The sequence below is a fragment of the Argentina anserina genome, chromosome 1, assembly GCF_933775445.1.
Source record: "Argentina anserina chromosome 1, drPotAnse1.1, whole genome shotgun sequence".
In the NCBI taxonomy this organism is placed as follows: Eukaryota; Viridiplantae; Streptophyta; class Magnoliopsida; order Rosales; family Rosaceae; genus Argentina; species Argentina anserina.
Genome location: NC_065872.1, coordinates 6662047 through 6786155, shown reverse-complemented (window position 1 = coordinate 6786155; position 124109 = coordinate 6662047). Strand labels below are relative to the sequence as shown.

Sequence of the window (124109 nt, the reverse complement as noted above, 5' to 3'; positions counted from 1 at the left end):
AGACTTGCAAATTGGAATTCTGTGAATATTGTGTTTTGGGAAAGCAGACTAGAGTGAAATTTGGTACAGCAATTCATCAGACTAAAAGAACTTTGGATTATGTTCACACAGATGTATGGGGACCTACAAAGACTACATCTTTGGGAGGTAAGCGGTATTATGTTACTTTTGTTGATGACTTCTCTAGAAGAGTATGGGTGTACATCATGAAGCTTAAAGATGAAGTCTTAGATATATTTGTGAAGTGAAAGAAGATGATTGAGACTCAGACCGGTCGGAAAATTAAGAGGTTCAGGTCATATAATGGTGGTGAGTACAAGTCTGATCCGTTCTTGAAATTGTGTCAAGATGAGGGCATTGTGATGCACTTCACAGTTAGAGGAACACCGCAGCACAATGGAGTAGCAGAACGCATGAATCATACTTTGTTAGAAAAGGTTCGGTGTATGTTGTCTAATGCTGGATTAGGCAAAGAGTTTTGGGCAGAGGCAGTTACATATGCATGCCACCTTATTAGCATGTTGCCTACAACTGCAAATGAGGGAAAAACTCCTATGGAGGTATGGTCTGGAAAACCTGCTATTGAATATCATTACTTATATATTTTTGGATGTCCTGCTTATTATCATGTCAGGGAAAGCAAGCTTGATCCTAGAGAAAAGAAAGCTATTTTCTTTGGCTTTAGTGATGGTGTGAAAGGATTCAGGCTATGGTGTCCAGATACGAGAAAGATTATTGTGAGCAGAGATGTTACATTTGATGAGACTGCCATGATTAATCAGAGTGAGCAGAATAATTCTGAAAATCAGAAGATGACCATAGAGAACTCGAAGCAGGTGGAGTTTGAGAAAAATGTTAATGAAACTCTAGGTGATTCGGAAAAACATATAGTTGATTATTCAACTAATAGAGATACATGTACTGAAATAGAGGCTCAAATCTAAGAGTCTATGCAGCAAGATGAACCTATTGCTTTGAGAAAAGGAAAGAGGAATGCTCTAAAGCCAGTTTGGCTTAATGATATGGTGACTTATGCATTTCCGATGACTGAAGAAGAAATTCCTACTACCTATGAAGAAGCTGTAATACATGCAGATAAGGTGGAGTGGAAAAAGGCTATGGGTGAGGAGATGAAGTCTCTTCATAAGAACAAGACTTGGGAGTTGGCTCTGTTACCACATGGGAAGAGAGTAGTTGGTTGCAATTGGGTTTTTGCTAAAAAGGAGGGATCTCGGTATAAGGCTAGATTGGTAGCTAAGGGCTATGCACAAAAAGAAGGAATAGACTACAATGAGGTATTTTCTCCAGTTGTGAAACATTCTTCTATTCGTATTCTTCTATTCGTATTCTTTTAGCCTTAGTTGCACAGTTTGATCTTGAGTTAGTACAACTTGATGTTAAAACTGCATTTTTACATGGTGAATTGAATGAGGAGATCTATATGAGTTAGCCAGATGGTTTCAAAGTTGCTGGTAAGGAAAAATGGGTTTGTAAACTGCAGAAATCATTGTACGGCCTAAAACAGTCTCCTAGGTAGTGGTACAAGAGATTTGATAAGTTTATATTTGGTCAGAAGTACACTAGGAGTCTTTATGATCCATGTGTTTATTTTTGCAAGCTACATGATGAGACTTTCATTTATTTGCTCTTATATGTTGATGATATGTTGATTGCATCTAAGAGCAATGTGGAGATAGATAAATTAAAGTTACAGTTGAGTGGTGCATTTGAGATGAAGGATTTAGGAGAAGCAAAGAAGATTTTGGGCATGGAAATTGAACGAGACAGATCAAAAGGCAAGGTATGTTTGTCACAGAAACAATATTTGAAAAAGGTACTGCATCGGTTTAGCATGGTTGATAAAACTAAACTTGTAAGTACACCTCTTGCTTCTCATTTCAAGCTTAATTCTTCTATGTCTCCTAGCACTGATGATGATAAAAAAAATATATGGCTAAAGTTATGTATGCTAGTGCTGTTGGTAGCTTGATGTATTATATGGTGTGTACTAGACCAGATATTTCACAGGCCTTAAGTGTGGTGTGTAGATATATGCATAATCCAGGTAAAGGCCATTGGGAAGCAGTAAAATAGATTCTACGGTATATTCTTGGTACTGTATATGTTGGAATAGTGTTTTATTAAAATATGATGAATCAATATGTTGTTGGATATGTAGACTCTGATTACGCAGGTGATTTGGATAAGTGCATATCAACTACAACTTATGTATTTACTCTTGCTAGTGGAGCAGTGAGTTGGAAGTCGAATTTGCAACATACTATTGCTTTGTCGACTACAGAAGCTGAGTATATGGCTGTAACTGAGGGTGCAAAAGAAGCTTTTTGGCTTCGTGGTTTACTTGAGGACTTCGGTGTAGTTCAAGACTATGTGGATGTTTATTGTGATAGTTAGAGTGCTATTCATTTAGCAGAGAATCAGGTTACACATAATCGTACTAAGCATATTCATGCCAGATTTCACAAGATTTGTCAATTAGTGGAGAATGGTGACATAGAACTCCAAACATTAGGATAATATATATGTATGTAACCTAAGGGTACTAGGTGATATATGATATATATGTTGCCGCAAAACAGAATAGGCAGAGCGTGAGAAATTTGTAATTAACATACAGCTGAGTCTTCTTGATTCAGAGAGAAGAGCATCTATTTGGGGTTTTGAGATTAGAGAGTTTTAATACAAAGCTCCATTGTATTTTCTCCAATTGATCATAGTGGAATTTCTCGCCAGCTCCGAAAGTGGACGTAGCTCAATCACATTGATTGAGTGAACCACTATAAATCTTGTGTCATTGTGTTTTCTTTTTTTTTTCTTTATTGTTCCATATCAATATTGTTGTTTGTTACGCTTCCTCACAACACCTTACTTGCAACATATTTCTTCCATTAATTCAATTACTTGAGAGCATCAACACAATTATGTGTGATTAAGAAGTTTCTTTCCCGTTTATTCACAGATTAAACATGGAGAATGGAAGAAGAGGTGATGCTGCCATTACGATCGAAGCAGAGAAAAAAGAGTGGCTACTTCACCCGTTAGCCAGAAATGAGTCTTGTTGCATCTTCAGAGTTCCCCGATGCCTTGCGGAGACACACGCCAAGACCTACCAGCCACAGATAGTCTCCATCGGCCCTTATCACTATGGAAATCAAGATCTTCATATGATGCATGAGCACAAACAGAGATTTCTTGGTGAGCTGCTAGCTCGATCAGAATCAACCGGCCCGAAACTTGATGAATATGTGCAGGCTGTTGCATGCAGGATGATTTTGTTCAGTATGTTCCAAAACACCCTCTAGGCAATTTAGTTAACTCAACCAATGTGTTTGCACCACATTTTGCTTTTCTGACTAAAATGAATGATGTTTCTGAACCTAGAACTTTTGCAGAAGCAAATTCCTCTCCGGAATGGAGACAAGCTATGCAAGATGAGCTCAAAGATCTCTATGACAACAAAACTTGGAGCATTGTTTCTTTGACAAAGGGTCAGAAGGTTGTTGGAGATAGGTGGATTTACAAAGTCAAGTTTCATTCCAATGACACCATTGAGAGATATAAAGCCAGGGTAGTAGCTCGTGAATTCACTCAAACTTTTGGTGTTGATTACAAAGAGACATTTGTTCATGTGGCTAAGATGAATACAATTAGAGTGCTGTTATCTGTTGCTATTAATCATGGCTGTAATCTTTTTCAAACGGATGTGAAAAATATTTTTCTGCATGGAGATTTAGAAGAGGAAGTGTATATAAGACTACCTCATGGTCATGCTCGTGAAAATGAACCTGACATTGTTTGTAAGTTGCATTAGGCTATTTATGGACTTAAACATTCTCCTTGAGCTTGGTATTCCAAGTTGAGTTCAGTCCTTTTTTCTGTTGGTTTCAGTTGAAGCAAAGCAGACTCCTCAATGTTCATTAGAAATAGGGCAACTAGCCTACTCATTATTCTTGTGTATGTTGATGATTTAATTATAACAGGTGATAATGATGATGAAATCAAAGCCTTAAAGTCATCTCTGAATGTCACCTTCTCCATTATAGATCTTGGCTCCTTAAAGTACTTCCTTGGTATAGAAATGGATCATACTTCAACTGGTTTATTTTTAAATCAAAGGAAGTACACAATTGATCTATTACAAGTAGCTGATTGCAAACCAGCCAAGTCTCCACTTCCTAGCAAGCTTCATATTGATAAAGATGGAGCAGTCCTTAGTGACATTTCTGCATACAAGAGATTGGTTGGCAAGCTTATTTACCTTATAATTACGCGACCAGACATCACACACGCTGTGAGCTTGGTGAGTCAATTTATGCATGCTCCTAACATCTATCACTTATAGCTTGTTAAGAGGCTTCTTTGATATCTTAAAGGATAGTGACCAGAGGTGTATTCATGAGGAAAAATGGCCATTTTAGACTTGAAGATTTTTGTGACTCCGATTGGGCTGGTAATTCTATCGATCGGAAGTCCACTACTGGTTACTGCATCTTTGTTGGAGGTAATTTAGTGACATGGAAAAGTAAAAAAGCAAACGATTGTAGCTCGTTCTAGCGCTGAAGCTGAATATAGAGTTATGGCTTCCACTGCATGTGAACTGATATGGCTAAAGTCATTGATCAGTGAGATAGGAATCCCATGCAACTATCCCATTACTTTGCATTGTGACAATTAAGTTGCCATTCACATTGCAGCTAGTCCAGTGTTCCATGAACGCACGAAACACATTGAGGTAGATTGTCACTTTGTCCGAGATCAAGTTCATTCCAAAGTTTTAGAGACTGCTTATGTTTGTTCCTCTGATCAACTCGTTGATATTTTCACCAAAGCTCTTCCCTCTGCTCAGTTTGATCGGTTGTTGTCCAAGCTTGGATCAAGAGCCTGCCTCAATCCAAGCTTGAAGGGGAGTATTGAATGAAATCATTGTGGTCTATGGTTGCAGATCTTTGTAGGCATGGCTGTGGGATGCAAGCGGAGCTGCAGCCCTTCTACATTTTGGTTGCCGTTCGGTTCTGTTTTTGTCGTTTGTAATTTTTCTCTTGGTGGTCGTTTGTGCAAGTTAGTGTCATTTTCTTCTTTCTCAGAGCTTTAGTTGCAGATTGTGCAATTGTACAGTTGCTGAGCTCCACCCACGTCTTCTTCTTGTGTCTAATCTATGGTTTCTTTTCTCTCAGTTTTGTATAGTGATTAGTGGTTAGTTGAGCAGTAGTTAATATGGTGTAATTGAGGTTGGTATGTTGTGTTGGTGTTAGAGTTGTCTGCTCTTCTTGTATTTAAAAGTGCTGGTTCAGCCATCATATATTATTCATTCAAGCAAATTGAAAGTTCAGTTGTTCATACTCATATTCATCTTCTTCATAATTTATAATTTCAACAAAAATGCTCACTCTCCGAGCTTGCTTTGAAATTCATCAATAATCAGTGAGAAGACCAGAAGAAGTCTTGAGCCGGCATTATGAAGCCAAACATTTGCTTGATTTAATGCGATTGAGTTTTACACCTCAATCTCTTGACCATCCATCTCATCCACCTCAACAAAAGAAGCTGCAACACACACCTACCTTACTCCGATCAATCCAACCTGCAAGAACACCTCTCAAAGGCATCGTGTAAATGCATGGGAGGAGGTGAAGAAGTTGTTCGCGGGACTTAAACCGAAGACAGAGAAGGCAGGTACTAGCCAATCTCTCGAAGATGAGCCAGTTCAGTTGATTAAATCAGCAAGAAAGCTCTATAAGTCAGGAATTAAGTTCAAGACAGTGGCGGCAACGAGCTTCTTGGACATCAAATTTCGCAACGGAGTTCTCGAAATTCCAAACATATTAGTAGATGATCTTCTTGCTGATTTGTTTCTAAATATTGTTGCATTTGAACAGTACCATTACTGGCATTGCTCACCAGGGCACATAACCAATTATGCAGCATTCATGAATTTCCTCATCCGCACGCCTGAGGATGGAACATTTCTCCGCGATAGAGAGATTATTGATAACTATCTTGGAACCGCCGAGGAACTTTCGAATTTCATTAGAAATTTAGGTAAAGGTGTGGTTTTATATACTGGTGAGTGCCATCTATGCGAGTTGTTCAAAGACGCGAACAAGTACCAGAGAAATGTTTGGCATGTGACACGGGGAGAGTCAAAATTCAAGTACTTTGATAGTCCCTGGTCTTTCTTATCTGCTTTGGCTGCTGTAATAATTCTACTGCTTACGATACTTCAGACCCTTTATGCTGGTTATGAGTCTTCCCGTCCACAAAAGTCTGCCTGAGGTGGGAAGCATGTCGATCAGAATCCTCTCCAACCTGCACAATTCCGTTTCGGCACTCTTTTTGGTCACTATCTTAATCTCTCTGTCTGTTGGGTTTTGTAATTTCGTTGGTGAAGTAGTGTACGTACTAGGGGTATGTTGCTTGTAGTATACATGCAGAAGTGGCCGGTATATATCCTACGGTATATATGTTGTATGTATAAAACGTACGTACACTAGTGGGCTGTGTAATAATTTAATTTTTTAATCAATCTGAGACAAGTTATAAGTATTGTATGCAACACTTGATGAATTACACAAGGTCCTAATTAAAAGATAACATATGAGAGAATCAATTCAGCACATGTATATCAAATCTGGGATTACACGTACACAAGTGCACGCCTAAATGGTACGGTTCAGACATGACATCGTGTAGTTACATAGTGAAATAAAACAATGTGAAAATTACCTGACATACTCTACTCCAAATGAAAGAGAATAGAAGAAGAAAGAAGATTGAGGGAGACATGAGTGCTGAAAGGGATGAGAGTAAGAGAGGAGACGGAGGAGAATGGAAAAAACCCAGAAGAAAGAAAGAGGAAGGAGAATAGAGGAGGGGTTTGGAGTTATTTTGTTCAAGGCTCTGCTTGGGTAGTATGTTTTCTACCCAAATTTGTTGTGAGGCAAGAGGGTTTTATTTTTGCTAGATTGATTGAATTGATTTTGGGTTGCTTACTGTCTTTCGTGGGTTTTTCTTACTGTGAGTGACTTCTATATTAATTTGAATTGGTTATTTACTCATTATTTGATCTTATTATGAAGTGAAGTTGTTATTTTGCAGCCTACAATTAAAATTGATTTCCAGCAGTTTTGAGCAATTGGCTACTGTTATGTTCCTTGGTTTTGGAGGGAAATTTTGATGAGGTGACAAAATAGGTGGTAAATTGGCGGGAGAAGTGGGAGAGATGGCGCATTGTACAAGGTAAATGGCAGGGAAAATAGAGAGACAAAAATAGCCCTGCAAAATAGACGGAAACTTTGAAACAAACGGATGATATAACAGCGGGTGCACTTGTTAGGTTGGGTTTCAAATGTGGTGTACAATTTTGATATTAATGAAACTAAATGATTTTTAATTTAGAGTGGGGAATATATCAGGTACCATTTTTAAAATTTTCACTAAAACAATTCAAATTTTACATGATAATATTGCCATCATAGAAAGTTAATTTACACAAAGTTAGTTGAAATTATTTTATTATATGTTTTCCCTTTAATTGTGTCCAAGAGCAAGGCTTACTAATCAAACGACCCGTTTTGTTATCTTTCTTCATCATAGGCACATGTATATTCAACCTGAAATTATGCACAAGCACACGCCTGAACGGTTCAACCATGACGGGTTTGTCACACGACGCTAGAAAAAATAGAAATAGCTGAGTGAAAGCAACACAAGTCTAGTTCTACATGTTAGCTTCGCCAATCGTCATCCACAACCCGTCAACATGACTTTCAAAAAATAATGAAGTTAGCTGAAGTTCTTTATATAAAATCTCTCTCAACATGAATCAGGTTTATATATATAGTCCATATTCATAGTTAACTTTCATTCTGAAATTACAGATTGAAGTTCCATTTAATATATTTTTCGGTCAAATTTTGCAGAGATGATCTTGAATAACATACCTAAATATTGAATCACTTGTGATACTAATATATAGTACATATCCAGAGTAAACCTTCACTCTGAAATTACAGAGTGAAGTTCCAATTTTAGTACAATTTTCGGTCAAATTTTTTCATCACAAGTGATTCAATATTTAGGTATGTTATTCAAGATCATCTCTGCAAAATTTCATTCAATTTGATAATGGTTTGAGCTTTCAAAATTGAGATTTACATGAACGGTTCACGTTGAACAGTTTTAATTCATTCATTGATTTAATCTAATTTCAATACCTTAACGATGTCTAAATTGGATGAAAGTTTATAGAGATGATCTTGAATAATATACCGAAATAATGAATCGCTTATAGTGAAAAAATTTGACCGAAAAGTGTGCTAAAATTGGAACTTCACTCTGAAATTTCAGAATGAACCTTCACTCTGGATAAAAACTATATATATATATATATACATTTACACTATAAATTAGAAACTAATGAAACTGGAGTACTGATGGCCTTTGCTTTATATAAAAAGGGGATTAAGCTTATGTGATTTTATTGGCCTCCTGTAAGTCTGTAACTCGTGTAAGAATCATGTATCAATCTATCATTTATTAAACAATATTGAATGCACGTCGTGGCTGACTGCCTGGCATTACTATATGTATATTTGTTTAACCAGAATTTTTTCTGTTCATCGGAGAACTACGTGCTCTTTTCAAATATTATTTGACACTTAAATAATAGGGGTGGGCATAAAAAACAAAAATCATGATTCCGTCCCGTTTCATTATAGTGGGATGAGACGTGGGATGAAAAATTTATATCCCACTTCGTCCCGTCCCGTCCCACTTTTAATAAAAACTTAAAATTTTTTTATATATTTGTATCAAAATGAAACTAATTTATGTTCTTAATAACTCCAAAATTATATCAACTCAAATAATAATGGTAAATTATAATATTTTGAACATAATATGCATTTTTTGTTAAAATTTCATTATTAAATGTTACTTTGTTAATGAAAAAGTAAAAATATAGGTTTTTATTTAACTTCATAGGAATGTGAGATTTGTCACATCCCGTCCCGTCCCAACCGGATTAATTCCGAGTGGGATGCATTATTAAAAACCCTCGTCCCGTCCCGATCCCGTCTCGATTCAAAAGAGTGGGATGAGCCCCGTCCCGTCCCATCCCGTCCCTGTCCACCCATACTTAAGACTTAATAAAAAAATATTTAAGCTAATATTTAGAGTTTTTTTTTTCTAAAAAACTTTATATCCTACACTCTAATACCATAAACTCTAAAATCCTATACCGTAAACCCTATACTCTAAAACCCTAAACCCTAAACTCGAAGACTCGGATTCCATCCGTCTAAATTATTTCTAAGACAAGAAAACCACGTACGACTACTTACACGACAACAATCTTGATGGTAGCATCTGACAAGCATGTAGCTAGATAATTATATCATAATTCATAAGCACTAGGTATTCAGAAATTATCTTCCAATGTCCATGTTGGCACCCTACTAGCATAGAGCTAGTATTGCATGCCACCGAGCATAAGCATCACTCTCTAGGCGGAACTACAAGTCACTATGTGGCTCAACCATGATATCTATAGCGTACCTTATCATACAAGTTTTCCAATGATAGTCGGAACTCACCAATACACCAACGGGAAGTCACATTTCCGGCATCATCAAGATGACTCCATAGTAAGCCTAGAGGGACACTTGTCTCACATTGAAGAATATGTAAATGAGAGGGGTTCACTCACTTATAAAATGGACACCTCATCCCACTTAGAGGGGGCGAACCACTACTTGTATAACTTAAGGCTATTTGCCTATACTAGTGGATTCAAGTGGATGTAGCCTACCCCAAGAGAGGGAGGTGAACCACTATACTTTTTGTGTCAAGCTAACACTTATTAATAAGCTAACTAAGTGTATTAGCCTCCATAATAATCCTACATTAACATTGGCGCCCTATGTGGGAATCGCTACAAAAAATGCTTTTGTTGCTCACCACCCAAATTTTCAACATTCCCAAAGATTTGTCATCTTGCGGGAACTCTTATAGCGCATCAATGATTCTTCTTGCGGTGGTAGAGTCGGCAAATCCGCATTGAAAGAGAAGCTTAATTAAACAAGCAACGCTCTATCATCTGCGTAGCAAAGTCAAGCTACATCAGCGTAATGGAAGTCAAGCTACATCAACGCAATGCAAAAAAAAAAAGAGCGTAATGTGCTGAAGACAAACCAAGAGAGCAAATGCCATTCCCATGCGCAAGGCCATCACACAGCTAAGTCCCACTCCCTCTTGATTTTTTTTCCTTCGAAGTGAATCACGTGGCATGCTTATTAAATGCCACTCCGCCGACCTGCACGTGCAATATATTTCATTCAAATATGCTTACATAATCATTGCTTGATCACTCAAATGCTTACCTCTTCAGCGCAACACCATTTTAAAATGAAGGGGATAGTGGAAGCCAAGTCCGCCAGGAAGCAAAGGACACCGCAACAATTCCACTGCGCCAAAGCAACGTGCACTCTGCCATGCAAAAACAGAAGGCCATGCACCACCACAAAACTTCTGTTGCAGCACAATGAACCGAGCTCAACAACAATCCATTATCCTTGATTCCTTGTTGGTACTCCGGCGTCGTAAATTCTAAACTTCAACAATGGGCGCAACTACGGCGTAGCACAATCAATCCAACCATCATCCCATCCCCGAAAAAATAATTCTAGGAGTTCCAAAATACTTTGGACACCCTGCAACGCCACGGAAACTCCGCATCGCGATCGAATCAGTGCACCGCAGCTCAGGGAAACCCCTCGTTTCAGTGAACCCATTTTCACCGTCGCCATCACAAAATTCAGTCTACGCCCGCAGCCACAACGCTGCAACAGTGCTATTCTACCGAAGCACGACCACAACTCCGCAACTATGGGGACTGCCACAACGCCAAAGCCTCAGCTTCTTGGTTGATACGCATCAACGACGTAGTGGCCGTTCTTTCAATGTGGCCGGGAGTTAGGGCGCAAAAGTCTGGAAAACAAAAGGAGTAAGCTTATCAATCCAATCCGCTGAAGCCGCATCAGCGTCATCGAAAGAAGAAGGAGAGGGAAACTTCGAGCTTCAATAAACAAGAGGTCCAGGGGTCTCCACAATCAAAGATAAGCTTCTGAAACTAATTTAAATTTCAAAATGCCTTAGTTGCGGCATAATGAGGGCATAGCATGATCAAACGAAATAACCTTGACTGGTCACTTTACCATTTAAACTCATGTTAGCTGATCTCTTGCTATTATATATATCCTTCCATGAAGTCGAAGGTCAACGTATATTTTTATAAGCTATGTCATTATATATGCATTGCATGTGATGATTTTCTCTCTTGCAACTTTTATGTTGGCCAATGCGCAGCTGACAGTAAACCAAAGCTCAAAGACCACCATGCAAAAAACATAAGCTCACAGCACCACCACGAAATTTCAGTTGTGGCGCAACGAACCCAACAATACTAGCTATATCTTTGTTGCACCAAGGCGTCACAACATTCAGGTGCCAATTCATTTGGACACCCTAAAATGCTGCTACGTGCACCAACCTCCTCAATTGATGAGAGAATCATTGCGTCTCAACTACAATTACACAACTCACTCAGGCCTAGCTAGCACCATGTTTACTCTGCCAGCGCAAAGTCAATTGCGGAGATTGCGTACATGCCACAACTTAGAGCATACCGCTCTCACCGTCACGAAGACAAGTAAACTGCGAAATGGTATCCCGCACTACAGTGATGCATCGATCCAAGCCCAGAACCCTCTATCATGCCGTCACGCCTCACCGCAATGCAACGCTAATGCACAACGACAACGCTCATTGCCACGCCGAAGTGATCATCATTCTAATCTCACCACATTAGACACAGAGCGCAACGCCAGTGATGATGCGCTGTAAAAAAAAAGCACAACCTAGACCATGTTTGCTATGACAGCGCAAAGCCAACTGCGGGGACTGCCTTACAAGTCATAACGCCGCGCAATAGCACAACTCAGCGCACTTCCACTGGCGCCATCTCAAAGATAGGTTAACGTGCAACACAGGCGCACAACGGAGTTCTGCAATGCAAAAGCACAGAGATAAGTTTTTCTTTCAGCTTTACATGCACAACTAATTGTGTTGTTACTATCTTGATTGTGAAGCATGGCTACAGTCAATACACACGCACCCCAGAATGCTAGACAACTATCAGGTGCCATGTTCAAATCCATTTGCATGAGGCGCTATAGTATGATGCCATGCATCAATACATATATATATATATATATCACATACTCGTGCACGTTACACATGCTATTATGTAGCTTTTGCATGCCATATTTAAATGATGTCTCATACAAGAGTTCATGTGGCCAATACGTGATAGAGCGCAATAAATAGGCCCGGTTCTTCATGTGTATTTGCATATAGAGTTTTTTTCACCAACAGTCCCTCAACTCTGGTGTACCTACCAATGTGATACCTCAACTCTTAATCGTACCAATGTGATACCCAGACTCTAGTATTGCTATCATTGAAGTACTTCCGTTAGTTTTTTTCAACTTTTCTGTTATCTTGGTGACGTGGCAAGTACGTGAGGCCCACAAAGAGGGTTAAAAGACAAAATTAACCTCATCTGAGAGGAGCAATGTTTTTCCCGCCCTTTACCTTGAGAAAGACATCCAACAATTCCAATTTTGGCGCCAATTTTCCCTCCCTACTCCTTAATTTGTGTCTCTTATCTAAACTAAAGAACTACCGCCAACCAGTTGACCACAATCTGATAAAACCTAGATCAATCTCATTTTCTATTTTTACCCTAGCACTTGTTAAACTAACAGAATAAATATAGAAATTTATATGGAACATCTCATTTCCACAATCTCATAAGAATATAGAAACACATAACTTAACGAAATTCAACTACATGTACCATTAGTTCTTACAAGCAAAAATCATGGCAGATCAACATAAAAGGTGTCAACTAATGGTACTTAAACATGTATTTGAATTTCGTTACGTTATGTGTTTTTATATTCTTATGAGATTGTGGAAATGAGATGTTCCATATAAATTTCTATATTTATTCTGTTAGTTTAACAAGTGCTAGGGTAAAAATAGAAAATGAGATTGATTTAGGTTTTATCAGATTGTGGTCAACTGGTTGGCGGTAGTTCTTTAGTTTAGATAAGAGACACAAATTAAGGAGTATGGAGGGAAAATTGGCGCCAAAATTGGAATTGTTGGATGTCTTTCTCAAGGTAAAGGGCGGGAAAAACATTGCTCCTCTCAGATGAGGTTAATTTTGTCTTTTAACCCTCTTTGTGGGCCTCACGTACTTGCCACGTCACCAAGATAACTGAAAAGTTGAAAAAAAACTAACGGAAGTACTTCAATGATAGCAATACTAGAGTCTGGGTATCACATTGGTACGATTAAGAGTTGAGGTATCACATTGGTAGGTACACCAGAGTTGAGGGACTGTTGATGAAAAAAACTCTTGCATATATATGGAGAACACTTTGCCATATATATATATATATATATATATATATATATATATATATATATAGTTATGCATGAGAAGCGCACTAGCTAGCTACCATACTATCATATACTACTAGAACGAACAATATTTGGTCAAAAGTGTGATGCCTACTTACCAAGTTAATCAAAGCATATGCATATAAGCCGCCCTTGACTTTGTCTTTGCCTCATCAAGCCACTGAGATACTCTATTTTGAGAAGCTAGTTGCTGCGTATGATTGATCATCCCATTGTTAGTGTTAGCACACTTAATTGCATGGACATGACCACATGCTAATGACTTATTTGTTTTACTTGGAAGAATGAGAATCACTCTAAACCGGGCATCTCCTGCATCTCCCCAAGCAAAGCCAAAGGGGCTACTTGCAATCATTCCCCGCGCAAGGGAGCATCATGCTTAGACACCTCCAACATGATTTTGGTACTTGCATAGAGCGCAACTCCACTCCACATCAACATAAGATAAGTAAAATGCTATGCCTCCCTACTCCTACGATAGAGTTAATTATTACCATGTCTTAGCATGATTTTATTATGCTATAAAGCATGCCTACAATATACCGCACTTGATATGCATGCCCACATGGCTTTCACGCATTGCCTACAACACTTTGTAAAGTTAGCTAGCAAGGGAACTTAGCCATATGTTATATGCTTAGAGAATGTGTAACACACACTTAAATAGCAAACTTGATTGTGCTAATGAAACTAGGAATTATTCAAACCATTATTCAAGCGAACAATTAAATTCCTTATGCAGGCTTTCATTAGACTACAGAAAACTACGCCAATCTCAGACATCACGAAGTCCGAACTACCTTCCTCACCAAAGAGCGATAGACTTAGCCAGAAGGCTCAAAGCCGTCCTACACCCTCAGAGGCTCACAAGACGCACTACGCTCGCAGTGGCCTAAAGACGTTCTACGCGTAATGCTTATCTACGCTACGATGGATGCACTACGCTCCATGTCAGCGTCCAAAGATGTCCTATGTGTAACGCTTATCTACGCTAAGATGGATGCAATACGCTCGAAGTGGCTCAAAGACGTCCTACGCGTAACTCTTATCTACCATACGATGGATGCATTACGCCTAAGAGGGCTCAAGACCTCTAACGTGTAATGTTTATCTATGCTACGATGGATGTACTATACTCTAGAGGGCTCAAGACGTCCTACGCGTAACGCTTATCTACGCTAAGATGGATGCACTACGCCCGAAGTGGCTCAAAGACGTCCTACGCGTAATGTTAATCCACACTACGATGGATGCACTATGCCCAAGAAGGCTCAAGATGTCCGACGCGTAATTTTTATCTACGCTACGATGGATGCACTACGCCCCAGATGACTTAAACCATCCTAAGCGCAAAGCACACTACGCTCAGAGGACGCACTACACCCATGAGGGCTTAAGACGTTCTACGCGTAAAGCTCACTACACTACGATGGACACATTACGCTCAATGTCAGCGTCCAAAAGAAGTCCTACGCGTAGCCTACTATGCTACGATAGACGCACCACGCTCTAATTCAGCGTCCAAAAGACGTCATACGCGTAGCCTACTATGCTACGATGGACGCACCATGCTCTAATTCAGCGTCCAAAAGATGTCCTACGCGTAGGTCACTACGCTAAGATGGACGCATTACGCTCTATGTCAGTGCTTAAAGACGTCATACGCGCAAAATGCATTGCGATAAGATGGACACACTACGCCCGCAGTGGCTCAAAGCCGTCCTACACGCACTGCGCTATAGGACGCACCAGCCTTCAAAGGCCGCACTAGCCTTCAAAGACCATATTGGCATATAGAAGCCGCACTTGCCCATAGTGGCCATATTAGTCCAAAGTGCCATTGCGCAAGACTACTTTGCCTAAGCACACCGCACATATAGGCCATATCATTCGAAACTGCCTCGCTGACTAGGGGTTTCGGGGACTTACGCACACTTGCATACTAGATCACATTTAGGACCATACATATACACACGCATCATCATGTGTCACACACATCGTGCCCGTACATTCTTATGCTACCCATTACAACGGACATACTTCGTGAACATATGTTTTTATCTTTGTTTTGCAGGTTTGAGAGTCCCTTCTTGCTTAAGGAGTTCAGGGACTGGTAGGGGTATGCCACTGCCCAGATACTTATGCTCGGTGACATGTTGATTGATAAACTCCCTAAGCAAGAAGTTCCTCTTACTTAGAGACTGTGGGGGGACATGTTGGCACCCCTACTAGCATAGAGCTAGTATGGCATGTCACCGAGCATAAACATCACTCTCTAGGCGGATCTACAAGTCACTATGTGGCTCAACCATGATATTCATAGCGTACCTTGTCATACAAGCTTTCCAATGATAGTCGGAACTCACCAAGACACCACCGGAAAGTCACCTTTCCGGCCTCATCAAGATGGCTCTATAGTAAGCCTAGAGGGACACTTGTCTCACATTGAAGAATATGTAAATGTGAGGGGTTCTCTCACCTATAAAAGGGACCCCTCATCCCACTTAGAGGGGGTGAACCACTACTTGTATAACTTAAGGCTATTTGCCTATACTTGTGGATTCAAGTGGACGTAGTCTACTCCAAGAGAGGGAGGTGAACCACTATACTTCTTGTGTGAAGCTAACCCTCATTAATAAGCTAACTAAGTGTATTAGCCTCCATGGTAATCCTACGTTAACAGTTCATTTTAGCGACTACCTACGGTTGAAACAATCACGGCACATGCACTCCACAATTATTCTTGTTTACGTAAAAAAACATGAACTTAATTCTAGTATGTACACTCTAAAGCCTCTCGTATATAAAAAAACACCCTGAAAACCTCTTTCAATATGACCCACGCGTATACTAAATAATTATAAATGAAGTACAGGTACAACTACTTGAATTTTCTTCAAATGTATAAAAAGGATATGAAGCTTATGCACAGGGGCGAAACCAGGATTCAAGCGTAGGGGGGTAAATTTTTTTTTCTCTTGAGACACATTAAACTTGATACGGAAAAAACAAAAGATGTTTTAATTATGCTTGTTTAGGAAATACAAAGAGATAAAAATAGGAAATATACATTTCAAATATGATATAATTGCCATAATAAAGGAAAGTGTTTATAAATAGTTTCTTCTTAACTTTTGTAATAATATGTATATTTTCTTAATCTAAGAGGAGTCTATTAATAAAATTTAGCATGAAATAAAATACAATTAGCATAAATAATAAAGTTTAATTGAATTGTTTAGGAAACTAGGGGGTGTGGACCACCCCAGTGAGTTTAGGTCCGCCCTTGCTTATGCATGTGATTTTGTTCTTAATATTGACTTTCAGTAAGAAGATTCATCAATCTATAAATTTATAACATAAATAACGCATGTATCATTGCTTGGATTTTGCGTGCCCTAATTTATTAACACGACCTAAGCATCATATAAGTGCTTTTAAATGGTCTTTATAGACAATGCGTTCATCTGAAAACTAAAAAATTTCGCCAAATACATCACGATTGTGAAATGCATATATGTTAATTAGTATATTTGACTCTACAATTCTCACTGTCAAAATAATAAATAAATGGAATCTGATTCGCAAAGTATACGTACGTAGTTTGATTTATCTGCTTCTCATCCTTGCATCCAAGTCCTGTGGTATTTGGTCTCCTAATACATAAAATTAATGTAGCTATTTTCTAATTGTTGTTACCAGTGTTCGAAATATCGGATGTATCGGCTGATGTATTGCCGATATTTCGAATCCGATACGATAAGGGCATATCGGTCAACGCATAAATGATAGTCAACGACGATATATCGGTTTGACCCGATATTGACCCTGACAGGCCGACACAATTGGAATATGTGCATTTAAATACTAATATATATATATATATATAATCTTGCACCAAGATATAAATACTTATCAATAACTCAATGTATGCATGAAATAAACAAGTTAATAAACTTGAAAGTAAATGTGCAAATAATGTAAATGTACTTTAAATTAAAAGTAATTAGGTAATATTAGTTAGTAGTCAAAAGATAGTAGTTATTTCTCCCATAATAAGGAAAGTGTTTGTCCAAAGTAGCAATTGTCATTCAAATAATAGTGTCAACATTTCGTATCGATAACTCAGTCAATAAACGTCCAAATTAGGCAAGTGAGAAGTCTATGTTCAAGGATTTTTCGTAAGAAATCCAATATGATAAGTCATACAGTCCAGTTCAAAGTCATTGAGTCCAAAAAAGTTCAAACACAGTAGCAGTGTAGAAACCGATCATCAAGTTATCATCTTAGATGTCTACATATTCTACTTGTAACAAATATTTTATCATTTCTTCTGAAACTTTCCAGATTAAAATTAGAGGTCTTATACTTTAATTGCATATAAAGTTTGTGGAAAATGGTTAAGAAATGAGTTTTTAAAAAGTTGTGAGTGATATAAAAGATTTTCAGTGAGTTTAACTCTAACTTTGATTAGCCATAACTTCTTCATTTCTAAACATTTTTGAGTGATTCAAAAATCTAAATTGAAGAATTTTTCATGAGGCATTTAATGCTATTGTTAACTTGGACAAACTCAAATGTTATAAAATACAAAAATGTAACTCTTACCAAAACATGGCCTTTTCCATTTTATCCTTAGCTATGCACTTTGATAAATCTTAAAAGACGAAAAATTATAAGAATGTAAGATGTACTTACCTTGAAGTTTCAGGAGTGAAATGAAGGTTTTTATGTGGATCCAAAGTTGGATTACTTTAGTAAAGAATGAACTTGTTTAAGAGAGAAAGAGTGAAGGCTAGAATTTTAGTTTGAGAAACATTGGATGGTTGAGTTTTCTATCAATTAAAGGAACTCTAGACGTGCATGATTTCTGATTTTGAAGTGTGAAGAAAACTTGAGGCAGCTCACAACTATAAATAAGCCAAGAATGAACACAAAAGTTCAATTCTCACCTACCATTCTCAATAATTAATATTGAGTGATGGTCTAGCTAATTAGTGTGGTTGTTGGCAAAGAAAACAAATAGTGTGATGAGATAAAACATAAAAATAAATCAGCTAGGTTCAAAAAATATTGGCATAAGGATTATATATATATATATATATATATGTAGTATATATATATATGTGTGTGTGTGTAGATATAACAAACACATTTATATGTGTTATTCTAAAAAGTAAAGGAATTTAGTATATTCCTTTCATAAGGTTTTCAATATATTTGTACTATCTAATACTAATATAATGCATAAAAGATAATACTATTAGTATTAGTCTTAAACTCGATTACAAAGTATCGAGTATACGCAAGAATATGAGCTAACGTATTCAAATCGTGGTCTAATACTTACAAAAAGAAATTTTATATCTTTGAAAGTATGTACCTTAGCATCATTAATTTCTAAAGAGAAATATTAGAAGAAAAATTGAATTAAGTCTAAATTAATATAACATTAGAGTACTAACTAGTAAATACTAAATTTCGTGGTATTACATGATCTCCCTTGAAGAAAACCCGAGGTGTTTCGAGGGTTCCTTTGCCCACTGCTCGTAGTTCAAAGGGTTCTGTCGCTGAAGTTCTTGCCTCCTCTCCTTCTACTGCCCCATCTTCTTAGCCAAAGCTTACAAAATATTTGGCTGCTCGTCATCCTAGTACTTTTGATCGTGCCCCATCCTAGTACTTTCCTGAGTAAAATTGTCGGAAATTTCTCTCTTCTCTTTTCCTCTGATTTCAACTTTTGTTCTCTACTTTCATTCTCAAACAACGACAAGAAGAAACCAGTCTTCTCTCCCTCTATTTATACGCATTCAAATTCATCGAGGCCGTTGAACCCAAAAGCCAACTCTCGTCGGATGACCGCCACGTGCCCCATTACTCACATAACTCCTCGGTTCTCAAACCAACGCGCCCCACGCGCGCACATAACCTCATATGCCCATAACTGACCCCCACTCGCTACACTTCCACAAGTGTCATCATGGTTGCCTATGCCAGTGTCGCCTTGTTTCCTCACAGGCCCCACAATTGTCCTCTGCATTAAATGCCGAACCCCTGAGGCGGGTTGACCACTTGCCTCGGCTGGTTTCAGTGCGTTTTGTTCAGGACATCCCTTGACTAGGGACTTTGGAGACTTACCACGATACGCCGGATTATGTAAAATCACCGACTCAGGCCAATCTCCAAATCCATGGATACTTCGGAGGCGTGCCTAGCCCCGAAGTCCTAGATCACTCCAAGTCCATGGGTGTTCTGAATGCCAATTAACCCGCGTGCCGGGCTCTGATTGTTAGTTAACTCATGTGTCTAACACTGAGAGCCTAGGCCACTCTCCAGGTCTTAGGCCACACTCCAGGTGCAAGGATGTTTGAGCATTCAGATAACCCATGTGACTGATACTGAGATCATCGAACACTCGATCCATGGATGTTCCGAGGGATAGTTAACCCTCGTGCCTAGCCCCGACATGTCAGGTCACACTCCGGATCTATGGACGCTCAGGAGGCTAGATAACCCCCTAGCCTAGCCCCGAGGTCATATGTCACTCTCCGATATGGATGCTCCAAGTGTTAGTTAACTCATGAGCATAACATCGAGCTCTGATGCCATACAACTGGTCGGCCCGGGTCTCGAGCAATTTGAACTTAGATATTTGCGCATGAAATAGTAGTACGAAACTCCCCACCCAAGGAATCTCATCAATTGGGGACTTGGGGACTTGTTAACACCTCTCCTCTGATTTTGGTCGCCGGACCGGTGACTGACAACCTAGCAACCTGGTAACACCAAGAGTCATAGCAGTTGGTAAGGAAGCAATATATTCGATATGAATCTCGCCATTGATGACGCCCAAAGTGGCGTGCGTGAACAACAAAATGCACATTATGTTGGTTCACATTCCCACATTGAAAGAAGAACCCAGCACGTCTCCTAATGTGCTTATAAAAGGTCCACATAGACTACCAGAAAAAAATAACGTATTCTTAAGTCCTTAACTCTCGAACTTGAATTCTATTCCGGATTCTAACTTAAGATTCGGAGGGTCAAAGGTCGGCGCACCATTGGCCATTTGACTTTGACACGTGTTGTGTGTAGGTCTCACTGAGCTGACACACCGGAATACAATGCTACAAGAAGTTAGGTCTCATGGATTTAGCACTCGTAACAATTCCTCTATATAATGTAGCTGGATATTGCACATTATACTATGCCTAATTAACCCTAAAAAACAAAAACAAAACCCAATATTGTGGTATGAGAGAACGAAACAAAAGGTTAGTTCATTGAAAAAAAAAAACGAAACAAATGGTTAGTTCATTGCATACTATTGTCAATGCAAAGAATCGAAGGCCGGACGGTCCCCTTTATATTTCTTCATAATAATTCAGGCAAAGAAAGTACAATGCAACTTCGGGGAAGGAACGGTCCCTGTATTATGAGGATCAATTCTTCTTGTTCACCTGTTGTAAGGTTCTGAATTTGTATGCGCTTCCACTTGTGTCTAAGAAACAAGCCATCTTCATCATCAGAGGACATAGAGCTCCCCATTCAAAGTCATCAATACTCCCTTTTCATTATTCTTATTGTCCTCTTCATATCTTTCTGAAACTTGATCGCATACTTATGTCATTCAACCCCGCTCCATAATTAAGAACTTCTCCTCCTCTCCCTCTATGTTTTGGCTGAAGTGTCAAGCTGCCGATGGCGAATGGAGGAGGAGATCATTCTGTGATGATTACAGTTGCTGCAGCCACAAGTAATATTCCAATGACATCATTGGAGCAAAGAATAGCGGAAACGAAATGGCTACTGCATGCATCCATCAGCTGGTAACAGTTCATGTTGCATCTTTAAAGTACCACAATGCTTTGTGGAAATAAACAAAAACAATTACCAACCTCATATAGTGTCCATTGGTCCTTATCACCATGAAAATATACATCTAGAGATGATGCAGCGGCACAGATGGAGATTTCTTCATGATCTTCTTGCTCGAACACAGCTAACTGGTCTGAGACTTGATGACTACTTGCAGGCTGTTGCAGAAAGGGAAGAAGATTTAGTTGAAATGTAAGTGTTGGATGGTCTCTTCATTGTCGAACTTTTCTGCAAAGTTGGACTACTATCACCTAGTGATCCAGACGACTCCATCTTTAACTTGGCATGGATATTTCCTAATCTCATAAAAGATCTTCTAAGGTTGGAAAATCATATTCCATTCTTTGTTCTTCAACTGTTATTTGACAAATCAAAAACTTCAACAAAAGATAGTGACTCATCTCTTGCAAGACTTGCTCTAGAATTCTTGAATTATGCAATCAATAGACCCGATGAAGTTTTGCAACAACATTGTAGTGTTAAGGGAAAACATTTACTTTATTTGCTTCGCTTGAGCTTTGTCCCGTCTCCACAAGTAAAGCCTTCAAACATTTCTGCATTGGTTAAGTTACTCCAATCGGCCAAGAAACCTCTAAGGGGAATCAAGTGCAGCACAAAGAAGGCAGTGAATAAGTTTCTAGCAGGGATTAAGTACCAGACAAACAGTAAAGATACATCTTTACCGGTTCAATTCATCCAATCAGCAAAAAAGCTTCATCTGGCCGGAATTAAATTCAAGAAGGCGGATGCAATTAACTTCTTGGATATCAGATTTGGCAAAGGAGTGCTGGAAATTCCACACATATCACCAGACGATCTACATATCGACATCTTCTTAAAATTTGTTGCATTTGAACAATGTTACTCTCATTGCTCAAAGGACATAACCACCTATGCTGCATTCATGAGTTGTCTCATCCGAACCCCTGCAGATGCAACATTTCTATGTGACAACAACATTATTGAGAATTATCTTGGAACTGAGGAGGAGGTTGCTCAATTCTTCAGAAACCTAGGTAAAGATGTACCATTTGATATTGATGAGAGCTATCTCCGGAAGCTGTTCAAGGATGTGAATGAGTACCATAAAAATGTTTGGCATGTTCGATGGGCTGGCTTCAGATTCAAGTACTTTGATACACCATGGTCTTTCTTGTCTGCTTTAGCTGCTGTCATACTGTTACTATTCACTGCAGACCTGCAGTTCAGGCCTTCTTCGCAGTTTATGCATATGTAAAGCCCCGTTAGACTCTGTTGGAGTGCATTCCTAAGAAAGAAAAAAACCCTTATGTTAAATTGTCGTTACATTCTCGTTTTGATCCAAATTTAGTATCCTGTTTGAAGCCAGCAACTTTATGTATATTAGCTTCGAGGTTGAAATAATTTACACATTTATAACCTTAAATATGATTTATGTAGATGACAATTATAACATTCATCAATAAAATCAGGCTCTGTAATCACCAGGAGGATACTTGACAAACTTACTTTGGTGTTGTTAGTTCACATTGACTTGTACAGTCAAGGTGGCAAGGAGAGAAAAATGAGATCATGCTTCCTTGCAATTTCAAAGAAGGATGTAAAAGCTAGCTGGTTTCAATATTCCAGATCCACATGATGCAATGTCAAAGACTAAGAAAAAGAAAAGATGGTCATCAATCTATTTTTGTTAGCCTGATTGAAGGAGTAAATTAAGGGCGTGATGCAAAAAGCAAATTAAGGAGTGATTTGTGGTAGGTTAGATTATTTATAGAACATTTATGTGTAAGCAATAATCATTCAAAATATACAAGTAGCATTCACTCCTTTCTACTTGGTATCAGAGCCAATTTTTTCATGCTCTGTTTTTTCTGGGATTGTGTTTTTGGCGTGGAACTGCTGCAACGTTGGATATAAGCCCCACCACTTTAGGATCACACTGTGGGACATTAGGGTGGAAACCTGTAGCAGCGTAGTCCCCTCTCACATGCGCATCACACGGCCCGACAGTGGTCTTGCAGAAGCTTTTCTTGGACCCATCGAAGCTCGCCGTCACCTTGGACCTAAACTCGGGCAAAGGACGCAGTTGTGCGAGCCCGGCCGACGAGGTCTGACCCGTCCAGAATTTGGTGCAAGCCCGGCCGACGAACTCGTCGTCACCTTGAACCTTCAGCTTCGCCCTTTAACGGCGGCGAAATCCAGAACTTATTTACCTTCACCTATTCCTCCTCTGGCGTGTCGAACGTGCCGAGCCAGACCCCGGTACTAGACGAATGTGCCGTGCCGAGCAAGTTCTTGTTCTTCCACGGGTCCCTAAACTCAGCGGCGTAGCGACCTCACGGCGCCTCTTCCTCACTCCTCGGTAATAAGGCTGGCCAGAAACAGAGCCCGTCATGAACACAAAGACCTGAGCTTTTAGTTTCCTCCCCTGCCGCCGCCGCCGCCGCATCCGCGCCATTGGATTTGCGATTGACGGGTTCATCGAGCTTCGAGCTGGTGTCGACCAGTTTCAACGATTTCGACTCCAAATTCGACCCGGCCCGATCTAAATTCAACCCGACCCGCCTCGGCCCAAATTCGATAGTCTTGGTTGTCAATGCAGGTTCACCGACAATGCACGTGCACCCAAGACAAGTTCATATCAATTTTTTTTGTTTTCGCTGTATAATTCCTGATTTTTAATTTATTTTTCAATGGGTTCTGGAGACGAAGCCGAGAGTTCTTAGATCAATGATGTTCCGAAATTTGAAGTATCTGTCAAGAGTTCTAACAGTGGTTCCTTTGGGGGAACCAAACTTAATGGGACCAATTTCCGTAAATGGAAGAGAATTATGGCAGCTCATCTTTGAGGAATGAACAAGATGGGGCATGTAACCGGAGTAACTAAAGCTCCTAGTACAAATGATATTGTTGCCTACACTAAGTGGGACGTCGATGATGGTCTTGTAATGTCGTGTTGAGGAAAGTTATGAATGAAGAGATAGTTGATCTGGTGGAGGCATGTGACACTGCGCATGCAATATGGAAGACACTGGAAGGCTTATATACTAATAATTCTGATTTCATATAGGTTCATGAGTTAATGCACACAGCTTCGGCGATGCAACATGATGGGCAACCAGTGGCGCAATATTTCACCAAACTAAAAAATATTTGGGCTTAGATTAATGTGAAACGTCCTTGCATGATCAAGAATCAGGAGGATATTATTTGGTACCAACAAGAGAAGAAGCTTGAGCGCGTTCACCATTTCCTGAAAGGTCATGATGCAAAGCATAACAGTGCGAAATGGGAATTGCTCAGAAAGACCGAACCCCCTACCCTAATTACAACTTTCACATATATTAGTAAGGATGAGTCTCAACATGAAAGTCATCATCAGACACAAGTTGAAGTTTTCAGCCTTACTGTTCGTGCTAGATCTCCAACACCACCCCTTCAGCAGGCAACTTCAGATCCACTTCATCAGCAATGACCACCACTAGGCTTCGGGAATTAGCTCCGCCTTCCTTGCTCTTATGGTCATGATACTAACCATACTCCCATGCTCGTGCGACCTGTTGGAAGCTGTATCCACACCTTAGGCCTAAGAGGCCTAATTATCGTCCCAAGGCAAAAACAGCTGTTCAATTCGCCCAAGAACCAGATATCTATGGTGTGGTTGGACATGATCATCATACAGCATGAGAAGCAATACCTACCACATCCATAACTAGTCATGGTAAAATTGGTATGGCTTTAAATATTTCTAACTTTGTTGGTTTTGATACATGGATTATTGATTCTGGTGCGTCTGATCATATGACTTATGACAAATCTTATTTTACTGTATTGTCTCCTCCACCAGTACCCTATGTTACTAATGTTAATGGTGAGGCCTTCCCCGTATTAGGGAAATTGTCCGTTCATATTACTCCCACAATAGCGCTTCACAATGTGCTATATGTACCTGCTTTATCTCATCATTTGATATCTGTTCCCAATTGAACACTGACGCTAAGTGTTTTGTGACATTTTTTTCCTATGTATGTGATATTTCAGGATCTTCCCACCGAGAAGATAATTGGTCGGGGGTATCTGAGGGGCAGGTTGTTTCATCTGAATCAGACATATGTGAGAGAGAAACAAGGGGCACAGTCTCGGACCGCTTTAATATCTACTTCTGATAAGCTAAGTGAAGTTTGGTTATGGCATCGTCGCTTAGAGCATCCATCTTTTAGTGTTATGAAAATATATGCCTACTTTGTTCATTAGTGTCGATGAGTCATTTTTACGTTGTGAGACATGTGTTTTGGGTAAGAGTCATCGATCTACTTATTCCCCTAGTACTTCTAATAAACGTATTCTTCCTTTTGAATTAATTCATTCTGATGTTTATGGACCCTCCAAAGAGTTTACTGTGTCAGGAATGCGGTATTATGTGTCATTTATTGATGATTTCACCTGTATTTCATGGATTGTTCTCCTCAAAACTAAGATGAGGTTTTTCCAGCTTTTCAAGCCTTTTATACCACTGTCCAAACACAATATAATACTACAATTAGAGTTCTTCATTCTGATAATGGGGGGAATATGTGAATCGTGTCTTTCAGGAGTTCTTTAACACACACAGAATTGTTCATCAAACAACGTGTCCTTACACACCTGAGTATAATGGAGTTTCTGAAAGGAAAAATCGTCATTTACTTGATATGGCTCGGTGTATTCTTTTTAGTGCCCATGTGCCTAAATACCTTTCGGGTGATGTTGTCATAACTTCCGCCCACCGCATTAAGCGTCTTCCCTCTCATGTCCTTTAGGGAAAAGTTCCATATGAGGTGCTTGCATCTCATGTCTCATTACCCTTTTTTCATAATCTTCATGCCCGTGTTTTTGGTTGTGTTATTTTTGTCCATCTTCCAAAACATCAGAGGTCTAAGTTGGATGCACGGGCAGTTAAATATGTGTTTTTTAGGTATGGAAGACATCAGAAAGGGTACCGGTGCTATCATCCACCTATTAGGAAGTACTATGTCATTATGGATGTTACTTTCTTTGAGGACATGAGTTATTTTACCTCTTCTAATATTGCTCTTCGGGGGGAGGGAGAATTCATATTTTGAAGAGTTGTATCATGGAGAGGGGGAGGCAAGTAAGCCATTAAATATGGTGACATGTTCAATTGAGATTAACAATGTGCCAGCTACACATGCACCACCAGATGATTTCGGTGTAGTCACTCCAGAGATTTAGGTACCAGAAGATGACAACACAACTGCCCCTCATGTATCCCGTACTATTGTTTATACACTTGACTAATGCTCACCTGGTACGGAAGATCACTCATCTGAGGTTAGTCATTCTATTTGAGCTAATACTAGTGAGGCTAATAGTAGACAATATGTTTTGCCAAATAGGTCTAATCGAGGTCAGCCAACAAAAAAATATAAACCTACCCTTCAGGCTAAAGCTAAGTATCATGTGGCAAATTTTATGTCTACTAAAATATTGTCTAAGTCATATGAATCATTTGTGAATCAAATATCTACTGTATCAGTACCTAACAAAGTGCAGGATGCATTGGGAGATCCAAAATGGAGGAAAGCAATAGATGAAGAAATAGAAGTATTACAAAAGAACAATACTTGGGAGCTTATATCTCCACCACATGGCAAGAAGACTGTGGGATGTCGTTGGGTGTTTACAGTGAAGCATAATCCAGATGGGTCAGTGAGCTGGTATAAAGCATGTTTAGTAGAAAAAGGGTTCATCCAGACATATGACATAAACTATGATGAGACATTTGCACCTGTTGCAAAGATAAACATTATTCGGGTATTGCTCTCTTTTGCTACTAGCTTAAACTGGCCACTTAGACAGTTTGATGTTAAGAATACATTCATTCATGGAAAACTTACAGAGGAAGTGTACATGGATCTTCTGCTTGGATATGTGGCCGCTTCTCCAAGTAACTTTGTATGCAGATTGAGAAAGTCTTTGTATGGTCTTAAACAATCACCTCGTGCTTGGTTTAGAAGATTCTAACAATTCATGAGGAAAATTGGCTACAGACAGAGTAATTCAGACCACACATTATTTCTGAGACATCAACAAGGGAATGTAACAGCCCTAATTACATATGTTGATGATATGTACTGGGAATGATATTGTCGAGGTGGATAGATTACAGAAACATCTAACCACAGAGTTTGAGATGAAGGACCTAGGTACACTCAAGTACTTCTTGGACATTGAGGTAGCCCGGGGAAGTGATGGTATTTGTCTGTGTCAGAGGAAGTACATCCTTGATCTACTAACATGGACATGTATGTTGGATTGCACTCCCATTGATACTCATATTGAGCAGAACCATCGGTTAGCAGAGTATCCAGATCAAGTGCCTACTGAAAACCCTCGTTATCAAAGGCTAGTTGAACGCTTGATTTATTTATCACCAGAAAATCTGGAACTGAATCCCACCAAGTAAAATTATTTGAAGAAGCACTGAAATTAGCAAGAGCATCAGCAGCTTGATTGCCCTCACGAAAAATATGGCTCGATCTAAATGCATTTGGGAGATTCGATGCAAGCAATTGGATCACTCCACACGAAGACTCCAAGGAACTAGATTAGGAAACTGTAGATAAAAAAGAATAAGAGAAGAGTCCGCCTCTAACCATATAAACTTCCAGTCTCTAACCCATGCTAATTCAATAGCCTTAATAACCGCCATGACTTCTGCAGCAACTGAGCTAGAGATATCAAAAGTAGAAGAGAAAGCACCTAAAACTGTACCTCTGTAGTCTCTATAAACACCACCATAGCCTGCCTTATTAGAACTAATTTTCCATGCTCCATCAGTATTAACTTTGATCAAACCAAAAGGAGGGGTTAACCAATTCACCTCAATCACTCGAGGTGCCCGGCGAGGTTTGCAACTAGCACTCATCCTTTTAATTACACAAAGCTCTTGAACATTATTAAACATGGAACTGGAATACAACTTACTAGAGACCGCAATATTACCCGTAATTAAACGAAGACATCTTATTTCTAAAACATTACGTATGTCAAAACAATGACGTTTTCTTCACTATTTTGATAATATTGGTAAAATATTATAGTTAAAATAATGAAATAATTAAGAGATTTTAATTTAAAAGTTATAATATTCATGTATAATAAATTAATAATGATAATTATTCAAATATTCATATAAATAATATAAAATTATATAAACGGTCAGACCCATGAATTTATCGTGTCCGGGCCGTGTCGGACTCAAAACTGACTCGAGCTAGGCCCGGCCCATGACCAAATATATCTCGACCCAACCACTAATGGGCTTGAGCTGTGTCGGGCCGACTTTTAACATGTCAGACCCATGCCGGATTCGGGCTTTTCGGCCCATTTGCCACCTCTAGGTTATAGCCATAAATTGTTTAAGCAATAATCAAGCTTTTTACAAGATGCAAATGATGTTAAAAAAAAAGGATTAGAAACACAATTCACAGTAAGCTTGGTCTGAAAATGTAGATATAGACAGTTCAGTATACAACATTATGAGCTTAGACTCCATATGACAAACATCGTAATCACTATAAACAAAACAGGAATAAAAACACTATTCACAATTATATCGAATAGAATAACTGAAAAAAGTTGCATGTCATGTAATGGCATGCATAACTTGAAATTTAGTCTCATTATGACAAACATTGGTAAACACTGTAAACAAAAGAGAAATTGAAACACAATCCACAGTAAGAACTGATATACTAAAAAAATCCTACATTGTTGAATATAAAGAAGATATGACTGATCAATATCTACAAAAGACGCCGTATGCATAGAATTCTACTGCATGTCATCTATGTGGAACTCAATTTTAAATGACAGAATCATAACGTTTACGTGCATGTCTCAAAAGATAACAAAAATAATTACAACAAAATCTATCGTACAGATACAATGTATAACAGAAACATCATTAATATTTAAATCTATGAGAATAATTGTGCTGGCCATAATTAAATGCGTGGGGTTTGTACAACCCAAAACCTTCCATTATCCCTCCCAAAATTTCCATACCAAGTTTTATCTACCCAACCCCAAAGTTTATCCACCACAAACTTATCTCAATAACTCAACCTCCTCAGCTCCACTCTGTAAACCCTCAACCCTATCTGGCTCAAATTCCATGTACCTCCACCGCAGCCTAAATTCCATGCTCAGCAAATATATTAAGTCTCTTTCCAAAAATGCACTCAAAACTTTCCCAAGTTTCCCTCGCGTTCCTCTCACAGGAACCCTTCGTTCTTTCTTTTAAAACCCACACACCAAATTTGCACAAGCCATAAAAAAATCCCCCATATTTTCTATTGCGTTATAAATAACTAAAATAAGTCCCCAGAGTCCAAAATCCTCACTTCACTCTCTCCTTCACTCTTTCACTCTTAAAAGTGGGAGAGAGACCCTTGTATGTGTGTGCAATGCAAGCTCCAGCAATGGCGGGACATGGCGTGTTCAAGGTCACAGACAACGACCTCTTCGACTTGTACGAGTTGAATCTTGAGAACAACGATGGGGGTCGTGTTTCAGCTCATAAAGGTAGCAACTTTGTGTTTAAATTGGACCAGAGTTTGCTGATCGATGGAAGCTGTGTGAGGATTGGTCAGGTGCTCGGAGAAGGGCCGCAGGCGATTGTCTATGAAGGATTGTGGGTTTTCTTTTCTTGTCTTTCTATCTTTTTTGGTTTCTTTGTACTTTTCTTGGTTTTGTGTGTGGCGTTTTCTTGATTAGGTTGATCACATTGTCTGCATGTTCTTGAATTTTGCTGCTTTTTGGGTTTGTTTGATTGGTAAAGTTGTTGGCTTTGTTTGGTTTTGGGGGGTTTGAGTTGTGGTGTTGGGAATTCTGGGTTTTGGCGTGTGGAAAAGATAAACCCTTGAAAAGGGTTTTGATGATTTCTGTGTTCTTCTTTTCTTTGTTGGTGAAAAAGGTGAAACTTTAAGTGGTGTTCTAAGATTTACTTTCACTGTTTGAATTTTTTTTTTTTAGCTCATTGATTCTGAGAACCAAAGTTGCTTGCTTTCTGCTGTTTTTCCATTGTTTTATGTCAAGAAAGTGAACAGAGCAGTCTGTCTATTTGTGAATTGTATGACTACTGGAGTAAAGTTGTATTGAAATTCTGTTTTGGTATTCTTCTGTACATACAAATTGGTTGCCCTCAGATCTTGAGTAAGTATGAATTAGACAGGTCCTGGTATAATTCAAAATTGATAGTGGGATGTGTGTTCTTGGAAGTGGTGTTATATAAGTTGTTATGATGGTTCAGATTGCAGTTAATTCTAGGAGATACAGCATTTCAAAGATGATTTTTCTCACTACATCATAAAGTATTAGGTGAAAGCTCAGTAATAAGAGAACATTCTGGATGGTCTTCATCCATTTATTACAGAATCAGTTAAAAGTTTGGTTATCCAATAGTGGGCAAGGGTTTTCTGCAAATCATAATGTAGCTTAGGAGGGATTGAAAGTTATAAAGTTTGACGCATCCGTTTAATTGGCAGTGTACAATAATGGACAAGGATTTTCTGCATAAAAATCTCTTAGCATAGGAGGGACCAAAATATATTAGTGAACCAAGGCCAAGGCTTTTCTGCAACTTATCACTTGTCATTTAGACCTCTGCTGCAAAACTTATGCAGGTGGTTTAGTCGCCCGAACCTTCCTGATTACTTTTTTTTCTGTAAATCTGCATCTGAAGATCAGATGTCAACATGAGGCATTGTGGCTTGTACATCCTATTCTCTCAGGCATTAGAATGTTTAAAAGAATGTGATCATGCAATTTAATCTTGCACGATTATTAGTGTTGAGAATATGTAATTTAATCATGCACGATCATGCAATTAGCAATATGTAGTGCAAGTATCTGTTGTCGTGCGTTACATAGTGCACGTTACCGGATATGGTTATACTTATTCTGGCAATCGTATTAATGGCCTATCAAAAATCTTGTGGAAGGACTGTTATGTAATAATGTTAAGTAGATTCTGAATAGGAAACCAGTGGTTTTATATGGTGGATGAATCTCCTTTTTGTGTGTTCTTTCGATATTGCAGTTGCCTGGTGGGGGTTGGGAGAAGGGATGATAGTTTAGAGGGGATGTTTGGGGTGGATCCCAACCGTAAATCTGTTTTCCTGTATTGCAACTGAGGCATTATATGTCCTGGATTATGGAGTATTGAATGTTTCCAGTTTTGTATGCAGGTGTAATTCCACGCCTGTTGCTGTGAAAATCATACAGCCAGACAGAGCAGGTTTAATCAGTCCTGAACGCAAAGACAAATTTCAGAGGGAGGTGACTTTGCTGTCAAAGGCAAAACATGATAACATTGTGAAGGTAAGATACACCTTTCCTCCTATTTGTTTCTATTTAGGTAGTTATCTATCATAGTGTATTAACAATTTGGATATATTGTATGTTCATCATCTCTTATGTTATACTTTTCGGCAAATTTGTATCATCATTGTCTCTTGGTAATCCTGTTAGATTCTGGTATCCAGTTTCTCAGTTTCAGGGATTGGTTTGATTCAAGAAATGTCTTTCTTCTGTATAGATTTAGGCAAGATGAAAAAATGAACATACCACTTGGTCACTTGAATAATTATTCACTGCCCTGTTGTTGTTATCTTCAGCAAATCGGATGCCCAAGTAACTACAATAGTGGGGGTTTTGAATAAACTTGCCTTGCACTAATTGTTTTTCACTCTTGATTTATTAATTTACTGATACTGATTAGTGATATAAGCATTTATAGACCCTGGTATTATAATGATGAAGTAAAAAAGCACTGGGGAAAGAAATTCAAAAGCTACATATTAAGAAATTAATTTCAGTGTGTTTGGCTTCCAAATCATTCAGTAATGTGATCTTTCACCTTCAGGAGATCATTTGTTAAACCCTGAGTATCTGGGGTTATGATACTAATTCCTTTTAGTTTGTTATAATTAGAGTCCATATATCGTATGATTGAAGAAGTCCTTATCCTGAAACAGTTTATCGGTGCTTCTGTGGAACCAACTATGATGATAGTTACTGAGCTTATGAGAGGTGGTACCGTTCAGAAGTACTTGTGGGGCACCCGCCCTGTAATTCCGGACTTAAAGATTTCAGTAAGTTTTGCATTGGATATATGTCGAGCAATGAAATACTTGCATGCAAATGGCATCATACACCGTGACTTGAAGCCAAGTAAGTTTTCTATCTTACTTCTCTTTTCTTTTTCAATGTAGCAGTTTGATTTATTGACATGGGACACTGATCATGAATTTGGATGTGTGCCATATCCTCACTGCAGTTATAGCCAAATTTAGTATTAGATCATGAAAAGATTAATCTCATCCTTAGTTTCCAAAATTGTCCGGATTGCAAGCAGTAATTCTTGTGTTTTCCTTTTAGTTTTGCATGCTCACCTACGATTTTTTGTGACAAAATTCCTAATAGATAGTCTCCTCTTTTGTTTTCTGCAGGCAATCTACTTCTTTCCGAAAACAAGAAGCAAGTGAAGCTGGCTGACTTTGGGCTTGCTAGAGAGCAGATAGACGGTGCAATGACTAGTGAGGCTGGAACATACCGGTGGATGGCTCCTGAGGTGAACCATTTTTGTTTCCTTGCCTTTTTTATTCAGACAATGGTTCAGCAGGAAAGTTGCATAATGTGACAAGATTTCTCTTTCTTCTGAATTAGTTATTCAGCATTGAACCAGCTCCAAAAGGTGCAAAGAGAAATTATGATCACAAGGCTGATGTCTATAGCTTCTCAATAGTTCTGTGGGAGTTGCTCACAAACAAAACTCCATTCAAGGGAAGGAATAACGTAATGGTGGCATATGCTACAGCTAAGGTAAGTTTAATGAGTGCCATTGAAAAATGATATTTGATATCTAGAAACCTGAACAGTTTTATACCAACTCTTGCATACTCATCTCTATTATCTTATAAAACTCGGCCAACTTCCATAGTGCTAATCATTTTAAAACACTCTACTTACTGAGAAATTTTGTTGAATCTCCTTAAGTCACTAAAAGCAAATATATATACTTATTTCAGTTATTTGCTAAACACTGTTAAAACACTAGAATCATTGTAGCTATTTTGTTGCAGAATGTACGGCCTAGCCTGGAGGGCATTCCTGAGGAGATTATCCCTTTGCTAACGTCCTGCTGGGCTGAGGACCCCCTGGACCGACCAGAATTTATGAAAATAACTGATACCCTCTCCAACTTCTACCGGGAACATTGCTTAAAGGAGAACAAGCCTCCTCCTAAGGTCATTGAGACTGAAGATAATGAGACGAACATTAAGGAACATAATGAGAGGAGCATTAAAGAAGAAGAATCGTTGAGTACCTCCCAACCACAAGTGATTGAGACACCTGAAAGAGAGAAAAAGCTTAAAAGGCGCAAGAAGAGTTGGTCATCTTTTTGGTTCTGTTTCTCTTGCTTCTCTCGTCGACCAAATGTTATGGTGAGTTCTGTTTGACTGAGGAACTTTTTGCCCAGGCTAGGAAATCTAGTAGGATGTTGTATCGGCTGTTCTCATAGTTTTGTTGTATACACAGAGTATAGATTTAGGAAAATGTTCTCTTGCTGAATGGTTTAACATGTTATGGTGTCGAGTTGTCAATCAAAACCATTAATCGAATGGTTAAACGGTTTCTTCCCTTATCCAGAGATTGACAGCGTGACAACATAACATGGTGGCATATGTGGCAAGTTAACATTCATAGTATCTTAGAACTCTTTTATCAGGACAAAGATCATAGCCGAACTGGCATATCGTTTGTACAGAATGCTTTCAGAATGAAATGTATTCAAAAACAAAGAAAGAAATGATGATCAAATTTTTCCCAGTTGGGTTTTTCGCAATTTCTATCTTATGAGGTGAGTTTTGATTATTAGCATTATATTTCTCTATAAAGACAGAAAAGCTGTTGGGATTTTGTATCTAGTAGCTAGGTTGCTGTTTGCTGCATACAGACTCAGATTTTGGACCCTGTTGGGCTTCAAAGTTTATCCATTTCATGTTATTTTACTCCCCTTCCTCTACTGAAGACAACAATGGCTGCTCATTTTTATCAGCAGCCACTAATTAATGGTGCTGGTCTGCTGAATGCTACTAACTACTTTAGTAACTTTACTGTATTCTGCCAATTGTATTCAAGCTAGACTACTCCTGGTCAAGGTGGACTAGTAGGTTTTTATTTATTTATTTATTTATTATTAAAGAGGACTAGTAGTTATACCCTCCTAGCAAGACTTAATATTTCCTTCCTACCCTATAATTTTCCATTTCTCAAAAACTTATCGCTTTATGGAGCACTTTATTTTTTGTTAATTTGTTGATTTTCATGACTCGCTATTATGATTTGATTTTATATTCATACTCATAACACTAATAGGTGGGAAATAACCGTCACAAAATCTACCCATACACTTATATTACCATTATAGCGTGCGACTTCACATTCTAATATTAGTGATATCCATCATCCCAAGCTAAACTACTCCTTCTCAAGATTTCCTTATCCCCTAATTTTTCAATTTGTCAATACCTAAAAGTATGGATCTTTTATATCTAATATTTTTCATCTAACATATTATTGTGGTATTCATTATACTATACACTTTACTTTTACATTCATAATTAGTGCACCAAGAGCCATTAAATAACACGTAGTCAATATTTTATATATTTATAATATCAAGCTAGACTACTCCTTCTAGCAAGTCTCGTCTCAAAATTTCCTTGTTTCCTAATTTTTCAATTTATCAATACCCAAAAGTATGGATATTTTATATCTGATATTTTTCATCTAATATATTATCGTGGTATTCATTATACTATACGCTTTACTTTAACATTCATATAGTTAATATTTTATATATTTATAATACCAAGCTAGACTACTCCTTCTAGCAAGTCTTAAGATTTCCTTGTTCCCTAATTTTTCAATTTGTCAATACCCAAAAGTATGGATCTTTTATATCTGATATTTTTCATCTAACATATTATTGTGGTATTCATTATATTATATGATTTACTTTTACGTTCATAATTAGTGCATCGAGAGCCGTTAAATAACACTTAGTCAATATTTTATATATTTATAATACCGATTTATGTGTAATTTGATATGATATGTGGTAATTAGTTTAAAAAGTTAAAGATATAATAGTGTGTGGGACCGTGGGTTATATTATACACTATTTTCAAAAGACTACTTTGTTATCCCACCCTATCCTATCGTGTCGCAAAACCACTGGCGCCGGGTAGATACAGGAGGAAAAAGTCGGCGGAGAGAAGTAAAGTAAAGAAAAACAATTATTGAGATGATAAACAAAAAAAAAGGGGAGAGTAGCTGTGAGGGTGAGTCATCGTGGTTTCACAGCTCCGTCACGATCTAATCCACTGAAACGTGGCCAGCTGGAACGCCTCTCCCTCGCACGTGTCGCCACCCAAACGTCAAAACCCTAGCCTCCCCTCTCCTCCGGTGCACCACCGCCGCACACGATCCCACTCTCCCCCCCCCCCCCCCTTCTCATTATTCACTCAGACTCTCAGTCCCGTCTTTCCAACAACGACAACTACAACAAAAATCGAACTGAGCTCAGAAGAAACAGACACGGCCACCTAGGTGTTCCTTCCTTCTCTCTCAAATTCTTAGCCGTTGATTTCTTCAAGTGGTTCCACCTGGACTTCCACCTCACTCTTCCTAACTCCATGAAACCAGGTCTCTCTCTCTCTCTCTCTCTCTCTCTCTCTCACTTTCTTTCCTTTTTTAGTTCACATCACCCCCTTACTTTCCCGTTCTGTTGATCTGAGTTGCTGTTTTGGTCGGAAATTAAGTACTATTCTTAATTTTGTTTCAGAACATTAGTTGAAATTGGATAAGATTGGGGTGTTTGATTAGATTGGTAAAGTTTGAGCTTTTGGGGATCAAATCTGTTGCTGAATAGTGCAATTTGAGAGGGATTTTTCAGTCTTTTACTCTTTTTACAATTTGGGTTCAATGTAATATGGGGGAGGTCTTCAGTTGCAGCATCCAAATTTGATTTCGGGTACAGTAATGATTTGGTTTGGCTAATTAATGAGGTAATTTTGGTTTTTCTGCTTGGATTTAGGGTTGAATGTTTGATACTTTTTCAGGTGCTTATAGAGATCTTTGAGGATAAACTTGATCTGGTTTATTTGGGAGTAGAGGAGAAACAGCTGAGTCAATTGAAATGGGGACAGGGGAAGAGGGCACACCCTCTAAGCCTTCCAAACAATCTTCAACTGCTCAGGTGTGGTTTCAATTCTTCTCATATATAGTCAGGGCTTTCGGTTTTGGGGTTTTAATCTTGTGGTTGCTTGGATTGTGCAGGAAATACCAGCACAGCCTTCGTATCCTGATTGGTCCAGCTCTATGCAGGTTCATGACAAAAACACATTCTAGATCGATATGTAATTATTTGTGTAGTATGGAGGAAGATGACACCAAAGTAAATTGGTATAATTTCTCACAGCTCATTTTTCTTCTTCTTGTTTAGGCTTATTATGGTGCTGGAGCTGCTCCACCGCCCTTTTTCGCATCCTCTGTTGCTTCGCCGGCGCCACATCCGTATATGTGGGGAGCACAGGTGAGTTCATGTACATGTTCTATAGTAGAGAAGGTTGCAGTCTTTTACTGTGATTTATGAAAAAGGTGGTTTGACTTTTATGTTCACTATTGTTGCTTGCTACTTTGCAGCATCCTATGATGCCGCCTTATGGAACTCCAGTTCCGTACCCTGCCATGTATCCTCCAGGTGGAGTTTATGCTCATCCGGGTATGGTCACGGTATGATGTTCTTCCTCTAATATGATTACGTAACCTTGCATCATCAATGAAAGGAGACTTGTATCATATTAGGAAGGCTCTAACTTGATTAACTAATTGATTTTATTCTTATTCCAATTTTGTTAGACGCCTGCCTCTGTACCGCCAGCAAATCCAGAATCAGAAGGGAAGAGCACAGAGGGAAAAGAGCGAGCTTCTGCCAAAAAACCAAAGGGTGCTGCAGGAAGTACAGGCTTGGTTAGTGGCAAAGCTGGGGAGGGTGGAAAAGCAACTTCTGGTTCTGGCAATGATGGTGCTTCACAAAGGTCAGTGATCTTTGCATTGTATTTTACAAGCTTTAGATTGCTCTCAAGTCTTCACTTTGACATTGGTTAAAGATATGCTGTGCCCAGTCTTTACCTTGACATTGGTTAAAATTTCTCGTTAATAGTGCTGAAAGTGGTAGTGAGGGTTCATCAGATGGGAGCGAGGAGAATGGTAACCATCAGGTATGTGTATGCCCTGCAGCTGACTCTGCAACTTGTTCTACCTTTCTTAAATGGCTAGTAAACTAGCTTTTGCGATCTACATATATCAGCTTCAGCAGTATATTTTGTGCTTTGGATTCTAGATTATAGCCTAGCACAAGTGATAACTTTAGTTATGAATTTTGTATAATGAAGATATGGTTGTTATATCGTAGGACTATGGTGCGAACAAGAAGGGAAGCTTTGACAAGATGCTTGCAGATGGTACGGTAACTGTGTGATTTAATTTATATATCTTGGCCTGCTAAGTGTCTGTATGTGTAGACATTGGTAAAGGTACTAGCACTTACATGGTTTTCTCACGTTTTTCAGGAGCGAATGCACAAAATAACACGGGTTCAGTGCCTGGGAAGCCAGTAGTTTCTATGCCTGCAACTAGTCTGAATATGGGAATGGACTTGTGGAATGCCTCCCCTGCTGGTGCTGGAAGTGCAAAAATGAGAGGAAATCAATCTGGAGCCCCATCAGCTGTCGGTGGTGACCATTGGATTCAGGTACATATCTTTCTCATGTTTTTTTTTATGGCTAAGTATCAATCTCATGTTCTGAATTGTTATTCTTTTAGTGCATACTTTTCACTTGTCATTCTGTAATTCACTTGTCTCCTTTATGGTTTTCATATTCTAGTAATTTCCATAAGCGTGTATTGATACGTAAAATTTAAGAGCAAAATTTTGGTAGGTTAATCACTAGGGCCATGTGGCTTGTGAATTTTTTTTTCAATAGTAAAGAAGTGAATTACATATTATTGTTTGTGCTGAAATATATCCTAATATTGTCTTCCTATCACATGTAATCATCTTGAAGAAATTCTGAGTATCCTTGTCCTTTCCTTGATGATTATGACAGGATGAACGGGAACTGAAAAGACAGAAACGGAAGCAGTCGAATAGGGAGTCTGCAAGGAGGTCAAGATTGCGAAAGCAGGTACAAATGCACTTATAAATGCCTGTTTTCTTGTTTGATTATACCTTGTTTTAGAAAAGTGGTTGAGAAGCCCTCCCATCCCTAGTTTGGGGGATGTGAACTGGATGTGACCACAAGAAAGGTCATCATCTAATGTGATTGCACCACGAGCAGGGATGTGGGAGGGAACAAAGCAGAACTAGTGCTACTGGAAGATGATAACATATTATGTCATAACAGAACCTATGATAAGGCTTGAACTAACGGATCCTGTTATGTTTTTCCCAGGCGGAGTGCGAAGAGCTACAAAAAAGTGTACAAGGACTGACCAATGAGAATCATGGCCTTAAGGATGAGCTGCAAAGGCTCTCCCAGGAATGCGAGAAGCTTGCGTCTGAAAATTCTTCTATAAAGGTCTTACCATTGATGATTGCAGTTTGTTGTGTCTTTACCTGTGTATAGGATGTTAATATTAGTTGCTTCTTGTTAGCTGGTGCTAGCTTGATACCTCAATAGCAATTTCATGGTTCCTGAATTTTGCTTAACGAATAAGTTGCTAGGGATTCCTGAATTGTTTGACTAACACGCTGCTGATATGAAATCTATTGTGTTTTGACTGTATGTTTTTTGTTGTTATACAGGAAGAGTTGACACGATTATGTGGACCGGATTTAGTAGCAAACATTGAACATCAATCTCGTGGCAGTGAGGGTAACAGTTGAGATGGCACTGGTCTCCCTATGTAGTAACAGATTTTTATTGAGCTCTGGAACCGTGACCCTCACTTTAGTTGAGTGTAGAACATTTGTTATCTTATACTAATTTATACGCTTAACCCTGCTCTGTAACTGTATCGTTTATTTATGAACTGTTGACTGAGTTGGGTCCTAGATGGAGCAACCATGGCGATTGTTGTATCATTGGAAAAGAGTATATAATAGATAACTTCCATCTTGTCTTTCATCTTTAGTTCCATTCAGTGCTGCATTGCTATTTCTCATAACTTTTTCCTATACTTTCCCTGCTCGATGTTAAAGCATCACACTGGAAGAGGAATAATGAAAGCAAAATAGTAACTGTTTGCTATGAATTATAATTTTGAACACTTTCTTGGTTTTCTTTTCACTTTGTTTCACGTAATCAAAACGGTTTTCAACTCCAAAGACGCCACAAAAACGACAAGGAACTAGAAATTTGCCACCAATTCTGTCAAAAAAAAACAAGGAACTACTTCAGTTCTGCCACCAAACTGTCTGAATCGATTCATCGGAAATAAAGAAATGGGTGCGAGAATTGAAGCATTAGTACAAAGTTGCAATGAATTCAGATAATGAAGAAAAGGAGAGAACGGGATAACATTAACCGTATGGCAAGCAAGAAAGGCTTAAATGTGCCTGCTCATCATAGTAACTTTGATACATAAATTTTTCTCAACGGAGGGAGAACATGGCTTAGCAATTCGATACTAAAACGCAACTTAAAGACCAAGTTGTGCCACAGCAACATACTAACAAAACTGAGACATATCATCTACTGCTATCTTATCACAGGTGAGGCAGGTCTCTTGTCTCTTCTCTTCTCTTTTACCATTTGAAGAGGAAGGGAATCAGTTCATAACTATGCACATTTGCACTTTTAAGAAAAATTAATCATCGAGACCAGAGCCAGACTCTGTAGGTGTTCTAGGCTGTCCTTCAATTGCGTTGTTCTGTGGCAGATCTCTATTAGCCCTGTCCCTCGGTAACTGATCTGTCAAGGAGGACGTGACTGTGATATTCAGTAAATAGATTATCACTAGCTTCTGTGACCTAATGGTTCACTAGATGCCTTTCAAGCAGTAACTACCAATCGTTGCTGTACTTCACTAACAAAATGTCACAAATGTGTGTGACAGGGTGTCTGGCCAATGTTCTTACCTGAGCCAAATACTTTCAAGAGCATGGCCCTAGCATACTGGATTTCTCCTTGGTGTGCACTGATAAGTTTGACCTGCAATGAAAAAAAGTACAGACGCACAATGAGAAACAAATAAGCAGTTTTGGAAAAAGTAGAATTTGACTCGGACCAAAAAATTTCCAGTGTACGGTCACCAAGACTAACTGCAGAAAGAGGCCATACCAATTCACCATATGTAAGGCCTAAAATCCGATCAACTTTGGTTTGATTCTTCAAAAAGAATGGGCGTAGGTGGTTCATGTACAACTGCTTTGCCCCCTGGATAGAAAACATGCAGTTAGTATTTCTGGTAGAAGAAAGCAAGCAAATTATAACTCAAGTTGTTCCATGTATAAATTTGAGCACATAACTGAAGTTAAATATGTAATGCTAAGAAAAACATTAAGAACATGGTTCAGAAGGCAATCACAAGGTCAGATGATGAGACACCCTATAAACACTCGTGCAACGTAAATTTGTTTCTTCTCCATATCTATATATAATGATTTTGTATTTCACTAACAAAAAAAAATGATAACTGATTGGAATTACTCAGCTTTAACACACATTGCCCATAAAATACAGGAAAAATAGATGTATGGACAATAAGAGGTAAGTAATGATATGACCAAAATGAACCCAAGATAAGGGAAAGAGATGATAGACATGTCAAACCAACTCAGGGTACCAAGTTCATTCTTCTTAAATAGATACTAAATTACTGACAGAAACAGACCAAAGAAGAGCAAATTTATCTTACATCAGCAGATGGAAGTTGGAGCCAAACAAGAAAGGCAAACTTCATGTGATAGTAGTATGGACACCTGCACATAATTAAAAGCTCCAACCGAAGGTTAGGAGAGCAGTCTAATTCATGACTGTAGACAGAAGCCTACGCAAGTACTATTGATATATATCATTATAAAGCTGGTCATCATTTTTTTTCTCCTATACATGCCTATAATCATTTTTAACCATATCTAATTTCATGTTCTACACCAATAGAGATAACCACAGTTGGCAAGTGCATAGACCTGAGAAAAATGGATTACTCTTTCCTTATACCCATAGGTGTGATTCCATGAGACAATTACATAGATAATAGATTCTGGGTAAAAATAAAGATAAATAGAAGAAGACAAAGTACTGTGACCAAAGAAATGACATGGATAGTCATTTTGTAAGCACCATTATACGGATTTGAAACAGCATGGCTTGTCTTGTTTAGTACCAAATAAACTTAAAAGATAATGTTTCCCACATGATAGATATGCTACTTTGGGAAACCGGTCAGAGCCTTACCAAGATATAAGCCTATCCGAAAATATTTCCACAAGACTGAAAGATCCATAAGCTGCAATCGTTCGGTGTGGAGTGGAAAAACAAAGAAATCAATTCAGTTGCCTAGGACTCAAAAATCCAAGTACATACGAAAGGGAAACAAAGACACAACAAATCCCAACCTGCCCAATACAGAAGCCACTTCTGTTGTGCAGGATCATCTTTCCTCTCGATTGCCTTGCACGTACAGTACACCGGTACAGCAATCCCCACAGAACAACTGTACCAAAGAAAGCCTCAACTTCAATCATAAGCCACAAAAACTAACCACTTCTAGTCTTCTAGACTTCACCATCAATAAAACAAACATTAAACCAGCTCTTACCACGCCGTTCGGATAACAATGTTAGAACCAAGCGGACAAAGCAGCAGCCGTAGCCCTACCTGCACCGAAATCTCCCAGTCATCAAATTCCGCATAACTATATTCAATGATACACGCTTTCAAGTTTCAAATGTATCTCGAGCATTTCAATAATGCCAATAATGACAATACCTAAGAAAGCAACAGCTAATGATCACACACAAATTAGACAGAATTAAAATGATCTGAATACAAAACCAGATACTCTTTAATAATCAAATCCCACCAGGTTGAAATTGATTTATACCTCAAACGATCACAATATCAGCAATATAATTTCAGATTAAAGCTTGATCAATCCAAACTTGATTAAAATGAAGCGTAATAATCATGGAAGAATGTAGAAAAATATGAAACCTGACCTCACTAGCTATGTTGGATCCAAGAAGCGCCATTTTTGTTCTTCAGGAAGAACGGAATGAGTGCAAAGGAGAGAAAAAACAGTTATGGAGGTTTGGTTTCGGGGCGGTGAGGTTTGTTGGGCCGGGTTTATCAGTCCAAATTGAAAGATGAAAAACTAACATTGCAACGGCGTCGTTTTAACGGTAAACCTCTGGTTTCTCACTTTTAATCTCATTTCTTGGCTTCTTGCTTTTGAATAGTATTTTCTGTATGTTCTGTTAAGACTACTGTACCACTTATTAGTTACTCAATTATCCATTGCCTTATATACTTGAACACATGCATTGCCCCATATCTCCTGATGTTGCACCTTCGGAATGAGCACAATGTTTGTTTTGCTAATGATATCCACCGAGCAATTAACATCCGAGAAAAAAGACATTGTCTTATTCACATTGTCACTCACCACCTCCCAGTATTGTTTATATAAAAAAAACCCTAGGAAGCCATCTGGTCCTAGCACCTTAAGATTGCCCAGCTGCTTGACAGCTAAGAAAACCTCCTCTGAGGTTAAAGGGTTTAGGAGGCCTGCATTTTGCTCGCTAGAAATCTGACCAGTAACAGCACTAAGGGACTCATTACAATCCCTCGGACCATTAGTTGTGTAGAGCTGATTATAAAATTGCGTAAATGCCTCCTTAATCTGATTGTCCCCATTTATCCAATTGTCATTGTCCAAGCAAATGTTACTTACTCTATTTCTGCTACGTCTATAGATGGTGGAAAGGTGGAAGAACTTAGTGTTTCTATCACCTTTTAAGAGCCAGTTGATACGAGATCTTTGCTTCCAAAAGGCTTCCTCCAACTTCCAGACCACCTCAGGCTCCATAAGAATTGCTTTCTCCCTCTCATGAGAACCCCCAGGGCCTGAACTCGACTGAATACCAGATAACTCCCAATTGAGAGAATCAATCATGGCCTTATTGTTCGGATATTTCTGTTTACTCCACTTCTTCAAGCTTACCCTACACTGCTTCAAATTTTTCTCCCAACACAAGAAATGATCTCCTGAGTCATTACAGTTCCAAGCTGCCGAGACCAGAGCCAAACACTCTGGGTCCTCGAGCCACTTCGCTTCAACCTTAAAAGTTATGAGGCTTTTTTTCTTGGATTGAGAGTAAAGAACAAGAGGACAATGGTTTGATCCCACTCTAGGTTCATGCACGACGTGCACATTTGGCCAAACGCTCAGAAGCTCAGCATTTCCTACTGCACGATCCAACCTTTCCCTTATCAACCCATCATCCTCATCTCTTCTGTTCTCCCATGTGAATCTCGGACCTGAGCAGTTCAAATATGCTAGTAGGTTATTATCCATGAAGTTCTTGAGGAAGCGAATTCGATTCCAAGCCCAATAGACACCCCCTCCTTCTCACAATTCAAAATAATTTTGTTAAAGTCTCCAACACAAATCCAAGGCAAAGTAGGAGTCAAAGCCCTATTCAGCACTGAGGACCAAAAAACTTGCTTCTGGTCCTTATATGGAGGGCCATAAAAGAAAGAAACTCAAATAGTAACATTCAAATTCGTAACTGTAATGATAGTGTCAATAATATTTCTATTTTTTGAAAGTACCTCCGCCTCAACCTCCGGCTTCCACCACAAAGCTAAACCTCCTGCCCCCGAAAGAGAGGGCTCAAATGTAACACCCTTAAAGAATCTTTGTATTGCTCCGGAGATTGTTGGTGTGATACTCTGCTTTGTCTCACATAGGAAGATCACTGCAGGGGAATGAGATCTAACCAAATCCCCCAATTTCCGAACAGTCATGGCACTTTCCAAGCCTTGACAGTTCTAGGAAATTATTTGACTCATGAGTTTCGTGTGGCTGTCGGCCAGCCACCACCGCCCTGAATTGGAGATTGCCCTTTCAGTGAAACACTACCATTAACTGAATCCAAACTAGCTTCCGAGGAAACATCAACTACTGTAACCGACTTTTTGCTCCACTCTCTCGGTTCAGCCATTTTCCCTGCGCCACTTCTCTGTCCTCCATAGGTTTCAGTTTCGGTCATCATATATAGGATATGTGTTATCGTTCTCAGAGATATAGGAAATATGGATATGATTGAAAATTCAAGTAGGACTTGAATAGTTATACCTCTAGTTGTGATACTCGAGAGGTTGCAAAGTTGATTCTTTCTCTACCTTTTGTTTTCTTGGATTATGTTTTTTTTCTAATGTTCCTCTATGGTATTAGAACGCCTTTCAAAACGCTCAATAGAGTGATTTAAAGTAGGAAGCTGAATTTTACACTCCAGTTTTTACAAATCACACTCACAAATCAATAAATTTCCCAATCTGCCCTCCGCTTATTTATCATCTCCTTACTTTCGTTCTTCTATATCTATATTTATTTTTCCTCTTGTATTTGTTCTCAGTCTCAATTTCACTCTAACCTCTGAAAGCAATAATTTTTCATCACTGCAATCGATTCTATTTTTCTTAGACGAAACTGACATCGATTCTATTGAAACAGACTTTAATGGACTCTAGATAAGGTAGAGTCAGAGACACCGTGCCACGACTGCCGATGCCATCGCTACCACCAGTCCACCACTATCAAATCTTATTATGTCCTTTAAATAAGCAACCGAGATGGCCAAACAACTTCCTTCCACCATTGACCCATCAATTTTGCCAGCGATGAGGAGAATGGCAAGACAACAATTGAGATGGTGGAGGAGCAGATGAGGGGCTGCACTTAATTAAGAATAACAAGGGGAGGAAAAGAGGCATACTTTTGCATGCGGCGCCGTGGCGGAGGAGAGAAGACTCATTGAAATAATGGGTATATTAATCCCAAATCATCGTCGAAAAATCTCAATTAAGAGATGCAAATCATGCAATAGACGAACTCATGAAAGAGAACCCAATTTGGAAAAAAAGAGAGGGAATACAAAAGGATGGAAGGATCAAATTTCTCTCGGGAGGTGACTCATAATCACATTTCTTCCTCTGCTTCCCTGTTGACAAAGTCATTCCCAGGTGGTGCCACCGACGCAGGTGATGAATGATGTTGGGGAGTTGATTTCCTTTTTGTTAGCTAGCCTTTGTAGCTTTTTCCTTGTAATTGTGCTCTTGCCCGGTTAGTCGAAGTAAGGAATTTGAGGGTAAATAGGGAATTTCAAAGGAGTGTGGTTTGTAAAAATTGGAGTGCCAATTTCCGTTCTCTTTAAAGTAATAGTCATATATCGGTTATGCTGTGCGGTGTGCACTGAAACTAATACATTTTTCAGTACATGTTGATGATAACTAGTTTGTCACTTCATGTGGCTGCAAGTATACGTAAACTCTGTTTTCTATTTAGGCTGACCATTTGGAATTTATCTGACAGTTTTTAAGAATGGAGAAGCTGACTGATGGTGTAATGGATTATATCATTATATATCAACTTCATCTACCTTAAAACATCTCAGTATCTTATTGTGCACAGAGATTCTATTAATGAAAAGTAAATTAATGAGGGAGAACTAATGTCCAACTGAAGGTATGTACGTGCAAGCTATAATTTCTATATAGAGGCATGTATTGTAATTACCAAGAAAGTGTAGTATGTTGTGAAATTATGTTTTTTTATCTGTCATGGAATAATACATAATATTAAAGATATTCCGTTGCAAAGAAAAACTGAATCATCAATCTGGAACGGTCTTCTTGGCTGCCTAGGCATCTGTATCAGGCTTGGTTCTAGTGTTGTAGGAGAGTTGTTTTATTCTCATTTGTAAGCAATGTACATATATATTTTGTAAGATTATGGCCTAGGCACCTGTATCAGGCCTGCTTGATCATCGAATGGCTTTCATGGATTGTTTGCAGATGATTAATTGTGTTTTTGTTTGATTTTGTAGGGGTAAAATTGCAAGACTGTGTGCTTAATGGCTTCTGAATGTTCTTTTGGTGTGACCGGATGAAGTGCATGCAGTTTTACTGTTATGGGAATCCTCAGGTTCTGAAACCGAGTTATATATTTTGTCTATGGCTGCAGGGCTGCCACTAAATATGTTGATACATACTCATTTTTCCTTCAAATGTTTTATGACTTGTTAATTCTCTTAGCTGGAGTTTATGAAATTATAGTTATGGACGGTTATATTCTGTGTTGAAACACCAAAGTTGAAAATGTTATAGGACCACAGAACTGCTAATGATTTTTACAGTCTCAAGTGGTTTGCTGATACTTGTCCAAAACAAAAAGTGGTTTGCTGATGTTCTACTCAACATCCTAAAATTTTGCCACTACACTCGGGTGGTTTGACAGACCATGCCACTGGAGAGCTCTCACCTGAGTGCAATGATTTATCAGCTTTATCATCTCACGACTTTAGTCCTTGCTCTTAGAAAATCAAATATTGAACTGATTGAAGGTATGATAGATGGTTGGCTATAGAGTAATTTTACTTAGAGATCTAAGTCATATAACGGTGCCACCACTTGTCCACTTACGTCGAAAAATAAGACCAACTAAAAAAAATCGATAGTCCATACACCATTACAACTTATTGTATGATCTAATTCCTTTGAAAGATGACACCATTATCTTTCAAAGAAAACATGAGAACCTAGCTACACTAGAATGAGTAGATTCATAATTAATTAGCTTTCCTGGCCTGTTATCTTTGTTCATAAAAACAAGCAAAAAGTTACAGAAAAACCATGAAACTTGCACCAACAGACCTGATCCCAAACCATTGATATCAAACTGGTCTGGATCTTTTTGAAGTTACATTGATCCCCTTACTTACATCCCAATCTCCCCCAAACCCCAATAGTTAACACTACTAAACACAGGAGACTATCATTACCAAAAAAAAAACACAGGAGACTATAATAACCCATAATTCCTTAATTAAGAGCTACTTATTTCAACTAAAGCTAAACCCCTAAATCCCCTAACACCTCCATGCTGAGGTGGCCACCAGGGCCCTATCATGCCAGCACAGCACCAGCTCGGCCTGTCGCTTCGCCACGTGGAACCCCCTGACCTGGACCTTGCCCAACAAGCACTGCGCCTGAAAATCCGCAAACTGGCTCAGCTCCACTGCCCTCATTCCCGCGCCGTGAAACACTTCCCGCCACGGCGGGACCCTCCTCCTGGCTGCCTCCACCGCCGCCTCTATCTTCGGCCTCAGCAGATACGTCTCGATCTTTCGCACCATCTCTCCTCCCGGCACTCCCGCGTCAAGGGTCTCCATCATGATCGAGAAGAACTCGAGTCCCGAGACGAAGTTCCTCCTGAACGACGTAGTTCCCGACTCCGACATCCCCTCCCCGTCGACGAACACCACCACGCTCGGTGACAAGCGCCGCATATCACCGAGGAACGCTCCGACGTTATCGACTGAGCTGAGGCGGCGCATGATGTACGGTGATAGAAGAACTGCCGTCTTCTCTCCGTCGATGAACTTGATGGCCTTAAAGGAGAGAATCTCGAAGGTTCGGACGAGGAGGAAATCTATCTGGAATCTGATCTTGAGCTCCTGAGCGAACTGGGATAAGTTCTCTCTCACCAGCCTGCTCTCGACGGAGTACTCCTCTGGCACGACGGCGGTGATGCGCAGCACCGGCGGGTTGATCCTCGACACGTCAGCTTTCTCGGCAAGCTCTTTCATCAGCGAAGCGTACTGGCCGCCGAGGCCGATGTCGAAGTCGATGACATGGATGAAGCTGGAGCCGTTGAGGGCTTCTAGGAGGGCCTGGTTAGTTGTGAAGTGTGAGAACATCGGGATCGGCGAAATTCCGGAAAAGCCTTTATAGGCTCTAATCGTCTGGACAATCTCAGACCAGGAGGAGAGGTTGCGGACTGGACTTGAGCCGGTCGAGTTGTTCAGGAGGGACTGGAGGGCGGCTTTGAAATAAACCGCGGCTCGCTGCAGAGGCCTTCCGACCGGCTTTGAGTTTGGTGATGATAATCGCTGCCTTTGGTTCAGCCGGTCCAGGATGACCTGAGCTAGGTTGAGCTCGTCTGAGTCGAAACAGTCCGCGGCTCGGATCAGCTCCTCGATGAAATCAAACCCTACGTTGGAGTTGAGGGATGGACTAATGTCTGTCTGGTCGTATGAAATCAGATTGTGGTGGCTGAAATTCTGGGAGGAGTAGACCTCGGTGAGGTTGAAATCGGAGTGGACCAGCTGGGTGGGATCGAATGGCTGAGGGTGAGGGTACTCCGGGAGATGAGGAAAATGAGGCTCGCCGTTATGGTGGTGGTTCAGGTGTGTGTTAGTAGTAGTAGTAGTAGTTTTCAGGTTTGGGACAGAGTCGTCGTGCAAGCCCAAGTCTCTCATGATGGAGTCCCAGTCCACCTGCTCGTCCCACTCCAGTGGCTGATCATGGTGATTTTGGTGAGTCAGGACGTCGGAGATTGTTGAAACTTTCGAAGGCTTATTATCTGCCGCCACCGGGCTCGGGCTGTGACGGAGGTCGAGAACCGAGGTTGGTTCGTAGCAGTGGTTTGGATTGATGCGGGAAGGAGTGTGGAATCCCAGATTGGTTTCGGGTTTAGGGTTTGGAGATTGGTTGTTGTTGTTGGTCTGAGGTGTGGTGACGGGTACTCTCATGGCTCGGTTAAGAGGAACAAAGAAAGATCAAGAACTAGAAGCAAAGAAACTCAAACTCAAAGGCGTGTAGGATTTGGTTCTTGGGAAATGGTAAGGGGGATTTTGGTGGTGATGATTGCTGGCTTTTTATCTTTGCGTGTGAGTGTGAGCATGGGGAAGGTACGGTGGAGAGTGTATGGCATTAGATTAATAATGTGCATACATGACAGACAAGTATGACGAGGGTCAGAGAGGGCGCTTTTGATCTCTTTGAAGCTTCTTGTTCAAGTCATATATGACCACCATGCTTTTGAGTTCTGTCATTGTTGGATTCGCTGCCTTATTATTAGCTTTGCTTGCTCAGTGCCCATGCAAAGCACTCGAACCATGTCGATCGATTTAGCAGGATCCAACAGTCAAACTTAAAAGATCCAAATGGAAGGAGTTGTATTGTAGGTGGAGAGATTAAAGCTTCTTTTTTGGCTAGTTTTTATTTTCCTAAGGTTCTCTTTAGATAATGACAGATTATCTTACTGCATGTTTGCGAGGCTGCAGGGTGATCGTATTTGATTAGTACCTCATTACATAAATTACTAGTAAGGAATATTGCCCAAGATTTTGGCTTAGCCGCTTAGGTTACCAATCATGAATCTGGATTATAAAAATCTTGATGGTACAGTAAGAAGTATCGAACACAAGCACTTAGCTAGCTGAGACTAAGTACTCAGCTTTAAATGTATCAAACTAGAAACTCGGATAGATAGGTTACCTTTAGCAACTTAACTTAACAAGCACCATGCATGCATGTAATTTAAGTATAATCTTCATTCCGAGCCTCACTTTTCCAAGCCTCTCTAACCCTTATTATAAGTTCATAACCACTCCACTTCAACGACAAATAAGTCAAGATGTTTGCGTTAAAGTTCCAAAGTTGTGTCTCCCCAATTCTTAAGAGATGACCCACAAAAGCTTGCTCTCATGAAAACCACCACCCATCTTTACTCTTATCCCACTTTGAAAAAGCTTTGGAAAAGAGCCATGATTAACAACTTTGAGGCCTGGGATACTGACTCTGAATGTGGAACTTGGCAAACGTATCCATCTATCTTTGATAAAAACTTAACTGCCTGCAAAGTGAAAGCTAAAAGCTTCATTAGTACAAGTCTTCCTAGCTAGACTAAACCACTTTTATATAATTGATTGAATCTAGTCATGAATTTGAGAAACCGTTGTTTGAGTAAGAAACACTTCCTGTTTTATGTCATTCGTCCTTATTATCTTATATAAGGATGAGTGTGACTTCTGTGTTTGTATATATTTATGGAAAATATAGCGGGGTGAAAAAGACTGGCATTTGTTTGTGATCGAATTGAGACAAATAAAAAAAGAAAAAGTTGTAGGTGTTGACTGTTCTATTAATTATCAACCAAGCACGTAGATCTTGCATTTTGAGGCAGCAAGAAACAAACGTACAAGTCACAACAACAAGAATTGGGACCTGAATCAACTAATAGCACCTAACAGAACGAAAGAAGATGAAAACCAGTAATACTTTCGATATAGATATTTTCTTCAAAACGTCTATATGTACGTACGTTACTCCGTATGGTTATATATTTGGGATTCGTCAACATTAATCAATACTATAAATAGATGTACGTAGCTGTGAAAAATTCACACGATCATGGATTACTGCAAAAGTTTTCAGATTTTCATCATTAGAAACAATTTTTCCATATTCTCTTATCATGTGTTTGGATAGAAGAAAATAAGGAGGAATTTAATTAAATTCCAGAAATTTGATATTTTTTATCCTGTTTGTAGTGAAATTCATATAAAATTGCAAATTCTATTAGAAAATATAAGGAGAATTTGAAGTTTGTTTGTCATTATTCAATTCTCAATATTTTTCATGTAATTCTAACTTATTTTTTAATTTTAGGAAATAATATTCAAATAAAATAATTATCAATTCTTAAAATTTTATATTACTGAAAATAAAATTCTCATCAAAATAATTTTATTTATCAAAACAAGATTACTTCATCCAAACACAACAAACAATTAGTCAAAATCATTCATGCATGAGAAGGTTATTATTTGATCTATAAGGGTGTTCGTGCTTCGGTAAATAATAACAAACTCTAATTACGATTTACAGTAACTAATGTTTTGGCTAGATCGATTGTAGACGTAGTGCAGAAGAATACCAGCAAAGTTCACATCCAGAAAAGATATACTAAACCCTAAAGCCGGTAGCTAGAAATAACGATGACGTAATAGAGCGCCCCTCAAAAGCCTACAACTGTCCCACACAAACACTGTAGCATAACCTGATTAGCCTTAGGTGGCCAACTGTAGGATCCACTTAGGTTGCTTTTTGTCGGACATGCATGGACTTGCATGGCAATGCACCACGGCGCGTGGAACCACGCCCAACTAACGATAAGCGCTGCCATTGGCGGCGAAGGGCGACCAGAAAGAAGAGAATATGTTCGATTTGGTAAATGGTGATGGGAGCAATAGTTTCATCAGTCGACGAAATCTCCTCCGTCCATTTTCACGTACCACAGAAAACCAGAGAGGCCAAAATAAACACTATGTCTTCGACTATTCCTTTTCATTTTTCTATAATGCGACTTTATTTTGTGGAAAACTTTTGCCCACCACAGAAAGATGGGTTTGGCTCCTTTTTTGCTACCTCTAAAAAACGAAATGTGTTTTTAATGATAATATTGTGGAGACTTGAACCACTTAGGTCCTAATCAAGCGGATAATCATACGTTAATTCCAGCCAAAAAGAGAGGTTATGGCTTTTCTAGATAAAGGGGTATTAAGTATGTTTAATTCTCGAGTATTTGAGTTTTCTATGCCCCTCTTTGTCGTTTAATTAAGGGTTTTGGATGTGTGAACATACTCTGCAAAGGATCCAATGCATTACATTCAAAAACTTATTCTTCAGTTGTATCTTTGTCTGCAGAAACATGCATGCAGACCTTAAAGAAGATTAGTAGTATCGTTAATTTTCAATGAAGGATTCGATATATTCTGGATGTTCAATATGGATTGCCTGTTCAATGGATTCAAAGTATTAGAAAAAAAATTATGCATTTTTTTTTCACATAATGTTTTCTTTAATTACTTGTTAATTTTTTTTTTTTTTAAATATTTTTTAGACGAATACTTCGATGTGTTGTTTTTTAACACATAGAAATTTATATAATTTTATCAATATATGCATCACTCCGAGGATCTAACTCCTTTCATGCATTTAAGTGTAAAATGTTCCATCACTGGTTTTTGCAGGAACCCTTCACTAGTTCAAAAAGTTTTTTTTCATCTCATATTCTTATTAGCTAAAGGGATTGAGCTTTGAGAAAGGTTCATATATACAGTTACGTAAGCTTGCTATCACCAGTGGAACAGATTTATTTTATTTATAGCTCTTTAATTTGTTCCTCATCAGTGGAATTTGACATTGTTAGGTAATGCGGAAGAATGAACTGAAGAATGGAAATCGAAATAACTCACAACCACAAGTGAAAATAAAATGAAAGAGAACACCGGGATTTAACGTGGTTCGGCAAAGTGCCTACGTCCACGGGTAGCAACAATAAATAACCTCCACTATACGAAGAAAGGTTACACCGAGAGAAACACTACTTCAAGACTCACACTTGAAGGGATACACTCTCACACACTTTATTTTGCTACACACACAAAACTCTCTACTTAGAGTTTTCTCTCTATCTCTCACTCTTGATCACACACAAGATGATCTCTCACTTATTGTTCTTCTATGTTTATAGCACCACTTCTCATGCCTTTATATAGGCAAACATCTTTGTGCAATTCATGCATTTGCATGTAACATGCATGGAAGCAAAGTCAATCTTCTTCCTTGATTCATGCTCAATGTTGGCATGCTCATCAATACATTCTTCTTTCTTTGTCAAACAAATCAACCACCTACCACCATAAGGTTGTAGATTTGTTTCTTACCTTCAACAAAGGTTGCTCCAAGTTTCAACAAAACCAACTCCACCAATTAATGGGTCACCAAAGCAATATGTGTGCTTGATTTACTCATGTGAACATCACATAGTTTTCACACCTCCATTAGGGAGGGATTGACCCTATGAGACATGTATCGCAAGTGAAACAAGCTTAAACTTGAACGTTCAAAACCTAAAACCTCTTGTTTTGAATCAATGTGAATTCAGCATATATAATATATTATATGAAAGGTGGTAACACTAATACGAGTTTAATTAATGGTAAAGCATTCTTTAATTCAGAAGAAGCAGGTCTCTTTCTTTTGTTTATATAAAGACATATCTTAACCTGATTTGAATCAGTTTGTTAATTTTCGTTCTCTAAATTGACAAGAGCTGAGTTGGCAGAGATTAATTTAAGTTTGGTGATTTTATGCCATATCTAGGCATCCTAGTTCCTTTAAGAATATCATTTTTTGTAGCAAACAAATCAATTTGATGGTATCATATATTGAGGAGTAACAAAACACAATTTATCTTCGAACTTGGATATCGTATAAAGCATATTTTCCTAATAATTCATTGAAACATCAGCAGGCGAACATCAGCAAGTGATTCCATAATTGTGGGTGGCATTTGAAAAAGAGCTAGCCAATGCTTGAGTAAAATCTTAGAGTCAACATTCGCTCGTTTTGTTTTTAAAATATCATCGCAAACCCTAGTTTAGGTACATCAACACATATGAGACTATGAGTTTCGCAATATCAAAGCATGTATGAAGCAGATACAAGAAAACTTATACAATCTTAAATTGAGGATCATACAATTTTGCTTTCTGTATCATTTCGGTGTTGATATTGTATAATTTTGTTAGAGTTAAAGACAAAATTAAGGTCTTATTTATATATAGATCATTTAAGCGTGTAGAGCGTGTAATGAAATTAAAATCCTCATCAGCTGTTAAAATATACATCAAATTTCACTGACGAAAATAGGTACTAATTATACTTTCTCCCAAATAATGTGCATGGGCTGAAACTTCGGGTAGAGAAAATTTGATTGAGAATGATATTAGTGTTTTGAATAGTAGTATGCCATGTGAGAAATGCTTAAACGTTGTCTAGGTATCCTAACTGTAAAATAGTTGGACGTTAGATTAGGCTAGGGTGCAGTATTGGATGAGAATATTTTGTACTCACAGGCATTTTTGTCAAATATCAAATATGTGTACTTAGGAACTAAGTAATTCAATAGTACACGGGACACACGCGGTGGGAGATGAAGCTTGAAGCACACAAAAGAAGAAAGGAATGAAGGAAGGAGTGAGGTGATCGATGGGAGAGGTGTTGAGATTCTGATTTATATCATTCATATAAAGATGGTGACCATTAATATATAATCCATATTCACTCCCCACACACTACAAAAGAAAAGGCAAAGTTTGATGGGGAGATTAGAGAGCACTCTCATTCTGCCCTGTCACTAGTGGTTGCTGCGATTTAGGGGCATCCTAAAAGGATCTTCTACTAGCATAGAAAGAAAAGAAGGAAGGAAGGAAGGAGAGAAATACTTACTACCTTACACCCTCCTTTTCTTTCGATATGGGATTAATTGGGATCCCCATGGGATATGTCGATTTTGCTTTGAAAAAATACCCCTTGATTCATTTCATAGTTTTATGTATGACCACAATTATTCAAGGTTTTTTTTTTCCTTTGATTCCTCCACATTTTATACATGCTCTCTCTCTCTCTCTCTCTCTCTCTCTCTCTCTCTCTCTCTCTACAGTGAGGGTGGCATTTTCTAAACCACTCAGGTCTCAGATAGATCGATCGCGACTAGTTGAAAAACATACATATGGTATGTGGTCAGTGGTGAAACGTGTTTATTACTCTTTATCCCACTTGAGTTTCATGAAAGACCCAGATAGATAAACCATTTGACAAACGAATTTTGGGTAGGTTCCGGCCAGAACTCAGATGTAATTTACCCGAACCGGTAGTATCAGTACGAGACTCAGAATGCTATTGATATAATTTCGCACCATTTTGCCAATTATTTTCCTCCATTTTCATTTTAGTTTCATAATCTAGCATAAAACTGCATGAACCAAAATGCTCAACTATAACTAAATCAATTCCACATATCTTGATACATCCGATTATTGAAAAAGTATTCTCTTGAAAAAAAAAATACGACAAATTAAAACAAAACACAGTTTATTTGATATTTATGTTGCATAAATTGGAGGGCAAAAATAAAAAATAATTACAACCTAACGTACCTCAGTAATTACACTATTTGTCATGCATTCTATTGTAATCTATACTATTAATAAGCCAAACATTATTTGTCGACCAAAACGCATGTGAAATTACATTAACACCCTCACATTATAGATTAATTTGGAATTTCTTTTAATAATTCAGGAGTAAAAAGGTAAATAATAAAATCAAAATAGTTTTAGATATTATCCATAACACACACTACCAATGTCATTATCTAATCGGTAACTGCCAATTACTTAACAAATTATTCTTACACATGCATAACATGTGTTTATGACTAGTGTAAATGAAAGAATCTGTGGTGGGCTGGTGGAGCTCTGTAAGTGGCCGAAATTGGCTAATGTTTTAACTAAATTAAATAATATAATTTATTTAAAAATTAAATCTTCTATATTGTAAACTTTAGTTTTCTCCACTATCGTAAGTGGTGCTTACCATTTGAAGTGTATATAAGTTTAAACAGTTGAATGAATAAGTGACTCTTATCATATGTATGTATCACACCATATGCATGCTATTGAGATTTGAACGTACGTATAATATTCTTATACCCATATAAGTTATACCAAATAAACAGCATGCTAAATTAACCTCACATGCTTGAATAAATTAATTATGTTAAAGGAAAAACATCATTAGTTTGCATTCTTTAAAGTAAATGACGGAACGAGTTAATGATATTTACAATCAACGGACGTAATGGATCAATCAACAATTATGTAGTCTTAATTATCATTGTAATTATTATTTACTTCTATTATAATCATGACCCTTATAAAGGGGATTATCAATAAAATAAATAGACTAGTTCCATATTTCCTATAACAAATTAATACTTTTATCTATTAGCCTTTTTTTTCAAATAATGTTACAGAAGAATATAATACACATCAAAATATAGAAAAACATCATCTTTATTCATTGATAAAGATGTCTTATATATATATGCATTACATTGTCTCTTGTACCGCGATCCTAATGTGTCATGGTGCATAACCGTTGCCTGGGTAAAAAGTTTGCCAATAAAAACAAAAACCTCTTGGGTAAAATAAAAAGCTTGGTCGAAGAGAAAAAGAGCACAACACACTAACTATAATTGAAGATAACATGTGGTATAGACTCCCCCTAAAGTCTGCAAAACATCTCCCCCTAATCTGTAACTCAATCTCGGAGTTTAGATAAATAGCGTATACAAACGCTCTTCACATTATTTAAAAGTAGAAATGGGTTAATGTTTTGAATATCAAATCTCACCAAACATTCTTAAATCAAACGTGTACACTTATCTATACATGGATCAAAAGAAAGAGAATTGCATAACAACTTAAAACAAGAGTTTGGAATGAAAAATAGATTCATGCGTGGTATGACCTTCACAAACTTAAACAATAATAACTTATTCGATACAATAGGTATAAATGAACTGTTAAAAGTTCTAAAAATTAGACACTCGTGGATTTCTAGTGATATATGGTTCACAACCTAGTTCGTTCTGAGCTGATCACAATGCTCAGACGAAGTTAACTCACTAAATATAACAGATATGCTTAAATGGTTGGTATCCCTAGAAAGTAGACACATATAGCTTTCTAATGGTACCAAATTCACCATTTTCCAACAAGTAAGATGCCCAATAGGTCCCGTGGAAGTTGACATATGAATCTGGGCAGATTCTGACATCGCTTCATTAAAGTGTCTTTTGTGTTGGGATATAGGATTTTAATGTCGTAACGTGTTGTGATCAAGCATTGACATATGTGTGGGCGCACTCAACCATCATCTTGGCCTTACGAGTTTAAACCGAATGAGATGTCAAGTCAAATATATTACAACAAGTACATGCATACACATATCGTACTTAAATATGGAGAGTTTAATCTCTTAAGACTTATCATCGCTCATTCGGCGAAAACATGTGTTCTCATGACTTCGATTGATTCATGGAATACTTGTAAGCATTAGTTTAACGTCCTTAATGCCTTCAGCCAACCAATGAATAACATCATCAATAACAGTCATCACTTTTGAGACCTAGTATTCTTAAGATCTTTTCAATCTAAGCACAGATGCCTGCAATATTGCATATACCCAGATAGTTATAGGTAAATTACTTATGCGTAACGAGGGCAGTTATAAGTTATAACCGCTTAATTATCGATCATGATCATACATTCTGCAGAATGAACATGGGGTTACAGGATGTTCAACATTTATCCCGCCATGCAATAAAAAAAGTATTCGAATTAAATTCTCCTGCATTATCCAGTTTAATATACTTGATTGGATGGTCAAGGTGGTGAGCCTTGAGTTTTAAGCAATGAGCTTCGGAATTGCAGCATGTGGCTCTTAGTTCATCAAGAGTTCATCACACTTCTTTTTAATATCCATATTTTTATCAAGTTAACGCGCTTCGTGGTCTGGAGCCACTTGAATTAGGTTAAAACCAATTCATTTAGGATATTTATCTACATCTCTTAACTTAGTCCCAATAGAGATGATATGTGACCACAAACTGCAAATTCAGTTGTTTTGGAAACTACCTAACTGACAAAGTATTATGAGAACAAACCGTCTCAAATTTGATTGCAAGGTGTTTTTTCAGGGAGTTTGCGTCAGAAGGTGATTTTTGTTACCCGACCAACCCTCAGGAGAAGCAAATACAACAGGTACACTAATCAGTAAAATTAATGCAAAAACAGCCAACTGGAAAGCAATAGTCATCTTTCTAAATCCTCCAATCTACCAACAAAAGAATTATACCATTTGATCTCTTTATCATTATCAGCCAAACATAAAAAAAATGCATCATGGAAAGATTTTACCATGAATCCATCATTCATTGTATATGACTTATTACACCATCCCTTGCCTCTTTATTCGAGCACTGAATCGAGGGTCTTTTTTTTTTATTAAACTCTTCTCTTTCTCATTATGCCTAACAAAGGTAAAACCGATAGGATTTACATGTGCGGTGTTGGCATTACCTGACCAATGACCTATCTCTTTATTAAAACTCGATCCTACGGCTTTCTAGGAGGCTGTCACGGTGACATGAGTCGATCATCACTGTCAATTCATGTCTGATAACATTTTCCATGTAGGCCAATCTACAATGTTGGAATTTTGTTTCAACAAAGTATGTATGGTTTGACATCAAACTCATTCAATATTGTCATTCTTCTAGATCTCTCATTTGCATTAGTATTGACATTGAGACGTTCCCCAATGATAACCATCATTCAAGAAAACAGACGAGTGAGTATCATTGACCATAGATCAAGTTGTGCCATAACTCGCAATCAACAAGTATTACCGAACTGAGTGGTCTCTCTACACTTTCGTAAGAGCTACGGCTTAGTGACACCATCTATAACATTTGTGGAGTCACCACGTCACCAACAAAGAGTGACTACATGTCCAATTGTCAGACATCAATCCTTATAGGCATAGTTGCAGCATGTATATTTGATCTCGTCACTTCCATTTATAGGACTATTAGGAACATGATGAGGTATAGTGAGACAAACCATGACAAAACCAAGTTGTTGAACTTGAATAAACTTATTCTTCTCTCCCCCAAACGACAGGGAGACCAGCTTATCAAAAGTGACTAAACGAGATCGCTTGTTAAGGTTTTCATAAGCAGACATAGGTGGAAGTTTATGTCTTATTTAAAGACAAAATTCAACATCAAATAACCCATCATTATGCGCTTGTGAAGGCGTAATATGACACATAAAATATGTGGACGATAAACCGTTAACATAATCTATTAACAAACATGCATATTGTTAGACTTGAAACACTAGCATGTGAATCGTGACAACTGTAACGCCAATGATGGTGGTATAGATGGATATTGTAAAACAAGACACATTACAAGCCGTAGCTTATAGTTTCATAAAAAAAACTTATGGCTTATTGTGTGAAGCATGAGACATATCAATATATATGGGTCCCAATATAGATCTCGGTTGAACCATGAACACATCATTAACCAATATTGAACCTCTGTTTTACACTTTCTTAAATGTTTCACTGACCTTTCCGAACCCCAAATGCTACGAAATTTTAGGAGCAAGTAAACATGGGTGTTAGGAATCCAATTCCACTAGCCTCTGCCAGAACCGGTCAGAAAAGTACTGAACCGTCCGAAATACTCGCTCGAGGTCAGTGACCACTTGTGTCGAGCGGTTCACCATGTTTCAGGTCTCCAAATGCCTTCAAATTTTGTGAGTAAGTAGCCTTGGATGTTACAGTGGCCGAAAGTAGCACTCTAATAGCCCACCTAAAAGTAAGTGAACCGGTCCTCACAATGACAAGTTCACACTATGTAAATCCTAAAATTTTAAGCTTTTTTAACTTTTTGTCATTGTTTTGGGTGCTCCATAACATCAAGTGTTATGGTTTGAGTTTAACCATAATATATGTTTCACCACAACATATTTTCCTTAAAGTGAATCATGATAAGTCAATTTCAGCTTCCATCTTATGTCTCATTCTCCTTAGCATAAGATGGTGTATGCCACTCCTAAACTTTGTTAAAGAATAGGCTTGGAGATTGACCATAGTCAATGAAGGATCATAGAGGGGGTTATGCACTTGTTAACGCATAAATTACGTCTTCATTACTTTGGAGGAATTATGTTGATCTGTATAACATCTTTGCTCAAAAGAATAGCATATACGAGTCACTGATTCATTATTCTGAATCAAAGTAACGAGAAAGAATACAATTCACACTATATGGACTCATGAGATGTGCTCCTCATTAGAAGCAATACATAAGAACTTCTTTCACAATGAGTTTTTAGGTGATACATGTTGGCATAAGCATTGTTTTCAAGTAGCTTATTGTCTCACCATTTCATGGTTCAGTTGTTAATTCATCAACGTAGGCAAGTACTATGACAAAAACAATTTCATAGGTTCAATTACTCTCTTGATGCATAAAAACATGTGACTTGAATCATAACGTCATAAGGCATATAAACTTCAGCACTAAACTACTCTTTGATTCTTTTGTGATGGAGTAAAAAAGGTAACTTAATTCAATATACCGTGACAAATTCTGTCACAATAATATACGTGATCATTTCCGTCACAAATCAATGGTATAATAAAAAATTTCCGTCGCAAACCGATGTTGGTCCCATTTTGTTTCAAACTTGTAGCTACTCACAACGGCTACGGATGGTAACGGCTACGGATGGTAACAACGGCTACGGATGGTAACAACGACACTCCTAGCCGCTCCTAAAACTAGGTACCAGGGGAATCATATCCTTGTATACCACCCGAGAAGCAAAAAAAATCGGGTTGAAAAGGAAATGGAGGTTGAAAGTCCCCGATAAAAGACAAAATCTAAAGGAATTTAAATTGCATGAAATCAACAGCGTTAATTTAAAACATACTTGTTTGTTTGCCAAATAAACAGCAAATAATTTCTCTTGCTTAATTTTCACGATCATGCTTGATTCCACATTTCTACGAATATGCAGCAAAGTGACTCTCACCATTGCATTTTGTATCGTCATGCGATTAATTTCATAGAAAACAATAACATATGGTTAGATATATTTAATACACTGATTTACTAATAATTTTTTTGTAAAAACAGTAAAGAAAATTGACAGTACAATATGTATAAAAAATTACCATTGTCTTTTACCATAAGGGGTAAAACCCTATTTGCCATGGTCCAATCAGGTCAGACATTCCGACCCTTCAATTCGGGTCAAGACCAGGCCGAGTTCGGCGAATTCCAGTCGAGTTGTGATGCAAAACTTGAGTCTCCGTTCTGGGCTCTACGACGATCAAGCTGAGAGCACGGGGGCTAGGATAGTGTCGTCTAGTTTCTGGTCATTGTCTTCGTTGTGCCTCGTTGAAGAAGATTGTAGACGAGGTCGGCCGTGATGGAGTTCCAGCGTGGTTGCTCGCTAGGTCGACGACGATATTATGAGCACGCCTAGCAGCGTTATGGCTGCAAGTTGCCGACGGATGTGGTGCTGCATCGACCTCTGCTGGTCGGAGCAGAAGAAAAAGGTGCCCATAGCGAATTTCTGGCTGCCCTCGTCAAATCGGTTTTTGCCATTGTTTTTTTGGCATAATTTTTTTTTCTTTTCATTTTCTATCGATTTTTTTCCATGACAAAAGGAGTTTTATTTTCCAGAAATTAGGGTTCTAGACCTAAGAACTCATGGTTAGAACTAGTGTTGATAACGTGTTATAGAAGAATGTAATATGCATCAAAATAGAGAGAATCATCATCTGTATTCATTGATAATGAGGCCTTATATATAGGTATTACATTGACTATCCCGTAGAATAAGGAATTATATATCCTTCCTTATACGGACTAACCTATACTAATTAGGACAAGATACACCAGAAAATTACGGAGAGTAATTCTCCTACGACAAATAAGTTATTTTTCTTATGCTTGAATGAATGTTTATGTTCTTCATTTTAACTTAACTTGGCTAATAACATTAGAAATTTCAGGTATTACGTCCGTGCGTAATATATAAAAATTACAAGTCACCTAGTTAAGACTAGGGATCTGCTACCTTATTTTAGAAACGATCTTGAGCTAACGAGGGAAGTTTACAAAGACTGGTCTGAGTTCAAGTTCTGTTTCATGACTAGATAGTAGATACAAATTGTTCTCTCAGTCCGGTCAGTACCAGATCTCATGCTCAGTTCTTTTGTTTTTTTAGGGGAATGAATAATTTCATTGGGCAAAGCCCTTCCACGACCAAAATGATCAAATACAAGAGATCTCTCATACACGCTAACAATTAAGAAAGCAAATAAAGGCGCAAAAACGCGCTTATTATACAAACCAAAGTCTGAAAGAGTCGACAACAAAAAAACAAAATGAACTAATTTAAAACAAAGCTTAATAACTCCTTCATGTTAAAACTAACAACAAAACACAAACAAATCAAGCCTAAGGCCGCAATTAATGTACTCTCAATGTTTGTGAAGTTGGAAGAAAAAACACGAGAGAGGATCTTTCCTAGCAAGGCTAGGAAATCATTAATCTAGTACCTCCATAGAGGCTTGGGCCTCCTCAGCCCGCCCCAAGTCTACTCCAAACCCGAGCTTACTGACCCGGCTTGTTTCCACCTTCACACTCATAAACTCTGCCAATGTCAGCCCTAGCTCTGCATCTAGCTTCAGACTAAGCCACCATCTTCTCCTTCTTATTCCTTTGGCCACATGGTCGACCTCGCTTTGTCAGAGATCGTAGCATGATCTTACCCGTCGAAGTTGCAGTTAACCCAAGCTTTGTTGGATTCAAGTTCACCACATCTAAGCCACGATTGTGGCTATTGCACTTCCATCCAGTTGAGGCCTCCCCCCCCCCCTCGGCGTCACCGAGTGCCAGTAACTCTCACCATCGTTGAAGCTTCAGTAGAAATCAGGGTCTGTAGCCTAAGGCTTGGAGATGTCGTGGGGGACACAAAACTAGCAGGGGCTGGATTCTCCTCTCCCTGAAGCACCACAGTCGGCGCCCTAGGGTTTGCGGAGTCCGGTTGTGTATCCGGATTGGCAGCATCCTCCTTTACCAGCACAACCTCAAGAGGACAAGTGTGCCCCCCATGATTGATCATGGTGTTGATGCCACACGTCCCCAGCAAACGTAGGTACATGTACGTCACACAAACAACCTCCTCCTACGAGATGCAAAGACGGCGTCCTAGATGTACATGAGCATGCAAAGGGAGGGTGACACAAACCCTAGGGACACCACTGAGGAGTGTAGCCTCCTCCACATGTAGCACAGGGCGGCCAATGGTCTCTTCAATCAGCTGTGTCATCAAAACTGTCATAAGAGCCGGTGGGATTCCTCGAATCTTAACCCAAACCCAAACGAAATCGAGAGGAACAACCATTAGATTGGAGAACCCATCGTAGTCATTGATGAGTATCATGGCACGCTGAAACGCCCATGGCCCTCCCTTCTTCACTCGATCTCTATCCTTCACAATCTGAAAAGTGAACAAATAGCGATCTTCCCTTGCCTGCACTTCCACTGGCGTATTCAACTTCCACATCGAGCGCACAACGCCGCAAAATTGATCGAAGGAAGCAACCCTAGTCGTGTTTAGTGTTCCGACTAGGTAAAACCTAGGAGCAACAAATCCCCCCTTCTTCTGCATGAGGTTGCCAAGATCGACGATATCCTCATCATCATTGGAGAGCGAGAGCCTAGAGGCCAGGTGCGCTGTCATGGAAGCTACGGTTGTAGCCATAGAGAGATGGACGCCGCACATATGGCTTTTCTCATAAACTCTAACCCTAGGACGCGAGAGCGTTTTGGAGAGTGGGAGAGAAATATCCATAGTATTGAAGTGTGTACTCATATTTTAATATGAAAGATTCATTAGGATTATCTCATGTCTCGTATTCAATTCTTTATTTTATTTTATTTTATTTTGATAAATAACATGCTTAGTTGTTTATGTTGTTACAAGCTACAAATGAGCTGAACTTACATACGAACTCGAGTTGTATCGAGCTAATCACAACTCGATTTGATAAGAAAGATTCTTGACTGTAATTACCAAGAAGTGTTTAAAAGTTTAGTAGTTAGCTGCTAAAGAACTTGGCCCAACTGATGTCGAAGCACGTATGATGGTAATCTTTGCCAACAAATTTGTGCCAGAATATGTAGAGCAGCCCAATACTCGATTGCTAACAAATTTTTGTTTGAAACTGCGAAACTTCAGCCAGAGAAATCACCAGTCCCCTTTCTCATCTCAACTGCATGGTTTTCCAGTAGAGAAGAACTCATCAGCAGCCACGTACGAAGCACCTCTCGCACGTGTCGTCAACAAAGCCACGTTAGCTTTTATAACCCGACGAGGCAGCTCTCGTTTATCTCCTCCTCCATCTTCACCTCCGTATGTATATATACTCCACTTCTGCAACTTCTTTGATCCATCCATGCTTCTTCGTCATCTGATACACAATGTCTAACAAAGATTCAAATCCACAGTTTTCATTTACTCTGTTCATCGTCTTCTTCCTGCTTTCGTCACCCGTCTTCTGCTCCTCTTCTGCCAAGTCTTTGAAGAATGAGGAGGATTTTTCCGGTACTGGTGGGGGGTATCTAGTGAGGAGAGATCAGAGGAGGGCGTTGGTTCAGACAGAGTACGGGGAGATCTCGTCCATTGATGTCACCGACGGACGGAGCGGGCCGTACCATGTTCAGTTCATCACCCTGGAACCCAACTCGCTGTTCCTTCCGGTGCTTCTCCACTCCGACATGGTCTTCTATGTCCACACAGGTACGTTTTAGGCCAATGCACCTTGAGACTTAGTACATTCAGGGATGGATTTAGGATTTAATAATATGGTGTGCCAGACGAAACTCAAATTTTTTTTAAGGACTTCGTGATAAATCAGTGATAATTTTAACATACGTCTGTTTGAACAAAATAGAAGACTGAGATTCAAATTAAAAGAATTACCATGTGTACTTTGTGTTGATAGAAAAAAACTTAGAAAAATATAATTAAAAAATCCAAAAAAAAAAAGTAAATGACTCAATTTTTCTTGATTATATACTTAATTTTTTCCCTAAAAAAATAATGAGGTGAGCTACAGAAAACCCTAACCCACCCCTAAATTGGTGTCTAAATACATTCATATTTGTTCCGCTATGTATATTAAGTTTTGAGATTTTTCTTTACCACGCTAAGTTAAACCACGTACACTGTCTAAATGTTTACCAATTACCATGTCGAGCCACACCGGTGTCTTGATCAGGTAAGATTTGCTCAAATTAAGGTGAAAACATACTAGCTATGCTTGCCCAGATTTACCGTGGCATTGATGAAGTGAGGTGACATGAATGGACATTGATATTCTACTGTAATTATGTGTTTAGGGAGTGGGAATTTGAATTGGGCTCATGGAAAGGATGATCAAATCAACAAGGTTCCTATAAAGAAGGGTGATATCCATAGACTGCGGCCCGGCTCTGTGTTCTTTCTGCAGAGTGATTTACAGACTGAGCGTCACAAACTTAGAATTAATGCAATCTTTGTAAATACTGCTGAAGACGTATATGTAAGAGGAGCTATCTCTGTCTCTTTATTTTTCTTTCCTGTTCATTTTGCATTAAACTGACTGGAAACTATTACTCACTTCAAACTCTTGTTTTTAATGTTGTAACAAAACACATGCAGGACCCAACGATAGGAGCATACTCAGTGTTAGGGACCTGGTCCGAGGTTTTGACACCCAAATCCTTCGGTCAGCTTTTCAGGTTTGAAATTAACATATAGGCTGTTAATCTTTTCTGTTTGCTGATAACTAGTCACTATATAGTTAATTCATGAAAATGTGTGTTTTAAGTAGGTTTCTGAAGAAGTGATCGAGTCGATAATAAACTCGACAGACCACTCAGCCATTGTCCATGCAGTGCCAACAAAGAAAGAAACCTTCTGGGATTTGGATGCTCGGTTCTTGAAAACCTTTAGGCCATGTTTGTTTCATAGAATCATTGCCTTGGGAAAGTAAAGTGATTCCTTTCATTTGTTTGGGAAGCAAAATAAAGAAGAAGGAAAAGAAAATGTTTTCCAAAGCAATGGAAAATTGGTGGGAAAGTGGTTCCCTCCACACACCCCATGAAATCACTTTCTCATCCAGACTTCTACAATTATTGGACCAAACTAACTTTAACTCTTGTCACTAATATATGGGTATTATGGGAAAATCAATAAGATTTTCCTTTACATTCCTTGGCTTTTCCAATAAAAGAAAAGAAAATTTATGGGTATTATAATTTCCCATGGGAATGGAAAGGAATGGAAATGATTTCCTTGCTCGGCACTAAACAAGAAGAAGCATAAGAAAGAAAAATCAAAAACTTATAATATTTTTGATGAGGTCCCAGATTTCAAGAATTGTAATTGTTGGAGCACCACCGTGAATGAGAGGACCTCGCCTTTATTGTCTGGATCAAACATTGGTCTATTCATGGTGAACTTAACCAAGGTCAGTGACCCTCGATATTTAGCTTGATTTTGTGTGGATTAGGCTGTAAGCGACTCTTAACATTTTGAAAGTTTTTGAATGTGTTTTGCTGTAGGGTGCAATGATGGGGCCTCACTGGAATCCAAGGGCAACTGAGATTGTAGTTGTGTTACATGGGCAAGGAATGGTCAGGGTGGTTTGTGCTAGCACAGCAAAGAGATCAGAGTGCAGAAATTTGAGGTTTAGGGTTACGGAAGGAGATGTTTTTTCTGTACATATGTTCCATCCAATGGCTCAGATGGCATATAAGAACGACTCGTTGGTGTTTATGGGGTTCAGTACTACAACAAGGAGCAATTATCCTCAATTTTTGGCTGGGAAATATTCAGTTCTCCAAACTCTGAACAGAGAGATCTTGGCAGTGTCTTTGAATGTCACAAGCACCACTATCGATCAGCTTTTAGCTGCACAGGCAGAATCAATCATACTCGAATGTACTTCCTGCGCCGAAGAAGAGGAGAAAGTAATGATGGAAGAAATTGAAAAGGAAAGGGAGGAAGAGGAAGCTAGGAAGAGAGAAGAGGAGGAGCAGAGACAGAGAGAGGAGGAATCAAGAAGGAGAGAAGAGGAAGAGGAGAGGAGGAGAGAAGAGGAGGAAGAAGAGAGGAGGAGGAGAGAAGGAGAGGAAGAACACGAGAGGCAGAGGCAACAGCAAGAAGAAGAAGCACAAAGGGAGCAAGAAGAGGCAGCTAGGAGACGGGAAGAGGAGGAAGACAGAGCCCGGCAGGAACAAGAAGAGGCAGAGAGCGAGCAAGAAGAATCTAGGAGGCAACAACAAGAGGAGTACAGTAGAAGAAGAGAGGAAGAGGCCCAAACAGAGCAAGAAGAGGCTAGGAGACAACAAGAAGAAATAGAAGGAAGAACCAGACAAGAGGAGCAACGTTTTGAAGGTTAAGCGGGAAGAAGAGAGGTTTGAGTGTGTGGAAATGTCTAGGTAATGTGAACAAGAGAATCTCTTGTGCTGCCTTCTATCAGTTTTATGTTTTCAGATTTTATGTGACTTTTGTTTCATGTAATAAACCTCTATCTAAAACAGATTTAGTTGTGATTACAATAAATAGTTGAAATCTTACATAGAAGTGAGGTGGCTGAGTTTTTACTTTGAACTGAGGTGGATTCGATTGCTGTATTTCCTTAGATATGGCTTTCAGTCAAGTTCTTACTGTTGGAGATGCAGCAAGTTTCTATAATTAAAAGACTAGAATGTTTAGACTTTATTAAGAGTTCAAGTACTGTACTAAAGCACTTAAAAAATCCAAATCAAGAATTGGACGAGGCACTTTCCTAAGGTTCAAGTTATGAATTAGATCATCCAGACTTAGAAGATAGGCACATTGCAAATTTGCAATAAAGTGATCAGGAAAACTGAAGATAAGCAAAACACTCTGGTTTCATTGCAAAACAGAGTAATATAATTCTAAGCCAATCCGCAAACTTGCAGAAAGCAAGCATATCAACCATTTACAAATGAAATAGTTCACTAAACTAAGTACTCACTGTTTCACACCTTGATGGAGCTAGTTATGTAGGACACGATAACGGTGACATCATCAAGCTTGCCTCCATAATAACGGAACCCTGCATCTTGAGCAGCAGTGGAAAAAGGTGTTTGCCTGTTCTTATCAAGAGCTCGTTGGCGTGCCAAAGCTGCTATTTTATTAGCAGTTGCTTGTGGCTCCAAGCCAGTTCTCACAGCATGAACAACAATAGCAGTAACCTCACTGTTATACAAGTTGTCAAACAACCCATCCGTCCCAGCAATAATGACATCTCCTGCGGCGACAGGAACCAAAAATACCTGGTGCACATCATGTTCCAATTTAGATACCCAGTCGATCAAAGCATTTCATAGTTATTTTCTTCTTCTTTTTCCCTTCATATTACAAACACAGGCTATTGAGAATAGTGACATAGATTCCCATAAGGAACATACAGCAAACAGAGTCAAAGTAACATGGACATGGACCATTTAGTATTTAAAGACTCCCAAAATTTGTTTATACAATATTTGTTGGACATTTCAAGGCCTATTCTCTCACTCATTGCATTAATTTGCACCACAGTCCCATCTATGATGATGGCAGGTGTTTTCCAGAGACATACAGCCAAAATAAGTATATTTATCTTGCAGACATGTAACTTCATCACCCTTTTCTATTGGCGGGATCTTTATTACATTGAAACTCGTAGATAACCACAAACATATTACAACCATTGTCATGCCCAGCTGAACTTCAACTTCTTTCTCAAGCAACCCCGCGATAGTTTACTTGGACGTTACGGGTTACAACTAGTATCAGACTATCAGTGTATCTCGCTCAGTACTTTAAAGATGATTTTGGGGAAGGAACTAACCTGACCAGAGCTTGGTAGATCAGCTCCACTGCCACTTTCCAGCTGATATGTAAAATTGAAGCCATGCTGCTGAACAGGGGATCGGAAGATGGTGCTTCCATCTCTAACCACTATGAATCCACTGTCCCCGAGATTGATAGCATGTAAGCCCTGACAAATGAAGAAAACAATTATACAGCATAGTTAAACTTTACGAAAGGCATCTACAGCCTGTGTCTAATCTCCACTCCAGACTCTTGTCAAGATAATTTGTTCTATACAGCATGAAAGTGGGTTTGCAACTAATTCAGCAAAATCCTTGTATGGAGGACTATTATTCAAATTCATACTCTTTATATTGAAATCTTCCCAACTTTCTACTCTAAAGACAATGTTTTAGGACTGGGCATCTGCAGCCTATGTATGATTCCCACTCTGGACTCTTTTCAAGATTAATTGATCAATAGAGTACAAGTGAGCCTTTTATCAGCAATTACTTTGTATGGAAGATTACTGTTCACCAAGCTTGAAAGGTTAAAGTTCTGCGCTATAAACTCATGAGTCCCAATCTCCACAAGCATGGCGCATATTGCCAGTATGTTGGTCTTCGGCATAATTCAAATCCTATCTAACTATGGATGAGAGATGACAAGTATACACTATAGATTACTTTTGACAAGTTTATTTCAGCTGCATAATGTGTAGCCACACACATCTAGACGCCGGGCAGAAGTAAAAGAAATTAGATGATCATATGTAATCCCTACAAACCCGATCATATCTCTGCTTACACAATTAAAGAAACAAGCATCCCAGCAGTAAATTACATAGGAGTTGATAGTCCAAATGAAATTAAACAAACCTTCTCAGTAAGGCCAATGATGCAAGCTGTTGAAGAACCCTTTGCTCTGGTGCATGAGTGAGCCTTCTCTAACACCTTGGCTGGTTTAAAGCTACCCGTAGGCTCTTCTTGAATTGCCTTAACAGAATAATTCATAAGTTCACGGGCAAATAGTCCAGCATTAACACCAACGTCAGCCCATCCACCCACACCATCTGCTACACCAATTGCCTGTGCATCTTCACATATGAAGTGGGCATCCTCTCCTCCTGTCTCTTCCTTCTCAGGATGTGGTAAGTAACATGCTCCTGAAAGTAGCTTCAGAGTTCTCTCTCCCAAAACTGGCCTGAAAATGAAACCAAAAAATATGATATAAGCACTGAGAATACGCTTGGCTCCTGAAAGTGCTCTCAGTGCAGTACAAATGAAGAAAACAGTATCAATTCCACTTTCTTTAACCTCTAGGGGATCTAACTAAGCTCATAAATGATAAAGAAACAGACTAATATGTCGGACATGCAACTGCAATGTATGCATGCATAAGAACATGAGAACCCTAAAATAACCAAGCAATGAGGACAAGAAATGACCAATTGATGGAAGAACCAAAATTAATGAACAGATGAGAGAACATACTGATCAGACAAAACAGTAGAATTTGAAATCTGTTCTTCATTAGAGTTGCCATCAAGTGACAAATTCTGAGCAGCACCAGCAGCATAGCAGTTGGAAGCCGAGGCGTGAAAATTTCTCAACCAAGATCCAACATGCACTGATACTAGACGACTGTTGAACGATTCTTTTCTTCTCAAGCTCAAGCTAGCTTTCAGGAAGCTGTTACGACCTCTATCATTGAAAAAGACCCCAGTTGGTTTACTGAAGTCTAATCCATTCCCAGTACTGCCAATCAAGTCATCAACATAAAGTTCCCCTCCAAACACAGGTTTCGAACTCGAAGCAGCCATAGATTTTCCCTGGTGTAAAGAACCAAAACTATACCTACTATTTCCCGGGGCCAAAAGGGTCGAACACGGTAGAGAACGCCCCAACCCGGAGTTATGAGGAAACAATTTCCCCTGACAAGGCACTATATTTTTCGAATTATGTATCCCACTCTTGCTTATCACTCTCCAGAAACCAGAATGTATAGTACCGTTCACTTTGGGGAATATAGCAGCTGGCATTTTAACTCCTTATACAAAACACCCTAAACTCAACAACCCTCACCAACACAACCCAACCTGAAATTCTATCTCCCAGATAAAATCTCATCACTCTGAGCACATCAAATTTATCACAATAACATAAAAGCTAACCGCTCCTACAGCTCTGAAACCTGTAGAAAGATGGAACACTAAGCTCAATCTCATCATAAAGATCAAAACTTTCCACTACAAAACAACGAAATTCAAGCTTTCTAATCCACAGCCTAATCCTATCTAAAAATCTAAAAACTTTATCAGCTTCTGAGCTAAATAAGAATACCCCATATAAAAATGAACCCAAGAGATACGAACTTGACACAACAAAGCAGTAAAAGCAATGAAACGTAAAAGATAGGAAAGAAGAGGGTACCGTGATTTGAGGGTGGTCAATGAAACACAGATCCTTAGAAACAGACCAAACTGGATAAGGCTTTGCTATAAATGGAAGCTCCGAAGATATTAAGGTGGTCGATTCAATCTATTTTCGGAGCTTCTTTCGCTGGTTGGGAATATGCCGTTTATGGTTGGGCGCCCCACGTAAGGTTCACAGACGAGAGCCAGATAAAACACGTGGTGGGAGGGAGGAAGCTGCTTCTGCTAGTATTGAAAAACAAAAATTGCTCTACTTTCAAAAGCTCACTAACAGAAGCAGTAATTTGCTTTGAAATCTCAGAGCGAAGAGAAGGAGGGTTTGGGATAAGTTGGAGTTTTTGGTGCCCAAAAACTTGGATAGAATCCTAGCGTTGCGATCATTTCAAAGTGTGATGGAAATTTATTTGGTATAAAACAAAATTGACAAATACCTATTTTCCTCTCTTAAATGTTCATTTTATTTCCCAACTAAAATCTGAAAAATATGGGTGTTTGGTGTTTGATGCAACTATCGCGACAGACCGATAAGTGGACGACGTGTTAACAGGTGGTAGGTAGGTGAGCAACAATGCATGAAGGGGTAGGTGAGACTGAGAGTGTGAGTCACAGTCCGTACATTATGTAATCCTAAATGGTATAACGTAAAGTACAACTGTACAACTTCTGAATGTTTTTTTATAATTCTGCATCGGTATCAAACTTTGCCAAGTGAACGTAGTAAACATACCCCGAGTTGTGGCAATATAATACACGTTATTCGCTACAAATGAGAGTCTGACACATAAAAAAAAAAATTATTGAAATAACCCTATGTGTGTTCCAAATCAAAATTTTTCTCCAATTGTTGTATCAAATTTTTTCTTTTTTGTTACTCTGGTTTTGAAAATTTGATTCTCTCTCACGGTTACTCTTCCGTCCTCCACTCTCATGTTCATGCTTTTCTTAACCACCGTCACTCTGATGATCACCACACCACCACCGCCACCCGCACTTCTGTCGACACCGCACTCTTCGACCTCAAGAGGTCGTCTTGCCCTCTGCTTACTTCGTGTCATCTTCGGCGCACCACGACGGTCGTCTGAGCTCAATCAAGGAGATGATGTTCGTCTATGCACTTGGAGTGCTCACCACAGCGATCATCGTCGTACTGGTTTGTGCGATGTGCAAGTGTGATGTTTCAGCCTTTTGGACTGGTTTTTTCACAATCATCGGTATTACTGGCTTGCTTGACTACATTGCGAGGACAAAACATCCACGGCTTCAGTAGCGACACCGAAGAGGTGGTGCGGTCGTACTCCTCCACCATGTTGTCGAGATCCTCGTCGGTGGTGACGGAGATGAGTGAGTCGAGGTCCTCCGTCAGGAGCTGTTACTTGAGCGTTAACGGTGGAAGCAGAGATGGAGGAGTGGCGGTCAACGACAACAATGCGAGTCTCGCCGCCGACGTAGCAGTGCGACTTGTTGTCTGGTCAGGGGATGATGTGGTCGTCGTAGCTGCACATAAGGCGGAGCTTGGTGCCAGGGACTTGAGGGAAAGGCTCGACGTCCCAGGAAGAGTCAGCATTGTGGGATCAGTGGGAGGATTCGAGTGCGTCGAGGTAGCTGAGCTGCATGGAAGCGGCGGCGGTGGTGGCCGGAAGTGGTGGATCCATCACAGAGAGAGAGGAGAGAGAAATTTTTGGGTTGTTATTACAGAGATAACACTTTTAGAGGAATGATTTACCCCTTTTTGTGGTCACGTGAGGGACACATGACCCAGAAAACTGACCTATGATAGAATTTGGCGTCAAACCCCTCATTGATAGTGAATAAAGAGTTTAGGTACTACATGGGTACAACTCATAGTATATGTATTACATTGACTTTGCCACAAGAGTTTGAGTATCGATGATGAATTTTTTTTTAAAAGGAATGTAGGACACTGCTCTAAGAATAAATATTTAAATATAAATCATATCGAACCAATATTATTATAAGAAAGGAAGCAATATATAGAGCCGTCCGGATGGGATGTAACACCTTGACTTCGGGTAACATTAGAAGCCTTACAAATATATTCATATAGTATGTCCTAGATAATTACAAGACTCTCCTCAACCCAAAATTTATTCAAATTAAAAAAACTAGGGAGCTGACCTAACGTTTTAGGCTTTAGCCATGCAATTCACTTCACGAAACATATGTGTTGAACCTGAATGAAGGAGAAAGAAGTCATGTACGACTTACAGTCCTCCGCAAGTTGATCCACCTCAAAGAGATCATCATTACTATGTGTGATTATTGATAAAGTGATTTAGGTTCACATCAAAAACCAATTAATAATAGATTGAGTGGCTCAAACTCTTATAAACTCATAGAGTATATCCTAATTCTCAATGTGAGATATATAATCTCAACACGCCTCCGCACGTGTGGTAAATTTTCAAGCCATACACGTGGAAAATATTTTGGGTGACATGGAGTATGTGTGGCCATTTGGGTTTCGAATGTGGATATGAGTAACCTGCTCTGATACCATGATAAAGTGATATGTGATTTACATCAAAATTAATTGGTAATGGATGAAGTGACCTAAACCCTTATAAACTTACATGTTAGGTCTCAATTCTTAATATAGAACGTATATTCTCAACAATTGCTACCGCAAGAAATGCAATAACACACTATTTCCACATCATTTCATCCCTCACAAAGAGCTATAAGGAATTGAGGATATATATTGTTAACGCCACCCCATGAATAGGGTGATCTCCGGCTTAATCTCCTCCTGCTCCGGTGGCTGAAGACCTGGAAAACTCAGCATGCAGGCATGCCGATCCGGCAACCCCTATACTTGCTCGGGTATCGCCACTAACGCCACCCACGGTGGCACGTCTCCAGAGGTAAAAACAACGTACTTGCACACATTGCCACATCGAGGGAAGGGACATGCGCGTTCCTCAGGTTGCTCAAACCACCTAAAAGAGGTAACGTATTCTTAAGTCCTTAATTCTCGAACTTCTTCCGCTCCGTATATTAACGTAAGTTTTCGGAGGATCGAATGTCGGCGCACTGCTAACACTTTGATTTTGACTTGTTGTGTGCATGTCTCACTGAGCTGACACACCAGAATACAAAGCTACATGAAGCTCGGTCCCCCCGAATTTAGCTCATGTAGCATATATCATTATGTAATGCCTCAGCTTCCAAGTGCAGCGCAGATGTGGCAAGCCTAATTAAAAGGCCTAGCTAGCGCCGCTAAGCCACCACCCCAATCCCACCTAAGCCACCTTTGGCATGTCTCACTAGATACGAACCATTAATGTTCATCTTGAGCCTTTTAAATATTTTACGGTCATTTTAATGTTTTACTCTTCACTAGAGAATATTTGAAACTACCGAAGTCGTAATATATGAGGATCTAATTGTTCAAAATAAAATAAGTAAAAATTTAGAGCTTAACATCGTCTCCTCAATCTCATTTTCAAAATAAAATTTACTTCAAATTCAAATTAAACTAATAATTTTTCAATGACCACATCCTATAATAGCTTGTGTTTCCGCCTCATTTATCTGCATGTTGTTAATTTACACAGAAACTAGGCTTTTCACATAATCAACTGCTTTACAATACTTGTAACCTCTTTTAAGATTTGGAATGGCTCTCACTTTGGCTCTAGGTTTGTATAGAAAAAAGATTTTCATGACCGTCTGCTTGATTTCCTCTTCTGAAAAGTTCTCTTCCAAGCTCCAAAGCACTGTCCTGGTAGCGATAGGGTTTCACATGTAAATTCAATAGTCCAAGTAGCAGGAGAATCCTCCTCCAGATTCATCAACCAAAGGTCATAAAAGTCAGTCTTCATAGTTTGGTTCACGATGTGTAGGTAATGGTATCAGCTCGAAGACCTCATTGCGCGAATCAAATGCCAAAACAATAGAAGATGAACCATTTCTTGTCCACATGAGACTCATTTTATTTTGGACATAATTTTTCATTTTTGACATATACTAGAGCGTAACTTCCTATAAGTTTTGATTAATCAGATACGTAGCATATATATCGTATTGTTTCTACAATATTGCTGAATAGTGAAAGGTTGAGACTATGATTGATCTAAGTTTATAATAACTTGATCTTAGTTTAACTACAAGTACAAGACATGGAAGTTGATCCAAATCCATGCCAGGACTCCTAAACTAGCGTACTAACTAGTAACTACTAACACAGTATTTTACAATATCAGCCCCAAACCTGTGTTTCTACTACAGCCTAATCTACAAGTCCATGGTGGTAAAAATTCAAACTCATCCTTTACCACAGGGCTTGGCGTTAGAAATTTGACAGAATTAAAGACACATGTTCTGCAGCAGGTACACATTCATTCACCAAAGCACCTTAAAGACACATGTTCGCCTTCTCTTCATCCTCTAGCTTGCACCACCATATGATTCCAAGGTTAAACAACACAGGGAAGAACGGTTCTGAGATTTTACACTTCAAAACATCCACACAAGCAACATACTCTCATTTCCTCCCTCAGTCACCATGGCAGCAGAACATTAAAAAAAAGACTCAACCGCCTGTCTGATGTTTACCTCCTATGAGCGCAATTCAATATTTTTACTGTTTATATCGTCTTGGGATCATTGTTCATTCTGCACCTTTACACCAGTTCTTCAAGTCAGATGGAGACAAGGACTTGTTTCTTTTTCAATTTCATGAGCTCCTGGCCAAATCTTTATCGCCATATTCTCCACTTCCAAATGATGCAGCTGCAGAAGCCACATCTAGACCACCACCGATGGAAGTAATTAGGGCTGACAGGCCACTGTTGGGGTTATTACCAGCAGCCATTCCCAATCCTAAAAGATCAAGTGTTGTCTGCTTAGGACCAAACATTGAAGGACTTCCCATCATTAATTCCTTCCATCCAGAACCATCACAAGGAAGACCAAGTCCAAGCCCTGCAGCAATTGAGGCACTATCTGTTTCTGCTTGTCGCTGATTCCATTGCATGCTCTCTTGTTCTGCAGAAGAAGATGCGGAGGACACAATGCCAAACCCACGGAGCAATGATGCATTAGTCGCTGCTGCACCCATTTGAGCAGCTTTCTGAAGCAGTGCGGTGGCAGACATTGCAGGTTGAGGTGGAGACGCATACTGCCTATGCTCCTGTCCTGCTGTCCCAAAAATCGAGGACGTGTGACTGGTTGAGAGGCCAAGAGAGATAGGCTCGATTGAAGACGATGTCGCCAGGTCAGTTGGTTGGTCTGGTTGCCTGTTGGCTCGAATTAAGTCTGTATATGCAGGAGGTTGAGGAGGTTGCAAGCTTGCTCCAGATGTTGTTGACGAAGCAAATAAACTTGCAAATACACTACTGCTTGTACTACCATTGCTGCCCGAGCTGTTGCTACTGCTACAGTGTCCTTTCCGCTGAGTCACAGCAGGGCAATCTTCTGGGAGCTTTTCAGGCAACTCTGGCATTGCAACTAAGGGCAATAAGATAAAACCAAAGAAGAGTCACATAAAACTGTTGAACATACATCATAGAAAGTTGAGCCTTTCTCTACATAAAAACTTTTGCAGGGTAAAGGAGGATCAATAATGGTTTCTTTTATCCAATCCACTTACTCTCACTTTTTAGCTTTCGATCACCTGTATATTTATTGAGATTCAACTCATTCAAGAGTATGGAAGCATAAGTTCAATGGAAACTCTAAATAAGATTAATTTTATCGAATTCCCAAATCCCTGATCAATTACCATGCTGTGTGATACATCTTGCAGTTTAACAAGAGAATTCATTAACAGACAAAAACTACTAAACTCCAAATTTTTTAAGGGAAAGAGACACACGCAAGCAGAGTAAAGATGCCAAGGATTTTGGATTTTGTTGTTTATTCAGCAAAAATTCTTGCATACTCAAAGTTTTGGTACTCAATCATGTTAGCATCAATCTCAACTGTTGAATTCTAATTATTAATAACAACTAATGGTGAATATATTTCAGAATACCGGTACTTTAACTACGTAAGACGTTGCCGTTTATTCAGACACAATAAACACATCCAGACAAAACCGAACTGAAAGATAGAGAAGTTTCCAAATTTAGGTGTATTTACCTGAACTCTGAATAGCCAGAGCAGCTGGTTGTTGAGATGGAGCTGAAGAATTTGAGGGTTGGGATGGAACTGAAGCCTGTGCAGGAGGTGGTGGTGGTGGATGTGAATTTACTGTCTGAACCTTTGGGTCTGATTCTGAATTCAAATTCACATTTTGAGTCTGAGCAGGACCTCTAGCACTTTCCTCAGCCAAAGCATCACAGAAAGCCCTGTGTGTTATGAAGCTATCCCTCCTTCAGAAAACCAAGAACCAAAATCTTCAGCAAAAACCCAAAACCCAACAAGCTCAAAATCATAAAACTTGAACATCATTAAGATTAAAACTTTACCTTGAAAACATAGTCCCACAATCACATTTATACTCTCTGGTGCCACAAATCTTAGAATGAGCTTTCCAATCCGACTGAACCGCATATTTCTTCGAGCACTTGTCGCATTTCCACTTCTTCTCGCCGTGCTTTCTACAAAAGTGCTTCTTAATCCCAGTCAGATCACCCAAAGCTCTAGAAGGATCATGGTGGACACAAGAAGCTTCAGGGCAGACATAGACTCTCTTCTTGACCTCTTTGGTCGATCTCTGCCTCAACTTCCACGGCAGATTATGACCTCGGCGATGGAGCTGCAGATTCTGATCCCTCTGAAACCCTTTGTTGCAGATTTCGCAGACGAATCGGTTCGTTGCCATAAGGGTCTTCGGAGACAGAGCAATCACCTCTGCATCTGGATCTGCAGTAAAGTCAAACAAACCCAGAAACCCAATTTAACTAACAAGGTTGTACCAAAACTGTACAGAATTGATTTGGGGTTTTTGAATTACCTGGCATTCCGGGCAAGTTTCGCTTTTTCTTGGTGTTTGGTTTTGGAGCCGGAGCAGTTTGGTTACCGGAGGAAGAAACACTAGCCTCTCCTGAAGCTGTGGAGGAGTTATCTAAGTCCGTCGGCATCGGAAGACTAACAATACTTCTTACTTGTGTCGGTTTTTTGGAGTTCAATTTACAGGACAAGAGCAACAACAAAAAACAAAATTCTACCAGTTGGGTTTTATCTGGAAAACTCCAAAGAAGAAGCTTTGTAGGTACGAAGTATTCATTTTCTAGGCTTCAGTCTCATCTCTATCTCATCTAACAGTCAAGGTCTCTTCTTTATTTTTGGCTATTCCCACGGTCCCACCTAACAGCTCAATAACTCTGACCAAAATATCCATCACTCCCAGAAACGCAATGATTAAACCCAAGACTGTAAAAACCAATGGAAGCCCCAAAATTCAAAACTCCCCCACAAACAGTAAAAACTGATCCAACCCTGGTTCCTAAAAATGACCACAATCAGAGAATCTGAAAGCTGCTTTCCTGAAGCCTACTTCACAACTACTTGAACTATAAGAACAAATGAACAAAACCCAATTGAGCTTTCAGCTGAAACAGAACGGAGATGAGAAAAAGACAGCGTTTTTATAAGGCCACTCTTGGAACAGAGAGAGAGAGATATATATTCTGTGAATAAAAAGCACTGTGACTTGGGAGAGACGAAGTCTTTAGCTGAAAAGTTATGAGAAAGAAGAGAGATTAGTTTAGAATTTTGATTAATTAAGCGAGATTAATTAGGAGTTTAAGCTCGGTTGGCCTATGACTTCTCGTTCAAGCTTTGCATCTGTTCAGAACCCACTTGTCAATATTTGGAGGCGCGCAATGTTGGGCTGTCGTTTAGTGAAGTGTTTGAATGCGTTTTGGTCTACCAAAAAGGACAAGATTAATGGTCGACGACGGGGGATTTAAATTGATAAAAGTCAAACTACTTTTGTCCTGATGTGAGATTTTGGGGCCTTAACACAAGGCTGGCCCACTCTGATGTACGAACACGTTGTTGGGTTCCCTAGGCCTGACTGCGTTGAATTACTGCCCCTTATTTTTTACGTTCATTTGTTTTTGGGTTACTGCGCGGTAAAATAGGATAGGAGGCTGTGGGAGTGGAAATGTATTGCTATTTGGGCGTAGTGTAATTATTACGTGTACCCTAAATAACACGTGGGATTGTCATGTGTTGTACTCAGCCAATTATATGATGCCATGATATAATTAATATGTACGTGGTGAAAATGACAAAAAATTATTTACATATAAGAACTAATCAGAAACAATCACAGTAAAAAAATGAACCAATAACATTAAAATAATACACTACGTGAGATATGTTGCGGGTATATATAATATGATACAGCCTCATTCAGAAGAAATTAACATGGCTTCCGTTGCTTCTATGGAAATGGAACTTTCTTTATATACTATAGTCTATGGATAAGATTTTCAGGCATTGGAATCTCGCATTCCAAAGAGCAAAAGGTGAGCAGGAAATTCATCAAATGAAATTGAAAATTGAAATGTTTATTAATACGTACTCGAGTAGAATACCAGAATATATTAACTAAAACAAAAGAATACCAGAATATAGTTTAGGGTTTATGTATCAAAATGAGACGCTGATGGAAGCTAGAGTAGCTCGCAGCTTATACATATATGGAGCCTCAATAGTTTTTTAGATTCATTGTCTAAAACAACAATGGCGGAACCATAATTTGAATCTTGAAAAGGGTGAGATGTATAGGGGATAATCTCATTAAATTTAACAAGTTTTACGTAACTTATTATGTTTTATAAATCAAGAGTTTAAGATATTAAATGTCAATAATAACTAAATGTATATATAAACGACACTTACGTATTATTTTACAAGAAATGGGTGTAATTAGTTTATATTAAGTACTTTCAATTCTAAATTTTTCTCTTTAATTGTTCCTTATTTGTTGTTGTCATTGATGGGGGAGGGGGGGGGGGGGTTCAGTGATTGAATTAAGTCAATCAACACATAATTTCATCATTTTGTAAGATATATATACGGTGATTGTGGAAGATATACAAATGTTAGGGGGGTCCGGACCCCGTCAAAGGTGAACGCAGTTCCACCCCTGCAAAAATAACAGTGTCAAGGGTTCCGGTTCGGTTCTAGCTAGCTTTGCTTGGTATATATGATATTGATTGATATATCAGTGATTCAGTGGTATGAAACTTCGAATGCATCAGAGCAATGATTAAAATTTAAGCGAGAATGGAAATATCGAGGATTCGAAATTGAAAATTTTGATGGAAATTTCGGGGAAATTTCGATTTTAAAAAATAATTAAGTAAATTGATGGAAATCAATTATCTACTATATGTCATAATAAACTGTTATATAAACTATTAGTTTATAGTGAGTTATAGTAATTTGAGTTAAATTAATCGTCGAGCATTATTAAAAATTTATTTAATATATATGTACTCAAAGGGAGGTTAGGTCATCACGTCTTATTTACATATGAACATATGATACATTGAACATGAAATTACATTAGTGATTTATAATCACATAAAGAATTTATGATGTACAAAATTTTCACTATCTTTATTATGTCCTTAAGTAAAACCCTACGTATATTGTGAAGAATAGTCATTAAATGATACCTCCTATATATAACTTATATGTCAACCATATGGGTCGTGAGTGATTGACTGTGGGTTATAGTAGTGGTAGTTCCCGTTCGAATCAAGTATGTTTCGACTTTGACCATAACCATAGTTTATGTGAAGTTTGTGTATCAGATGGTGTCTATATGTTGTTATTTGATTGCATCTCATTAGAGAATAAATATGGTGTATAATGCATGTTGAATTTCCCCCATAAGGGTAAGGTCTATCATTGCTTCCTCTAGACCAAAGAGGTTCGATTCCTCTCACAACTAGTTCGGTTTTATTTTAATTTTAGGTGAATGTTGAGACATGTAATGTAATATATAATAAAAAAGAGTCATATATTACAATAAGTTGGTGTAGTAGAGTTGAATATAACTTTGTGCTTGCAAAATGATGGATTGGAGGTTCGATTCTCATAACCAGTGATTTGTTATTTTATTTGAAATTTGTCTGATACGTGGCGATATTATGAAAATATCGGGAAATTTCAGTTTCCGGATATATCGGGAAATTTCAAAAATTTCTATCGAAAAATGCTTGGTATGTAACAGATATATTCATATGCCGAAAAATAGAAACTTTCACAGAAATATCGAGAAAATTATTGATATTTTAATCCTTGCATCAAAACATATCAGTAATATATTACGGTTGCCATTCTATTTCTATGTATATCAAGAGAGAATAATAATAATAATAATAATAATAATAATAATAATAATAGAGAAAACAACTATATGCTTATACCTGGCATGCATGTGGACAAATTAAAGAAGGCAAGAAAAAAAAATACATAGCATTCCACCATAAAAAGACAGGTAACTTAGATCAACGATAAAAATAGACAATGCATGCAATTGGTGCTCTAAATTATCGAATGGGATCAATGAGGTTCAAACTTAATTAATGCCGACATTTGTCAAAAAAAAAAACTTAATGCCGATAAATATATAATCTAGTGTTCTTGGTTTGTCTGTATTCACTTGTAGTGGCACTTCTATTTCATCGTTAGTCATCTCGATCATTTTATAGAAATGAAATCAAAGGTTTTCATGCAACATCAATATTTTACGTACGATTCATGCGCTTTCACTTTCGTCCTCTTTCCGTCGACATGTTCGCGATTAGAGATATTAATAATATTTTAAAGGAGGAGAATCTTGAATATATAATACCCTGGCTTTATTTTCAATTTTCTGGTATATGAAGACAACTCGTAGCTAGCCATTTAAATATCGCTCTCGTGGTTCAATTCATATTAATTTAGTACATTTGAGTGTGGCAAGAAGAAGAAGTACTTGGACGTATGCCATATAAGTAGAATTGAGGAATTATCAGACTATAATTCATTAATTCTTGAAGAGCGAACACGTACTTGAAATAATCCAAATTATTTCTTTCTCAATACACACCAATCATCGAGTTCTGATAGATAATTGAATCTAGAGATCGACAAATATTCATTCTGATTCTCAATCTAAACATCAGCAAAAACAAAAAAGATTATTGGTTTTGTTCTGCATGCACATTCCATATAGTAAAATAAGTTTGGAAATAACTTCAAAGCAAAACATTAGATAAGTCATAATAGTTGAAACAATTCCAACATCGCCTGATTGTTCTGCGAACAGTTTTTACATGTGCGACTTGACTAATGGTTGTAGTTTGCTTAAATTGAGGTGTTTTAGGGTGATAAAAGAAGCCAGGGACCCAAAGCAAAACTCAAAAGATTTTAACATGATACCTAATTACGAGCTTTATGACATTTAGGGACACATATAAGTGGTTTCCAATGTTAAAGCATAAGTTAAAAATGTGGTTTTAATTTAGTTTGTGGGTTTCCATAGTTCCGCTATCGATCTTCGTTGTTCTCTATAAAATCACTCGTTGTGTTTGACGTGCACGCGTGAATGCTTTGACAAAATTGATGCTTTTGTTTATCTCTTTACATGGTTTTGAAATATAGTTAGTACGTGGAGTTTAAAAATTACTATGATAAGTATTTCATGTTTGAATTTGTTTAACATGCATGAGCGTACAGAAGAATGCAAGCTTGGTTCATGGCATATATATACATCTACATGTTTTATTTTTTATAGTTATTAAGGTTTAACCGTTTAACTATGATTTTAACCAAAAAGCCGGCAGAGATTCTGCTCAGATTTTCATCATCACTTGGGATTGACTTGGATTGCATCTCCTTAATTTTATGGTTTCGAACTAATTAAGAAGGCCGGATTGGCGCCAGGAATGTTCCCTCTGATGAAAATCATTGTGGTTTATACACGGCTCACTATTTCTCGTTGAAGTTGTTTCTAGTTTGGCACAAATGAAAAGTGTGATCGGCTGAGATTCGAATTTACGGTGAAAGAGCGTGAACTTTGAAACGAAGTCTCACAGTTCTTTGTATTTTGAATTAATGTTGTAACAGTACCTGTTGTACGTATATATGGCAAACACCAAGAAGCAATACCAGTTCAGCTGGCTAGCATGAAAGAGAATGGTACATAGTCGATCGTCCTCTGACTCAATAGGAGAGTATCAGTTTGAAGTTATATATTGAACATTTGAACACGTAGCAAAGTAGAATCGAATAACCATGCATAGTCATACCCAAACGGTGTTGAGTATGAATACTTAAACTATATGAACATCTGATTTTTAATTTATGTTTTAGACTTTTGTTTTTTTGTTTTTAAATGGGCTAAACCGGCGGCTCTTACGTCGTATCTATTAATAAAATCTCAGAATCTATGAGGGGACATTAAGCCTAAACCTCATATTGTAAGAATATTCCGAAATAGTATCAGGCGTCTGTACATAACTTATGTACTCTAACAAACATCATTTAGCAAGAAGTGCATCATTGACAACTCCATTTGTTTATGTACGTTGACATGACCTACTACTAATAAACCCTTATGAAGCATGCACACCATAATTAGAGAAACGATCGGCTAATGTAAACTAGAACTACGGCAATTTATGTACTTGTGGTTTAATTTCTCAAAAATTATAGCTACACCACAGTAGAAACCATGACCAAATCAAAGCAAATCAATATGGATTAATTATGGTAATATACAAATTACTAATATTATTGCAGGTATTTGTAATCAGATGTTTAGACTTCATGTTTCCATTGTATTTGACAGTTTCATTAATAAAGGCATGAGAGTAGTTTCACAAGCCCTTAATTAAAAATACATGGAAATTGTAAATTAAATTAACTTAGTTTATACTTTTAAGTCGACTTGAAATTTTAAAATATGGTAGTTATGGATTTGATGACGATCGCGAAAACGTTAAAGTTACATACCCAACACAAGAAAATTCTGCTAAAAGATCTAGAAACTCAATGGAAAAGCTCAATGGATCTAGCTTCTTGTTGGCTTGTTGCCCTAATCTTACATAAATCATGCGGTCATGCCATGCATGCATGTGCTTTTCACATCGCTTTTCTCCTTCCCTCCCTGTCCTGTTCTTTTCATGCTGTGGTTTAATTTTTCCAGGTCAGTAGCTGCGATCGATATGGAAAACCACGAGTCATGGACCAATTGGACAGTTACGTCGACCACTCATACAATATGGTTCAAAGTTAAAAAGAGAACCCATCGGAATAGGACTGGTCAGTAGGTGAGGAGCTAATATATATCTCAATCTTTTCTAATAGGTTTCCATCTTCCTTTTGCAACCTCACTACAAAAGGTGGTTCCATTTCCTTAATCTGCAATATGTGCTTGACAGAGACAGTAGGATATATGGCCGGTGCATGGGATATCTCTTTTCGATCGATCGAACTCTAAAAATCCTTTATAACAAAAGGAGAATGGAATCACACGCATACATGAGTGATGGCAAATCCATATTTCTGCACAAAATCGATAGATTGAAGCCTAAGTCGAGAAATCGAACACCAGTCATAAACACATGAACGATCGAGTATAGTTGGGTTATTAACTTATTACTGCTTGTATGTAAATCTTATATTGATTAGATTGTAACGATAGTTCAACACGGTAATCACAAGCACAAGGCACATATAAATGAATGATTGGAAATTAACAGTTGACTCGGGTGACTTTGCATGTATTAGTATTCGTTTGGAGTAAAGCATTCTCTTTTACTAAGAAATTGTACATCTTCATCTTCCTCAAACTAAGTAAAGGAAAATAAAGGATCATTGTGGTAGGAAAAGTAATGTTGATAAAGGAGACCTTTTCAGAAAGAACAATGGCTAACTATCCGATCGAATTAGATTTCGGCCTACACTTCATCGTGTCAAATCAAACAATTGCCCAACACTTACTGTATTAATTTTTATTTCTAAGCAAGAACAACCGTTAGAAAAATCTGAAACAAATCGACTCAATCAGTAGTCAGTACTAGCTACTATAACAACTAATTAAGTACAAACTAATACTTCAACGTTTTACAGAGTGGTCCTAAGCTGTGACGTGAGGCAAAGAACATGACTAATTTGTTCGACAACCGGATCGATCAACATTGATCTAATAGCTTGGCCACCAATCAACTTCAAATTTCTACCTCATCTGCCTCAACAGAGCGGTACTATGAAAGAAGATTAATCGAAAACATGTCCATGTTTCGAATGAAGATTCCCTAACCCACTAATTACATAAAACAAGTTGAGGAATTTGGTGGATTAATTTCTCGTATATGTTTTCGGTTGACACTTGCATCAGCTCCACTGTGAAGAATGTACTAGACTATGACTGTTAGTTGGACCTAGGAACTGTCCCAACAAAGCCTTGCAAAATGATGTTTTGTGTTTTTTCCTTGCGTGTAGGACTCATTGAATGTACATGATTTTGGCCTCTATGATGTTGATTAAGATCCAAAAGAGTGGATGACACGTCATTGGATTAAAAGATGGAATCAAATAGGGAAAGAAGCATTGATGATGTTAGCTTCACGGCATGATCTCTTACCTTAGAGGGAGGTTTAATTTGTTTATGTAAGAGTAGTTTAATTAACATATATATATATATGTGGGAATATATATTTAGTTAAAGTGTAATTAGGAATTGTTATAATGGATTTATATTAAAATAACTTTGTATGAGCTTTCCCATATATATATATATATATATAAAGTTGATTAGGAATGAGGTTAAGTGAGTTCCCTATTGGTTTTAGGGTTGAGGTGTTTGCCGTGAGTTTTGAGAGGTATATAGGCACTTATGCAGTAGTTATTGCTGCTGCAAGGGACACTTGGACAATAGAAAAAGAAGATAAGGGTAAATCCAAATAGAAGAAATTCACAACAAATAAAAACTTAGTGTTAGGAGATTTTAGTCACTCCATTGAAGACCTTAGTGGCATCATCGACAAGCTTAGTGAAGTCGACATACGTGTGATTACAACAATCTTAGTGAGGTTGTATCGGCACTTGAGGCAACAATCTTGGTGAGGTTGTTAATACTTGATTGTGACTATCAAGTAAGAAGTCTTTTTACTTTTGAGAATAATATTATTATTGATTTATGTGTAATCATTGTATCAGTTATTCAATAGATTAGTAAAATTCTTCTACATATCCCGCTGCTATTACCCGTTATCGTTCTATCTTGTATTTTCACTCATTATGGCCCAGTCGGGCCAAGTTCTACCCTAAATTTTAGGACTAAGGGTAGGGTCGGGTCAGGTTTTGACTAAGTCAACAAAGAATAGGGTCGGCCGTGGCCGGGTTATGGCTCCGATTTTCAAACCCTTATCCGCCCTAAAGACCCATTCATTTAGAATTAAGATGGGGTCGGGCCGGCCCTCTAATAGAGCTAAATAGGGCCAACATGAGCCGAGCATGACATTTCTTTATCTAACAAAAATAAAAATATTATGTTTATTTTTTTTCTCACGATTTACTTATGTGGTTTCAAGTATAAGACAAGTCTATTTTTACAAGATATGTTCATATTATAAATACATATATGCCATGGATTTAACTTAAAACATCTATAACTTAAAATCTAAGTGACTATATATGAATATCTTATATCAAATTACTCAAAACTATTGTTATTTTTCACAACAAATAGAAAAATAAGACATAAAGTTTATTAAATCAATTGCAAAAAAGTGATGTGTATTGTATATAAAATATAAAAAACATATTTAAAAATATAAAAAAGTAAATTATTATTAGGGCCTAAACGAGTTAAATGTGGTGAGTTTCTAGAGTCAGGCCAGGCTTGGCCCTAAAGAGCTCAATAGGGCCAGGGCGGGTTTGATTTGCTCAATCTTACCCTACTATATTCGGAAAAGACTAGGGTCGGCCCGCCCTAATGTCGGGTCGGGTCGGGGGTTTCGGGCGGGCTCGGGCTCTGGCTCATGGGGCCAAATGATGACCCTTACTTGCATATTAATTTCATATCTAAATGATATGTTGCCCTTTCTTGTAAAGCAAGCCTGACGAATATAGCCATAGTGGGTCTCTAATCTCCTCAATTATCTCAAGTATTGCATCATTTGCAGGGACCAGATTTTCTCCTAATGAAAATTTTCATAATATTGCCTAATAAACAAATATTGGCTATCCATTTTGAATCAATAGCTAAGATAAGCCTAATTGTTAAAAATTCTCCTACCCCTCTCTCTCTTTCTCCCTCCTCAACTCCAACAACTTTAATTTCTACAAAATTAGATCTAGTTCTCTCTGTCTTCCATCCCCATCGCCGCCACCACCTTTCCTCCATCGCTATTGCCGATCTCTTCTTTTCACCATGAACATACGGTGTTGGTGTGTTAATTACATGAACAACAAACTAATTACATGAATGACATGGTAAACACATCAATTACTCGTGTATACCATTACAATGCTTTGTATAATTTGATTTAGAAGAAAGACTGTAGCTTCTTGCCCAAAAAGAAGAAGAAGATAGACTACAACTCCAACTAAACCCAACCATAACGTCAAAGCTATCTAGAAAGATTGCTTTTCTCCAGTCCGATTAGGGGTCACAATGAAGTCCCCAAAATAGTCTTTGGATGATGGAGTCTGATTAGTTATTGTCCCACTGCTCCTATGATCTTTGTCCTTGTATTTATCACTCCAAGTTCTAATATAACTGCAACACTCACAAAAACGAGAGATTGGCGGCGGCAATCGGGGGAAGGTAGGTGGCGGCGGTGAAGGGGATGGAAGACAAAGAGGAGTAGATGGCGATTTAATTTTGCAAAAAATAAAAGTTGTTGGGAATGAGAGGGGAGAAATAGAGAAAGATAGAGGGAATTGGATGAGAGAGGGGTAGGAGAAATTTTTAACAATTGTGCTCATCTTGGATGTTGATTCACAATGGATGGCAAAGATTTGTTTATTAGGCAATATTAGAACAATTTTCATTAGGAGAGGATCCCGGTTAGGGATGGCAATGAGTAGGGTAGAGCAAGGAGATTAAAAAACCATACCCATATTCAAATCCATTTGCATCTACGCACCCGCCCCCATCCTCGTACCTGCCCCCCATCCCTATAATAGGATACTGGGTATTCCCCGTACCCATTTTCTTAGGGGATCAAGTTTCCATACCCGCCCAAATACCCGTTAATAGTAATTTATTTTAATATAAAAAAATTCCAATAAAGTACACAAAATATAAAAAAATCAATTTCATGATAAAATTATTTGCTTATGTCAAAAATTATTGTACGTGCAAATAATCACAAAATATATTTTAATATTTTTTATTTATTTATTTTATCTATTAATTTATTTAAGTGAATATATATTAATTAATTATATCAAATATATAATACATTATTGTGTGGGTACGAGGATGATAATCAAAATACAATCCCCGCCCTTTACCCGTTTCGACTATCCGAATAGCGGGGATCCCCGTACCCGTTACCCGATTATACTCGAAACACTCTCCATTAAGATCGAATACCCGTGAATATTCTACCCGTTGGGTATTTTTTCCATCCCTAATCCCGGTCCTCATTTGCATGTCCCATTTATTAAGTTAAGAGAAAAAGCTCATGACCTCCTCACCAGTATAGTTTTTCATTTTTTCTATATTTGGGCTGATCAATTTGGCCCAACTCCAAATCAAAGCTCTTGCTCAGCCCAAAACCACTATATATAGCTGCTCAAAAACTTGGCCGTCACGGTTAAAAGTTAAAACAGACACAAAACATCACTCACTCTCACACGGTGCTGCCTTCCCTTCCCGCCGTTCATCGGAGGATTAAAACCCCCGGATTCCGGTGAGTATGGACCTCGACGACCTAGACGGGCCGAGCAAGCCTGCTAGGGTCTCCAGGTTCATTCCACGGTCCAAAAACGCCCCGCCGAGACCGAAACCCGAACCCGCCGTAAAAAAAGAGCCCTCGAAACCGGTCCCGAAGTCCGACCCGAAGACGCCGCAGCTACTCCAGCCCAAGCCCGAAGCACTCGATGACGCGGCGGAGAAGAAAGAGGAGAAACAAGAAGAAGCATGCGCCGACGGAGATGACTCCAACGGCGCCGTGAAAATGGAGACCGGTGAAGAGCCGACGGTGGAGGACGACGATCCTTTGGAAGAAGACGACGATGAAGATGTCGTCGTTCGTGAAATTGACGTGTTCTTTAATCCTAATGTGGATTCCAGCACTCAGGTAGTGTCACTCTCTGTGTTTAGTGAGCTCTAATTATAGTTAATTTGGCCCTAATTTGTTTTTGATTTGGGAATTTCAGTTATACGTGTTGCAATATCCGCTGAGGCCTCGGTGGCGGCCGTATGAGCTGGAGAATCGATGCGAGGAGGTGAGGTTTTCGGCTTTGGATGATTGTTGTGTTGTGCATTTGGTTTGGGAGTACTGACATTGTGTCTCATTTTTGCAGATTAGAGTGAAGCCTGGCACTGCTGAAGTGGAGGTGGATTTGTCTATTGATCTTTACTCGAAGAACTGTGATCAAGAGTTTGCTGACAGGCTCAAAATGACAAAGCAGGTCGATTTTTAATGCTTAAGAGCTTCTGAATGTTTTGACATCGCTGACTATGTTTTTATGTGAAGTAATTGGGGTGTTGTGTTCTTGTGAATTTTGTTAGACTTTGGCTACGGAATGGGGTCCCTGCCGTTCAACTGGCTATGCCGTTGGGGTTTTGATGGGCAACAAGGTATGCATTGCAGTATCATCATACCGTTCTGATATGTGAATGCTTGTCCTGCTTATGTCTTCTCTTAGTTATGGATAATTTGTGCCTGAATATGATTTCTTTTCCATTACAAATTTAAGCTAGCATATTTGGGATTAAGAAGAAAGATCTTTAGTATGTCACATGTGTTGCTTGATTTTAAGCCCCAAGTAGGGTCATTCAAATATATATTATTTTGACAATTATGAATTTATGGGCTGTCTTGATCGATGGGAACTATGCATTTAGCCTGGCTGTGTGTATAATCAAAGTTCTGTTTCATGGTTTTATGCACTATGCCATTATTGCCATTCCCATACTTGGTAGAAGAAACTTGATTATTAATTTTCGTTGTGGGCTGGCTTGTTGAAGTTGGGTAATTGAAAATGTTGTACTTTCTGCATCTTGCAGTTACACTTGAATCCTGTTCATGCAGTTGTGCAGCTCCGACCATCACTGGACCATTTAAAGCCTGGTGGCTCAAAAAGGAAAGGCAGGGTCACTGGGGATGTAGAACTTACAGTTAAAAGAGAAAATGTTAGTGAGGGAAATTTTTTGCCTTCATCAAAGAAACAGGTACTCTTTTTCATCCCAGAGGTTGGCTTTATTTTGATGGTCCAAATGTGGTTTCATTTTAGCTTCTGTTATTTACATAGCAATGGCCTTGAGTACTCAAAATTTAAATGGCATCATTAGCATGAACAAAAGCTCATAACTTGAACAAAGACCTTTTCTCAGGATTGTCTGATATATATATTTTTTCAGCACTGACCTTGGAGTTTAATTTTCAAATAAGACATTTATGTCAAATCGTCAATATTCACTAGCGGCACGTGCATGTTCTCTATTTATTATGAACTCAAAACCTAGTAATAGGGTCATTATTGATATATATTATGGTCAAAACTTAGAGAGCAATATATAATAATTTCTTCCCATATCCTCAATGCTGGATGCGGACTTTACTGACCATCAGAGTCTGGTATGATATATGCTTTACCAGCAAAGCTATGGCACTTTACACATATAGATTTTTAATTAAATTACAAGTACAAGACTTGCTTTAATTGCTCTTTTTCGGCACTAAGTACTGCATCTATTGTTTAATAACACAAACATTGAACTATTGAAGGTTTCAGTCATTACCAATTTCATATACATTATAGTCCTAATTATAGTAAACGATCTTTATCAGGATATAGTTGATTCTTAGAATTTTGGTTTGGCTAATTGATTTCTTTTTTAATGGAGCTAATTGATTTGGCCAATTGATTTATCTTGCCACAAAAGATATTAAAATTTCAACGTCTGCCAATTACACGCCATAACCCTCTGAAGGCCACCTGACTCACAAGTAGGCCAGTGAACCAGTGCAGCTGGTTTAGAGTGAGCACTGTATATAGTTTGGTTTCATGCATATTTCAACTAGCTAATGAGTATGTCTACACAATAGCACAGCTATCCTTTAATATAGTTTTGTTGGTTAGGGTTCTATTGGTTTCCACAACTACCTGATATGACATACATCATCATCATATTAACAAGAAAGCGGGCGCGCACACACACACACGAAGCATTTCAGTGTTTAGAGATCATTAACAAGACCTCTGTTTACTTTTCTTGATGATTGGTTTGATACCCTCTTCATTAAAATATTTTTTTTGTCCCTTATTGGTTTCTAAATTTACCTATTAGTATTAATTCATTATTACCCCAATGAAGCACATCACAAAATCATAAAACCCTTAGAATATGTTTAAAATCATGATCAATTACTAACAAGAAGGATTCTTGATCTTTGCATTATTCGAAACTATAATAAAAATAAGTGCAACCACTAATAAGTATGTTCCATGATTGAACTGGAATCTTATGAAATTATTTCTTATTTATTTCTGTCCAGAGCAAGCGTGTGGAGTCCTCAACTGAAGATGAAGAGGTATGAAAATGGAGCTGTGTTTATTTTTATTTTTTATGATTTGCTTAAGATAGGTTGATACATGCTACATTCAGATATTACAAGTGTTTCCTGTTATTTTGCTTTTCGTTTATTGTTTTGGTTCTTCATTATTTGTTACATTGCCATATTTTTGGAATTACATGTAGCAAATTTCGTTCTATGGATTTAATATTCAGTCCTGCAATGCAACACAAGTGACATAGTCATTACTCTTCGCTAAAACATGTTACTCAAGACTGAGTCTAACAAGTTTTGAATCTTCCATTGCTTCTGTTTGTTGTGTTTTTGGCTCGTTGATACATGCTAGAGAGTTAAGATTCAGTAATCAAATCCAGGTTTAGAAAGGAAAGAAGTTAGCACAACTTTTCTATATGTTTTAGGAGAGTATATCTTCCAATATTCTATTAGGATTTGTGTTAGGTTTAGTAATCCTAGTCCATACTGTATCAACATCTCCTATTGATATAAATAAGGCTGCAGGGGGGTTTTAGACAGAGACAGAAATCCTAAAGAGAGCAAAGGGTGATAGAGAGATAGGAGCTAGACAGGGAGGGGTTAAGGTCTGCAATAAGTACTTGTACCTAAATTCTTCAGTACTAGTAAATCTCTCAAGTGAGATCACAGTGGAAGTAGGCTTCGGCTGAACCACTATAAATTTGTTGTGTTTTTGTTTACTTTTCTTTGCTTATATCGCGAATAACTATTAAGATCTAAAGACGCTTATATCAACACTGTTGGCTCTCTCAACATCTAATCTGTTGATAAATTGAGGAATAAGCAAGCTGGTTTATATTTCTCTAATATGTTAAAATCTTTTCTTTGGGCTTTCGATTATTTGGTTATATAAATTGATGTTGTTCTATAACTGATAGACTGCGGGTGATACATGTATATTGCTTTGATACAACTTACTTTTTCAAACTTGAGAAACTTTTCAGGGTGAGATTCTTCTTTTGGTTGTTAGGTAATTTTGGTGGTTATTCTTTATTTTCCTGATGTGGAAAAAGAACGGGAATTATTTTGTGTATGCCGTCTGTGGAAAAAGAACAAATTTTTTTATCTTTAGCATGATGAAAAGTAGACATGCCACTGTAGCAATGTATATTTTATTCTATCCATGTTTGAGTATCTAAATGATCCAGAATGGATTGCTGTTGTTGATTTCACTAAAGCAGTTGTGACAAATTCTTAAAATTATATATATGTCTGTGTGGTGTATTTTATTCTGCATCGATATGTTTGATTTATAAGTTTTGTCTCTCCAGAGTTGGGTTCCACTTCAGTACCATGGCTCAGAAAGTGATTTTTCGGCTAGATATTTAAAAAGAATGGTGGCACAAGACATTTCTCCCATAGATTTTACAATGACTCCGTATGTTCTGTTCCTACCCAGTACTTACCTTTTTGTTTATTGTTCTGAATATTTAAATAAGCCAAACTAATGTGAATTATTACTAATTTTGAAGGTATGATTATGTTAATTCCTTGTGTCCTAGAACATGCAAAGGTTCTTCCAAAAGGTGCGATAATTTTCATATTTCTTGCCTTTTTCAGTTTTAACTATGTATAAATATATATGAACACTATAATATGTTAATGCCCATTTTTTATTTTTAAGGAAACCATCGTTTTTTGTTAATCACTTGGGATGTATTGTCCTGATGTGTATCTTTGTATATTTTATTTGTTTTCTGCAGTCACAATATAACGAGTAATAGAAACTGCGTCCTTTTGATTTTAATTTGAAATACATGAATTGATGTTGCTCAGGGCTCTACTGAACCTGCCTCTGGAGGAGCGCATCCAGACGTTGCTTGTTAAGGTTTGTGGCAACTTAAGATTGCTAATAAAATTTCCACATATGGGATTCAGAGCCTTTATATGGGGATTCTCCACCGATTGCCATTTGGAGTTGGCTTGGATGCTCCAACTTTAATAATGTTATTACTGTGGTAAATTTGAAGCTAATGCATATTTTTATGGTCTCATCTGGGATCTCCTTTTCATACATATCAACCTGCACGGCTACTTCTTCATTTATTGTCTCGATATTTGGAATGTAGCCAAGCAATTTTCCATTAATCAAAGGTTAATTGTTCCATAACAGGAACCTGTAGCTCGTCGATTCAGTGATCTTAAGAAGTACTATGCTCCTCGGAACCAGGATAAAGAACTCTTGGATGTCCTTCAAAAGAATGGCCTGTTGCTGCGTGATCTCTGGGTTCCAAAAACTGCATTGCTATATCCCAAGAAAGAGGGCTCTTCTAGAAAGAAAGAGGATGATAATCTCCGTACTGCTAGAAATTTCATTCTAAATTCATTCAAGAAGAACCCTGTAATTAGTTATTCAGAACTAAATGTCTACCCACGCCTAAAGCCACATTTTGACGAAACCTTGAGATTCTTAGCTGTCTACAGACCTTCAACTCGAGATTGGAAATTGAAAGAGCAATCAGATGTATCATTTGCAGAACTCTATCCAGAGATTCATGAAAGCCAGGAACAGATATGGGAAAGGATGGACAAACAATTGGTAGAAGCCTTAAAGCCTCACCGTGATTTGAAGAATGCTAGCATAAGTAAGATTGGGAAATCACCATATTTTGATAAAGGTCCTAGTGAAAGTGCAAGCAGAATTCCCAGTGGAGGAGTGAGAACCATTTCAGATGAAACTCGAGCAGCTCTACCTCATTTCATCAAGGAAGTTTTTAAGAAATACAAGGTTTGCAAGTAAGTATACCTCTACGCATTTCACAGTTGCAGAGCACTATCTATTTTCTATTATACAATTCTAATATATATATATGTATATATATATAAAGAGAAATAAAAATAATATGAAATGGGACTTGCGGACACTTATTCCAGACTAAAACCTTCTGATTCTCATGCTACCTGATAAAAATGTTCCTTTTAACTTTATTTATACTTAAGAATTAACACATAGGTTTCGTATAGCTGTTTTTGTTTTTTAATTTTCTAGCCAATATGTCTTTGGTTTTTGGTAGTTATGCAACTTATTAATAACATTTTACATTGTACAAGGGACAAACAACTAATTGTTAAAAATCACTCACGCGTATATCAAATGAATCTTAAAATTATATTGAATACAGTTAGAATTGTTACAAACAAAACAGACCCTAGAAGAAAGGGTGTAGAAGAGTGGTAACTTTACATCAGTGAATGCAATCCTCTCCCTATAAGCATTTTGTTCAATCAAGATCCTCTCTTATTCCTTCTTTGGGGATAGCCTGGAAAGAGATGGAGGCAAACAATTATGTTATAATACAAATATGAGAGGAAAAAACCTTTCATGGCTGGGAGGGAGGTATTTAGGGCTTTGGATCACAATTTATCATTTTATTCTTGCGATCAAAATATTTATGTTGTAGCCAGGGTCTCTATATATGCTCGAAATGTTGTTCATATTATGATACTTGGTCATTGTTGTTTCTTTCTCAATCTTTTTGGTTTGACCTATATGCATTTTTCATGGCAGCCTTCAGCTGATACGTGATGGATTATCCAAATTGACAGTTGAAGAATTCAATATGCCAAAAAATGATCCTAAGAGTAAAATGTTAATAGCTGCAAAGAATGCCTCTGAGGCTCCTCTAGAAGTGATACAGAACTTCGTAACTCAAGTTGCAATAGAGATTGGTGGTGTGTATGTTTTGAAATCTTCGCCAGAGCACCCAGAGCACGATCAATTAAGGTTGGCCTCATTCTCTAAGTGGCAGATCTGTAGAATATCCTGAAAGGGGCCGTAAAGAATTATTCATTGCATATTCCTAACAGTAACTATAATCTAGAGTTTAGAGTCTGTTACAAGGTTATTTCCGATGCTTTGAAATTTGTAAAATGTATCCATATGTTACCTGTAATCGGTGTTTGTTCATGCAGGAACGTTGTAATTAAACTTCTACAAGGTAAGAATAAAGGGCCACTTAAAAAGCTGGATGTTACGATAGCTGCTCAGGAGGAACTTGGGAGGGAAATCACGAATAATGAATATAGCAAGGTAAGTTGATTTTATGTATATGATCTTGAAAGGTTTTAGGCTTGTGGACAAATAAGACTGGAGGCACTATAATTCTTTGAAAAAATGCACATTGCATTCCTTTTAGACTATGTTACTTATGATGTCTAGATATTGAGTTCTATATTCTTTCTTGTGCAGGTCATGAATGATATTTGTGTGTCCAAGGGTTCTCAATGGTACCTGAGAACGGGGGATGGCGGTCCGAAATAACACCGAAGAACTGAGGATTGAATCGACGATGTTATTAGTTTTTGGGGTTCCAGGAAACCATGTTGTAGATTATTGTTTGTGCCAACACTTCTAAGTGTATCTGGATGAACTTTGATAGATTTATAGAGCTTGCATGTTTTCTGTGGTTGAAATCTCGAATAGAGCATTTGATAGTAGATTCAAACAAGGCAAAGTGAAATAGGTTGAAGTGGACCATAATCATAACCCATAAGGGCAACTCCAATAATGGTGTTAAACTTTGGTTTTAGTCTTAAAATAGAACTTTCATCTTCAACTTCATGTTTTAAGGGGTTTTGGTTTTGGTTTAATAGGAATTGGACCTAAATTAAGTCTTATATCTAGTGATTTTCTAAGAGTAAGACTTCAACAGTGCATTTGGGCTGCATCAATTCAACTATGTCATAACACCTTCATATAACACTCAAAATCATATTTTAATAAATAATTGTGTATATAGCACCCCATATAGCACCTAATTGTTGAAGATGAATAAATGAGTCTTATATGAATAGTGCAATAAAGGGTGCTAAAATAAAAATAGCACCCCAAATAGAGCTTATGGTTGGAGTTGTCCCACTATTTATATAAGACTCATTTCTCCATCTCCAATAATTATTTGTTATATGAGGTGCTATATACACAATTATTGATTAAAATATAATTTTGAGTGTTATATGAAGATGTTATGACATAGTTGAATTGATGTGGACCCATGCGCTGTTGAAGTCTTGGTCTTGGAAAATCACTAAATATAAAACTTATTAAACCAAAACTAAAACCCCTTAAAACAAAATGCTGGAGACGAAAAGTTATATTTTAAGACCAAAACTAAAATTTAACACCATTGGAGTTGCCCTAAGACCCCAACTATCCATAAAATTAAAAACCAAACTATACATATAATCAACTATTATGATTAAATTACTGAACTTCATAAAAAGCTATTATCATCTTTTTTCTTCCCGAGAACCAAAAATTGAAAGAAAGAACAATTGCAGCTTTATACAACTCATGTATAAGTAATAGTATATAATAGTGAGTAAAATCTGCTACTCATAAAACATAAAACTGTGTGCCACAAGAAAAAAATAAAAAGAAAGAACAGTTGCAGTATTTGTCGATTGAGAAAACAACTCGAATGCTATAACAAGTGTCTCATGAGTCGACCTCAATCTTTCAAATAGGAAGAGACTTCTAAAATAGTGGGACAAATATTACTGGGCACAATAACCATAACCATAACTCCATTTTTGGACATTAACTTGTTCTAATCCATTTCGGAATTTCTGATAATACAGGCCTCAAGCCCAGCGTAGCATAGGTAATTTGAGTGAAAAAGACGTACAATAAAAAAATAATTACCGCTCCCCTATATAAGTAGAGAAAGCACAAATTGCGAGCCCTAATTTCAGAAAGCTCCGGAGTCATTCGAATTAAGAGAGATAGGAGCGACGAGAAGACCGAAGGCCCTAGATGGCTGATTACGAAGGACGCTACGACGGTAACGGAGACGACGTCGACGGCTCCTCTCCCCAACCCCGCAGTACTAACCACGGCCCTCTCGACGATTACAGGGATTCCAAATCTCAGGTTAGTTTCATATACATCGAACTTCTCTTTTCAGCTCCTAATTGCTCAAATTGAATGCTTAGAAGTTTGATTTTAGAGCCTCGTTGTGATTTCTAGGGTTTCTGTTCTCAGAAAGCTCGTTGTTTACTTTGAAGCTAATCCAGGCTGTGTAAGATCAAAGCTTACTTGTATGGTGTTCGATTTACTTTGCAGTGGTTGCCTCTGTGTTTGTTTGTTTTATGTGAATTCGTTTGGTTTTCGAGAACGATTTTTGACTACCTTGTATAGCTGTATTGCATTACATGTTGCATGTGATTTCTGTGTTTGTTTTTGTGGAGAGTGATGCTAATGCAGTTCGTTATATTCACAGTATGTTGATCTGTACTTTGATATTGAGTAGCCGAAAATTTAAGTTACTTTTACCGTAACTAATATGATTATGTTACCTTTTGTTTCAGCATTCCCGTGATTATGAGAGGGGCTCTTCAAAGAGCAGAGAAAAGGAAAGGGAGAAGGGGCGTAATAAGGAGAGGGATAGGGATAGAGATAAGGATAGGGATAGGGGGAGAAGCAAGGACAAAGATAGGGAGAGGGACAGAGATAGGGATAGGGATAGGGAAAGGGACCGAGACAGGGATCATGATCGTCATCATAGAGACCGCCACAGGGATAGGGAAGGGAGTGAGAGGAGGAGGTCTAAGGATGATGATGATGAGGATCACTACCGCAGCCGCGACCGTGATAGGTATGAGCAGTTTTGAGTTGTACTTGCCAAATTAATGTTCCTTTCAGAATTTTGCTGCAATTCTGGCACTTTGAAATCTTCGTTCTGTTGAATAATTATTTTAAAGTAATCTAGTGCAGACGTTGTTTTTGAATCTTCCAGAATGTTTTAATTATCTGTGTTATTATTCCTACAGGCGGAGGGATTATGACAGAGACAGGGAGGATAGGCATGGGCGCAGGTCTCGTTCCAGGGGTAGATCTGAGCATAAGTCTAGATCAAGGTCGCGTTCACGCTCACGCTCCAAAAGGTATATTCTGCGAGACATTAGTAGTGTAATTTGCAATAAGAACAAGTTTCAATACTCATTAGAAGGTCTTAAAGTTGTATGAACGAGTAATTATATTTATATATTGTATAGTCTGTCTTCTGTTTTTTATCTGTCGGTGTGTCATGATCTATAGTGCCTGCTTCTTTAGTTATCAGTTGTGAAAATATAGGTTTCTGCATAAGTTTTACACCACTTTATTTCAAAGGCTCTTATCACTCCTCCCCGCTTGCCAATTTGCTTACACAAAACAATAAATCAGAAGAAATGTAGATTCTTCATGAGGAAAAATAGTGAAATCTTAAGTAAACAAAATAAAATACAACATCAATGGTTACAAACATGGGAATTGAAAATTTTTATCTAGTTTTTTTCAGTGGAAGAATATCTTTCTTGCTTGATTTACTATTTTAGCCTTTCAATATAATCTATATTTGTTTTCTATACAATTCAATAAAAAATGGGCCCAACATCTATATTATAATTTTTTGCTGTACTTTATTTCACCCTTTATATACGGTGAGGTGGAGAACTGTTTGATTAGTTCAGAAAGTTTCTGTTTCAATTTCATGTTGGTGTAATTAGGTTCCCACATCTGTAGTTGTTTTTGATCTGTATATATATGTTTTGTCTATAAATGCTGAGATTAACTACTTGCAGCAAAAGAATTAGCGGTTTTGACATGGCGCCTCCTGCTTCTGCACTGTTACCTGGTGCTGCTGTTCCTCTGACAGGTATATTGTCCCTCCTAGACTTAGGATGATTGATCTTGTTAACTGCTTTTCTCTTTGTTGGACTAGTGTGGAATCATCATATCCCATTTCATGGTGTATTTTGGTAAGCTAAATTTTAATACTATTGCACTAGCTTTCATAAAGCTTTGGTCTTTGGACGGGTTTTAACTTTTCATTTTTATTGTTTACTTGGTGATATAATACTGGGACTGAGAGATTTTTCTGGTTTTTCTTGTGTTTGGTGTTTTTCTTTGTTTGTTTCTATGTCTTGTATGTTGTTGTAAGAAGGCAATGTTGGGCTACTTGCCCCACTGTGCTGACAATGGGTGTGAGCCGACTTCTGTAGCTTTTATGTACAAGGAGGATTCAATGCACCGGTTGGTAGTCTTACAAATATTTCCTCCAGAACTTGTAACTAATGTACTTATTTTGTCTCTTTTAATAAACTATATCTTTGAATGTCGGGAATGCTGAAGTATCATGGAAAACGATATGGTGGAGGGGTAATTCGGCACTTGTAGCTTAAAAACTTTCAGATATTAAATATTGTTTAACAGTGAGGGGCTAAAATTTGATCTAATTTTCTCTGCAGGCCAGATTCCTGGAGCTACTCCAACCATTCCTGGGATGTTCCCTAACATGTTTCCTTTGGCGACTGGCCAGGTACTCCCTCTCTCTCTCTCTCTCTCTCTCCTTTTCTGAGAATGAATGTGATGCACATCTTTGTTTTCCTAATTCTCCTAAATTGGTGACTTTTGTTTGCTTGCAGCAGTTTGGAGCACTTCCAGTTATGCCCGTACAGGCCATGACTCAACAGGTTGGCATTATTGTGAGAATTGCTGTTCTTTGTTAACTGTTTCCTAATATGCTACTTGTCGACTGTATTTTAACTTATTCTGACATGTAATGTTACTCATATTGGTATCAGGCTACTAGGCATGCACGGAGGGTGTATGTTGGAGGGCTTCCTCCTACAGCAAATGAGCAGGTCCGCATCTTAAAAAAAAAATATGTACATATCTTCGGTGTTCATTTAGAGGTCTTTTTTTAAAGCATCTCTTTCTTGATTTACTTAAAAGCTTAAGTTCACACCATCTTCTGGATATGTGCAGTCGGTTGCTACATTTTTCAGCCATGTCATGCATGCTATTGGAGGGAACACAGCTGGACCAGGTATGTTTACTTTTCCACTAAATGTGCATATGGGCAAGTATTCTGCCATATGGATACTTGATTCTTATTGTTGTTGCAGGAGATGCTGTTGTTAATGTTTACATCAACCATGAAAAAAAATTTGCCTTTGTGGAGATGAGATCTGTGGAAGAGGCCAGCAATGCAATGGCTTTGGATGGGATTATTTTTGAGGTATTTTGAGATTCTCTTTTAAGAACAATGCGTCTTAGGCATTCTACTTAGCATATTACATTGGTTACCCATCTAAACTTACTTTTCATTTTATTTGGAACACAACACAGGGTGCCCCTGTTAAGGTTAGGAGACCTAGTGACTACAACCCATCTCTTGCTGCAACACTTGGTCCAAGCCAGCCTAGTCCAAATCTGAACTTGGCTAATGTCGGCCTAACACCTGGTTCTGCTGGTGGGCTTGAAGGCCCTGATCGCATTTTTGTTGGTGGTCTACCCTATTACTTTACAGAAGCTCAGATCAAGGAGTTGCTTGAATCTTTTGGACCCCTCCGTGGTTTTGATCTTGTGAAAGATAGGGAAACAGGAAATTCAAAAGGATATGCCTTTTGTGTTTACCAAGATCTTTCAGTTACCGACATAGCCTGTGCTGCACTGAATGGGATTAAAATGGGCGACAAGACCCTGACCGTCAGGCGTGCTAATCAAGGTGCCAACCAGCCAAAACCTGAACAAGAGAGCGTTCTTTTGCATGCGCAGCAGCAAATTGCATTGCAGGTTAGTGAAATTATTTACTTTTTTTTTTTTGCATTCAGAGTATGTAGAAGGCTATAAGCTGTGGGTTGGACTCCCAAGTTTTTGATATATATATATATATATAGTCTCTATCCAGAGTGAACTTTTACTATGAAATTACAGAGTGAAGTTCCAATTTTAACACACTTTTCGGTCAAATTTTTTCATCACAAGTGATTCAATATTTAGGAATGATATTCAAGACCATCTATGCAAAATTTCATCCAATTCGGTTATCGTTAAGGTATTGAAATTAGATTAAATCAATTAACGAATTAAATTTGTTCAACGTAACCGGTCATGTAAATTTCAATTTTGAAAGCTCAAACCATTGTCAAATTGAATGAAACTTTGTAGAGATGATCTTGACTAGCATACCTAAATATTGAATCACCTGTGATGAAAAAATTTGACTGAAAAGTGTGCTAAAATTGGAACTTCACTCTGTAATTTTAGAGTGAAGGTTCACTCTGGATAGACTATATATATATATATATATATATATATATATATATATATATATATGTTGGCGAACGTGTTATTGCGGTTTGAAGTTGATTAGAAAGGGAGGGCATTTTGATTTGCAGTTATAATTTAGTTTGTATGGGTTTGAGTATGATATTCAATTTTGTGTATTTTGCAGAGATTCCTGTTGCTGCAACAGCCTACAGGAGCTGCAGTGGCCACCAAAGTTGTATGCTTGACAGAAGTTGTTAATGAGGAAGAGCTGAAGGATGATCTTGAGTATGAAGACATCGTGGAAGATATGAAACAGGAGGGCGAGAAATTTGGTAAATTATCAGTCATCTTTACCTGCACTTTAATTTGTTTATTTATCAACCATCAAAGTTTACTGGGGTATTGATTTTTTTTTTCTTTTTGTCATCATCTTTCTTTTTTACAGCCTTTTTTTGTAGTCCCACATTCTCTGCTATAAAGCATCAGGCTTAACTTCCAGACAGAAGCCTCCCCAACCTTAAAAAGATTATTACCCGACTGTAATTTTGTCTGTGTCTAACATCTATTTGCCTTCACTGCTTTGCAGGGTCTCTCGTAAATGTCATTATTCCACGTCCGCGACCTAATGGTGAACCATCGCCTGGACTTGGAAAGGTTTGTGCTTTAGTTTTTAGTACACTTAACTTGATTACTCCATTCATTTTCAGTAGTTAATCATCTATTTGCTAAAACTTGAATGTATTGGCAGGTATTTTTGGAGTATGGGGATGTTGATGGTTCGACAAAGGCCCGCACAGGGATGCATAATAGGAAATTTGGTGGGAAATCCGTAGTGGCAGTGTTTTATCCGGAGGACAAGTTTGCCCAGGGTGACTATGACGCTACTGTTTAGCCGCTTAGTCCTTTGTATTAATTAATTTTAGAATTTTTAAGATGGTCTGAACTATGTGTCTTTCCAGTTATTTGCTGTAGTGACATTGTAGCCTAGTGTATAACTAGGATGAACATGCAGTTTTGCACATTTACAAATGAATTGGTGACGGTTATAAATTTTGGTACTTCATGTCACTCTTCATTTACTATTACGTTTCGGAGTTTTTCAGATGAAAACCATCTACAAAAATGTCCGGATTTTGCATGTGTTTCTTTCAAGGGAAAACCTCATTCTTAAGTGGGAGAATTTGAGTCAGATAGTGATGCTGAAACTAGTGATTTTGTTGTCGAAGATGATGATTTTGAGATGCCTAAATTTGAGTTTAGAAGTTAGAACAGTTCATTTCCATGTTGCCTGGTCTGGGCGATCTGGACCAAAGATGAACTGAAGGAGGGTCAAGACTCGAGCAAAGCTGGTCCGAATCTGGTTGATGATTCTGACTCTGAACTTTCTCGGAGGAGCACCTTTTCAACTACTCGATGGGGTTAAGTTGGCAATGAGCAACACTAGTAAGTTTAATCACATCAGAAGTCTGAAATTTACTTTAGATTGTTTACAGCCACAGATCATAGAACAAATTAGATTGCAGAACCTGCAACTGAATATTCCCGTCCAAGAAATCCAAGAACTTCAGAGAAAAATCGATGAGGGCATAGTGCTCGTCAACCAGTTCTCAAGCATCAACAATTGTGACATCCGTGTTTGGGGTAGCTGCTGCAGCTGCTTGATTGATAGTTATGCAGACCAGCTTGAAGAGTTGAATGAGGCTCTCAGACGTCTGCTAGAGATACTGAGGCTGTAGTCAATAGCGTACAAGTCAACAATATTGGGATTTTGGCAAGGACAACATGGGATAGACAAGATGAATTGGGGAGAAGACAGCAGGAGATTCTTAGCAACCAGCGACTTATAATTGATACATTGATGAAGCAACATCAAATGTTAGAGAATTGAAAGGAATGGTGTTGAAGCGTCGACTGGAAGAGAAGGACCTGCTCCTGTTTAGGTGGTACGCCTTGAAGCAGTATTTCAGGAGCTATCTGATTCTGTGGTACAAGTGAAAGTAAAGAATTCAGGAATTCAACGATTCCTCGAGGATTTCCAAGTTCACACTGGATTGCTTAAAGCCACTGGTGCAAAAGATAGCAGAATGTAATAAGGTCGTGCATTTTCCAAAAGAGGATGTCTTGGAAGATTTCATAGTATATTTGGAGAAGGGTGTAGAGCTCGCTTACAAATGTGCCAACTTCCAAGAGATATCTGTGGAACAGGTTCAAAAAGTACCGAGTACATCAACAGTCTTTTTGAATTAGATGAATCTCTGCGGAGGCTGTTCGGTATACTGAGATTGCAGATAGAAAATGAAGTGAATGAGGCCTTGGTTTATGTAAACGAGTTAGAAAGGGAGATCGAGGAAATTGAAGGCAGTTGTGTGGTACAACATCATCAATATGAAAGCACTGCAGCTGAACCTCAGTTGCGTAAAGTTGAATCGGATGTTATGAATACGCAAGTCACTGGGGATTTAGAGGAGTCTGGATTCAACAGGAAATGTAGAGGTGGGAGATGAAAGTCTCATGCAAACTGAAGGGAGTATTCTGGAACTACAGTTGCCGAAAGTTGAACCGGATGTTATGGACATGCAAGTAACAAGGGAATGTGAAGGAGTCTCTGGACTCAACAGGGAATGTAATGGTGGGAGATGATGAAAGTCACATGCAAACTGAAAGGAGTAGTCTGGCACGCCAACGAATTGACGTCGCAGTAGTTGAGTCTTCCTCACCCAGCTACAATGGCATCAGATGCAATGAGCATTATAGAGACATTTGGTTTGGCAAGAAGCATGGAGCTGGGAGTTGAACGAACCAAAGCGTAAAGGAAAAGGCAAGTCACCTAGGATTATTCATTTCTAATTTTCATTTTACAACATATATTAAATGCTTAATATAGCTCAGAAACTGGTGAAATTAAAATTGAGTTATGAGAAGCATTCAAAACACTCCTCACATCCGAAAATTATGGTTTTGTGCATGCAGGATAGGGAAAGATGATTAGCAGCGTGTAAGCAAGAAGAAATGGTAACGACAACACCTACAATTCATTTTTTGTCTACTCCCAAAAGGCAAGCGTCAGTAGGAACTGTCTCGAAAAACTACCTAGAAAACTATGCTGCTACACTCATTCAAGTAGCTCTTAGAAGATACTTGAACTGCAAGAGTTTACGCACACTAGGAGTTCTGAAAAATGATACCAATACCAAATCCTAGTATACATCCGATTTCAGCTCCTATGAGGCAGCTTGTAAGTTCGATTCAGGTTTACTTTCGTTTGATATATCTCTCCAACAGCGTACTGGCCTAGTCTTTAACTCACTTTCCAATGGAGTTAGAGTGAGGTCCATATCAATGGACTCACTCAAAGAGGTCACTAATTTTTTGCTTGAGATGAACCAGGAAGTGGTCAGCGTATTCTGGAGTGCAAAACGGATATATGGAACAATAAAGAGATGTTCAAACGTAGTAGCTGGTTTTGAAGAGAGGGGGTGTGCCAGGACATTGCAAGAATTGAGGACATTTTAAGGCATCGATGCTCCAGAAACTGCATTTCCGAATGAGAAAGCTTGATAAGAAGATGAAATCGGTGAAAGGGTGGGGAAAAGTGTCAAATATTATTTTCATTGCCACTTTTGTGTCTGAATTGATATTTTCAGTGGTGGCAGCTGCCAGTACAACACTATCACTCGTAACAGCCTTGACAAGTGAACTACTGTCTGTCCCGGAAGGTTCTGTGGGAAAATGGTGTAGTATGCTTTGGAGCTGTTACGAGAGGGCTCTGAAAGGACAGAGACAGATTATGAAATCAATGCAGGTTGGAAGTATGATTACAATAACGGACTTGAACAACATCAAGGTGCTTGTTGAGAAATTTGAAATTGAGATTGAGGCACTGCTGCAGAATGCTTTGCTATTAGAGAAGACTCAAAAGAGGATGCGGTGAAGATAGTGATGATTGAGATCAACAAAAATCTTGAAAAGTTTATGGAAACCGTCGAAATATTAAGCCACAATGTTGATGACTGTGGCCGGGATATGAGGAGGGCGAGGACAGTGATTTTGCAGAGACTAATTAGGCATTCCATCAAGTGAACCGCTATGTTCCCCTGCAGTATTTCTTGTTGGTGGTCTATTAAGCGAGATTTGGAGTGCACTTTTATAGTAAAATACTGCACTTTGGATCAATGACTTAGTTTTTGGTCTTCTTAGAGGATAATGTACGACTAATGTTAAGCAAGTTTATACTTGATGTTTTTCAAACTTCTAAGTAATCTTTAGTTAAGAGAATTACTTCTTTTCTCTGATTTGAATATTTCATCTAGTTCCTTTGCTGCAAGATGTTCTTGAATGCAATGAATGATGTTCCTTCAACTGTTTAATGCTGTCATTGAAGTTAACTATTTCCCTTCAGTTGTGAGTTTGTCATATGATAGAAGCTTGCATACAAGGGCAGATTATTCATCCTGTTCAATATTTGCGTCCGATATATCTGATATGCAGTATTAGATGGCAAATTGCAGACAGAGAAACAGTCTGAAATATCAAACATTGCTGCCCTGCAATGGCGGATCTAGGATTTGAAGTTGCGTTTCATTTGGAGAAATTGCACTCTTATCGCACTCTAGCTGTTAAGATTGCAAATAATGAAAAGAAAAGTAAAGACTGAAGCAAAGATATAATTAATGTGAATGTTAGGAATTTTCTTGTTTGCCTTCACTTCTAGATTGAATTATGGTAGTACTTAAGTAATAATCTTGAAGTAAAGAGCTTATGCAAAACACATGTTTATGGTCACTGAGCTTGACGCTATGGTCTTGAGCATATGTGAACTAATTTCATCATTTTTTTATTTTCCCCGTTTTACTTTTGGGGCACATTTTAGGCCCTTCCTTCAGTATTTTTTTAGGGTTTTGGTTCACTTTGGGGCACGTATTAGTCCCTCCTCTAGTTTTTTTTCTTCTTTTGTTTCATTAATAAAGTAAGAAGGAAATTTCAATGGTTAAATTTAGACTACAAAAAAGTATAATTTATTAACTTTCACAAAATTGAACATAATGTATAAATGATTAATTTAGACACAAAACGTAAAGCAAAACCACCTAAAAGATTGTTGGAAAATAGAGAAGAAATTTGGAGTTTTTGCAGAATGAGCTAAAGCCAAGAAGACCAAGAAGATCAGTAACACTAGAGATGGGAACATCGCCATTGTAAGGGCAACTCCAACAATGGTGCTAAACTTTGGTTTTGGTCTTAAAATAGAAATTTCATCTCCAACGTTGCTCGTTGCAGAAAGCTTAAGAACCAAATCCGAGACTGTTAATTTATCTCATACAACATTTTAAGTTCACAAGGCCTTTATGACAGTAATCAATTAAAGCAGAGTCATATAGCCTTACATCTGTGGGGATTCTAGGTGCATAACAAAAATGTGCATTGCATACATGAGGGCCAAAAGAAGGGCACATTACAAAGTGTTAAAAACAAGATGTAAAAACTCAAAGTTGGAAGCTCACAAAATAAAGCAAACGAAGCTCTGATCATGCTTTTCAAACGTAGAATCAACAAGTCATCCAACCCCGAACCCAACGAAGAAGATGAAAAAGACCAGAAAAAAGCTTAAAAACTAAAACTTGGAAGCTCACACGGAAAGGAAACACAAGCTTTAATCCTGCACTCAAAACTAGAGACAGCAAACCAACAACAAGGTCCAAACTTGAACACAAAATTCTTCACCACTTCACACAATTCAAGCAAAATTAACCAAAAACTCAACGAAATCAAACGAGTACGAACATTTCCAGAGAACAAGCTCACCTCCTTAACATTAGTTAACTCCGACTGCAACCTCTGGATGTAATTCAAAGCCTCCGGCGACAAATCTCCGGAAACCTGAGGATTTAATGAATCCAAGTACTGATTACTCCCCTTAATTCCATTCTCACTATCTCCTTCCACACCATCAACCATCTCCGAGCTCTCATCGAGCTTTGAACAATCCAAATCCACAGAATCATCAATAGAAATGTCAAAATTCCTCATCAACGATATCCTATACTCCGCGTTCCACAGTGTATACCTAAATTCAATATTCCAATTCAATCAAATTTTGTTCTTGAAATAATCGAAATTCGGAAATGAATGAATATCGGAATGTGAATTACCCGGTGATGATGGAAGAGGCGAGGAGGCGATCGAGCGGAGCTCTGCTGTAATAACCCTAAATTTCAAACAACATTTGAGTGGATTTGAATTCTTTAAAATTGTGGAATTTAATTAGAATTGATGTGTTTGGTTACGACGATAGGAAACGAGTAACGGATATGTTATCGGAACGTTTAATTCGAAAAACATTACGTTTCCGAACGTTTATATCGACTTTTAATCCGTTGCTCGATTTCGAAAACTTCCTTCACGAAAGTTGTAGAGCTCGTCGATACGAGTGCGTGGACATGTGACGCGTCCTAATCGGACGACGTACGTGAAAGTTGTTAACGACGGAAGTTAGTTTCCGATTTTGGGAGGGGGTATAAAAGGGAATGTTATCAATTAGGGTTCCCATAAGTGGAAACCCCTTCATCCCTCTCTCTCACCCACCCCGCCGCACGCTCTCTCTCTCTCTCCCTCGGATCTCTCTCTTCTCTCTCTTTCTCCTTCTTTCCCGAGCATCCTTCTCTCTTCTCTTCCCTTTCTCTCTCGGTTCTCTCTTCTCTTCCCTCTCCCTCTCGACCCGAGTTCCTCCCTTTCCTCTTCTCTCTCCCTCTCTCGAGGTCCCCTCTCTTCATCTCAAACCCGAGTTCCTTCGTCGACGAGCTCGGGCGAGCACGCCACCGCCCACCTCACCCTCGCACTCGCGCCAAAGGGATGAGCCGCTAGCCTCCACTGCTGCTCGATCTCCTCCACCTTCATCGTCGATTCAAGAGCTCTACCGTGAGATTCAAGGTAAGGATTGATGATATTGATGTTGTGTGTGGATTTTGGATGATTTTGGGATGGTTGTGTGGAGATCGGAGGGGGTTGGAGGAGGTTTAGAGGAGATTGGGTACCGCCGCCTAAAGGCGGCGCGTGGGATGGTGTAGGGTAGCGTAGGAGGGAATTGAAGCCGTGGGAAGGTAGAGGAGGAGGATGGGGAGAGTTTGGAGGCGACGGTGGCATCACACGCGCCTTGGTTGGCGTCGGCGCGTGGGCCCCACGCGCGGCCGGCCGGAGGTGGCGCGTGTGCCACACGCGCCGCCGGGTGAGGCGGTGTAGTAAGTTTTGACAGAAGGGTATTTTTGTAATTTACTGTGTACGGTAAAAGTAAATGTAATTTTTATTTACTGCGGTAAATGTAATTAAATTTTACCTTCGGTAAATGTAATTATAAATTACTTTCGGTAAATGTAAAAAGTAATTTGTAAAAGGTAATTAGTAAATTTTATTTACTGAGATTGTATTTACCTTTAAACAGAAATACGTATATAATATTTATACGTACAGAAATACGTATTAATATTTATACGTACAGAAATATGTATTATTATTTATACGTACAGAAATACGTATTTAATATTTATACGTACAGAAATACGTATATAATATTTATACGTACAGAAATACGTATTAATAATTATACGTACAGAAATACGTACTAATATATATAGACGTACAGAAATACGTATTAATATTTATACGTACAGGAATACGTATTAATATTTATACGTACAGAAATACGTATAAATCGTATATTTGTACAGTAACCGTGAATAGTGAACCGTGAACAGTAACTTCGTATAAACCAAAATTGCTGAACAGTAACCGTATATTACTGTTTTGGCATTTAAAGGTTTACGAAACGATTCTAAATGCTGGTTTTTATCTTTTTAAGGTGATCGCTAAATCGAGGAAAGGGAGTATTATCGGAAATTGAGGATTTACGCTCAAGTCAATAAGGTGAGTAAAATCTCACTAATTTACGAATCTACCCTCGCGGTGATTCAACATTTTTGCAAGTGTGTTTATTAAATGAATTACAACATGTATATAATTTAGTGAACTACATATATACAGTATAAATGGTAATAAGTACATATATATATAGTTCATTAAATTACTTACTGTTATTAATTCATTGAAAATAGTCATTTCGGTGACAGAAAAATTGTGCATGTGTATGTGATTTCAATGGTACGATATGATGTGAGATTATCGTACGTAATTTTTCAGGTGTTTATGAAATATGACATGTATAGGATATAGTGGACTATGTATATGCGGTATAAATGGTAAATAAATACGAATATATATAGTTTGCTATATAATATACTGTTATGATTTTTATTATGGATATATTGTGAAAGTTTTAAAACGTACAATATGATGAGTGATTATTGTACATGATTTTATCACGGAAAATGTGAAATATTGTGATTTGTCTTCGGACGTGATGTGTGGTACAATATGATGTGAGATTATTGTACATATGATTTTATCACGGAAAATGTGAAATATTGTGATTTGTCTTCGGACGTGATTTGTGGTACAATATGATGTGAGATTATTGTACATGTGAGGCAAGTCGGAACCTAGCCTTTGGCCGGGCGAAAGTTACGATACAGTTAGAGCTCTAGTCTGTCTGCCATAGTACTGCATGAGGTAACGGGTGGTTATCTGATCATGGGTACTCAGCTTGTTTTGGATGTTGGGTGGAGGGTGGTTACCCAACATCAGCGGTATACTAAGTGAGGGGTAACAGATGTGTACCAGCGCTCATTAGTTACCATTTTGTGAAAGTATTAGAGTAACCAGATGGGTTGCTCGTTTTCTCATGATTTTCATTATACTGTGTTGATGTGGAGTTGTGTCTTTTATGAGACGAGAGTTATTTTCATATTTTACTCATACGAGCTGTAAAGCTTACCGGGTTTGTGTTGCAATCCCGGTGCACCAATTTCAATGGTGTAGGGGATACTTCCGCAGGTGCTGAGTAGTAGTGATTGAGTGACGACTCCGAAGACTCGAAGTCGATCGCATCCAGTCGTGGTGAGGTTCCAGCGTGGATTTTGTGTGAGAGTTGGTGTGATTTTATTTGTGAGGTTGTTGTGAGGATTATACAATTCCATTTGTTATATGTTGAATTATCATTTGGGTTTGTAATAATCGGCTTGACTGAGTTATATTTTAAACTCAGATGTGAACCGCTGCGACATTAAAATGATTTCGATTTCATTGAGATTATTTTTGTGTTTAACGATTTTAAGATTTTGAGTTTTGAAGCTCGAAATTTTGGGGTCGTTACAGTTGGTATCAGAGCCTAAGTGCGTATTTGGCGATTATCAATACCATCCAGGAGCGATGATCCGACTGCAGGCGGGCTCCCATCACATGCTCCTCGGTATTGATATGTCGTCGGGTACGCGAGAGTGTTAGGAGCCTCACCTTATGGTTTGGTCCTGTAGAGAGTATTGTGACGATACTCCGATGATTTACCTTCTTCTGAAATTTCATGATTGATATTAGTTGGATCTATTTTGTCGAATTCGAGACTTCACATGTATGATTGAGTGTTAATTGTTGAATGGTGATGAATTTGGAAAAAAAAAATGGTCGTGGACAGGGTCGAGGACGGACGATAGGTCGAGGCCGAATTAGGGCTGCAGGCCGAGTCCGCAATATGGAGAACCTTTATGAGGAGGCTGCTCCACAGGAAAGACAAGTTGATCTTGTTGCAATCGTTGGAGACGATAGTCGTGTGTTGAGGTTGATCAAGGACATGAGTGAGCTGTTAGTGCTGTCATTTCATGACGCTTGGATCATATGGTAGTGGACCATTGGATCGAGAGTATTGGGACTTACTTGGTAATGATTGAGTACTCTGAGTTAGAGAAGACGATGATAGCCACATTCACTTATTGATAGTTGGCAGTGGAGGGGTTAGGATTGATTCCTACGCCTATGGGAAACTCTTTATGTGTCACTTCACTTTTGGAGTGTTCCTCGAATTGGAGACAATGAAAGGCTTATCCTATTGTGATTGGAAGTAGAGAGTTCTCTGCTTATTTGATAGTGATTCCGGACCACACTATGATGTGATCTGAGGAATCAATTGGTTGAGGCCGCAGTACGCGGTGATGATGTGATCTGAGGAATCGATTGGTTGAGGCCGCAGTACACAGTGATTGATTGTTTTGACATGGTGGGTTCTTTCGTAGACCCAGGAAACCAGAGTGTCGTATCTCTGACTCGAGTCGGATAATGCCATGAGAGCTTGAGTCATAGCATATGTTGAGTATGTGGATCTGAAGTAACTATCACAGATCGTTGTGATGTCTGAGTAAAGTGAGACGTTCCGGAGACACTGTGTTCTAGCACCTATAACGAAGACGCCGTATGGATGGGACAAATGAATTCCAAGACTAAATGACTGGTGCAATCAGTTTAGAGAGGCTACAATACTCTCTGAGTTGGACAAGCGATCCAGATACTGGAATGCTAACAGGTTTAAATATATAGTTTCCTATCAGGGCAGAGAACTGTCAAGGAGACTCGATGGAGAACGTTGACCCTATGTTGAGGGAAGTTCAGTGTTTAAATGTTGAGGACTAGATTTTAGTTATGCAACTAATCTAGAGATGTGTAGACCATAGGTTGGAGGTGGTTAACGAAAATTTTCGTGACTAGCATCTCTAACGCTGTTGGTAACAGAGTGGTAGGGCGTATGATACGTCCATAAAGTGGTAATACAATTATTGAATTGAGATTCACTTTTTGTCGACGTGACATTCCAAACTTGTTTTGGTTCGGCTATAGACAATTGATGTTACACATTGTTCTTGGCTGAGCAAGAAATATAAGGTGATGGAGAAATCTCAATGTGGTGATATGAATTAATTATTTGCTAGATGAGCATTTAAATAAGAACGCTGATCTTTCAGGATTAAATTATTTTGGTGTTGGGGATTGGAACTTCACAATGCCACAGGTCCAAATGAGACGCAATGGCGGTGAAGTGACTCTATTGAAGGTAAGGTATGAAATGACCTTAGCTTAGTGGTGTTTTAATGAATTTTTCGTGACAAGCACCTTCCAACCGGTAAAGAAATGGTTGAGAATCAGATTTTCTTTTCAAGTACAAGTGGCGTTAATGTTGGAGACTTAGAGGTTCTTTTCCTCTATGCATCAGATTGTTTATTGTTGGATAAGGAGAAGTTGACTGAAGTGTTCAACAAGGGATAAATTTTACAATAAAGAGTACCCAATTATATTACTGCTTGCAGAGAAATTATTTTGGCCGAATGCGTTGGCCAGGAGAGTTCTTAAGGAAAGTAAAGAAACAACTGTTTAGAGTGGTGGTATAGCGATCATTTTGGATTAGTTTTGAGGGGATGGTGTACCTAATATCGGGTTCTGTTGAAGTAATTTCTAAATTTATTAGTACTGCAACGGTGGGAGGAACCAATATCTTAGATGATGCACGGGGGCATTTGTGTGGACCATATGTCTTGCATTTGAGGCATGTATGAACCAGGGGGTAAAGTATGTCTCAGTTGTGGTCGTGTTGGATTTCGCGCTGTAAAGTTCGCCTGATTTTCATGTTCCACCGATGTGAGATAATCACCTTCTTGTCTGAACCCCAAATTGTGGCATACCACTCATGGAAGCAACAAGTTGTAATTAATTTTCGACGGTAAGTTTGGTGAGTATGATGGGATGCGTGATGTGTCGCTCTTGTGGTGGCGGTAGAGGTTCTCTACTGCCTTGTGCATATATTAGTCGATTCTCTGGTGAAACTTTTGGAGAGTAATTCTTAATCCAAGGTGGTGTGCTGTGGTGGTTGTGAACTCGATGAGCTAAGATTTCCTTATCGTGTTGCCGATACAAATATGGTACTTGAGTGGGTATCATGCACGACAACTTTTTATGGTTATAATAAGATGATCATGAAAGGGGATTATTTTGTTGATTGGAAGGAATGGTAGGTTCGTTATTCTAACGATGATTTGTGGTGAAGTCATGAAGGTATTGTCTTGATAAAGCACGTTTATTTGAAAACCACTATGTGTGATGTAAGTAGTAGGCATGTGTTAATCATTGATTTGACTCATGTTAGATGTTGAGAGTTTTGACCATGCTTAGTGGTATGAGCTAACTCATGACGTGAGGATAGTCTGTCAAATCGCAAGAGAGTGGTGAACTAGACAAAAGAGGGCGTAGACGCCTCCATGTTGAAAAACATCATTATGTTTCGGGAGGATGATTATATTTTGAGTAGCTCACATGCGACTATTATTGTTAGGAGATGTGACAGATTGTCTGATGGGGGAAGTTTGAGGTAACGGAAGATAGGTTGAGAGTTTGTATGCTGGATTTTAAGGTAGATGTGAAATCATTTGAGATTGATTGAGTTCGCCTACAACGACAGTTACCATTCCAGCATCGGCATGGTACCCTATGAGGCACTTAAGGTAGACCATGTCGATCACCTATCTGTTGGGCCAAAGTTGGGTGTAGTGAGATTTGACAAGAAAGAAAAGTTGGCAGAGGTATGTTGGGCCTTTTGAGATACTTGAGAAAGTGGGCGAACTAGCATATCGACTAGCCTTGCCTACTAGCATGTCGGGCGTTCACAACGTCTTCCACATTTCCATGCTGAGGAAGTATGTACCAGATGAGTCACATGTGATCGATCATAGCACCATTGAAGTGAAGGAAAATGCCACTTTTGTTGTCGAGCCAGTTCGTATCCTGGATAGATCCACTAAGAAGCTACGGAGGAGAGAAGTTGGGCTAGTCAAGGTGTTGTGGAGTCACCATGATGAGGGTGATGCATCTTGGGAGCTAGAGTCAGACATGATGACTAGATATCCACAGTTGTTTGTTGAGTGAGCTTGAATTTCGGGGCGAAATTCCTTTAAGGGGGGTAGATTGTAATAACCCTAAATTTCAAACAACATTTGAGTGGATTTGAATTCTTTAAAATTGTGGAATTTAATTAGAATTGATGTGTTTGGTTACGACGATAGGAAACGAGTAACGGATATGTTATCGGAACGTTTAATTCGAAAAACATTACGTTTCCGAACGTTTATATCGACTTTTAATCCGTTGCTCGATTTCGAAAACTTCCTTCACGAAAGTTGTAGAGCTCGTCGATACGAGTGCGTGGACATGTGACGCGTCCTAATCGGACGACGTACGTGAAAGTTGTTAACGACGGAAGTTAGTTTCCGATTTTGGGAGGGGGTATAAAAGGGAATGTTATCAATTAGGGTTCCCATAAGTGGAAACCCCTTCATCCCTCTCTCTCACCCACCCCGCCGCACGCTCTCTCTCTCTCTCCCTCGGATCTCTCTCTTCTCTCTCTTTCTCCTTCTTTCCCGAGCATCCTTCTCTCTTCTCTTCCCTTTCTCTCTCGGTTCTCTCTTCTCTTCCCTCTCCCTCTCGACCCGAGTTCCTCCCTTTCCTCTTCTCTCTCCCTCTCTCGAGGTCCCCTCTCTTCATCTCAAACCCGAGTTCCTTCGTCGACGAGCTCGGGCGAGCACGCCACCGCCCACCTCACCCTCGCACTCGCGCCAAAGGGATGAGCCGCTAGCCTCCACTGCTGCTCGATCTCCTCCACCTTCATCGTCGATTCAAGAGCTCTACCGTGAGATTCAAGGTAAGGATTGATGATATTGATGTTGTGTGTGGATTTTGGATGATTTTGGGATGGTTGTGTGGAGATCGGAGGGGGTTGGAGGAGGTTTAGAGGAGATTGGGTACCGCCGCCTAAAGGCGGCGCGTGGGATGGTGTAGGGTAGCGTAGGAGGGAATTGAAGCCGTGGGAAGGTAGAGGAGGAGGATGGGGAGAGTTTGGAGGCGACGGTGGCATCACACGCGCCTTGGTTGGCGTCGGCGCGTGGGCCCCACGCGCGGCCGGCCGGAGGTGGCGCGTGTGCCACACGCGCCGCCGGGTGAGGCGGTGTAGTAAGTTTTGACAGAAGGGTATTTTTGTAATTTACTGTGTACGGTAAAAGTAAATGTAATTTTTATTTACTGCGGTAAATGTAATTAAATTTTACCTTCGGTAAATGTAATTATAAATTACTTTCGGTAAATGTAAAAAGTAATTTGTAAAAGGTAATTAGTAAATTTTATTTACTGAGATTGTATTTACCTTTAAACAGAAATACGTATATAATATTTATACGTACAGAAATACGTATTAATATTTATACGTACAGAAATATGTATTATTATTTATACGTACAGAAATACGTATTTAATATTTATACGTACAGAAATACGTATATAATATTTATACGTACAGAAATACGTATTAATAATTATACGTACTAATATATATAGACGTACAGAAATATGTATTAATATTTATACGTACAGGAATACGTATTAATATTTATACGTACAGAAATACGTATAAATCGTATATTTGTACAGTAACCGTGAATAGTGAACCGTGAACAGTAACTTCGTATAAACCAAAATTGCTGAACAGTAACCGTATATTACTGTTTTGGCATTTAAAGGTTTACGAAACGATTCTAAATGCTGGTTTTTATCTTTTTAAGGTGATCGCTAAATCGAGGAAAGGGAGTATTATCGGAAATTGAGGATTTACGCTCAAGTCAATAAGGTGAGTAAAATCTCACTAATTTACGAATCTACCCTCGCGGTGATTCAACATTTTTGCAAGTGTGTTTATTAAATGAATTACAACATGTATATAATTTAGTGAACTACATATATACAGTATAAATGGTAATAAGTACATATATATATAGTTCATTAAATTACTTACTGTTATTAATTCATTGAAAATAGTCATTTCGGTGACAGAAAAATTGTGCATGTGTATGTGATTTCAATGGTACGATATGATGTGAGATTATCGTACGTAATTTTTCAGGTGTTTATGAAATATGACATGTATAGGATATAGTGGACTATGTATATGCGGTATAAATGGTAAATAAATACGAATATATATAGTTTGCTATATAATATACTGTTATGATTTTTATTATGGATATATTGTGAAAGTTTTAAAACGTACAATATGATGAGTGATTATTGTACATGATTTTATCACGGAAAATGTGAAATATTGTGATTTGTCTTCGGACGTGATGTGTGGTACAATATGATGTGAGATTATTGTACATATGATTTTATCACGGAAAATGTGAAATATTGTGATTTGTCTTCGGACGTGATTTGTGGTACAATATGATGTGAGATTATTGTACATGTGAGGCAAGTCGGAACCTAGCCTTTGGCCGGGCGAAAGTTACGATACAGTTAGAGCTCTAGTCTGTCTGCCATAGTACTGCATGAGGTAACGGGTGGTTATCTGATCATGGGTACTCAGCTTGTTTTGGATGTTGGGTGGCGGGTGGTTACCCAACATCAGCGGTATACTAAGTGAGGGGTAACAGATGTGTACCAGCGCTCATTAGTTACCATTTTGTGAAAGTATTAGAGTAACCAGATGGGTTGCTCGTTTTCTCATGATTTTCATTATACTGTGTTGATGTGGAGTTGTGTCTTTTATGAGACGAGAGTTATTTTCATATTTTACTCATACGAGCTGTAAAGCTTACCGGGTTTGTGTTGCAATCCCGGTGCACCAATTTCAATGGTGTAGGGGATACTTCCGCAGGTGCTGAGTAGTAGTGATTGAGTGACGACTCCGAAGACTCGAAGTCGATCGCATCCAGTCGTGGTGAGGTTCCAGCGTGGATTTTGTGTGAGAGTTGGTGTGATTTTATTTGTGAGGTTGTTGTGAGGATTATACAATTCCATTTGTTATATGTTGAATTATCATTTGGGTTTGTAATAATCGGCTTGACTGAGTTATATTTTAAACTCAGATGTGAACCGCTGCGACATTAAAATGATTTCGATTTCATTGAGATTATTTTTGTGTTTAACGATTTTAAGATTTTGAGTTTTGAAGCTCGAAATTTTGGGGTCGTTACATCTGCAAACCCTAACGGATCAGTAATCTCTGCCGAAAGATCTTATCAGATCCAATTCTTCCCTCTAGCCACCGAGAAGATTCGAACAAGATTCAAAATTTAGACTCTAACCACTCGATCACGTAACGTCTGGAAAGCAGCAGTTACATTCTTACATACTGTTGAATGATTATTTGTTAGGTCTGTTAATCATTAAGTCTTACTAATTAGAAATGAAATAAATTGATTATTGCTCTGCTTCCCAAGAATCCATGACTAATTTCTCCAATCTCACAGCCAGTATGTCCAGCTGATTAACAAGTTGTAATATAGAGAAATGAATCTAATGGTCTCATTCTCATACAGATACATGAATGAGTCTATTCTATGTACCACGGACACGTGCTCATGGTACCGTATTGCGTGTCCGATATGAACACGGACACGCTCAGACACGCGAACTGACTTTGGACACGGCCCGGACATGCACCAACTCATAATAAAAGTGAAAGTGCTTTTGGTGAGAATCGAACATTGGTCATCCAAGACACTCAACAACTCCTCAATCATTCCAACAGATTCAGTTTTTGTTATATTTATACACACTTTAATATATATATATATATATATATAAGGAGAGAAACTCGTAATAAAAATAAAAATGTTTGTAGTGAGATTCAAACCTTAGTTATCCAAGGTACTTATCAAGTCCTTAGCCATTCTAACAAGTTATGTTTTCATCATTTTAATGCACACTTTGACATATATATACATCGAAAATTCTAAATACTTTCAAATTTATAAAATAATTTTTTTTTTAAAAAAATTATATATATATTAAAAATAATATTTAATTAACGTGTCCACCACGTGTCTGTGTCAAAAAAAATTTATATATGCCGTGTTTATATATCGAATCGTGTCTAATACGGATACTCGTGTCCGTGTCCGTGCTACTTAGAGTCTATTTCTTTAGTTTACTAACGTAATTACTTGACTCTCTTAATTGAACATGTGTTAAAAAGCCACTACTTGCGTTTCATTTGGAGAAAATTGCACTCTTATCGCACTCTAGCTGTTAAGATTGCAAATAATGAAAAGAATACCTTAAAACTTAAGACTGAAGCAAATATATAATTAATGTGAATGTTAGGACTTTTCTTGTTTGCCTTCACTTCTGGAATGAATTATGGTAGTACTTAAGTAATAATCTTGAAGTAAAGAGCTTATGCAAAACACATGTTTATGGTCACTGAGCTTGACGCTATGGTCTTAAGCATATGTGAACTAATTTCATCATCTTTTAATTTTCCCCGTTTTACTTTTGGGGCACATTTTAGTCCCTTCCTTCAGTATTTTTTTAGGGTTTTGTTTCACTTTGGGGCACGTATTAGTCCCTTCCTCTAGTGTTTTTTCTTTCTTTTGTTTCATTAATAAAGTAAGAAGGAAATTTCAATGGTTAAATTTTTAGACTACAAAAAAAGTCTATAATTTATTAATTTTTACAAAATTGAACATAATGTATAAATGATTAATTTAGACACAAAATTTAAAACAAAACCACCCAAAAGATTTTTGGAAAATAGAGAAGAAATTTGAAGTTTTTGCAGAATGAGTTAAAGCCAAGAAGACCAAGAAGATCAGTAACACCAGAGATGGGAACATCGCCATTGTAAAGAACTAGAGATCTTCAAACCGTACATGAGACCTGGTAGGCATGAACTCAGTGAAATTAACGGTATAAAAAAAGTAAGTAATTGTTTTACTATTACCCAAGCAGTAAATAAAAATATTAATGAAAAAGAAGTTGACCTACAACAACAAGAAGATAGAAGTAAAACCCTTAAATTTCCCAGTAAACTCCCCTAAACCCTTCCTCCCCAATCCCGCAAACCCCTCCCGAAAAATGTCCACCTCCATCCCAATCCGCCACCTCCGGCGCCTCTCCACCACCACCACCTCCACCGCCCACTCCTCCATCTCCATTTCCAAAGCCAAGTCCAAGCTCCGCTCCGAACACGACCCCGACAAAGCCCTCGAAATCTACTCCTCCGTAGACCTCGCCGTCCGCCGCCTCGCCAAGTCCCACCGCTTCTCCGACATCGAATCCTTCATCGAGTCCCACAGAAACGACCCGTGAATCACGCAGGAGCCTTACTTGTCTACCTTAATCCGATCCTACGGCCGAGCTGGCATGTTCGACCACGCGCTCAAAACCTATGACCAAATGGACAACCTAGCTACTCCCCGAACTTCAGTTTCCTTCAACTCTTTACTTACAGCCTGTAATCTTTCAAAACAGTTCGACAGAGTTCCTCAGCTGTTCGACGAAATTCCAACGAAGTACAGTGTTGTCTCCCCTGACGAGGTGTCGTATGGGATTCTGATCAAGGCTTACTGTGAGGCTGGGAAGCCGGAGAAGGCGATCGAGATGGTGAGGATGATGGAGGAGAAGGGCATTGAGGTGACAGCTGTGGCGTTTACCACTGTGTTCAATGCTTTGTATAAGAAGGGGAGTAGAGATGAGGCTGAGAAGCTGTGGGATGAGATGGTGGGCAAGGGCTGCAAGGTTGATGCGGCGGCGTACAATGTGAAGATAATGTATGCTCATGTTGATGAGAGTGCCGAAGGTGTGAATGGTTTGCTTGATGAGATGGTTGCTGGCTTGCTGCTGGATTGAAGCCGGATGCTTTTAGTTATAATTATTTGATGAGTTGTTATTGCAGGGATGGGAGGATGGAGGAAGCTGAGAAGGTTTATAGGGGGTTGGATGGGTATAAGCTTAATCCTAATGCGGCGACTTTTAGGATTTTGGTGTTTAATCTCTGTAAGAATGAGTTGTTTGAGAGGGCGTATAGGGTGTTAAAGAAGAGTGTGGAGGTGCATAAGATCCCGGATTTTAGTACTTTGAAGTTGTTGGCTGAGGGGTTGATGAAGAAGAATATGAGGAAGGAGGTGAAGGGGTTGATTAGGACAGTAAAGAGGTTTCCTCCTAATGTGATGAATGCCTGGAAGAAATTGGAGGAGGGTCTTGGTTTGGTGCCTGAAGAACTCGATGCTTCTTGTGTTCCTCATGATGATGATGATGAAGAGAAACGAGGAACTGTAAATAGAAAGCAGTGGACGAAGCCCAATGGTAAGAAGAGGTTTCCTCGTAAAGCCAGGAATGACCGGAAGAAATTGGATACTGTTACTTCTTCAGTCCCTCATACTCATAGTAGTGCTAAAGAAGCTACAGGATGAATATGGATGGAATTCGATTTGGTTTGTCTAAAAGTGAATATGCGATTGCTTCATCGGTTGTCAGTCTTCACTCAGACTGAGCTGATCTGATCTGATTGAATTGTTAGCAATGCCGGTGGCGATGAAACAAGTTGGAAGCTATTTGGAAATAAAAGCTTCAAGTTTTGGTTTAGTATGCTAGTTTACTTATGTCTGTCTCTTTACTTGTTTGACTATGTGCACTAGTAGAACATTGCCTGGCTAATCTAACTGATCTTACGCAGTTGAGTAATATGTTTTGTTCTTGCTGTCCTTTTCAGGTGATTGTCTGAATAGTAGATTACAATCATTACATAATGGGGTTCATGAAACTGTTGTCTTCTCGGGTTCATCTTACCATATATTACCAATTCAGTGGTTTTCTTGGAGAAAGTAGGCATTCGATAATAGATATACTAGTAGCAAATTAATATCAAGCATCTATCTTGCAAAATGCAAACCAGTGTTGAAGCTACGTCATCAATTCCATAGACATAATACCTGGGAGGGTTCCCGGATTGTATAAGTCAGAAGAGTCAGAGGAGAAATCGAAACCAAATAATGTTTATAAGATTTAGTTCTCAAAGTTGAAGAAAACAAACCATTGTTTAACAGCTATGAAAAAACTCACACGATAGTAGAAGAATATTGCTTATTGCTTGTAATTGCTTGATGAATTCATACACAGATTAATCATATATATAGCCTAATCTAACACTAATTACTCCGTGATTCACGCCGACACTCCCCCCTCAAGTTGGTGCATACATATCAACCATGCCCAACTTACTAAGTGAATCATAAAAGACCATTTTAGACACTCCTTTTGTGAGCATATCGGCAAGCTGCTCTTTTGTATAAATAAAAGGAAAACTAATGATCTTCGTGTCTAGCTTCTCTTTTATAAAGTGACGATCAACCTCCACATGTTTTGTACGATCATGTTGCACATGATTATGTGAAATATCAATAGCTGCATTGTTGTCACAGTACAGTTGCATAGCACATTTAAGCTTAATACTCAAATCTTGTAGCAAATTTCTAAACCATAACAATTCGCACACTCCCTTAGCCATACCTCTGTATTCTGTTTCAGCACTAGATCGTGCTACCACCTTTTGTTTCTTACTCTTCCATGTAACAAGATTACTCCCAACAAAGGTAAAGTACCCTGATGTGGATCTCCGATCTGTAATATTTTCAGCCCAGTCTGCATCTATGAAACCACAAATTTCAAGGATATTGTGATTAGAGAACATTACTCCTCTCCCTGGAGCTGACTTCAAGTACCTCAAGATTCTTACAACAGCATTCATGTGGTCTTCACTGGGATTATGCATGAACTAACTCACTACACTTACTGCATATGCAGCATCTGGTCTGGTATGTGATAGATAAATCAGGCATCCAACTAGCCTCTGATAACGAGGTTTTTCAGTAGGAACTTGATCTGAATACTCTGCTAACCGATGGTTATGCTAAATAGGAGTATCAATGGGAGTGCAATCCAACATACCTGTCTCTGTTAGTAGATCAAAGATGTACTTCTTTTGACACAAATAGATACCATCACTTCCCCGGGCTACTTCAATGCCTAAGAAGTACTTGAGTATACCTAGGTCCTTCATCTCAAACTCTGTGGCAAGCTGTTTCTGTAATCTATCCACTTCAACAATATCATTCCCAGTAACTACAATATCATCAACATATATAATTAGAGTTGTTACCTTCCCTTGTTGATGTTTGAGAAATAACGTGTGGTCTGAATTACTCTGTCTGTAGCCAATTTTCCTCATGAATTGTGAGAATCTTCCAAACCAAGCACGAGGTGACTGTTTAAGATCATACAAAGACTTTCTCAATATGCATACAGAGTTACTTGGAGAAGCGGCCACATATCCAAGTGGAATATCTATGTATACTTCCTCTGTTAGTTCTCCATGAAGGAATGCATTCTTAACATCAAACTGCCTAAGAGGCCAGTTTAAGTTAGCAGCAAAAGAAAGTAATACCCGAATAGTGTTTATCTTTGCAACAGGTGCAAATGTCTCATCATAGTCTATGCCATATGTCTGGGTGAACCCCTTCGCTACTAGGCGTGCTTTATACCGGCTCACTGACCCATTTGGATTATGCTTTACTGTAAACACCCAATGACATCCTACAACCTTCTTGCCATGTGGTGGAGATACAAGCTCCCAAGTATTGTTATTTTGTAATGCGTCAATCTATTCCTCCATTGCTTTCCTCTATTTTGGATCTCCCAATGTATCATGCACTTTGTTAGGTACTGATATAGTAGATATTTGATTCACAAATGACTCATATGACTTAGATAATCTTTTGCTAGATATAAAATTTGTCACAGGATACTTAGCTTTAGCTTGAAGGGTAGGTTCATATTTTTTGTTGGCTGACCCCGAATAGACCTATTTGACAAGACATATTGTCTACTATTAGCCCCAATAGAATGACTAACCTTATATGAGTGATCTTCTGTACCAGGAGAGCATTGGTCAAGAGTATAAATGACTGTATGGGAGACATGAGGGGTAGTTGTGTTGTCATATTCTTGTTCCTGAATCTCTGGAGTGACAATATCCGGTGGTGCCTGTGTAGCTGACACATTGGTAATCTCAATGGAACCTGTCACCATATCGACGGGCTCACTTGTCTCCCCCTCTCCATGATACAGCTCTTCAAAATATGAATTCTCCCCCTGAAGAGTAGTATTAGAAGAGGAAAAATAACTCATGTCCTCAAAAAAGGTAACATCCATAGTGACATAGTACTTCCG

The 124109-nt window shown here is 38.5% G+C and overlaps 11 protein-coding genes and 1 pseudogene across 23 annotated transcripts; 8 read left to right on the top strand and 4 right to left on the bottom strand.

The window, feature by feature from the left end:
* Positions 1–21267: 21267 nt before the first annotated feature.
* Positions 21268–22692, top strand: LOC126800769 (UPF0481 protein At3g47200-like). The gene is given in 3 exon segments (XM_050528182.1): positions 21268–21381; positions 21383–22642; positions 22645–22692. Coding segments are annotated over 3 exon segments (1422 nt in total).
* Positions 22693–29909: 7217 nt separating this feature from the next.
* On the top strand, positions 29910–34073 carry LOC126800758 (serine/threonine-protein kinase STY46-like). Its single transcript, XM_050528173.1, has 6 exons — positions 29910–30121; positions 31677–31809; positions 32466–32661; positions 32940–33061; positions 33157–33312; positions 33573–34073. The coding sequence occupies exons 1-6, from the start codon at positions 29910–29912 to the stop codon at positions 33948–33950; spliced, it is 1197 nt and encodes a 398-aa protein (XP_050384130.1). The 3' UTR covers positions 33951–34073.
* A 1927-nt stretch (positions 34074–36000) lies between these two features.
* LOC126786163 (G-box-binding factor 1) lies at positions 36001–39686 on the top strand. 3 transcript variants are annotated; one of them, XM_050511916.1, is made up of 13 exons: positions 36001–36201; positions 36341–36563; positions 36670–36754; positions 36835–36882; positions 37001–37090; positions 37201–37290; positions 37417–37595; positions 37721–37778; positions 37973–38021; positions 38130–38311; positions 38667–38744; positions 39012–39137; positions 39365–39686. In XM_050511916.1, exons 2-13 carry the CDS (start codon positions 36559–36561, stop codon positions 39443–39445), a joined length of 1071 nt encoding a protein of 356 aa, XP_050367873.1. In that variant the 5' UTR covers positions 36001–36201; positions 36341–36558; the 3' UTR covers positions 39446–39686. The 3 variants fall into 3 exon arrangements, with proteins under 3 accessions (XP_050367873.1, XP_050367882.1, XP_050367865.1); XM_050511925.1 differs by lacking the exon at positions 36341–36563 and having other exon boundaries at positions 36002–36201; positions 36618–36754; XM_050511908.1 differs by lacking the exon at positions 36001–36201 and having other exon boundaries at positions 36239–36563.
* A 377-nt stretch (positions 39687–40063) lies between these two features.
* LOC126786181 (HVA22-like protein k) lies at positions 40064–42822 on the bottom strand. 2 transcript variants are annotated; one of them, XM_050511941.1, is made up of 8 exons: positions 42725–42822; positions 42325–42383; positions 42122–42219; positions 41961–42012; positions 41419–41482; positions 40842–40937; positions 40640–40712; positions 40064–40467 (listed from the first exon to the last, which is right to left on the bottom strand). In XM_050511941.1, the coding sequence occupies exons 1-8, from the start codon at positions 42755–42757 to the stop codon at positions 40448–40450; spliced, it is 495 nt and encodes a 164-aa protein (XP_050367898.1). In that variant the 5' UTR covers positions 42758–42822; the 3' UTR covers positions 40064–40447. The 2 variants fall into 2 exon arrangements, with proteins under 2 accessions (XP_050367898.1, XP_050367890.1); XM_050511933.1 differs by having other exon boundaries at positions 40064–40472; positions 42725–42821.
* A 4531-nt stretch (positions 42823–47353) lies between these two features.
* LOC126786576 (scarecrow-like protein 15) lies at positions 47354–49507 on the bottom strand. The gene has a single exon (XM_050512432.1). It carries the CDS (start codon positions 49319–49321, stop codon positions 47657–47659), a length of 1665 nt encoding a protein of 554 aa, XP_050368389.1. The 5' UTR covers positions 49322–49507; the 3' UTR covers positions 47354–47656.
* A 15056-nt stretch (positions 49508–64563) lies between these two features.
* Positions 64564–67622, top strand: LOC126800749 (vicilin-like seed storage protein At2g18540). Its single transcript, XM_050528162.1, is given in 8 exon segments — positions 64564–64882; positions 65485–65666; positions 65786–65804; positions 65807–65865; positions 65958–66079; positions 66405–66426; positions 66429–66596; positions 66691–67622. Coding segments are annotated over 8 exon segments (1731 nt in total). The 3' UTR covers positions 67531–67622.
* A 385-nt stretch (positions 67623–68007) lies between these two features.
* LOC126782578 (probable protein phosphatase 2C 80) lies at positions 68008–71773 on the bottom strand. Its single transcript, XM_050507853.1, has 5 exons — positions 71386–71773; positions 70447–71146; positions 69832–70156; positions 68991–69140; positions 68008–68433 (listed from the first exon to the last, which is right to left on the bottom strand). The coding sequence occupies exons 2-5, from the start codon at positions 70992–70994 to the stop codon at positions 68137–68139; spliced, it is 1320 nt and encodes a 439-aa protein (XP_050363810.1). The 5' UTR covers positions 70995–71146; positions 71386–71773; the 3' UTR covers positions 68008–68136.
* Positions 71774–75455: 3682 nt separating this feature from the next.
* Positions 75456–78998, bottom strand: LOC126805038 (zinc finger protein GAI-ASSOCIATED FACTOR 1-like). 2 transcript variants are annotated; one of them, XM_050532127.1, is made up of 4 exons: positions 78307–78998; positions 77819–78215; positions 77490–77722; positions 75456–76856 (listed from the first exon to the last, which is right to left on the bottom strand). In XM_050532127.1, the coding sequence occupies exons 1-4, from the start codon at positions 78431–78433 to the stop codon at positions 76084–76086; spliced, it is 1530 nt and encodes a 509-aa protein (XP_050388084.1). In that variant the 5' UTR covers positions 78434–78998; the 3' UTR covers positions 75456–76083. The 2 variants fall into 2 exon arrangements, with proteins under 2 accessions (XP_050388084.1, XP_050388085.1); XM_050532128.1 differs by having other exon boundaries at positions 75456–76844.
* A 10158-nt stretch (positions 78999–89156) lies between these two features.
* LOC126782884 (uncharacterized) lies at positions 89157–96505 on the top strand. Its single transcript, XM_050508228.1, has 13 exons — positions 89157–89617; positions 89697–89765; positions 89844–89951; positions 90052–90120; positions 90550–90714; positions 92042–92077; positions 93364–93470; positions 93565–93618; positions 93869–93920; positions 94206–94828; positions 95601–95816; positions 96005–96122; positions 96282–96505. Exons 1-13 carry the CDS (start codon positions 89234–89236, stop codon positions 96351–96353), a joined length of 2073 nt encoding a protein of 690 aa, XP_050364185.1. The 5' UTR covers positions 89157–89233; the 3' UTR covers positions 96354–96505.
* Positions 96506–97789: 1284 nt separating this feature from the next.
* On the top strand, positions 97790–103186 carry LOC126782527 (splicing factor U2af large subunit A). 9 transcript variants are annotated; one of them, XM_050507814.1, is made up of 14 exons: positions 97790–97964; positions 98402–98481; positions 98524–98688; positions 98864–98977; positions 99656–99729; positions 100322–100392; positions 100499–100558; positions 100658–100717; positions 100842–100902; positions 100982–101094; positions 101205–101651; positions 102313–102460; positions 102715–102782; positions 102877–103186. In XM_050507814.1, exons 1-14 carry the CDS (start codon positions 97848–97850, stop codon positions 103018–103020), a joined length of 1722 nt encoding a protein of 573 aa, XP_050363771.1. In that variant the 5' UTR covers positions 97790–97847; the 3' UTR covers positions 103021–103186. The 9 variants fall into 9 exon arrangements, with proteins under 9 accessions (XP_050363771.1, XP_050363763.1, XP_050363750.1 ...); XM_050507806.1 differs by having other exon boundaries at positions 98402–98688; positions 100502–100546; XM_050507793.1 differs by having other exon boundaries at positions 98402–98688; positions 100502–100558.
* A 2281-nt stretch (positions 103187–105467) lies between these two features.
* Positions 105468–106208, top strand: LOC126800739 (UPF0496 protein At5g66675-like; annotated as a pseudogene).
* Positions 106209–119924: 13716 nt separating this feature from the next.
* Positions 119925–121520, top strand: LOC126791593 (pentatricopeptide repeat-containing protein At4g36680, mitochondrial). The gene is given in 2 exon segments (XM_050518074.1): positions 119925–120713; positions 120716–121520. Coding segments are annotated over 2 exon segments (1335 nt in total). The 5' UTR covers positions 119925–119957; the 3' UTR covers positions 121295–121520.
* Positions 121521–124109: the final 2589 nt, after the last annotated feature.

Excerpts from the sequence above, each read along its gene's own strand:
- LOC126800758 (XM_050528173.1), top strand. The coding sequence starts at position 29,910 with ATGGCGGGACATGGCGTGTTCAAGGTCACAGACAACGACCTCTTCGAC. Across the intron at positions 32,662-32,939 it reads ACACCGTGACTTGAAGCCAA|GCAATCTACTTCTTTCCGAA; the intron begins GTAAGTTTTCTA and ends TGTTTTCTGCAG. Across the intron at positions 33,313-33,572 it reads TGGCATATGCTACAGCTAAG|AATGTACGGCCTAGCCTGGA; the intron begins GTAAGTTTAATG and ends ATTTTGTTGCAG.
- LOC126786163 (XM_050511916.1), top strand. Across the intron at positions 37,291-37,416 it reads CTCATCCGGGTATGGTCACG|ACGCCTGCCTCTGTACCGCC; the intron begins GTATGATGTTCT and ends CAATTTTGTTAG. Across the intron at positions 37,779-37,972 it reads AGGAGAATGGTAACCATCAG|GACTATGGTGCGAACAAGAA; the intron begins GTATGTGTATGC and ends GTTATATCGTAG.
- LOC126786181 (XM_050511933.1), bottom strand. The coding sequence starts at position 42,757 with ATGGCGCTTCTTGGATCCAACATAGCTAGTGAG. Across the intron at positions 42,384-42,724 it reads GATCCAACATAGCTAGTGAG|GTAGGGCTACGGCTGCTGCT; the intron begins GTCAGGTTTCAT and ends ATTTCGGTGCAG. Across the intron at positions 42,220-42,324 it reads ATTGTTATCCGAACGGCGTG|TTGTTCTGTGGGGATTGCTG; the intron begins GTAAGAGCTGGT and ends TCTTTGGTACAG.
- LOC126786576 (XM_050512432.1), bottom strand. The coding sequence starts at position 49,321 with ATGAGAGTACCCGTCACCACACCTCAGACCAACAACAACAACCAATCT.
- LOC126782578 (XM_050507853.1), bottom strand. The coding sequence starts at position 70,994 with ATGCCAGCTGCTATATTCCCCAAAGTGAACGGTACTATACATTCTGGT. Across the intron at positions 70,157-70,446 it reads TCTACTGTTTTGTCTGATCA|GCCAGTTTTGGGAGAGAGAA; the intron begins GTATGTTCTCTC and ends TTTCATTTTCAG. Across the intron at positions 69,141-69,831 it reads TCATTGGCCTTACTGAGAAG|GGCTTACATGCTATCAATCT; the intron begins GTTTGTTTAATT and ends TTCATTTGTCAG.
- LOC126805038 (XM_050532127.1), bottom strand. The coding sequence starts at position 78,433 with ATGCCGACGGACTTAGATAACTCCTCCACAGCTTCAGGAGAGGCTAGT. Across the intron at positions 77,723-77,818 it reads TGTGGGACTATGTTTTCAAG|GAGGGATAGCTTCATAACAC; the intron begins GTAAAGTTTTAA and ends GGTTTTCTGAAG. Across the intron at positions 76,857-77,489 it reads TCTGGCTATTCAGAGTTCAG|TTGCAATGCCAGAGTTGCCT; the intron begins GTAAATACACCT and ends TATTGCCCTTAG.
- LOC126782884 (XM_050508228.1), top strand. The coding sequence starts at position 89,234 with ATGGACCTCGACGACCTAGACGGGCCGAGCAAGCCTGCTAGGGTCTCC. Across the intron at positions 90,715-92,041 it reads TGCCTTCATCAAAGAAACAG|AGCAAGCGTGTGGAGTCCTC; the intron begins GTACTCTTTTTC and ends ATTTCTGTCCAG. Across the intron at positions 93,471-93,564 it reads ATAGATTTTACAATGACTCC|GTATGATTATGTTAATTCCT; the intron begins GTATGTTCTGTT and ends CTAATTTTGAAG.
- LOC126782527 (XM_050507786.1), top strand. The coding sequence starts at position 97,848 with ATGGCTGATTACGAAGGACGCTACGACGGTAACGGAGACGACGTCGAC. Across the intron at positions 100,393-100,498 it reads TTCCTTTGGCGACTGGCCAG|CAGTTTGGAGCACTTCCAGT; the intron begins GTACTCCCTCTC and ends GTTTGCTTGCAG. Across the intron at positions 101,095-101,204 it reads TGGATGGGATTATTTTTGAG|GGTGCCCCTGTTAAGGTTAG; the intron begins GTATTTTGAGAT and ends AACACAACACAG.